The following is a 105,401-nucleotide window of genomic DNA, read 5'->3' as shown; positions in this document are numbered from 1 at the left end:
GGGTTTGGGGAAGCAGAAGGGCTCTACACTGACTTCACAGTAACCTTGGCCTGAGGATCATGGCCAAGCCAGTACCATCTTTTGGGAACATTTACTTGCCTTGAATCAATGGAGTCTCTCCCACCAGGTGAGGGCCTGGAGGGACAATGAGCAGCTAGGAGCTTTGATGGGGAGATGGGAGACACAGCACTGCTTAAACTAAGAGCAGAAGCAGAGGCTGGTGGGGCAGGGGAACGTGAGATGCCGTCTCTGCCCCTTTTCCGTACAATTTTCCCCCAGCAGCCGTAATTCCTTACTCAGAGATAGTAGCTTTTTGCACCAAAAGTATAGGTTTTTGGAGGAGCCCCATGGATATTGCAAGTGAGACCACCAACGCTGCGTTCCGTGTTCCCGTCCCTGCCCAATTCCTCAGCTTGTACTTCCAGCTTCAGGGGAAGCCTGGCCCACCACCCCATCTTCCTGTCAGGAATCCGTTCCACCAGGCTGTGCCACTGCTGCTGCAGGGCTGGCCTGCACCACACCCAGAGGAGGAAGGGTGAAGAGTCAAGACACCAGAGCTTGCTCCAGATGTCTGAGTGTGCATGGGGTGGTTTACCTGTAGTGCCTTCCACATTATCTAAGAACCAACCAGAGCCTTGAAGTATCACAGGTCTTTACAGCACCACAGCATTGAGAAAAGGTCGGTCTGTGACAGATCTGTTTTATACAAGATAAAATGATCCCTGCCGGGGGGGGGGGGGGTTAAGTGGTAGATCGGAAATAGGTCCCCTATACAGACTGAAAGAAAACAAAAGTGGGATGAGGGCTAGCTACTCCCATAAGCCAAGGACATTTACTTGGTCCTCCCACCCAAGTGACAATTACATCCACACTTGACATGTTTTGTATTTTTTAATAAAGTTTGTAATCCAATGGACACACAAAACAAAACTGCGCTGAGAAAAACAGTTTCATAAATTAATAAGTGTTAGGAAGTTGTGGGGAGAGGTCAAGGTCACATAGTAAGAGGGAAGCCAGTCTTTTTGCAGTGTGTGTGTGTGTGTGTGTGTGTGTGTGAGTGGGAGAGAGGGAGAGAGAGAGAGACAGACACACTTTCAGATCGCAGGGGCAGGGCCCGGGCCGTAACGAAGCGCACTTATACAAATGAGTGACAATACAAAGTCTGAGTATGAAAATAAGATTTTCTCTTAAAACACATTTTTGGCACAGATTAAAAAAAATGTATGTCAGGGGGATTTGATTTTTTAAGTCAGTATTATATATATTTATATATATTATATATTTATATATACACATCCCAAGTTCTGCATATCCCACCGACAGAAAATCCTTCGGTTTGCTCTTTTTTTCGATTGTAAGCTGTACATCCTGGGTGAATCAGATGGTGGTGGCAAGAGAATTAAGACAAGATGACAGCCAGATGAGCAAGAAGGGAGGAGATGGGGACAAACCCAATGAAATGTTCCTTGACCCCAAGGTTTCAGCAGCAGTTTGAAGTCCTGCGTTGAGTCTGTGACGTGTGTTCACATACACCAAGATGTCCAGAGTGCCACAGCCTGTCTTCACTATGCAAAAGTCCAAGTCACTAATTTAGTGCAAAGGCAGTTCTGTTTTCTTGTTTCTTAAAAACAAAAACAAAAAAATTTAATTCCACTGCCCTGTTCCTTTTCTCCAAAAAGAGGAGAAACCCAGCCCCAAGGTGTCTGCAAGTCCATCGGTTGGTGGTCTGTCCTTGGGCTAAATGTCTTGTAAACATACATAGTAGCAGCACCACTGCCCAGAGGGGTCTGTCCGCCTGAGCTGGGCCGGCAGGCCAGGAGGGCAAGGCTGGCCGTCTGGCAGTGGAGGCTGTCCCCTTCGGCAGCTTCTTCCTCCACTTGGCTGGGTTGTCCTGTGTTTGCTTTTGCTGCAGAGCCTCGGGAAAATACACCGAGTCGTTGACCGACCAGTGGCTCACACAGAGGCAATGACAATCATGAGGTGGGGAGAAATGTTGGAAATGCTGGCCAGAAGGTCAGGGGCCAGACGGGACAGGTGACTCTCCGAGAACTCGCAGGGTGGGAAGATCTGCAGCACATAGGCGGGCTGGAGAAGAGGACGAGCGATAAGTGGGACCCCTTGTCTTCACATCACCAACCCCACTGCCATTCCTCTGAACAGGCCCAACGCAAAGAGCCAGGTTGAGTCAGTTTCCCCACCAGCTAAGTCTCCGTGGCTTTGTCAGAAAACTATCATAAACTAACCTCCTGCCACCCTCTTCTGTATCATCAGGCTAAAGAAAAACCTGCTGTATCAGCTATCCCTTGATTGTCTCCAGGATGGGCAATGGTGGCCCCACCCAGACACTGCTTATTTCCTCTACCCAGAATGCCCTTTGCCCACCTCTAAGAAACTCCTGAACTGCTCTGGCTGTACTAGTGGGCCATGCCACCAGATTAGTCAAATTGCATGACCAGCCCCACCTGGGTGCACCGAGGAAGGACACTGGGCAGGGGGCTGACCTGATTGGAGCCAGGGTTGGGAACATTGATGATCCCTGCCGCCTGCTTGGCCTGTAGATAGGTGATGAAGGCAGCCTTGAGGGATTCGGTCTGGCTCACGACATCCTCTTGGTCACGGCCACAGGGCAGAGCCAGCAGCAGACAATACTCTGACTCCACCTGGGACAGAGGCAACTGTCAGGGGCCTCACAACACACAGAGGCCTGTCCAACCCAGGAGGTTTGGCTCCCATGTCCACAAAAGCTCCTACCTCTGAAATGACCTGAAAGTCCACCCCTAAATTAGTTGAATGAAAAAAAAAAAAGCCTTGTTTTATGTCTAGAGGCATTTTACACTCTGAGGGGAAAGAACATGCCCATTGTCATCCACACTAAATGCCATTGCTGCAGCCCATAAAAAGGAGATAGGCAGTTGGGGGCCGCCCACACCTTATATCCCTGGGTGGGGCAGCTGCTCACCAGGGCCCCATCTTACCGTCATCCTTCGGGTAACCCCTTCCAGCTGCGAGGCCTCCAGCCGCATCCTCTGGGCGATCCTCAGTGGGGGGCCCCCTTCAGAGAGGGGCAGAGACCGATGGGCCAGGACATTGTTGCCAGAGACAAAGTGGAGCTGCACAGCAGCTGTGTCGTTCTTGAGGGCCAGGAGGCCCTGCCACACAATGGGGTACTTCTGTTCAAGGGGAAACAAACAGGAAGTGAGCTCATGACTGGACATGGCCCTAGGCAGCAGGCTTACTGTGCTAAATCAAGTGGGGATCTTGGGACATTTTAACACAGCACCAAGCTTGGAGAGTAGTGGGGGGACCCCTCCCAGACTTACCTTCAGAAGCTGAACCATATCCACAGGTCTCTGGGAAGTCAAGTGTGGCGAAGAATCTTGGTTGGGGGAGGGCTGGGCTTCAGTGTGCAGCAGAGCCAATCCTGGAGGGGTGCTAGGGCCCAAGGTTGTGGAGACAAACAATGGCTGCTTTGGGGCAGCCTGAGCAGGGAGAGGGCCCGGAAGGTCAGGCTTCATGGAGACAGACACAGGGGAGGGATAGGAGATCTGGCTTGTTTCTGTCTGGGTCCTCTGAACCGGGACATGAGGCTCAGCTGGTCTGTTTGCAGGTACGGTTGGGAGGCGAGGCTGCTCTACTCCTGTCTGGGTCCCTTTCGCCTCTTGGGAGACCTGAGGCATCTTGCTGCTTGGTGGCTGGCTAAGCTGCGAGGGCTGCGTGGGCTGGACAGGCTGTGTAGACTGCACGGGCTGCTGGGCAGGCTGTGTAGACTGCACAGGTTGAGTGGGCTGCAAAGGCTCACTTTCAGGAGAGGGACCCTAGAGTTGGGCAGGAAGAGATAGGGACAAGGTCAGAGTCTGTTATGAACACTGAGCCCCCAACTTACTGGCCACTGGCCCCAGCAAGAGTCAGCTATGGGCATCTCCTCTCAGCTGGGCGCACCCCCAGGGGGGCGGGGACACTTTAACCAGTTGGTGATGCATTCTGGGGCTCAAGATTGAGAGTTCTGGTAAGAGGAGGTAACATGTTCCCTCCCTCCCGACCCACAAAGAGCTCCTTCCCGTGTCCTTAAGCTCTGTGCTGTGATCTGATCCCTGAAATTTAGGAAGTTTCTCTTTAAACCCACGAAAAGAATGACACACTTTAAGAACCACAATGGCACCTCAATCACTATTTGCACTAGAGGGCTGATTTGTAGTGCTCTCACCTGAGTGGGAACCTTGGTCCGGGAAGGCAGGCCAATGGAGGCGGTGGCAGGAAACTGAGTGTGAGTGAGCTGAGCCGGGCTGTGATAGGTGCGGATATCCCCGCACCTGTACTCCTGAAACAGCTCCCCACCACTGGAGTGTACGATCTGCACCCCATGGGTCACCACCACAGGTGGGCTCAGAGGCAGCCCCTGGAGCTGGTTGCTGGGGGTGACGGTAAGGATTCGGGCCTCACTGTGAGGTGCAGGGGCAGGGGCTGCTTTGGCATCTGTCATCTTGGCAGCTTCTTTCCCTGGCTGCTGAGGGGCCTTGCTGGCTGGTGAAACCTTCACTATACCGTCTGCTGCCCGGGGCTGCTCACTGACTGCTGTCACATGAGGATGCACCATGATCCTTACGTCCCGGGGCACAGTGTATGGGTGCAGTCGGTACTCTGACTGCATGACCAGTACTTCCGACTGCACAGGAGCTGCGGCTCGAGCAACAGGGAGGTGATAATGCACTTCTTCCTCTGGAGCGTGTTGGGAGGCCAGGGAGGACACACCAGCTGTGGCTGGCTGGGGCGTGCCTGCCCGCTGTGGGGCCCTGACCTCTATTTGCTGGGGTTGCAGAGGGGCCCGAGGTGAATGAAGTGCCTCTGGCCGGATGCTGTAGGTGATGCTAGGCAGTGTGGGCGTGTTCATTCTCACTTCAGCCTGGGACAGATGACTAAGGGAGACGGTCTGGGTGATGCTGTGGGGTGGCATGATGACAGACTGCTCCGGGTGAATGCTGGAGATGAACTGAGGCACAGGGATGCCTGCAGCCAGCATGACTGTGGCATTAGTGGAGAGCGCAGTGGACGTGGTCCTGCTGGGGTGGCATGCCCTTGGGAAAAGAGATGGAGCAGGCCCACTGGGTCGAGGAGAATGTGCGTCTGGCTTTGTGGCTGCCAAATGGGAGACAGTTCGATCTGTTGGGGTGCTGGGCCCTGAGGTGATGTGGTTTGCTTCTGCAGGCAGTTTGCTGGGCAGAGCAGGAGGGTGGTGGGGAGTGAGAGCAGACCCCAGGTTAGCCGGCTGAAGGACCTTAGTCTCTATTTTGAGAGTGACGGGGTCAGCAAGCTTTTTGTTAGTGGTAACTATGCTTGGGGTGAGAACCAACTGGTTGTGAACCAGCACTGGGGATGTGTTTATGCCCTGGGTGAGAACCTTCACTGTGCCACCCTGGGTGACAGGTGTGGACACAGAGAGGTGAAGGGGCTCAGGCTTCTCCAAGGAAGGACGGTCGGCTTTAACAGATGAAATCACCGGAGATGCATTATATGTCTGGGCAGTTAGCACTAGAGTAGAGTGGGTGGCCACATTTGCATAGCCTGAAGGAGTTTGAGGACCTTTGGGTGGTGGCTGTGATGGTGCAACAGAATCAGGTTTGACCTGGGACTTGGATACCGACTGTTGAAATTCAATGTCCATGGCACTCGCTGGGGGGATCTGGCTAATCTTGGCGCTGATCCGCTGTGGGCCTTCAGTCTTCTGCCCCGAATAGCTCAGGAGCACCACTCCTTCAGAAGTGTTCACACGCAGCCCGGCTCCAGAGCCTGAGTCTGCTGGACGCTCGTCAATCACAGACATAGACCCTGGGTGGAACCGACTGTTTTCATTAGTGCTTGATCTCTGCTTGCTCTTTGCTGGTGGTGCAATGACTGCACCCGCCACAGTCAATGCACCTGTTGTGGTGGCAGTCACAACACCAGATGCAGCAGTCACTGCCCCTGCTGTGACTGTCACTGCACCCGCTGAAGCACTCACTGCAGCCGCTGTAGCGCTCACTGCAGCCGAGGCTGCATTCACCACGCCTGGGGCAGTGTTCACTGTGCCCACGGTAGCATTCACCGGAGTGGTGAGAACGTTCACTGGCCCTGTCAGAACATTTACTGGCCCCTTTAGGACGTTGACGGGGCCAGCAGGAGTGTTCACCAAGCCTTTCAGTGTCGTCACTGAGCCCTTCACAGGGCCTTTCAGGGCATTCACTGGGCCAGTCAGTGCATTCACTGGGACCAAGGAGACATTTACCAGGCCGGTCAGGGCGCTCACCAGGCCAGTCAGGGTTTGAGGAGCCGGTTTTGCCAGAGTTATCTTTTGCGAATTCTCCAAATCAATGCTGACAGGCATCCGGCTAATAACAGAAGTAATTTTGGGAGCAATAACTGGAGCCACCTTTTCTTTGTCAGTGACTACTGGAACCTCTGAGGCCTGTGTGTCAGAGGCACTAGTTACTGGAGCTCCTGGTTTTTCTTCTAAAAGAGGCTGTTTAGGTTCAGCTGGAGGGGTTGGTGCCTCATGCAGACAAGGGGCAGCACTGACAGGCTCTGCAATGGCAGCAGTGACACTTGTGGAAGTGATGCCTGTGGCAGATACATATTTGGGGTCCATGAGAATCTTTCTCAGCGTACTAGAGCTGGTGTCAATGTCAGAGGCTTTTGTGTCTGGGGGAAGAGCTGGAGATGGGGTGGACTGAGCCCGAGGTTCCTCCTGTCTTGTGATCCACTCTGTCACCTTAGTAGGGGGACTCTGGTGTGGGATCCCCCCAGAGGTCATTGGGGGTGGGAGCTTTGCTGGAGTTACAGAAGGAATTGTGGGGGTAGGTATGCTTGAATCACTGGGTGGGGTCACTGGATCACTTTCAATGATGGAATGCACCTTGAACCTGGCTTGGGGCTCATTGTCCACCAATACTGGCTGTGAGGGAGGGAGAGGGTCTGGGAGCACAGTCCTTTTGGTTGGAGTCTTTTCTTCAACACTGGTTTCTTGGGACAAATTTTCCCTGGATGGAGTCTCGCTTGGGTCAGAAGCACATGTCTCCGGAGGAGTGACCTGGGGCTTTTCACTCTGCTTTTCTTCTTGTGGAGTTTCTGGGGGTTGTGCCATTGTCCCCTCATTTGTGGCAGGATTATTGCTTTGAACTTGGTTGGGTTGTGAGACACGGCTCTCTGCAGTAGCCCCAGTTTTCTTGTTTGTATTCCTTTTGCGGCGTGATCTAGTTGTTTTATGGCGCCCTTTGTCTTTCCGAGGGAGAGCCACTTCAGCTTCTTTTGATCCCTTAGTTTCCAGCTCTGGGTGGGAGGTTTCGCTGCTGTTCCCTCCAGCTTCCTTGGTATCTGCTGGGCCTGCTGAGGGGTTAGGGGCACTGACTGGTGGGCCAGAAGATTCTGTAGTAGCCTCATTCTCCAAGATGCCAGACACAGCTTCATTGGTCTCAGGCTCCATTCCCTCCTCAGGAGTCTGCAGCCCTTGTGAATGGGGCTGCAGATCTGTCTGAGATTCTGCAGGGTAAGGTGGAGGTGCTGGGAAGTTTTCTGGCTCCCCAGAAATATCATTGATGATGGAGCCAATGGCCGCAGCAAGTTCTGTTTCACTCGCTTGATGTGCAGGCTTGTCCCTGTCCTCTGTGGAAAGGCCCTCTGGTGCATCTGTGGCTGCTGCCTTGAAAGCCGCTGAGGCAGAGGTTTCAGTGAGCTTTTCGATGTTCTCCACGGCCTGCTCAAGCTCCATCTGCTTGGCTAACTGATTTGCTTCTGGGGACAGCTTAGAGGCAGACAGGTCTTCCTTCTCTGGCTCCTTGTCTGGACCAGCTGGATCACTGTTCACCTGGGATGAAAGTTCCTCCTTTGGTGGACTCCTGCTCTTTTCTGGGGAGACTGCCACAACCCCAGCTTCTTTCTCCACAGCCAGCCCTGGAGGGCCCAGAGCCACAGTGGGACTAACACTGGCATCTACGGTTTTCAGATTTGCAGATTTGTCCACTGTTGACCTAGCGTTTCGAGATCTTCCTCTCTTTGACTTGGAATTTTTTTCAGGGGCTTTTTTCTCTACCACTTCAACTGGGGGGGTTTCAGGTGGATTTTTGTCTGTGCCAATTTCTTTTTTGTCTCTTTTTGGTTCACTTCCTGCTTCTTCTTTATCAGTCTTAGATTTTGTATTATTTTCTTTCACATTTACTTGGGGACTCACCTCAGTGGTGGTCTCAGGACGTTCAACATCAACTTTAGGTTCATTTTTCCCCCTTTTCGCATGTGGGCCACTAGCAGCTACTGATTTTTGGGACCGTGGGGATCTCCATCCCTCAGCTGGTTTAAGTGTTTCAACTGGCTCTTTCACCTCGGTCTCCTCTTCTTCTTCAGCTCGACGGCGTGTTTTTGGAGGCCTTCCCCTCCGAGGGGTGGTAGGAACTGCCACGGCCTCCTGAAGCTCCCGCTCCAGTCTCTTTCTGGTCACTCTCGGTTGCTCGATGGGCTCCTTGATTGGAGAGCGGCTTTCGTGGTCACCCATGGTTGCATAGACACTCCTTACATTCCGGCGCCTGGTTCGGCTGAGGGGCAAACTTGGCTCAGGGTGTTCAGTGTCCGTGGCTGAGTTTTTAGAGGCAGCCCTTGTAATCTTCTCGGCCTCCATCTTCAACTCTAAGAGCTTCTGGGCTTCTCCCCGAGGAGAATTGGACCGCTTGAGTTTTTCCCGGTCTATCCTCTCACTCTTCCTTGTGACGGGCTTCTCCACAATACTTGCTGCAGCTGCCTGCATGGGGGTCTTGGAACGTTTACTTTTATTTGGCTTTTTATCTTTTGTAGCAACTGGAGGATCAACCTCTACACCTTCGGAAGCCTGAGGCTGAACCTCAGCAACAACTTCAGCTTTCTGATTTGCAATGGGCTCAACACTGGCATCTGGGTCTGGCTTGTCCACTTTTGGCTCATCAGCTTCCTTAGGCTTCTGAGTCAGTTTTGAAAGTGGTTGGGTATTGTCAGGTTCTGGGTCCCCACTGATCTCTACATGGGAAAATGAGGCCCCAGGAGTTGGAGGCTTGGCATCCAGATAAGGCAGCTGGTCAACTGATGAACTTTCTCCAACAGCTAAAGGAGTCCCGGCAGCATCCTTCTCAGCGTCCACTCCTGGGGGCAAGTCTACCTGTTCAGGTTGTTCCACAGCAAGGGGAGGCAGTTCAGATGCAGGTTTTGCTTCTTCTGAGACAGAGGCTGGCTCCATGGTCTTCTCTTCTGTCACCGAGAGCAGCTCTCCTGTTTTATCACCGGCTGTCTTCTCCAGTGGTAATGATGCCGACGCTGGAGTTAAAACAGTGACACAAGGAGGCCCAATAGAAGATGGGGTTTTCAGTTCTGACTCTTTATTCTCAGAAGCAGATTCTGGGGTCTTGGGATGATCCTCTGTATCTTCCTGTTTCTCAGCCTCTTTAGGTTTTTGTTCTTTTTCTTTTTCTTTCTGTTGCATTCGTGTGAGTTCCATAAATTTGCTATGGAAAAGAACTACTGGCTCTTGAATCAAATCAGTTGTGCTGTTCACTCCATCAGATGTCGGCCTCCCATATAACCTACCAGAAATGAAGTCAGATTCCTCATCTTTTCTCTCTAGGTGCTGCAAGCGCTTAGAATCTTGTTCAAAGATTGAGCTGTGTAAAAAACGAGAAGCAAATAATTCTTGCCTTTCCTGTTCTTCTTCTTTATGATCATCTTTTTTATCATCAATTTTTCCTTCTGAATCAGTCCGAATTTTCTTCTTTTTCATGTACCAAGATGGAATAGGTCTTGGAGCAGAGTCAACTTTTTCTTTATCTTTGTTGTTTCGAAAATTAGCAAATCTAGAGTCCCAATCGAGAAAAGACCAATTTTCTTCTCGAGATGAAGAGAGCGATTTAGCTCTTTCAAGCAAAGCCTTAGTGTCTGGGGTGATTGTCTTATCCAATGCAAAAGAATAAAATTTGTTCCTTTCTAAAGAACTAGAGAGTCTTTCATCTCGCTCCCGTAGTTTGTCTTCTCTATCCCTCAATAAAAAAGATAATCGAGAACTTTCATATAATGCTGACGCTCTGGGTGAGTGGGATTTGTGTTCAACATCTTCATCAGAATCAGAAGGCACCTCACCAGGTTCCAAGTCACGTACAGACCTCTTTCGAAGGCTGTCCCTCTTAATTATGCTGTTTGGGAAACTCACATCAAATCTGCTGGCATCTTGCTTCATTTGAGAGTCCCACTGATTTAGTTCATCTTCAGAATTCAAGACAGTTAGTTTTATTTTGGCCATGTCTGCCATCTGTTCTCTCTTGCTGGAATCGTAAGGATTAAATTTTAAGGATTCTTCTCTGACAGTCAAATTAGAATAAGGGAGTCCCTTTTCATCTACTTTAGGAGACCCTTTTACTGACATTAGCCTAGGAGAGCCTATGGGGTCATCTTCCTCATGGAAGGAACCATGTCGGATACTGGGAGAACAACCAGTCCTTTCAGAATCTTCACTGATTTGGCGTGAACTTCTGTAATTCCGTTCTCTCTTGGTGCAGATATCAAAATCAACATGATCCATCCTTTTCTTTTTGCTGGGAGGAGAGTCATCAGTGACATCTTGAGGGGGTTTACCTACCTCATGAACAAGACTACGCCTTTCATAGTCATCTACATCTTTTTTAGGACTGCCAAACTTCTCAGACTTGGCTATTTCCATCTCCATCTGTTGTTTTCTACGACTCTGCTCCATTTGTTTTCGGTAACTCTGCGTGTAATCAATATCAATGCCAATTTTTTCTTCAGTATTTACTGAATGTGGTTTCTCTTGGCCTGATTTACATTCAAGTGCTTCATCACGAAGACTGCAATAGTTTTTCCTAGTATCTTCTCTCTCTGGTCCTTGCTCATCTAATAACTGCAGCTGTTTGAGCTGTGGTTTGGAGGGAATAGGTTTTTTGGACTGGATTTCTTGATTTTCTGCAGATTCACCTACTGGTTCTCCCAGCCTTGCTTGCAGGTCTGAGATGGGTCTTGGGCCAGTCCCAACAGAAATACTGACAAGTTCCTGACAGTCTTTGGGGCTGGGAACAGCATTAAGTCTGTCTAGTTTGATCTTTTTAGAGTCTCTTTTAAGAATTTCTTTCCTCATGGGCTTTCTTTCAGACTCTCCTTCCCTCAGCAGAATGACATCTTTAGATGGCATGTCAGGCTGCTTTTTTAAAAGCACCCGAGCATCCTCCATCTCTGGACTACTTTTCTTGACTTCTGATTTTTGCCTTTCTGCTTTCAAATTGGAATCTGCAAAACGCCTTTTCCTTGCTTCCAGCTTCTCCAAATCCACAGCACTGACCCCATCAGCAGACTGCTCTGGTTTTAGGTGCTTCCTCGTTTTAAGCCTGCATTCCTTATCTACCACTTCTATGTGGCTTGAAAGTGCCTTTTCCTTTGGCACTTTCATTCTGACAGATTCCAGTTTAGGTAAGTCAGATTTTGCAGGCTCCATGTGAGAAACTTGCAGTTTCTGATCTACGGCAGAAGACTTAACAGTGTCATTATCAAGCTTGGCTTTCAGCTTTTCCAATGGAGTGTGGTCAATCACCTTCCCCTCTTTTTCTTTCACTCGAGTCAAAACCACACAAGGCATGAGTTCTAAGCGGTTTTTTGCTATTCCTTCTTTGTCAGCTTTCTCTCTGCTCAGTTTACTGAAATTCCTTGATTTTTCAGGGCTCTGTTCTCTTTCATTTTCTTGGTCTGTTTCTGAAGACTGGGAACTAGGGGAATGAACTTTTCCTTTTCGTTTCTGCTTGTCAGTTTTGTCCTTTTCCACTTTCTCCTTCCTTATTAAGCGTCTCTCTCTTTCCACTCTCTCAGGATCAAAAGTTCGTTCTTTATCTGTCTTTTCATTTTTTGTATAGCGTTCCAAACGAGGTTTGTCAAGTTTATCATATCTTGGAGGGGAAAGTGAGCTACAGCTTCCACTCCGGTCTGAGGACCGGCTATAAACCCTCCTCTCCGAATCACTTGGTAATCTCTCTGATTGTGAGGGAGATGTTCCAGGACTCTGTGGGCGCCGCAGGTGCACCGGACTCTGACTGCGTTCAATTGGCCTCCTCTCATGGTCTCTGTCCCGGTCAGGGTCAAATCTTTCGCGTTCTCTTTCTCGTTCCCGTTGCCTGTAACTGTATTCCCGAATATCTTGTTCATAAGGATCACTTCTGTAATCCCTGTATTCCCGAGGATCATCATAATATCGAGATTCGTAATAGTCTCCTTGGTAAGTTTCCCATTCTGAATAAAATTCTCTCCCTCGAGCTGGATAGTCCCGTCTAGAGTCCTCAGCATATGTGCCTGGAGTACGAACATTCTCATAATATGTGCGATCTTGGCTATAATCATAAGATCCCCTTCGTTCCTCTCTGCCAAAAACAAACAAAAAATATTTCATTCTTTTGTTTCCTTGTCATTTATACATTAAATCATACATATTAGATTACAAAGTCCTGCTTCTAAAAATCTTTGCCATTATTTAGTCGTTAGACCTGTAATGTCCAATACCATAGGCACTAGCCACAGCTGACTACTGAGAACTTGGAATTTGGCTAGCCTGAATTCACATGGGAGTGTAAAATATACACTGGAATTGTTAGACTTAGCTAAAAAAAAAAAAAAAAGACACTTCAGTAATTTTTAACTTGATTATATGTTGAAATAATATTTTAGATATACTGAGTTAAATAAAAATTCACTTTTTACTTTTTTTTTAAATATATTTTATTGATTTTTTACAGAGAGGAAGGGAGAGGGATAGAGAGCTAGAAACATCGATGAGAGAGAAACATCAATCAGCTGCCTCCTGCACACCCCCCACCGGGGACGTGACCAACCGGCCACTTTTTACTTTTTAATGTGGCTATTAGAAAATTTAAAACCACAGATGTAGCTTACATTATATTTCTATTGAATAGCAGTAGTTTAACCCATTTTATCCCTTTAGTATTTGGTACTGTGGCTTTTAATAAGCACCAGCATTAAGGGGTATCACGTCCCCACATTTCTAAGTCTTTTATAATTACTTTCCTGCCAAAAGATAATCGAGAAACAAATACACTATGTTTCTGCCCTAGCCGGCTTGGCTCAGTGGATAGAGCGTCTGCGGACCGAAGGGTCCCAGGTTCGATTCCGGCCAAGGGCACATGCCTGGGTTGCGGGCTCGATCCCCAGTGGGGGGGCGTGCAGGAGGCAGCCGATCGATGATTCTCTCTCATCATTGATGTTTCTATCTCTCTCTCCTTCTCCCTTCCTCTCTGAAATCAATAAAGAAATATATTAAAAAAACAAAACAAATACACTATGTTTCTGACGTAGTATTTGAGGGAATAAATGAAATACTACTTTAAACTGCAAGCCCTTATGCAAATGGGACGTCATTTGCATTCCTGAGTTGATCTATCAGAGGTAAAGCATTTTTTTCATTTCATGCATCAACTATTCAGTGAGATGACTACCTTCAGCTCTATGGCAAAAGCAGACCACTAAGTTCTACTCAAGCATCCTCCACCTGTGGACTACTTTTCTTGACTTCTAATTTTCCATAAGCACTACCATCTGAAACCAAATGAGGCAAAACTAGTTCACAGTGAAGTCCCACACCCTCCCATTTCCTACTTTGGTAGATACTATAAACCTCATTCAACAGGGATTAAATAACCATGGGTAAGAATCAAAGAAAAAAGTTGGAATCAGATCATCAGTAAAATAAGTGAATTTAAGTAGTAATATATAAAAATTAACATCCAATCCTAGCTGGTTTGGCTCAGTGGGTAGAGTGTCAGCTGGCAGACTGAAGGGACCTGGGTTCGATTCGGGTCAAGGGCACAATGCCCGGGTTACCGGCTTGAACCGTAGTGGGGGGCATGCAGTAGGCAGCCTATCAGTGGTTTTTTCTCATCATTGATGTTTCTATCTCTCTCTTCCCTCTCCCTTCCTCTCTATAATCAATAAAAATATATTTAAAAAATAAAATAAAAATTAACATCCACACAATATTATCCAACCTCAAAAGATACTGTTCTTTGAAAAATATTTAATATACAAACAGAGGATCTTAATGGATTTTCTTATGTGTTAGGTACCAGTAGACCACCAACACTTTCCACTCAATTATGGGTAAGAATTCCTGTTACAACTTAAAGTATTAATGATAACTGCAAACTGAGCCAGGATAAAAAACTTTTCTCTATCTCTACATATACCTACATTCTCTTGCATATGTATGCATGGGTGTGTGCCTATGCGTTTTCTTTTTCTCTCCCTCCCTTCCTCCCTCTTTCACACACACACACACACACACACACACACACACACACACACACACACACTTGACAAAGAAAAGCCTTGTATCAACACTAAGGTTATGGAGGACTGTTTGATTTTTTATCTTTTGGAATGTGGATTCCAAACTACTAGTGAAAAACCATCAAGAAGGTTAAGCTTTGCCCTGGCTAGTGTGGCTCAGTTGGTTGGGCACGGTCCCTTGCACCTGAAGGTGATGGGTTCAATTCCAGGTCAGGGCATATGCCCAGGTGGTGGACTCAATCCCTGGTAGAGGGCATGCAGAAGGTTGAACTTTTGGGAATTTGGCTGTGGGAGACATTTTGCATTTAAAAGCTTTCCAAGTTAAGGCCCCAGCTGGGTGGTTCAGTTGGTTGGAGCATTGTCCCATATACCAAAAAAGTTGCACATACCTAGGTTGCAGGTTCAATCCCTGGTTGGGGCACATACAGGAGGCAACCGATCAATGTTTCTCTCTCACACCAATGTTTCTCTCTCCAAAACCAATAAAAAAACATATCCTAGGGTGAGGATTAAAAACCTTCCAAGTTGCCTGGCTGGTGTGACTCAGTGGTGGAGCATCAACCTATGAACCAGGAGGTCACGGTTCGATTTCTGGTCAGGGCACATGCCAGAATTGCAGGCTCAATCCCCAGTAGGGGGCATGCAGGAGGCAACCAATCAATGATTCTCTTTCATCATTGATGTTTCTATCTTTCCCTCTCCTTTCCTCTCTGAAATCAAAAGAAATATATTTTAAAAAAGAAATACCTTCCAAGTTATTCAATGACCACTACACAATATTCCACATGGAAATGACTCAAAGAAATATATACCTTCTATGATTTAAATAAAAATGAAGTGACAAGAGGCAGTAAAAAGAGAATGCATTCAACAGGTTTTTAGCTGCTTGATCAGGATTTGGCTCATTCTTGTCAAAGAGCCTTTTATACTTAAACTAGAATGTCTAAAGACATTTTTCACACACAGCCTTTTGTCTAACACATGTATGGGGGTGGAGATCTAATGGTAAAATTCCAGAAGTCTTAATCTCATAGACATGTTTGGACAACCAGCTTGATCATATGGATGATAGCTTCCAATTTCAAACGTGATCAGCTATTGAATGTGGTGACATATGTTAGGATATTTTAATATATTCAGTCAGTCTGAAAAAGAATCAATCATCAGTTTGGGGGCAGTTTTAAGCTAACAGAAATAACATGATTCAGACAGTGAGATCTTAAATTATTCTGAACTGTATTGGTTCGTACAAGCAGCAGAAAAAATATCAAAAACTACATACCATGATTGATTGAAAAAACGAGAGAAATAAGGTTTACTTTTTACATTGCTAAAGTTAGCAATTTATGTATATTTTAGATTACTGACTCACAAATTTAAGAGATTTGAATTTAAAAGAAAGCTCTTTAGTCTTTTGAAAGTTTTTTTTAAAAACTAATTGTATAAGCACATGTATGTCGACAACCTGGATGTTCTCATTTCTAAATATACAGGGCATTTAATAATTTATAATGTACTTCAACATGTTGTTATATATAATTCAAAACTATACAGCAGGATGATCTATACTAATGTGGCAAAAGGTAGGAGTAGTCAGTGAGAAATACAGATAGGTTACCCAACTCCCGTGAGCCACATGAAAACGGGATTCATAAAAATAAACCCATTTCTGTATGAAGGAAAAAGGTTTTTTGGAATAAGAGTAGAAATAAGAGATGAAAAATAAAATTTAATCCCATCTAAATTTTATGTATTATAATTTTTAAAAATCAAGCTATGCTGATAACTTTAAAATACATACCTTCTTTCCATTAACATTTCATAAAAGTCTCTGATATCTTGACCAGATTTTTCCATACAGTGATAAAATGCCAGCTGACTTTCCCGGTTTGCAAAATCCACCTTAAAGAAAAAAGAATAGCAGGTGTATGCTGCAAGTTTCAGATTTAAAAAATGAAAAGTATTACCAAATTTTTAAATTCTTCCCAAAATAGTCCTCAAGACTATTTCAAGAAAGAGCAATCTTTCTCAATTAAGTGAAATAGCCCTCATAACAAACTGTATTTTGTTACTCTGAAATCTCTCTCAAATTCTACATAAATCTTGATAAAGAATTATAAGGTTCTAGAAGGAGCGGGATAAACAAAACGGAAAACTGAAATGATACCTAGCAGGATTCTAGGTCGTCAATTAAATAATCAGAACAACTAAATCCTGCAATCTCTGTTGTGCATAAATTTGCTGGAACCATAGTAAGAACATACAATAAACTATGGAAGAACAGTTAAACTACTCACAGCTGGGCCTCTGAGTCACTAAAAAGCATATAATATCCATCATCTATCAATACCTTTTTTTTAAATGGATGTATTATTTGGAAAAGGCTTATTTCAATCTAATTATCATCAATGATTCTCTCTCATCATTGATGTTTCTATCTCTTCCTCTCCCTTCCTCTCTCTGAAATCAATAAAAAGAAGACATTCTGAAATCAATAAAAAGAAGACATTTAAACAAAAAAAAGAGGGCAGGATCTGAATATGACTTTGTTTTGCTTCTTTGTTTTACCTTCCTTCTACATACCTTAATTTTATTCCCACCGATTTTCCTCCCCTTGGTCTCTTTTACAGCTGCTTGTGCATATTCAATTTCATTGTAGATGATCAGGGCCATGCCTTTTAAGCGGTCAAACACCACCTGTAAAAGAGAACACAACAAAAAAGAGCCTCATCCACTAGACGTAGTATGAGTCCCAAACAAACTCCTAAGTCACAAGGACACTGTCAAGATAAAATATACTTACATACATTTTATTTACTTACTTATTTTATTTTTGTTAATCCTCACTCAATGATATTTTTCCATTGATTTTTAGAGAGAGAGTGGAGGGGGAGAGACAGAAAGACACATTGATTGGCTGCCTCGTGCATGGGGATCAAGCCTGCAACTAAGATACATGTCCTTGACTGGAATTGAACCCGGGACCCTTCAGTCAGCAGGCTGAAGCTCTATCCACTGAACCAAACCGGCTAGGGCTACTTATACACATTTTATTCTAGAAAAAATTTCAGGCTTTTCCTGATGATGCATATTGTAGTGAAAACAATAAGATGTGTAGGGACTGTTTAGAATCATGGTTACTGTGGCTTGAGGTATATTATTCCTTTATTTTGCTTTTCTGTATTTTACTTTATTTTCCACATTGACTGAATACTGTCCACTTTAACATTGTTGATAGGTTCTGTGACTTTAAGCAAAATGACATATAGTTAAACAAATTTTACCACAGGCTAACTGCTATAAACAAGAGTTAAGTTCCAACATCATCTCATCAACATTATAATGAAATGACATGGAACAAAACAATGCTATTTGAGCCCTGACCGGTTTGGCTCAGTGGATAGAGCGTCGGTCTGCGGACTTAAGGGTCCCAGGTTCGATTCCGGTCAAGGGCATGTACCTTGGTTGCGGGCACATCCCCGGTGGGGAGTGTGCAGGAGGCAGCTGATCGATGTTTCTCTTTCATCGATGTTTCTAACTCTCTATCCCTCTCCCTTCCTCTCTGTAAAAAATCAATAAAATATATTAAAAAAAAAACAAAAAACAATGCTATTTGAGAACCTGCTACATTTAAGTAAGCATTCTAGTTTTAGCTTAAAAAAAAAAATCAATACTCTTGGCAGAGAGAAAAAAATGTTGAGTACTGGATCAACAAAAAATTTTAGTGACTCTTAGTCGTAAGTGGCACTATCATCTTAAAGCTGTTGGATTTTTATTTAAACTAGCAGTCTTTAACATGTATTTCTCCAATCAACAAAAGCTACATTTAAAGAAATGTCAAAATTATGCAACATGTCCACCACAGTGTAAATCTGCTTTTTTAAAAGCTTTACCTTTACATAATGGAATGGGGCCAGAGATCGTTTTCCTGTTTTGTTTGTGGGTCTGTTACATAAACATTGATTAGATGAATATTCTGTTGTGTGACTGTCTCGATAAAGTTATCATCACTTAAAAAAAATCAAGTCTAATTACATATTAGTGTGAATATGAATAATCCTCTACAATAAATGGCTAATATGCAAATTGTCCCCTTGGGAGTTTGACTGACCGGGAGTTCAACCACTCGCTATGACGTGCGCTGACCACGAGGGGATAGCGTGAAACCAAGGAAGGCCCCAGCCAGCAGCCAGGGGAAGGAAGGCCCTGATTGGCCCTGATCGCTGGCCAAGCCTAGGGACCCTACCCATTCATGAATTTCGTGTGCCGAGCCTCTAGTTATGTAATAAGACTGTCTAATTTTGCCCAGCTGGCATGGCTCAGTGGTTGAGCACTGACCTATGAACCAGAAAGTCACGGTTCAATTCCCGATCAAGAAACATGCCCAGGTTGTGGGCTCAATCCCCAGTGTGGGTCATGCAGGAGGTAGCCGATCAATGATTCTCTCTCTTCATTGACATTTCCCTCTCTCTCCATTCCTCTCTGAAATCAATAAAAATATACATTTAAAAAAAAAAAAAAAAAGCCCTAGCCAGTTTGGCTCAGTGGCTAGAGTGTCGGCTTATGGGCTGAACGGTCCCGGGTATGATTCTTGGTCAGGGCAACATGCCTGGGTTGTAGGCTCGATTCCCAGTGGGGGGTGTGCAGGAGGCAGCCGATCAATGATTCTCTCTCATCATTGATGTTTCTAGCTCTCTCTCCCTTCCCTTCCTCTCTGAAATCAATAAAAATATATTAAAAAAAAAAAGACTGTCTAATTTTACTGTGAGATAAATTATAAAAATCTCTAAGAAACATTCTATTTAACAGTATTGTGTACATTAGTTTCAAAATTAATCATCTCAGCTGGTTCAAAATAGTTTTTCAAAATATTCATATCGTAAGTTAATACATAGTTGAGCTGCCCTTCTAGGCCAAATTTTAGAAAAGAGAATTTTAACATATGAGTTATTAAAGAAAAGAAAAAGTTGGCACTAGAAATTGAGACTGAAAGGACAGAATATCCAGAAAAGAGAGTCAGAAGTAGCTTTAAACTACATACCAAAACCTCCCACCTACCTTTATCACAGGCCCATATCGGCAGAAATGTCGTGTTAAATATTGATCCGACACATTTGCAGAAAGCCCATCTAACCACACGCAGTTTGTAGGCATGCTCTTTCCAAAACCCAGCTGAATATAAAAGGCGAAATTTCTGTCAGTAAAGTCACCAATTATTCAACTACAGAATTCTGAGAAAACCTGTCTTCTGTAGGAATCTCGTCAAACCAACATCTCAAGTGGAAACCATTGGGTTATATCAAGTAAAAACTTACCAAAAAAGTAATCCTGCCTAAATAAGCAAGTCTTAATTTAGATTATAGTATAACAGAATGAGAATGCGGAAATGTACCACCTTTAGGTTATCTAACAGTATTACTGAAAACTTAAAAAATGAGACATATGCAAAAAAACCAAAACACCTCCAAATCTTAAAAATCGTAACAGTACAATAACTTATGCAAATTTCTTTACCTTAAGGCGGTTATTTCCAAGGTATTCCCCATCCATCTTCTTAATAGCCTTACAAACGCTGGCAATATCACAGTATTGCAAAAATGCGTACTGAGGAACTCCATTAACTTTTTTAATATCAATATCCTGAAAAGGCCAATGGATACCACTTAATGATACAAAAAAAGTAATCAGAAATTTATTTTCAACAAGAAAATAAATCAAAATAAACCAAGTCCATATGAGGTATATATTTCTCAAAATAGTCATATTCCCAAAAATAATTTTCTTAGTTAAAATTGTACATCTTCATGAAACTATAAATTAGTCTAAAAACCTACATAACAGCATTTGTAATCACAAACCACGAAATCTTTCCCATGAAGCTCTCTTCAGAAGAGCAACTGCACTACAACTCAAAATTTGAAATTTATAATACCTGCTTTAAGAAAAATGTATGATAGTAAAGAAAAGGCAGCCTATTTTATGAAAACCTAAAAAATAATTCTGCAGTATCTGAAGGACTTACTAGGGACAGGCCATTTAAAATATACTATCTGGCCCTGGCTGGTTTGGCTCAGTGGACTGAAGGGTCCCAGGTTTGATTCTGGTCAAGGGCACATGCCTAGATTACGGGCTTGATCCTCAGTGGGGGGCATGCAGGAGGCAGCCAATCAATGATTCTCTCTCATCATTGATGTTTTTATCTCTCCCTTCCTAAAATCAATATATATTTAATAAGTAAGTAAGTAAGTAAATAAATAAATAAATACTATCCGTGTTGGGGTGGGTGGAGGAATTGAGCAAAAAAGGAAAAAGTAAAAGAGAGAGAACTCATGGACATGGACAACAGTGTGATGATTGTAGGATGAAGAGGCGGAGGGGTGATGGAGATGAAAGAGGGCACAGAGGGGATAAATGGTGATGGAATAAATAAAAATAAAATAAAAGCTAAAATAATGATATTTGAGAAGAGTAAAAATAACAAAGAAATCAAGTTTTCAAAAGTGATTTAAAATATGCAATTCTAAAATAGAAGTCTCATTCTATCAGTATATCTCACTGAACCAAGCCTGGTGATTGATAAATATGGTAATGATCTCTCATATCCAATATGAATCCTATATAAAAAGAGGTAATATGCAAATTGACCATCCCTCCAACACACAAGATGGCCGCCACAAGATGGCCAGTAGGGGAGGGCAGTGGGGAGGGACCAGGCCTGCAGGGGAGGACAGTTAAGGGTGATTGGGCCAGCAGGAGAGGGCAGTTAAGGGTAACCAGGCCTGCAGGGGAGGACAGTTGGGAGCAACCAGGCCTGCAGGGGAGGGCAGTTGGGGGGGGGACCAGGCATGCAGGGGAGGACATTTGGGGGCAACCAGACCGGCAGGGGGGGCAGTTAGGGGTGACCAGGCTGGCAAGGGAGGGCAGTTAGGGGTGACCGGGCTGGCAGGGGAGGGCAGTTGGGGGCGACCAGGCCAACAGGGGAGGGCAGTTAGGGGCAATTGGGCTGGCAGGGGAGGGCAGTTAGGGGTGACCAGGCTGGCAAGGGAGGGCAGTTAGGGGTGACTGGGCTGGCAGGGGAGGGCAGTTGCGGGCGACCAGGCCAACAGGGGAGGGCAGTTAGGGGCAATTGGGCTGGCAGGGGAGGGCAGTTAGGGGTGACCAGGCTGGCAAGGGAGGGAAATTAGGGGTGACCGGGCCAGCAGAGGAGGGCAATTGGGGGCAACCAGGCCTGCAGGGGAGGGCAGTTGGGGGCAACCAGGCTGGCAAGGGAGGGCAGTTTAGGGGCAATCGGGCTGGCAGGCAGGCAGGCAAGTGGTTGGGAGCCAGCAGTCCTGGATTGTGAGAGGGATATCCGACTAAACGGGCAGTCGGACATCCCTCGAGGGGTCCCAGATTGTAGAGGGTGCAGGCTGGGCTGAGGGACACACGCCCCCCCCCACCCCTGTGCATGAATTTCGTGTACCGGGCCTCTAGTAGATATATAAATAACTAAACTACTTTGTGAAAACGCATCAGAACATCATCCCTAGATTAAAGAAAAACTCTATAAAGGAACACCACATCTCTTTGGAATGCTCAAAACCTGTAGTCCCATTCAGACTGATCCTGCCTAGAGAAGGTGGTGAAAAAGAACCTAGCTTACACAGGAGAATGGTCCAGAGAAACCAGACACTTGAAGGGCAAAACACTGACTTAAACAATAATCACCTGGACCATATATTGCAGAGTAAATATTATGATTATCTAAGCCTCCTTAACAGTCACAAATCAATAAAAACCTGAAACAGCAAAATGAATATATTTAAAAGCTGTATGATGGGTTCTTTAAAGAACCAATAATTTATACTCAAAATTGTTGTAAGTAATGGTAAGCATTCACTTTGATTTTCACTATTAAGTAGAATGCAATAACCCAGGATAACTCTACTGAAGAGAAACAATCTCCAAAGAATATGGTGGGTAGACTCACTAACTACTAGGTTCTTTCTAGCTATAGCATAATCTGTTATCAGACTATTTCCCCAAAGTTTGTGTTTCATTAAAATAGTGATAACCAAGAGCAATTGCAAACATGATGATATTATGGTTTCCAAAAAGAATACTGATATGTCCTCCTTAGTGAGAAGCATAGCTCTCAAACACAAGTATTCTAATTTTAGCAACCTTGGTGATAAAAATGTGCCTATGTGTCCAAATAAAACTTCTTATACCCCTCCAAAATTTAAAGTAGCATCTACATTTGAATAAAAGTATATCTGAAAGCTTTATCAATTCATAGACTCATGAATGCCAAGGCAGAAAAAGCTGAAGTTCAGATAGGAATGTGAACTCCAAGTCACTCATCTAGATAGGCAATAGAACTAGAATTAGAGTACACCACTACACACATGAAAAAATAAAAGAACTTTAAAAAATCAAAATAATTTAGAGAAAGAGTAAGATGAATATTTTGCTGGTATATTTCTCTAAATATATTATCTCTGCTTTTTCTTTACTTTCTATCAACCACTTCATTCTCTTGCCCCACCCCCCACCCCCAGTAAAATGAGGTTTACATCAGCCATAGGCACAAATAATGTTTTAATCACAGGACTAGATTATATGGCCATTTAAAAAAAGGGGGACCCCCCTCTCTGGCCAATTTGCTCAGTGGTTAGAACATCGATCGGCCTGTGGACAGAAGAGCCATGGGTTTCATTCCCAGTCAAGGGTATGTACTCGGTTGCCTCCGTAGGGGTATGTGCAGGAGGCAGCCAATTGATATATCTCTCTCACATTGATATGTCTCTCTCTCTCTCTCTTTCTCTCACCTCCCTTACACTCTCTCTAGAAATCAATGGAAAAAATATCTTCAGGTGAGGAAAATGAATGAATGAATAAATAAATGGATCCTTTGCTTAGCGCATTAGTGTATAAGAGTGATTTTTCAATTGGTGAGTTATAAGAGGCACAACTGGTGTGCTGCAAAAATTTTTTTATGTTTTTATTGATTTGAGAGAGAGAGAGGGAGGGAGGGAGAGAAACATCGATTCTGCCTCTAGCGAGCCCTTACTAGATCTCTATCCCATGACCCAAACATGTGCCCTTACCAGGAATCGAACCGGTAACCTTTTGGTACATGGGAGGACACTTGACCAAGTGAGCCACACTGGCCAGGGCTGCCATACAATATTTAAAACATGCAATACCTGCCTATTTAGTGAGCAGCACTGACCTCTTTTCCTTCAGATTGTCAAATAAAAAAATGACAACAGCTAATACAATAGTTGTCTGGTGTGAATGAATCAAATTATTTGTGTGCTGCAGAATTTTAGTAATTAGTTTATGGGTTCCATGAGATGAAAAAGGTTAAAAATTGCTGGTATATAAGATAGATGGATAGACAGACAAAGGACACACACGCATCTGAAAGATTAGTAAGAGCTATTCCTACCTATAACATGTTTAAACTCTGCAAGTACAAATATACTAGGGCGACTTCTCTGTTATTAATATAAAGAAAGTCTAAAAAAATTAAGAAGTAACTTCCCTATTTTTTCAATCACAATACACAAAAGTACATCCCCCTATAAGGGGGCAATGGGGGGGGGAGGGACATATGTAATACTTTAAACAATAAAGATTTTAAAAAATTTTTAATAAAATTAAGAACAAAAACAGTATATCCCAAGAGCTGTAACCAAACTATGTTTTTAATAATCAAAAATTTTTAAAAATAGGCTTTTATTGATTTCAGAGAGAGGAGGGGAGAGGGAAAGAGAAATAGAAACATCAATGATGACAGAGAATCGTTGATCAGCTGCCTCCTGCACGCCCCACACTGGGGATCGAGCCCGAAACCCAGGCATGTGCCCTGACGGGAAATCAAACCAAATAAAACCATGACCTCCTGGTTCATGGGCCGATGCTCAACCACTGAGCCACACCAGCCAGGCCAAACTATTTTCACTATAAACTGACTCAAGTTTTGAGCCACAGGGAACAGAAAAACCCTTCTACTCCTAAACCTAACTATGATTTGCCTAATATAAAAAGTGATTCTAAAATGATTTTAAATAATTTAAAGTGATTTTAAAATTTCAAAATAGAACTGAGCTTTCAGCATGATATCCATGTTCTAGTAATCCCCAAGGTACTTTCTTATGAGCACCGTAGTAACAGTAATCACACACTATTCTGCTGCTTCTTTCTTACAAATATATTTTCTCTTCCAGATTTCCCTTTCAATCCACAGGACTAGAGATGACACTGAAACAGCACCCAACAGGAAAAGGAAGATAGAAAAACTGGATAGGAAAATATATATGTAAACAAAATAAAGAGAAATATATATTATGCATTTTTACATACACACATAAATACTCTCCAATGGGTATTGCTAGATCATGTTTTAGCAAGAGTTAAAAACACATAGGACAAATTAAAAAAACATTCATTACACCATCTAAATATCATCTTTCCAAATATGAATCTGTAACTTTGCTTTGTCTTATGAAAAAGACCTAAAACTGTTTTTATTGTAAAAAGCAACATACCACAATTTCACCAAAGCGCTGGAAAATGTTTCGAAGATCATGGTAAGTAGTGGTTTTTTCAAGGTTGCCAATAAAGAGGGTTCTTGTTGCTTTAGGATGAAATTCATCTATCCTTTCATCCAAAGGGCGAAATTCATTTTCACTTTCTGTTTCTATAAGTGGGATGGGGGCAGAGTAAAAAGAGAAGTGTTTTGATGTGTATTTATATATCACAGGGGGAAATCTACATTTAAGAAAATAAATCTCTGAAACATTGGGCTTGAGACTCATAAAATCTGAAAAATTATACACACCTTCAGAAATAGCTCTTATTAACGCCAAAGCAAAAGAAGAATACAAAGGCTAATGAACTTGTCCCAAAAGTAGAGGGAAGTAACACTTTGATTTTTAAAATAGGAAAGTGGACAGAATTTCTATCTGCAAGTTGATTTGTTGAAAAAATAATCACTTAACACAGAAATATATTTTAAACCCCAGGAAAAATGATAATTTTAGCCTAATCTTAAGTTCCAAAATTATGTTGCAGGCTCTCAATGTGGAGTATAAACTATACGTAAAAGTCGGCTGAAATCAGTCCAGCTTCATTATTTAATTTACTTTCAACATTTTATGAAATACTTAAGATTTTACATTTGTCATACTAATCATAACCAACACAACCCAAATGCCTGTCTCAATGCAGCAAATTTTAGATACAAGAATAATAATTGCATGGTAACGGACTGAAACAACACTTATGAAATATCTTCTTTTGGTGTTGTACAGACCTCAATGACAACTAGAAAAAGACTAAATGACTCTTCAGGTTTCTATTTCTTATGATCAAAAGCCCTTATTTTAATGTCCAATTCCAAGAGGTGCTTGACCTAAAGAAGAAATCAGCTCCATACATTTCAATACAAAACAACATTTATGACAAATCATCCAACAGCAGAATTCCAACCAAGTCTCTATACTCAAATTTGATTGGTTTCAAATATCCCATTAAACAGGTGTTTCATGTTGTCCCATCTTGAAAAGTAGCTTCAGCTTTCCTATGCTTGAAATTAACCAAACTTCTCAAAATCTTCACTGGTAGGTGATTAAAACCCAATTACATCCTGGGTTTTAGGTAAATGTTTTAGATCAGGGGTCCTCAAACTTTTTAAACAGGGGGCCAGTTCACTGTCCCTCAGACCGTTGGAGGGCCGGACTATAGTTTTAAAAAAAAACTATGAACAAATTTCTATGCGCACTGCGGGCCCGGGACGAGTCGGCTGCTAAGCAGGACAGGCAGCGGCACCTGGCAGGCCGGATAAATGTCCTCGGCGGGCCGCATGTGGCCCGCGGGCTGTAGTTTGAGGACCCCTGTAATTTAGATAAAATGCTTTTTTACTGTAAAAATCTCAAACTAGCCCCACCACTTGGATATCAGTTAATCAGCTCTCAATAATGACCCTAAATTAGATCCTCACTACTTATATAAAATCCTCACTAATTATATGTCAGTTCCTCAAAAATAGATGACATTCTAAATATAATTCCAAATGTGTTAAATAAGCACTGCTCTTAACCCAGTAAAACTTAGGGCAGTATCTCAAAACTCGCAGAGAAGTGGGAACATGAAGACATAACCTATAATTCTCTTGAAAAGATAATATTCCTCTGAATTAGTGTTTTATCACAAAATTATGCACATTTTACATTATTCACTCTAACACCTCTGTGCCTGTTTTAATACACAAATAACATTCTTTTCAGGAATATTATTTTTCCTCTTAATTGTCTAATAAAATAAGAAAATGAGCTATGTTTACCTTATAAATTCAAAGCTCAAAGTTTAGTCTTAAAATTCATCTCAGCTACATAATGGGACTGTATAATTTTAACATTTCTATTCATTCCTTTACAAATTTACTCACAAGATGCCTTAAATTAGGGGTTCCCAAACATGCATATGTGAATTCTGAACCAGCAAGCTGGGGTAGAGTCCAAGAGTCTGCATTTTAAACAAGCACTGCAGGTGATTCTAAACTGGAGAGACATTGGCCCAAGCCATGCCTGAGAAGACTTCCTGCCCTACAATAGGCCTTTCAGGTAAGTTCAAGCTAATAAAATGACCCCTTGAGATTCTCAATGGGTCACACTAAGTTACCCCTGCTTTTCTGTCTCTATCTTTAAGGTCATGGAAGATAGAATAACAGATCCAATTGTGCTGGGCATAATGGAAATGAAACTGGTCTAACTAGCCCCTCAAATCCATATAACAAGTAGTTTATTTTCAAATTTAATTCAGGATAATTCTGTTGTTACTCTCCTAGGAACTATTTCCTTATCTCAATCAAGTTAATCCTTTTGGGAAAGCAGGACGCAATAAGGGGCTAAACTCTGCCTTTCAGTCACTCCTGTTAAAAGTCAGCATTTCTGCCCTGGCTGGATAGCTCAATTGGTAAGAGCGTTGTCCTGACATGCAAGGTTGTGGGTTCAATCCCTGGTCAGGGCACATACAAGAAGCAACCAATAAATCAGTCAAAAAAAAAAAAATTTAAGTCAGCATTTCTCCCTTATAGAAACAATAATTTTTACCCTCCCCAACTAAAATAACATAGTTTATTAAGCTGAACAATAAATAAAGCTGGAATAGTGTCCACATTTAGGATACTATGCTGCTGTTTCATAGGCTGGAATACAAATTACACAAATTCCTTTTCTCTTACCTGGCCCTATCCATGCTGTTACTTCAATCTGCATGCCAAAGAAAAGTTTTCCTTTTGATGCAGTCAATGCTTTTTCTTGGTCCTCTTGCTGTCGAAAGAATACCAGGCCATACCTCTCTTCTGAAGCTCCATGTATTTGCACTGAAGTCACCTTTCCAAATTTCTTAAATTCATGGAAAAGGCCATCTTTAAGGCTTGTATCTAAATCCCCAAATAAAAACAAGTTGCTTATTTTTCTAATTTAGTTACAACTCATTAAGTAAACTACTAGATTATTAGCCTGATTTTTTTTTTTTATATATTTTATTGATTTATTACAGAGAGGAACGGAGAGGGATAGAGAGTTAGAAACATCGATGAGAGAGAAACATCGATCAGCTGCCTCCTGCACACCTCCTACTGGGGATGTGCCCGCAACCAAGGTACATGCCCTTGACCGGAATCGAACCCGGGACCCTTCAGTCCGCAGGCCGATGCTCTATCCACTGAGCCAAACCGGTTTCGGCTATTAGCCTGATTTTTAACCTAAGTTTTGTTAGCATTAAAACATTGTTTTCAAACACAATAACTCTAAAAAGCATTTTGGAGATTACTTATAAATTGAGTATTAGAAGACTTATTTATTTAATCTGGAGTATAGTGTAAGAGGAGTTCATTTTGCTATTCCTACTTTTGGTTATGTTTAAAACTTTCACCCAGCTGGTGTGGCTCAGTGATTGAGCATCAACCTATGATCCAGGAGGTCACAGTTCAATTCCTACTCAGGGCACATGCCTGGGTTGCAGGCTCGATCCCCACTGGGGTGCATACAGGAGGTAGCCAAGCAATGATTCTTTTTCATCATTGATCTTTCTATTTCTCTCTCCCTCTCCCTTCCTCATTGATCTATTTCTCCCTTCCTCTCTCAAATCAATAAAAATATTTTTAAAACTTTCATAATAAAAACTTTACATACATGAAAACAACATATATAAAACTTTTAAAGACTTTAAAAAGAAAACCATACTTCTAGCTTCCCAAGCATCGTATCAATGATAAAAATGTGTGGGAAGTGGCATGCAACATCCTAAACAACTTTCAGGCATTTCATAGATGAATCATGCCATATGTGGGTCCTGTGTTAATTTGCTTCATCATAAGAATCAAGATTATATAAAAAGACAAGCCAGTTTTACCCTTGTCTATTCCTAAATTACCAAGTAATCTAAATCAAAAGATCATCAACATTTGTGTCTCAATATCTCTATTCACAAACCTGGTATGCAGATTTCATAGGCTGTTTTATTTTATTTTTTAGAGGAAGGGAGGAGGACAGAGAGATAGAAACATTAATGATGAGAGAGAATCACTGATTGGCTGCCTCATGCATGCCCACACTGGGGATCAAGCCAGCAACCCAGGCATACGCCCTGACCAGGAATCGAACTGTGACGACCTGGTTCATAGTTCGACACTCAACAGCTAAGCCACGCCAGTGGGGCTATAGGCTGTTTTAATAAATAATTTAAGTAATCACTGAAATGCACTTAGCCAAGAAATACTTAGTTTGGTCTTTTCGTTTTGACTATACATATGTTGTTTACATAGGTAATATGCCTAATGTAGGAGTAACAGTATAGTATTGTCAATTTAAAATAACAGGAGTGCCGAAACCGGTTTGGCTCAGTGGATAGAGCGTCGGCCTGTGGACTGAAGGGTCCCGGGTTCGATTCCGGTCAAGGGCATGTACCTTGGTTGCGGGCACATCCCCAGTGGGAGGTGTGCAGGAGGCAGCTGATCGATGTTTCTCTCTCATCTATGTTTCTAGCTCTCTATCCCTCTCTCTTCCTCTCTGTAAAATATCAATAAAATATATTTAAAAATAAAATAAAATAACAGGAGTAAAGGAAAGACTACAGTATAGCTTTTCACTAGACTTTTCCATTATTCATGATTTTCCTCATTTAAACTCTTAATATTTTTAAAAACATATTTCTGTTGATTTCAGAGAGGAAGAGAGAGGCAGAGAGATAGAAACATTAATGATGATGAGAGAGAACCATTGACTGGCTGCCTCCTGCACACCCCTACTGGGGATCAAGCCAGCAACCCAGAATTGAACTGTAACTTCCTGGTTCATAGGTCAACTCTCAATCACTGAGCCATGCCAGCCAGGCAAACTCTTAATTTTTTGAAATGGGCTTTCTATCATAATTTTATGTCTAAAGTTATTTCACATAACATAGGACTCCAGAGCAATATAATAAATCTAACTAAAAATAGTATTTCTACATTTTCATCATACCAAATTTCCCCTAATATTAAAATATTTAATCCAGCCTTGACATTAGGCTGGATTAAATATGTAACAACCTAGACACTACATAAAATTATAACAATCGCTTGCTTTTTCTTACATGGCATTAGATGTTAATGAACCACAAGAACAAAGCTTGTCGTGTGCAGGAGGGGAAGAGTTAGAGGGATGGAGCAAAGTTAAAAAAAAAGAGAGAGAGAGAGAACTCATGGACATGGACAACAATGTAATGATTGGGAGGGGGGAGTGGAGGAAGAGGGCATAGAGGAAATAAATGGTGATGAAAAACAAAATTTTTTTTAAAAGCTTGCTGTGCCCAGCCAGTGTTGCTCAGTGGTTGCACATTGATCCATGAACCAGGAGGTCATGTTTTGATTCTCAGTCAGGGCACATGCTGGGGTTTCTCGCTCAGTCCCCGGTAGGAGGCATGCAGGAGGCAGCCAATCGAAGATACTCTCTCATCGTTTATGTTTCTCTCTCTCTCTCTCTCTCTCTCTCTCTCTCTCCCTTCCTCTCTCTGAAATCAATTTTTTTTAAAACCACCATAAAAAAAAGCTTGTTGTCACAACGAAGTATAGCATTCAAGTTGCTTAGTCTCTCATTCCCCAAAAGCAACAGAGAGAAAAGTATAGTGTTTACCTGTAGAGCGTACTGGAAGATTCTGAACTTTGATCCCAAAACTTTTACGGGGCTCATCTTTTTCCAGGGATGAAAGCAACTGGGAAGTGGGTGCGGGGACGGCTGCAGATTGAACTGACCGGGCTGGAGAGTCATCACTTGAACTACTGCTAGAATCAGTGCTGCAGAAGGGCAAAAAAACTTCAGTGAAAAGAGAAACAAAATACTGTAGCATATAAAACTTCTTAGAATCAACAAGTGGCAACAATTAAAAGGTCTAAACTTTAGGTCTGAGACTTTAGGATGCCCTACCCTCTCCACAACCATTTCATACTGTACCTTCAGAGATAGCAGAAGACAGCAAACAGTGGCCTGACAATGTGGAGGCAAAATAAACAATCTTTTACACTACCACATGCCACCTAAAGGCAAATGTTTCATTCTTGAGTGCAAAATTTGAATAATTTTTCCAAGTAAATAAGACTAATGAACACAATTCACTTAAGGGTCATAATAATAATAGAATAGTGGATATATGAGTTATTGATTCAGAGACAACAATTCAAATCTTAGCTTAGACATACAGCAGGTAACTCTTGGACAAGTCATTTAAGCTCTTACTAAAGCCTCATTTTACACATCTATAAAACAGAAATAATAATAATAGTAGTATCTATCTCATAGTTAGGAATTAAATAAAATAACCCACAGGTTGCCCTGGCTGGCATGGGTCAGTGGTTAGAGCATCGGCACACACACAAAGGGTCTTGGGTTCGATTCCCAGACAAGCAAGGGCACATAGCTGGGTTGCAGGTTCCATCCTCAGCCCCATCCTCACATCAGTGTTTCTTTCTTTCTCTCTCTCTCTCTCTCTCTCTCCCTCCCTCCCTCCCTCCCTCCCTCTTCCTCTCCCTCCTTTCCACTCTTTCTAAATCTAAAAATCAATGGGAAAAATATCCTTGGGTGAGGGTTAACAAAAATAAAATAAAAGTAATAACCCATAGGCTTAGAGAGTTTGGAATATCACAGCTTTCAATAAATGAAGTAGCACTGCTCTATTACTATTATTACTACCGCTACACCTCATGCATAAATTAATTTTTAGGAAAATATAAAGATCCAAAATAATTTCCCAGGTAATTTTAATTTTAAAAAATTTTGAAGGTGTAATAAAGAAATACTATGTAAGTTACTTGAGTCTTACTAGTTTAGGATCTTTGTGGAAAATCAAAGTCAATGAAATTGATTACTCTCTTCAATTTAATACAATCCTCAAATGGGGAGACAATTGAAAGACAAAGAAAAAATATTACCAACATGGTCAGATCAAGAGAGAGATATTTAAGCAAGCTTATTATGCCTAAAAACTAAGTGAGGAATATAAAATTCTCTTTAGGCCCTAGCTAGTTTGGCTCAGTGGATAGAGTGTCAGCCTGTGGACTGAAGGGTCCTAAGTTCGATTCTGGTCAAGGGCACATGCCCAGGTTGCAGGCTCAATCCCCAGTAGGCAGGAGGCAGCTGATCAATGACTCTCATCATTGATGTTTCTCTCTCCCTCTCCCTTGCTCTCTGAAATCAATAAAAATATATTTAAAATAAATAAATAAATAAATAATAAAATTCTCTTCAGTGCTGGATGTGCACGACTGCGGTGGTTTTAAGTTCTTTCATAGCCTTCTCAAATAGATTAATAAAAAGCTATTTACAGGTTTCTGAAATTTTGCTTCATACTCACTCCTTCCTGTTATGGAAGCCTTATCTCTATATAACTCCAGAAGGTTAACCCATTTCTTAAAAATATGTTTTTATTGATTTTAGAGAGAAAGGAAGAGAGAGGGATATAGAGATAGAAACACTGATGAGAGAGAGACATGGATCAGCTGTCTCCTGTACATCCCCCACCTGGGATCAAGCCCACAACCCGGGTATGTGCCCTGACCAGAAAGTAACAGGGTTCATGGGTTGACGCTCAACCACTTAGTCATACCAGCCAGGTGCTTAAACACACTTGGTAGAGGAAAGACTTGATAGTTTTATCATTTGCACTAAGACTACAGCTCTCATATCCAAGACCATCTTTAAGCCAGTCTGATTAATAAATCCAGCCCTGGGATCTGAGACAAATTTGCTACTGCTTTTTTTAAAAAATAAATATTTTAAGAAAACAAGGTGTTATAACTGAGCACTCACACAGCATTTTTATTTAGCTTTCACCTGCTAAGACAAAAAATAAAAATAAAAACTTCATGAGTTTATCAGATCTTTCTGCAGTTTGAAACATAGGGAAATAAACCTATGCCAGTGAGGGCAAAAGGAGATATGTAAGCTCCAAAATACAAACTACTAGGAATAAAAGCCTCCAGACAGAACAAGTCATCCTATAAATGAAAGGGCTTCAATTTTCCCTTCTATATAAAAAATTTTTTCCTGGATCATTCAACAAAGGTAGTGTTACTAGTACTAAGTGAATAGAATACTATATTTTCATTCAAATTAAGGGTTAACAAAATTAATATTCTGTTTTAATACAGGAGAAAATGTTTGTTGTATGTACTAAGTACTTCAACCAATACAAGATTATTCACAAGGCCACCAAATGACTACAGTGTAGAACAGAGGTGGGCAAACTTTTTGACTCGAGGGCCACAATGGGTTCTTAAACTGGACCGGAGGGCCGGAACAAAAGCATGGATGGAGTGTTTGTGTGAACTAATATAAATTCAAAATAAAGGAGCGGAGGGGAGAGCAAGAGAACCCTCCGCTCTTTTGGCTCCGCGGGCCAGATAGAACAGCCGAATGGGCCAGATCCGGCCCGCGGGCCATAGTTTGCCCACAGCTGGTATAGAATGTTATACTTAATTCCAATGAATAAAATAACCATTAAGGAAAACTCTTTAGTAACAATGCTACCAATATTATATACATCAAAATCCCTTAGCAATAGTGAATAAAGAAATAAACAAATGAGCCCTGACCGGTTTGGCTCAGTGGATAGAGCGTCGGCCTGTGGACTGAAGGGTCCCAGGTTCGATTCCGGTCAAGGGCATGTGCCTTGGTTGCGGGCACGTCCCTAGTGCGGGGTGTGCAGGAGGCAGCTGATCGGTGTTTCTCTCTCATCGATGTTTCTAGCTTTCTATTCCTCTCCCTTCCTCTCTGTGAAAAATCAATAAAATACATTATAAAAAAAAAAAAAAAGAAATAAACAAATGAGAGCAAAATTTCTGGCTTTTGATATGATCAATGAGACAACAAAAACAAAGTTCGGTAAAAGTCTGTAATATAAAAATGGAGGAAGCCCGGCCTGTGCGGCTCACTGGTTGAACGTCAATCTATGAACCAGAAGGTCACATTTCGATTCCCAGTCAGAGCACATGCCCAGGTTGCGGGCTCAGTCCTCAATAAGGGGCATGCAGGAGGCAGCCAATAGATGATTCTCTCTCATTACCGATGTTTCCATCTCTCCCTCCCCTTCCTCTCTGAAATCAATAAAAATATATTAACAAAAAGTAATGGAGGAAGGTGATCAATCAACGATAACAATAATTTTTGAGGACAAAATGGTCATAGCCCTAGCTGGTTTTGCTCAGTGAGTAGAGCATCAGCCTGTGGACTGAAGGGTCCCGGGTTTGATTCCGGTCAAGGGTACATGCCTGAGTTGTAGGCTCGATCCCCAGGCAGGGGCGTGCAGGAGACAGCCAATCAATGATTCTCTCTCATCACTGATGTCTCTAGCTCTCTCCCTCTCCCTTCCTCTGATATCAATAAAAAAAATTGTTTTTAAAAAATTGTCATAGATAATAGATTTGCTATAAATATCATCACAATCTTGGTGAATTCCCTGCTACCACACCAATTTTGAAACAAGATGTAAGACTTAACTGGTAGAATTATCTGCTGACCAATCTAAAGTGCTAACTAGAAAGGGGGAAAGGCTTTAAAATGAATTGCCAAATGATAAAATGATATACAACTTTTGAGCCCTGGCCAGGTAGCTCAGTTGGTTAGAGTGTCATCCTTATACACCAAGATTGCATGTTCAATCTCCCGACACTCAACTACTGAGCCACACTGGCCAGGCTGCATAATAATCCTATCTAATAAAGAGGGAGTATGCTAATTAACCATCACACCCTCACAAAGATGGCGGTGCCCACAGCCAATAAGGAGGGAATATGCTAATTGACTGCCATGCCCTCAAAGATGGCAGTGCCCACAGCCATAAGATGGCAGCTGCCCAGCCATCCAGGGCCACCCGAGGCTCAGGTAACCAGGGCCGGCCAAGGCTTGCACTGCCAGCAGTGGCAGCAGCAGAGGTGTGATGGGGGCGTCATCTTCCCCTGATCGCCAAGTCGCCTCCTGCCCCTGAGGGCTCCCAGACTGTGAGAGGGGACAGGCCAGGCTGAGGGACACCCACCCTCCAGTGCATGAATTTTCATGCACTGGGCCTCTAGTCCTATATAATAAAAGGCTAATCTGCAATTGACGACTGCTCGCTATGACACGCACTGACCACCAGGGGGCAGACGCTCAACACAGGAACTGACCCCTGGTGGTCAGTGCACTCCCACAGGGGGAGCGCTGCTCTGCCAGAAGCTGGGCTCATGGCGGGCGAGCGCAGCAGTGATAGTGGGAGCCTCTCACTGGCAGTAAGGAGCAAGGGGTTCCGGACTATGAGAGGAATGTCCGACAGCTGGCTTAGGCCTGCTCCCCATGGGGAGCGAGAGGGCACAGGCCAGGCTGAGGGCACAGGCCGGGCTGCCCCCTGGTGGTCATGCCAGGCTGAAATTTCATGCACCGGGCCTCTAGTTATTGATAATCAAACAGAATATGGGATGCCAGGACTCTCTTAAACACAATTATAGTGTCAAATAATCAACTATTCCTGTCCCTACAGCCATTTTATACACAGAACTACAGTGAACATTTGACTCTTAACATGGAAAATGTCAAGGCACTGGGTATACTAATCTATAAGAATAAAAGCATAATATGGTAATTAGACTGGACATCCTTCTGGACAACCTTCCGATGAAGCTGGGGCTGCAAGGGAAGCCTGGGTCCTGGGTACCAGAGGAAAGCCGGTGCCGGCAGCCAGGGGAAGGAAGGCCTACTCTTGCACGAATTTCATGCATCAGGCCTCTAGTTATAAGATAATTCAGGACTAAATTTGTTCACATATAAGAGTAACATCCAATGGCTGACTTCTATATCTGTATCCCTATAATATTTATAAACATTTGATTATGATAAATATATCAGTTTTTGTTGTTCTTCTTTATTCTTTTTTATCCTCACTGGAGGGTATTTTTCCCATTCATTTTTTGAGAGAGTGGGAGGGAGGGAGTGGGAGAGAAGGGGGAAAAGAGAGACACATCGATGTGAGAGAGAGACATCAATTGGTTGCCTCCTGAACTCGCCCTAACCAGGGCCAGGGATCAAGCCTGCAACCCAGGTACATGCCTTTGACCAGGAATCGAACTCACAACCCTTTGGTGTGTAGGCTGACACTAACCACTGAGAACACTGGCCAGAGCTATGTTGGTTTTTACAACTGGAAGATTAAAAAGCAATTACTCCAATTAAGTAGGGGGAAATCTGGCATAAATGGATTTTTTTTAAGAGGAGCAATTAAAACAACTAGAAAACTTTGCATTTAAAACAGTTAAGAGGATCCATTTATTAAAATCAGATATAATCTCAAGTGACAATTTGCCAAAACCTCTCTTCTCTTCCATCAGGCAGCTAATAATATTTTTTCTCTATATATAATCAATAGTAAGCTTGAGTCAAGAGGGAAAAGATGCAAAATGCAGGTTTTCCATCAGGTTTGGGCAAATCCAAATGTGCCCACTGCCCTTGGTGCGTCCATTAAATGTGGAGGGGAAATCATGTAATTTCATAAATGCAATGTATCCCTACCCCAGGTAAGAATCTCTCTACATCCAATTCTTTTACATGTCCAAATTTTCAAGACAATCCTATCTTTTTAGTGCAGCAGTTCTCTAAATGTGGTTTGAGGACCTATGAGGGTGGGGGCACAAAATCATTTTAAGGGATCTGTAAGGTTCTTCTTATTTCAATTACATATCTATGTGAGGTCAGATTTTCTGTGTAGACTTCACACACATGTATAATCACAGTGTGAATACAACAGTGGTTATGAGAATCTAGGTATCTTATTAAATCAGACATTAAAGAGATTTGCAAAAAAAAAGACAAGACAATGCCACTCATCTCATTATCTTTTTTGTTTTAAAAAATAATTATATACTAGTATATGCCCTGGCCAGTGTGGCTCAGTTGACTGAATGTTGACTCATGCACCAAGAGGGACAGTTCGATTCCTGCCTTGTAGGCTCAATTCCTGGTAGTGAGCATGCAGGAGGCAGCCGACTGATGATGCTCCACTCTCACATCGATGTCAAGTCTCTCCTTCTCCCTTCTTCTCTTTAAAAACCAATACAAATATATTTTTAAATGGTTATATCATACCAGCTAGAGATCTAAAATTAAAATTGATTAGGGAAGTTCCTCCCCAGATGCAGACAACATCTTAAAAAGGACAGCTCTCCCAAGATTATGGATAAAGATCTTCATCTCCATATGGAATTTTTATTCCTTTTGCTTTCACTACTTGCTTGTTTTGTTAATGCACAGGTAGACAATGCTCCTTAACTCTGGCAACTATCACTGAACCTACCACTAAGGCCATAGCTGCACAACTAAAGTCTCTAGAATTTCTTGCCAAAGTGGTTTTATATAATAGAATTGCTTTAGATTACTTATTAGCTGAACAAGCCATAAATCTGTGCCATAAGCAAATACCTGAATCAACACCTTTGGTACTGTAGCAAACAAGAAACTTAATGAACAAGCTAAAACAGGTTGATGCTCCTTCAGGTACATTCTTTGATTTATTTGATACCAACTGGTTTGATTCACAGGAAACCCTGACAAAGGAACATACTTGTCTCTTGGTATTATCCAACTAATAAGTCATCACTGTATATGCCTGGTGGGCTATATCCTCTCAAAGGTCTGAGTTTCACAAGAAGACAAAAATTTCAACAACTTAACTAATAGTGAACAAGAGTGGCAGTAATATCAATTTTTAGTTATTATTTCACGTATGAGAAAATGACCAAAAAGGGGAGTTCTTAAATTAAGCATGGAGACCATTAGACTGAGGTGGTTCTAATACCTTAGCAGCCTATGTAAGCAAATCAAAACCTAAGACTGTAAATGCCTCAAGGTTAAGATATCAAACCTATGGATAGCCAATCACAAACGGCTTATTAGAACTTTCCAAATTAGGCAGCCACTTATGCTATAACCAAACAAATAATTTTCTTGCTTTGCTTCCACCTTTCTCTATAAAACTCTATCCCCTATATACTGTTGGTAGAATGTTGTAATCACTTCTGCTTTGGCACTGCCCAATTCAAATCAAGTTTTGATCAAATAAACTATTAAAATTTAAAAAAGAGTCATGCCAAATAAATTAAATAAAAATTTCAACCTAAGAGTTTTAATTTCTGCCCTGGCTGGTGTGGCTCAGTTGGTTGAGCTTCATCCCATGCACAAAGAGGTCGCCATTCCAGGGTTGTAGGCTTGATCCTCAGTAGGGGGACTGCAGGAGGTAGCTGATCAATGGTTCTGTTATTGATGTTTCTCTCTCTCTCTCCCCCTCTCCTTTTCTCCCCCTCTCTCTCAAATCAATAAAAATGTATTTTTTTTTAAAGTTTTAATTTCTAGCTATGGCCGAGTGGCTCAGTTGGTTAGAGTATTGTTCTGATACGCCAAGGTTGAGGGTTCCATCCCTGGTGAGAGCACATACAAGAATCAACCAACGAATGCATAAATAAGTGGAACAACAAATCAATGTTTCTCTCTCTCCCTAAAAAATCAATAAAATAGGTTTTTTTTACGTTTTAGTTTCTAATATGGTAAATGTCAATAGATATTACCTAAAATAAATAAGAACTCAATAATTTAAGAATATAAGTAAAAAAAATAATAATAATAATATAAGTGTCCTGAGCCTAGAAAGTTACAAAGCAAACCACCAGTTTGTAGACAGCCTGATGTGATTCCAATTCCATTTTCAACTCTGCCACTTGTGATGTAACCTGGACTAAGGCTCCGTGTTTCATAAGAAAACTAAAGGCCCGGTGCACGAAAATTCATGCACTAGAGGGGGGAGGTGTCCCTCAGCCTAACCTGCCCCCTCTCACAGTCCGGGAGCCCTCAGGGGCAGGAGGTAACCAGGCAATCAGGGAAGGCAATGCCCCCATCACACCTCTGCTGCTGCCACTGCCAGCAGCGCCTCAGCCGGCCCGGGTTACCTGAGCCTCAGGCTGCCCTGGGCGGCTGAGGGGACTGGGGGACTCCAGAGGCAGGGGTGTGGAACAGCCGGGCCCGCCTGGCTGTGCCACATGCCTGCTGCCCTGGCAGGGCTGAGGGGACTGGGCGCCACCATCTTTGAGGGTGTGACAGTCAATTAGCATATTCCCTCCTTATTGGCTGTGGGTGCCGCCATATTTGTGAGGGCATGACAGTCAATTAGCATAATTCCCTCTTTATTAGATAGGATGAAAAAGGAAATACTCAACTGTGTGGTCTAGTAAGGCACCTCATTTTGCCTCTCTAAACTTAATTTCCCTAGTGGGTTACCAGATTTCATGACCTTCCTTCAAAGGTCCTGCTAACTCTAGGGTTCTCTGACTCTCCACCTACCTCGCACCTACCATCCATTTCTCAAGTGAGGAATGTGGATTTTATCCATTTTACTTATAGGATAAAATCCACATTCTCATCGAGAGAGAAGATCTTTTACAGCATAACCCCAAACTAATTTACTAGCTGCTCCTTCTCATTCCTTTGTCATGACCCTGTTACCCTATCCACTAATGTTATGATCTATCCACACAAGAACATTAAACCAGATTCTAATCAGGTACCTTTTTAAAAATTATTAGATATAAGTCCTTGGTTAAATTTACTTCCTCTCTAATCCTTAATTTTCTTATATGTAAATGGTGATAACACCTACCACTTGTGAAGGGCTGTGGTGAGTTATGACTATAAAATGCTTATTAGTACCCTGCCTAGCATATAACAAACATGAGAGCTCTTGTCCAAACCTATTCCTGCTGAAGGCATCTTTCTGTCCATCCTTGCCTGCCTTAACTTCAAGGAATTAGTTCTAATGTTAACCTCCTGTTCTGTAGCTGTTCCTGACATCCACACCCCACCTACAGCAATCATTGGTTTCTTAGCTATATATTCCGGAGCCTCATTTACTACAGTGTCTACCTCAAATCTCTTCACTCTGTATCATAGCTACTCATTTGAAAGCTCAACACTGGATTCATCTTTGTAAACACAGAGGCTGATATGGTGTCTGATATGTAATGGAGATACCTCCAAGAAATCATTGACTTGAATTGTGCAAGCAATTGAAACCAATGCCCTGAAAAGTACACCAAGCTCAGTAAAATAAAGGCATTAACTAAGGTCAGTATCTAAGCATGAAATGAAAACTACAAAGTATTTCTTCTTCAATTACTAATTGTCAAGAAATATAATGACTTCTAACTAAGGTCCTAGAACTATAACTGAGACATATTAATAAGCTGACTAAAAAAATCACTGATATCTATAAAAACAAAATCACTTCATGGATCCTGTTATCTAGAACTTTGTGGAAGAGGATTTAAACACATAAACAACAAAAAAGAACCATTTTCTAGGATGGAAGCAAAAGCACAATTAAAATATATTTAACCCCCCACCCCAAATTAAATGTCTAACCAAGTCCAGAGTCTTTGGATACACTATTCTCTTTCATTCACAAATCCTATCATTGGAATACCTACCTACATCAGTAGCTCTTAATAGGGGTGATTGCTCCCCAATGGACATTTTTGGCTGTCACAACTGTGAGTGGGGGTGAGGCTTACTGCCATCTAGTGAATAGAGGCCAGGGGTGCTGCTAAACATCCTACAATGTACTGGACAGTCCTCACAACAAAAAAATTCTCTGGCCTCAAATGTCAATTAGTGCCAAAGATGACACCTACATTATTTCCTTGACTGCTTTCCCAACATGAAAACCCAACCTGCTCATTTTAAGTGGCAATTCAAACATGAGACCCTTAAAGTGACCGTTCTTCCTTATTAGTAATGTACTACTTCATAAAAATCTTTGAATAACTCCGAAACTCAGGGGAAAAGAGTGAAAAAAAAATCCACTTGTGAAAGTTACACTCAAGAACTGTTTTATAATTTTCAACAAATTACGGGTGAAATAGTCAGTAATGCTACTCCTATTCTAGTAAGGTTTACATCAATGAAAAGTATTCCATTCATATTCAAGTAGTGCTTAGCACAATAACAGCTTTCTTTACTCTCAACACAGGGATTTAAGGTGGTAGTTTAGAATCACAATTTTTTCCTCACCAAAGTACCATGTTTAGAAAAAATTAGTAAAACTTCTATTTTGCAAAAAGAGCTTAATGGGTTTTTTTTTTTTGTTTGTTTTATAACGTTAAGACATTTTAAATTTACACCAAAAATGTTTTAGTTTCGATTTTGATCAGGACACATACCCACGTTGCTGGTTCAAATCCCCAGTTGGGGCATGTACAGGAGGCAACAGATTCATGTTTCTAACAGTGATGTTTCTCTCTCTCTCTCTCTCTGTGCCCCTCTCTCCCTCCCTCCCTCCCCCCTCTTCCTTTCCCTTTTCTCCCAAATCAATTTTTTTAAAAAATAACAACAAAAACACCACACATATCCTTGGGTATTTAAAAAGAAAAAAGAAGATATGACTCAATAGCCAAAAAAACCCCCACAAAAACAAACCAGATGCAAATGGGCACCTTTGAACTTGAACAGACATTTCTCCAAAGAAAATATACAAATGGCCCAAAACACACACAAAAAGATGCTCAACATGAATACTTGTTAGGGAAATTTAAATAAAAACCACGAGATACCATTTCACACTGAGGATGGCTACTATCAAAAAACAGAATATAACAAGTATGTAAAGAAACTGGATTCCTTGTGCATTGCTGGCAGGACAGTAAAATGGAAACAGTATAGCAGTTCCTCAAAAAATTAGAAGCACCATATGATTTAGTAATTCCACTTCTGAGTACATAACAAAAAGAACTGAAAGCAGGAACTGGAATAGACAATTGCACACCCACATTCATAGCATGTGTAATAGCCAAAAGGTAGAAACAACCCAAGTAGCCATCAACAGATGACTGCATAAACAAAATGTGGTATCAACATACAGTGGAATATTAATCAGCCTTTAAAAGTAGAAGGAAATCCTGACATATGCTACAAAAGTTGGATGAATCTTGAGTATATTATGCTAAGTGAAATAAGCCAATCACAAAAGGACAAATACTGTATGATTCAATTTATATGAGGTAACTAAATAGTCAAATTATACAGACAGAAAGTCAAATGTTGGCTGCTAAGGGTTTGGGGAAGAGAATGGAGAGTTGTTAAATGGATACAGACAGCATCAGTTTGGAAAGATGAAAAGGTTCTGGGGACGGATGGTGGTGATGGTTGCACAACAATGTGAATGTACTTAAAATCACTGAACTATATACTTAAAAAATGGTTAATTGTGTGTTATTTTAACACACACACACATACACACAAAGATGACCGAAGATGCAAAATATAAAGTGAGTGATTCTTTGTTTCTTAGGAAAAGATGAGAGATTCCAAACCAGTCAATGTAACAGGCAGGCTACCTGCTGCTTTGTCTCAATGAGGTTCTACTGAATCAACTGGTCTCTCAACCCAATTTACCCAGGTAAAGTTCCTCAGAAATGATTCAGCTCTAACTGGTGATTCTCCAAGTATTACAAAAGATATGGGAAAGCACTACAGGACTCAAATGTATAAATGACAAATTAGATCTTCAGGGCCGAAGTTAATGAAAAGTGGTCTAAATTCTTCAAATTTAGTATAACTATTGAGAAAAACTGTATTAAAAAGAAAAAAACGTATTTTTATTATATTCCCAATACTTTAATTTCTATTTTGTTTTGGTCCACAGATTTCTTCTATCATTAGAAACTACAAAGACTTCTAATGGAAAAGATCGATTTTTTAAAATCTATTTTTTGGTTATTGTTGTTATCCTTACCCAAGGATATTTTTTCCATTGATTTTTAGAGAGAGTAGAAGGGAGTGAGGAGGGAGGGAGGGAGGGAACTTTTTTAAAAATTAACTGAATTAACAGAGTGAAACTGACAAAAGAGAAAAGCTTTCTCTTATTAGACAAAGGTAGAGGCAGAGAGAGAATTATAATCCATCAGCAATAATTTTTCTTTTTGCTGTCATCAGCTTTTATTGCTGATATACAAAATTAATTTATTTCCTAAGGATTTCTAAGTACAGTAGAAAATCTAGACTTCAGAAATTATCTTTTTCTTGAGTTCTAGTTTCCATCTAGCTTTCACCTCTAAGTATTTTAAATTATCAAACATTTCTAAACCTTAGGTACTGGCTCTACTTTATAGTTAGGTAAGATTAAGAGAAAATAGGTTTAGTGTTCATGGTCACCAAAGTAGTGGTAAATTCAACCACAGTAATTAAAATAGTTGGTTCTATTTCTCTTCCTAGTCTGAAGTCCAATGGTTTATATAAATGGGAAAAACAAAATTAGTAAAGACTACTTTTTTCCCTTTAAATATATATATATATATACACACACATATACATATACATATATATATATATATATATATATATATATATATATATATATATATATATATATATATTAGAGGCCCAATGCATGAGGATTCGTGCAAGAATGGGCCTTCCTTCCCCTGGCTGCTGGCACCACCTTTGCTCTGGCCCAGAGCCGCCTTTCCTCCTTCCCACACTGCCCAGAGGCCTGGAGCAGCACCTGCATATGCAAATTAACCCGCCATCTTTGTTGGCTGGTGGGCGTCGCAAAGGTATGGTCAATTTGCATCTTACTCTTTTATTAGTGTAGATATATTGATTTCAAAGAGGAAGGGAGAGGGAGAGAGAGAAACATCAATGATGAGAGAATCAACGATCGTCTTGCCTTCTATACGCCCCTACTGAGGATCAAGCCCACAACCCAGGCATGTGCCCTGACCAGGAACCGAACCTCACCCTCCTGGTTCATAGGTCCATGCTCAACCACTGGGCCACGCTGGCCGGGCTAAACATTATTTTTTTTAATATGTTTTTATTGATTTTAGAGAGAGAAAGGAACACAGAGAGAGAAACATTGATAGATCGGTTGCCTCCTGCATGCCCCCTACTGGGGATAGAGCCCACAACCCAGGCATGTGTCCTGACTGGGAATTGAACTGATGACCTTTTGTTGCATGGGATAATGCTCAAACAACCGAGCCATACCAGCCAGGGCTAAAGACTACTATTTGTTTTATTTATTTGTTTGTTTGTTAGTTTGTTTATTTTTAAATCCTCATCCAAGGATATTTTTCCATTGATTTTTAGAGAGTGGAAGAGAGAGGAAAAGACAGAGGAAAATCAATGTGAGAGAAACACATGGACTGGTTGCCTCCTGACCAGGGCCCAGGCCGGGAAGGAGCCTGCAACCAAGGTAAGTGCCCTTGACCAGAATCAAACCCAGGACCCTTCAGTCCACAGGTCGATGTTCTATCCAGTGAGCCAAACTGGCTAGGACAAGACTACTTTTTAAAGGGTATCTTATTTTGACAGAGAATAACCATTAAAATTGAGCTTAAAGCCCAGTCTATATGGCTCAGTGGTTGAGCATCAACCTATGAACCATGAGATCACGATTTGATTTCTGGTCAGGGCACATGCCAGCTTGATCCCGTGTGGGGTGTGCAGGAGGCAAGCCGATCAATGATTCTTTCTCACCATTAATGTTTCTATCTCTCTCACCCTCTCCCTTCCTCTCTGAAATCAATAAAAACGTATTTTAAAAAATAAAGAATAAAAATAATAAAATTAAGCTTAAATATGCTACATGAAGTTAACCTGCTCACAAAAGATTAAGTACAAGTAACTGTTTGGGATGCAATTACAGTGCAGTTTATGTTTTTAAGCTTATCACAGTCTTTGGGTGGGGTTAAAAAAAAAGGAATATGGAAATAGTTAATCCACAGGATGATCGGCTGGATAATTAAAGCCAACACCCCAAAACCTTAAGTAGTATATTATTCAGTCTTAAAAAGAAAAAATAAAATTCTGCCTGGCCAATGTGGCTCAGTTGGTTGGAGCATCATCCCATATACCAAAAGGTGTTGGGTTCGATTCCAATCAGGGCACACACCCAAGTTGTGGATTTGATCCCCAGTCGGGGTGCATACAGGAGGCAACTGATGGATGTTTCTCTCTCACATCAATATTTCTCTTTCTCTCTTTCTCCCTCTCTCTCTCCCCCCCCCACTTCCCACCTTTCCTCCCTCTCTCTAAAATCTATAAAAAACATATCCTCAGGTGAGGATTAAAAAAAAAAAGGAAAAGAATTCTGACATTTGCTATAGCATGGATGAATCTTTTATGCTAAATGAAATAAGCCAGATACAAAAGGACAAATATTGTATAATTCCATTTATGATATACCTAGAGTAGTCAAGTTCATAGACAGAACATAGAAGGGGTGGCTACCAGGGACTGGGGGATAGAAGAATGGAAAGTTGTTTAATGAATGCAGTGTCAGTCTAGGACAGTGGTGGGCAAACTGCGGCTCGCGAGCCACATGCGGCTCTTTGGCCCCTTGAGTGTGGCTCTTCCACAAAATACCACATGCAGGCGCGCAAGTACAGTGCGATTGAAACTTCGTGGCCCATGCACAGAAGTTGATTTTCGGCTCTCCAAAGAAATTTCAATTGTTGTACTATTGATATTTGGCTCTGTTGACTAATGAGTTTGCCAACCACTGGTCTAGGAAGATGAAAAAGTTCTGGAAATAGCTGGTAATGATAGTTAGACAACAAAGTAAATGTACTTAATGTCACTAACTGTACACTTTAAAAAAGTAAAAATAGTAACTTTTATGTTATGTATATTTTGTCACAATTTTTTTACATGAAGCCTTACAAGTTTTAGCATTAAAAACACAATATGGTGGTTTCAAAACATATTATTCTAATAACAATAGCAAAAATGAAAAGAGACTATGCTCTTGTTAATCTATTACTAAGAATACTGAGGCTTATTTTCTGGTGGGCTTTATGGAGCCCTAAAATCCCCTAATTAGCTTTAAGAACGATACAATTTTGAACTAAGAGAGACCTAGTCACAAAGTGCTACATATCATTTAAGTTCAAATTTTGGGGGAACAGATATGTGATCAGATTTTGCTACAGACAGATTTGCTAAGAACAAAATTCATGGTGAAAAATTATTTTTCTACATATTCTGCGTCCAAAAGAACCTTGGCCCAGAGTACTTGTATTTTTTATTTGTTTTTTAAATATGAAATGCTTTACATATTTGAATGTCATTCCTGCACAGGGGCTACTAGTATACTAATCTTCTCTGTATCATTCCAATTTTAGTATATGTGCTGCCAAAGCAAGAACAGCCCAGAGTACTTTTAGTATAAATTCCAAAGAGCCTGGGCCCACAGAGTCATTACAGTCTTAGCAATCTCTAAGACTCAGAAAACCTGCTACTCAAATAACTCAAAGCAAAAAGCATCAAACACATGCTCTCTGAAAGTAATAAGCAGATATAACAACTCTGCCTAAGGAACAAGAAATCCTTCTGTGTAGCAGCACAGCCTTTTGAACATCTATGGGATGCCTTACTCCAGGGACAAACTAAGGAGAAAACTAAACTGTCAGTTATAACACAGTGAGATTTTTTCATCCCTTTAACTGAACAGGGTATACAAAACCATATGTATCTCTTGTCATGAACAATAAAATGTCTCAAAGACTTAAACCGCCCTGGCTGGCATGGTTCAGTAGTTATAGCATCAGCCAGAGCACCGAAGGGTCAAGGGCATGTACTTGGGTTGCAGGTCCCATCCCCTGGTGGAGGCAAGTGCAGGAAGCAACCAACCGATGTGTATCTTTCACACTGATGTTTCTCTCTCTCTCTCTCTTTCTCTCTCTCTCTCTCTCTCTCTCTCTTCCCCCCCTCCCTTCCTTCTACTCTAAAAATCAATGAAAAATAAATTAATTAATATCAATGGAAAAAAATCCTCATATGAGGATTAACAAAAAATAATTTTTTAAAAAGGCTTAAACCAAGAAAGCATACAGATCAAGTGAAAACATGTTATTTTATTCCAAATGGTTACCTACAACTGCTATAGCCTTTACCAAACCCACAAATAAATTTGAACTTTGAGTTTGCCTTTTTCCAATTTAATTTTAGTGCTAATTCATCTTCTTCCTATTCAGAGTTTTTAAAAAGTTTGCTATTTTCCACTTCTGAACTCTCTATTAAGGAAGTGCCAGACCCAAGAGGTTATAAGGACAACAAACTCCCTATAAGGAAGTCTAAAGCCATCTACTATGTAGTGAACTTGTTTATTTATTTGTAAAAGACTTCAAATTACTAAGAAACTCCAACCTAAAATCCTTCTGCTTAAACAACTCCTTTGCAGTTTCTTCCAAAGGAAACAAACACAAAGCTACAGTCCAAATAGTTCTAACCACCATATGACACAGAACATTCACCAGGCTAGTCTGACCCTCCCTTCACCATTGAAAATAACATTCAAAGGATCATATTGGTTATAAAAATCATGTCTAGAAGCCAGGTGTCTATTAAGTGTGTGTCTTATTCTAATTACAACATCAGAATTCCACTGTATGTTACCAGACACATTTTAAACCTCTATCGATCCCCAGTGCGGGGGGTGTGCAGGAGGCAGCCAATCAATGATTCTCTTTCATCATTGATGTTTCTATCTCTCTCCTTCCTACCTCTCTAAAAATCAATTTAAAAATATTAAAAAATAAAAATACCACATTTTCCTTGATTTCTGTGCATAGATGATTCCTTGTTCAGGGCAAAATGATACCATGGCTTCTGAGAATGCCCACAGAAAGCCTCCAAGTGAAAACAACCCAAAAAAGATAAAAGAGAAGAGCATCATCGAACTGCTGAGTAAACTTTTACCATAAGTAAAAAATACTAACAGAGGTTTCAATCTCATACCAAAAATTTAAAACATAAGCAAGGCTGTGGAAATTTACATTTTCTATATAACCCTGGCATCCAGAAGGACAAAAAATAAATGTACTTATTTGTAGCTTTAATATTTCTTTCTTTTTTTATTTTTATTTTAAATATACTAGAGGCCCAGTGCACGGATTCGTGCACCAGTGGGGTCCCTCGGCCTGGCCTGCAACTAGAGTGTTTGTTTCCCCCACACGCCCTGACCAGGCTGGGGATCAAACCTGCATCCTAGACACATGCCCTTTACTGAGAATGGAATCTAAGATCCTTTGGTGTATAGGCTAACACTCTAACCACTCCTCAGTGGTTGGGACCTGTGGCTTTAATATATCTTAGTGACTTCTGGGTATTCTCAGATCAAGAATTAGGTCATGTTTAATCACTTAACTCCCTTTTTTCTCAAAGAGGCAAACTATGAAAGAGGCTAAAAATTTGTAATTGAGGCACAGTATTGTTTTTTAAGAATTTATTTCCAAGTCAAAAAAATGCAATTGGGCATAGTATTTTTAATTTTAAAAGTTGTTATTTGAGGCTTTAATCTGGATTACTTTTTGTTAATTTTTAAAGCAATGTTTAGAAAAATTACATCAAGATTAAATTAGCCCTGGCCAGTGTGGCTCAGTTAGTTGGAGCATCATCCCATAGACCAAAATGTGGATGATTCAATTCCCAGGCAGGTCACATAGCCAGGTTTCGGGTTCAATCCCAGTCTGGGTGTGTATGGGAGACAACGGATCTATGTTTATCTCTCTCACTGATGTTTCTCTCTCTCTTCTCTCCCTTCCTCTCTCTGAAATCAGTCAAAATTACCCTAGCTAGCTCTAGCTGGTTTGGCTCAGTGGATAGAGCATCAGCCTTCGGACTGAAGGGTCCCAGGTTCGATTCCAGTCAAGGGCACATGCCCAGGGTTTCGGGCTTGATCTCCAGTAGGGGACGTGCAGAAGGTAGCCAATCAATGATTCTCTCTCATCATTGATGTTTCTATCTCTCTTTCCTTCTCCCTTCCTCTCTGAAATCAATAAAGACATATTTTTAAAAAAAATTATCCTAGCCAGTTTTGCTCTGTGGATAGAACGTCGGCCTGTGGACTGAAGGGTCTCAGGTTTGATTCCGGTCAAGGGCACATGCCCCAATTATGGGCTCGATCCCCAGTAGGGGGTGTGCAGGAGGCAGCTGATCAATGATTCTCTGTCATCATTGATGTTTCTATCTCTCTCTCCTGCTCCCTTCCTCTCTGAAATCAATAAAAATATATTTTAAAAAGTAAAATAGAATCAGTCAGAATTTTTTTAATTTAGAAAAAAATATTAATTAAAATTCACAAGATACCAGGTCACAAGTTTACTCTATTTTTATTTCTTCTACTTGTCAATCAAATCAAATAAACCCAGCAAAACCCACGTATAAAGAAAAGGGCTATGAGAGAGAGAGTTCTTTACTTTAGACTGACTTAACTATAAGCAAGTTCCTGGGGAACTTTGGTAATCCTATATAATAAGAGAGGAATATGCTAATTATCCGTTACGCCCTGAGGCGTAACCACAGGATCACGGATCTGCAGGAGGGTGGGGCAGCGAGCTACAAGTGGGCGGGTGGCAGAGAGCTACAGGAGGGGGCAGGGCAGCAAGCTATGGGGTGGGGGAGTTACAGGAGGAGAGCAGTGACCTACTGTGCATGGATTCGTGGGCAGGGCTACTAGTTAATTAACAAAATAACATTCTGGTCAAATTCTTTATCACCGAATACAGACCATGTCGTGATGTACCCAAATAGTGGTATGGCAGAAGCTGGTTTTCAAGCCTTAGGTACTAAAAGGCAGATTAAAAGTTATAGTTACATGACCTAACCCGTTTGGCTCAGTGGGTAGAGCGTCGGCCTGTGGACTGAAGGGTCCCAGGTTCGATTCCGGTCAAGGGCATGTACCTGGGTTGCGGGCACATCCCCAGTAGGGGGCGTGCAAGAGGCAGCTGATCGATGTCTCTCTCTCATCGATGTTTCTAACTCTCTATCCCTCTCTCTTCCTCTCTGTAAAAAAATCAATAAAATATATAAAAAACAAACAAAAAAAAAGTTATAGTTACAGCAAGTGAGTAATAAGAAAAGACATATTGAAAATAATGAGAATTGTGGGGTGGGGGGGGGGGCAATGGTAAGATATGTACACATATACCTTAATAAAAATTTGGAAAAAAAAAAAAAAAGAATAAAGAAAAAAAAAAAAAGAAAAGAATGAGAATTTGCCCTGGCCAGTGTTGCTCATTTGTTAGAGCGTCGGCTCGTACACCAAAGGGTCTTAGGTTCCATTCCCACTCAGGGGCATGTACCTGGGTTGCAGATTTGATCCCCAGCCTGGTCCAGGCGCATGGGGGAAGAAACCAATTGATGTAGCTCTCTCACACATCGATGTTTCTCCCTTCCCCACTCCTTTCCACTCTATCTAAAAGCAATGAAAAAATATCCTCAGGTAAGGATTTTTTTTTTAATTTTTTAAGAAAAGAATGAGAATTCACACCAGCATTCTAGTCTCCAGCTCCTTACTGTGTCTGAAATACCTCCTCCCTAGGAACAAACCTGGATTAACTGGCAGCTAATTCCAGCTGCTCCTCCCTGCAGGCTGCCCAGTTGCAGCACAGAAGCTGGGACAGAAACTCTGACAGAATAAGAAAGCCTCTGGAATGTGGCAAGCAGCCAACTTAAACTGGACGATTCCAGTTTAGGCTGGTTGAGTCACAAACAAGCAGTTCCTAGCTTTCCCCACAATATTTAGACACCCTGGCTGCCCAGGCAGCACACAATGAATTCTCCTCATTTGCTCTCAGAGCTAAGTCTACCTTGTTCTCATCTCCCTAGCAGTAGAGAGCAGGGTTCCTAATTTAAGAGTAAATATGAGTGACTCCAACACTTGTTTCCAAAACTGACTGCCTATTCCATATAACTCTAACATTGATAACACCTACACCTGTACTTGACAAAAAAGGAAAACCATAAATGAAATTGATCTATTTATAGATCTCAATAATATAAGTTAAGTCCACCAGAGCAATTAGAAGCAAACACTTCAGCCAGGCCCATGTGGCCAAGTGGTTGAGTATCGACCTATGAACCAGGTGGTTACATTTAGATTCCCAGTCAGAGCACATGCCCAGGTTGCAGGCTCATCCCTAGTAGGGAACGCACAGGAGGCAGCCAATCAATGATTATCTCTTATCATTGATGTTTCTCTCTCTCCCTTACTCTATGAAATCAATGATTAAAAAAAATGTTTTTAAAGAAGCAAACACTTCCATTTTCCATATTTAGAAAAGGCTTGTCTATAGGTTGAGTATACTAGTAGCTTATTGCCCAATAACAAACTATACAGCAGCCTAGAAAGGAATGTGTTTCAAAGATGTAGGCTCTGCAAATGATCTCTGCAATTTGCCTGCTACTGATGGGGATGGAAAGAATATTAATAAAAATTTTTAATATATATTTTTTTATATTTGGTGTACTTTTCTCCAAAGCACACACTGTTAAAATAGTTATTCCATGCTTCTAAACAAGCACTAAACTGCATTAAGAAGAGAATGAGCAAATGCTTATTTGGGGGGACAGTAATAGGTATTTAATAAGGCAGCTACTCAAAGGGAGATAAACTTAATGTGCATTTTAAATCTAACCATTTTCTCCAGGATTGCAGACACACTAATATGCCTGTTTTTCTTTTTTCCACCAACCACTCTTCCTCCAAGTAGGTAACTTTTTAAAAAAAAAACTTAGATACCAATAGTTCAAGGAGAGAGAATTCAATCAATAAAACCACTCATTCAATCAATAAAACCACTAGTTGGCTTTCACTGAATTCCATCACAAATAAAAGTTGCAAATTTCAGCCTGCCTGGCTCAGTGGTTGAGCGTCAGCCTATGAACCAGGAGGTCACAGTCTGAATCTGGGTCAGGGCACATGCCTGGGTTGCAGGCTTGATCCCCAGTGTGGGATGTATAGGAGACAGCCAATCAGCAATTCTCTCTCATCATTGGTGTTTCTCTCTCCCTTCCTATCTGAAATAATAAAAATATTAACAAAAAAAAACAAAAAACTTCATGTAGTAGCCGGAAAGGTCCAGGACAATTAATACATTTTATTCATAATATTGATTTTCAGCATAATTTCAACTATCTAAACCGGTAAAAATGAGGCAGGACAAAATTTTAATAAAACAGGCAAAGAATGGTTGTAAAATAAAAATAAGAAATTAGCTATTTAAACCAACAAATGGTGTTTTACTTAGGTTAAAGTAAGAGTACAGCCCTAACCAGTTTGGCTCAGTAGATAGAGTGTCAGCCTGCAGACTGAAGGGTCCCAGTTCAATTTTGGTCAAGGGCACATGATCGGGTTCTGGGCTCGAAGATCCCCAGTGGGGGTTGTGCAGGAGGCAGCCAATCAATGATTCTCTCTCAGCATTGATGTTTCTATCTCTCCCTCTCTCTCCCTCCCTTCCTCTCTGAAATCAATGAAAATATATTTTAAAAAAATAAAGAGTACAAATATTTCCCTTTTAAATGAAAATAAGGGGCAAAAGATAAAGAAACATCCCTAAGAATATTTATTATCCTTAACTTTGGCTTCTTAAAGGCTTAGATAAACCTTTCCTGTTCCTCCTTGAAAGTCCTGAATGCTCCCAAAACTTCTTGTTATCCCACCAGATCAAATGACAGGTATAAACAGAGCAGCAAATAAGAGAAAGGGCCGAAACCGGTTTGGCTCAGTGGATAGAGCGTCAGCCTGCGGACTGAAAGGTCCCAGGTTTGATTCCGGTCAAGGGCATGTACCTTGGTTGCGGGCACATCCCCAGTAGGAGGTGTGCAAGAGGCAGCTGATCAATGTTTCTCTCTCATCGATGTTTCTAACTCTATCCCTCTCCCTTCCTCTCTGTAAAAAAATCAATAAAATATATATTTAAAAAAAAAAAAAGAAGACGACAAAGGTTGGTATTATGTAATAAAAACAATATAAATAATTTAGACTCTCACTTCAATCCTATGCAGCTACAAAGAGAACAGCCAGGAGGGAGGAAAAAGAAAACATGGTTTCTAATCACCAATTCCCTAAATATGGTTTAATATCACTTATAAATTTTTGTCCTGAGACTAAAGGCATTATCAGACTTTCTTCTGATTAAAATATAAAAAAAGAATACAAACCATTTTGTCCCCACAAAATATACCTTAGAATAAAGAAGCATAGTGCAACAAAATTTTTATCTCCAACTGAATGCAGAAATTATCTGCCTATTCATTACTATAGATAAGATCACTGTAGATGATAAAAATTCAGACTAACGTTTTTATGATTAAACATTGTTAATAATCACCAAAAACCCTTTATTACTTTAACATTTTTTTAAAATGTATTTTATTGATATTTTACAGAGGGGAAGGGAGAGGGATAGAGAGTTAGAAACATCGATGAGAGAGAAACATCGATCAGCTGCCTCCTGCACACCCCCTACTGGGGATGTGCCCGCAACCAAGGTATGTGCCCTTGACCGGAATCGAACCTGGGACCCTTCAGTCCGCAGGCCGACGCTCTATCCACTGAGCCAAACCGGTTTCGGCATTACTTTAACATTTTAAGAAAGTGACTTTTACTTCACATACGTATTTAAACTACTACCATATCTGACATTGTCATAGGAAATTGTATAGCCAGTTAATAAAATGAGCATTCTGCCCTAGCCTGTTTGGCTCAGTGGATAAAGCGTCGGCCTGCAGACTGAAGGGTCCCAGGTTCAATTGCGGTCAAGGGCACATGATCAGGTTCTGGGCTCGATCCCCAGTGGGGGGCGTGCAGGAGGCAGCCAACTAATGATTCTCTCTCAGCATTGATGTTTCAGTCTCTCGCTCCCTTTCTCCTCCTCTCTGAAATCAATAAAAATATTTTTAATAAATAAATAAAAACAAAATGAGCATTCTTCCTTCAATCAACGTCCTAAATGAGCATACTTATAAGAGAAAAAAGGTACACTGTCAATATCACTTTGATACACACAATAGCACCATTCCCAGCAGTTTCCTTCGCACCTTTTCAGCCTCATCATATTCTTTCACAAGGCTACAAGATGACAGCAATTTTGAAAAATTTCCTACATGAACCTAAAGGGAATTCTCTCTCATAACCAAAATAAACAAATTGCAAAAGTTCCTCATCAAATCACCAAGAACATGTTAATAAAATTCCCCCTCTAAGAAACTATATTCTATACCATCTAGATTGTTCACAAAATGATTAGGAGAATTGGTCTTTATTTTTTAAAATGCTTATTTAAAATAAATAAAAGAATAAAAAAATGCTTATTAGATTAGGAACTCTCATGCTAATACTTTATTAGTTAAAAGGGTCACATTCCTTTTAACTGTATCTGCTGTAAAAATCCAGAATTTGTTCAATATTCTAATTACTATTTATAATTAGGTAAAATAATCTTAAAATTGCTAACAGTAAAAATGAGTAGTGTTATAGAAAGCCTTTGATAGAATTTACTCAAAACATTAACCAATGTCATCCCCAATAAATTTAATGATTAATAAATGAAATATATAGCCCTGGTCAGGTAGCTGAATTGGTTAGAGCATCGTCTGGATATGCCAAGGTTGTGGGTTTGATCTCCAGTCAGGGCACATAAAATTTAAAAAATTTTAAAGAAATTGTAACAAGTTCTACAAATAATACCAACAATAAGCCCTAGCTGGTTTGGCTCCGTGGAAAGAGTGTCGGCCTGCAGACTGAAGGGTCCCTGTTTCGATTCCAGTCAAGGGCATATGCCCAGGTTGCAGGCTCAATCTCCAGTAGCGGGCGTGCAGGAGGCAGCTGATCAATGATACTTTCTCATCATTGATGTTTCTATCTCTCTCCCTCTTCCTTCCTCTCTGAAGTCAATTATATATGTATACGTGTATATATAAAAAACAATAATACCAACAATCCTATATAATAAAAGCATAATATGCAAATCAACCAAATGGCAGAACGACTGGTCACTATGATGCGCACTGACCACCAGGGTGCAGATGATCAATGCAGGAGCTGCCCCCTGGTGGTCAGTGTGCTCCCACAGGGGGAGTGCGGCTCAGCCAGAAGCCGGGCTCATGGCTGGCAAGTGCAGCAGTGGTGGTGGGAGCCTCTCCCACCTCCTCTGCAGGCAGGCAGTAAGGAGTAAGGGGTCCTGGACTGCGAGAGGAATATCTGACTGCCGGCTTAGGCCCGATCCCGGACATCCCCCAAGGGGTCCCGGACCGTGAGAGGGTGCAGGCTGGGCTGAGAGACTCTCCCCCCGGAGCCCCCCTAAGTGCACAAATCTCGTGCACCGGGCCTCTAGTAAGAAATATTTTTTCATTTCCCTTTCAATAAAAAGTGAATTATTCTAATGCAAAACTAACATTGGACAAGGGAAGGGGCATAAAGCATGCCATATCTTAATATAGCATCAGAGTTGAAAAGTCTAATTGCTCCAAGTTCTATATGCTTCATTGTTACTGTAAACAAACATCACAAAGTCTACTTCATATTCCAGTTTTCAGAACTGACTTTGTGTCTCTCTTTTCCCCATACTGATTCCCCCATTTTCTTCCTTGTGTATCTTCCAACTTACAACAGTTCAAAAAAAATTCTAATAATGTAACAACTATACAAAGAAAATTTCCTCAAATACATTATTTAGATAATCTTATTCCAATTTTTTAAAAATATTTTTTTACTGATTTCAGAGAGGAAGGGAGAGGGAGAGATAGAAACATCAATGATGAGAATCACTGATCGGCTGCCTCCTGCACACCCACCACTGGGGATCAAGCCCACAACCCAGACATGTGCCCTGACTGAGAATCGAACCATGACCTCCTGTTTCATAAGTCAATGCTCAACCACTGCGCCATGCAGGCCAGGCATCTTATTTTAATTTTTAAAATATATTTAAGAAGAAAGACTGCTCTAAAATTTGGATTTCTTCAGTGAACTAATCACATTTAAGGCCACATGGTTTACTGAAAGCCACAGAGACAAAAGACAATGAGAAGTCACCTATAACAGTTGTTTTCATGCAGTTATACTTGCTTCCTGTATTTATTTTAAGAGTTTTCACCTAAATGCCTACTTCTGTGATTTATAAAAGCAAGTTTGTAGATACTTGATATATTTTTCTTTAGACAAATATAGGGTTCAGAGAAACAAAAAGAAAAAGGTTAACCAAAAACCTCCCCCCAATTTTTTTTTTTTTAAAAGCCTCCCAAAATTTTAAGGGAGCAGAAGATGGGGCTGCCTTTAATAAAGCTGGAAAGATGTACCGAGCCACAGATATCCAGATTAATTTAATTACATGTTAACTCTTTTTTTTCTAGAAAAAGGCAAGCATTCGTTCCTTTGAAGATTAATTATATCTATCTGAACAGTAAGAAACTATATGAATAATGTCTCAATAAAAATACCGGGTTTAACATGCACAAAGCCAAGAAAACCAACGATATCAGATATTGAATTTATATTGCACTGTCCTTTTGGTAACTCTTAGACAATGTAGATTTTCTATTTTGGATTAGTCAATGTTTAATCCAAACTGGATATTTTTTCCATTGGTTTATTTTTTAAATAGATCACAGGTTCCATGAAGGAAGAGGGAGAGAAAAATTTCAATGATGAGAGAGAATCATTAATCGGCTGCCTCCTGCACACCCCCTACTGGGGATCGAGCCCACAGCCGGGGCATGTGCCCTGACTGGGAATCTAACCATGACCTCCTGGTTCATGGGCCGATGCTTAACCACTGAACCACACCAGCCAGGCCATTGTTTTTGTTTTTTAAGAGAGGGAGGGAGAGACATCAGTGTGAGAGAGAGACATCAATTGGTTGCCTCTCACACCCGCCCCAATCCAGGCTGGGGATTGACCTGCAACCCAGGTGCATGCCCTTGACCAGGAATCTAACACAAGACTTTTCCGTGCCCGGGATACTGTTCTAACCACTAGACAACATCAGCCAGGGTACAGCCTGTTATCTTATTCCATAAATTTGGTGCACAAAAATAGTGGTATTTGTTAAATAGATGGCTAAATGTAAACTCAAAAGTGAACTTTTACCTAAAAAGAGATTTAGGGAAGTAATCTATTGAGGGGGAGGAGATGGAGCAAGAAAAGGTTTGGGGTCATCCAAATCTCAACTCTTTCCTATTACCCTTTTATTCAAACCTCTCCCGCCCATCATTAAGTGAAACCTTCATAGGATGTAGAATCAAAGGCTAACTGCAGCTACTTAGGTGCCAAAAATCCTTTTCAACAATCTGGCAAAGTCTCTGGACCACTTTTCAGAATAATGTTTCTAAAAGCATAAAGTAAAATAAATAGGAATAAAAGGAAACCAATTATATTGACACAATTATTGAAATATTTAAATTATGTGATATATCTTTATTAACATTAAATAAAAACACCTACCACTGAGTTTAATAACCATATCCCAGTAAAGATTAAGATAAGCCAAATTTTGAGATATCTGCAACAATAATAAATTACCTGTGGATTCTGATTGGTAACAAAGTAACTCACACTGTTAATACTGTTTTGTTTTGCCGACTTTCACAATGGGAAGCAATGCTTAATTTCAGTTATAGGTTAGGGAAAAGATATAATTTTCCCCCCATCCAAGTTCAGACTCTAAGACAGCCAACCATCTTTGGCTGTTCAGGTAAACAACTAGGAAACAAAGCTCAGTCTCAAGTACTTTGAGCTCTGACCAGGTAGCTCAGTTGGTTATAGCACTGTCCTGATACACCATGGTTGCTGATTCCACCCCCAGTCAGGGCACATACAAGAAACCACCAATGAGAGTGCATGGATTGGTGGAATAACAAGTCAATGCCCCCCGCCACCAACTCATTAAAAAATTTACTTTGAGATATTAGGAAAGTTTATAAATTTCTATCACCTTTTATCCCCTCTATGCCCTTTACAACCTCCATCCAATTTTTTTGACTTGTATTAAAGAAAAGTCTTACAACATAATGGGGGGGGATCCAATGATAGAAAACTACAGAAATAAAGTACATTCAATTTCAATCAAGGGCTTTTAAAATAAATGCTTTTGCAAAATTCATGTATTTAAATTTTTCTGCTGAAAGTGACTCCCTAAATCAGTGGTCGGCAAACTGTGGCTCTTTGGCCGCTTGAGTGTGGCTCTTCCACAAAAATACCATGGCCTGGTCGAGTCTATTTTGAAGAAGTGGCGTTAGAAGAAGTTTAAGTTTAAAAAATTTGGCTCTCAAAAGAAATTTCAATCGTTGTACTGTTGATATTTGGCTCTGTTGACTAATGAGTTTGCCGACTAATGCCCTAAATGACCATGACAGAGAAAGACACATATAGCAACACAGGACTGTACACAGGAAAGTTCATGAAGCACTAGTTCATGAAGCACTAGTGAATAGTTTTACAAAGATAGTAGGTGTATAAGGACTTCGAAACTAGACTGCCATTAATCCCATGTTTACTCATTTGAAATGCATTGCTAGGCCAGGCCAGTATTTGACCAATGAACCTGGAGTTTGATTCCGAGTCAGGGCACATGACCAGGTTGTGGGCTCAATCTCCAGTGGGGGACACGCAGGGGGAGGGGTGGTGGTAGCAGCTGATCGAGGATTCTCTCATCATTGATATCTCTTATCTCTATCCTTCTCCCTTCCTCTCTCTGAAATCACTAAAAACATATTAGAAAAAAGAAAGAAATGCACTGCTAGGATTCTGTTCACCAAAGCTGTAACAATTAAGGTGGGGTGGAGGGTGATTAATTTCCTAGTCAGTCTTGCTGACAGAATAGAAACTTGTTTCTATAGATAAAACCAAACTATATTTTGTCTACAATAAAATGTTAGTTTTAAACTTTTTTTTCTTTGTTAATCCTCACCTGAGGGTTATTTTTTCCATTGCTTTTCAGAAAGATTAAAAGGAAGGAAGGGGGATAAGAGGGGAAGAGAGAGAGCAAGAAAGAGAAACATCAAAGTGAGAGAGACACATGGACTGGCTGCCTCCCGCACAAGTCTCAATCCTGGGACAGGGAATGTACCCGAAACCCAGGTATGTGCCCTTGACTGGGAATAGAACCATGAACCTCCAGTGTGGGGGGTCAATGCTCTAATTACTGAATGCACCAGCCAAGACAATTTTAAACAATTTTAAAGGACTTAGAATGTCACAGCTTCACAATCATAAGGTTTTAAAGATTACAAAAGGAACTTATTACTTCCAACAGGATATTGAACATTCTGAATCTACGTGACATCTCAAAATATACTTTGAAGTCAATATAATTATAGAGGAAAAGAGGATATCTTGATAAAAGGGAGGCTGACCCCAAGGATGACGGATATGCTCTGAATGCCAAAGAATATTTCTATGCACTTGCTTTAATCACAATATCATGACCAAATCTTTTAGCTATTTATATCAATTTTGCTTTATCCCTCATATTAACTAAGAATCGTATCTCAGTACTTCAACTATTTGTTGAACATTTACTCGGAGAAAGACAATGTGCCAAGACCTGGTCCTGCTGTTACAGGGTAGTATTGAAACGCCCATCATTAAAGTTCATTCTGGTTTTCATAAGTCAACATCATCAGATTCTTAATACAATGTCTCTCCCACTTGTCCCTAGTTAGGCACTCTCACAGACCAAGTTTTCCTTCTCCAAGAACTAAAATAGCCTCTTAACCAGAATCTCTGTCTTTCCTATTCTATGCCTTTTTTATCATTATTATTCTTCTGATTTTTTAAAATATATTTTTCATTGATTTCAGAGAGGACAGGAGAGGGAAAGAGAGACAGAAACACCAATAATGAGAATCATTGATCGGCTTTGTCGGGATCGAGCCCACAACCCAGCATGTGCCCTTGACCAGGAATCAAACCGTGACCTCCTGGTTCATAGGTCGACACTCAACCACTGAGTCACGCTGGCCGGGCCAGATACCTTTTCTAAAGCACAGATCTCAACAAGCCATCTCCCTTCTCAAAATCCCTCAATAGTTCATCTCTGCATAAAGAATAAAACCCAAAATCATTAGTGTGGTTAAGTCATTCTAAATTATATCCCACTAGAGGCTCGGTGCACCAAATTCGTGCAGGGGGGGGGGGGGTGGCCCTCAGCCCAGCCTGCACCCTCTCCAATCTGGGACCCCTCAAGGGATGTCCGACTGCCCATTTAGGCCCAATCCAGGTAGGGCCAGGACTGCTTGCTCCCAACTGCTTGCCTGCTTGCCTTCCTGATTACCCCTAATCGCTTCTGCCTGCCAGCCTGATCACCCCCTAAACACTCCCCTGCCAGCCTGATTGCCCCTAACTGCCCTCCCCTGCAGGCCTGGCCACCCCTAACTGCCCTCCCCTGCAGGCCTGGGTCCCCCCCAACTGCCCTTCCATGCAGGCCCAGTCACCCCCAACTTCCCTCCTCTGCCGGCCTGGTCACCCCTAACTGCCCTCCCCTGCAGCTTTGATCGCCCCCAACTGCCCTCCCTTGCAGGCCTGGTCCCTTCCAACTGCCCTCCCTTGCAGGCCTGGTCCCTCCCAACTGCCCTCCCCTGCTGGCCATCTTGTGGCGGCCATCTTGTGTCCACATGGGGGCAGCCATCTTGTGTGTTGGAGTGATGGTCAATTTGCATATTACTCTTATTAGATAGGATTCTCAAAACATTCTTCCACCCACTTGTATCTCTTCAAGTTGTTCCTTCCACCCACAATGTTCCAATGTCTAGCCTAAAACTCCTTTTTCTTTTTGCTAAAATCCTACATATCTTTCATAGCCCTAAATCAGAAAAATTTCCAGACCTAAGTATGAATCAGGTAGCTGACAGAAGAGGAAATATCCTTTATTTTAATTCAGTTCTTTAGTCCCCATGTAGATTTTCTAAGTTCATCCTGCCTTTGTCTTTATGGCAGTTATCTTTCTGACTGTAAATATTAAAAGGTATATAACTCTTCTTTTGATTATGTAAACAGGACATTCCAATTCATTATATCACCTGTGGGTTCAAACTTTTGAGAATATAATGCTAAGGGCCAAATCCCAAAACACTGTAACTTCCCCACCCAAGTACAATGACTTGTGTATCACGTTTCTCCTCTAACTTCAATACCTTCACAATCTGTGGGCTTTTCAATAAATTTTCATCCAATGGAATGCAGTGGCATTCCTTTAATGAGGTAGGTTTGGGGAAAATGACTAAAACTTAAGTATCTTCTATGTAGGAGAAAATAAGGCATAACAAGATTTTATAATCAGTTTATAGAGCTCAAATGAAGCTTGTCAATCATTTGTCTCGACAAGATACCAAATGAAATCAAGAGAAGTTGAGGATTCTCATCCATGTCACAGAGCTACAAAGCTAAAGCCAGAACCTAACTCTCCTGATTTCATAAACTAAGAGCTTGCTTCATTGTAATATGCTGGATCTTCAAAAATGTTTTAATTAGCTATAGATAAATATATAAAATGTTTCCATTTATTATTTTGAATTAGAACATTTAGGAGGCCTAAAAGGAGGCATTCATCAATTACATGATCATTTACCTTTTTTTTTTTTTTTCCGGAGATATAAAGGAAAAGGGAGAGATAGAAACATCAATGATGAGAGAGAATCATGGATCTGCTGACCCCAGTACGCCACCCCCCGCCCCACTGCAGATCCAGTCCTGCCCTAACAAGGAATCGAACCATGACCACCAGGTTCATGGGTTAACGTTCAATCACTGATCCATACCGGCTGACTGGGCATTTACTTTTCTTAAATTAATTCTAAGCAAGCAATATTAAAAGAAAAATAATTAATCTGAGCATTTAATCAGGTCAAATAATCTGTATCCTGTAAATTTAAAAAGCACACCATCAAAGCATGGCACAGACTGAGGGTTCTCAAAGGGAAGAGGGGAGAGAGGCAGGCAGAGAATAACCGAAGAATTTATATGCATAATCCTTGGACACAGTGTGTGGTGAAGGCCTGGGGTGGGGTGGGAACCCAGTGGAGGGGGGCAATGGAAGACAACTGTAATACCCTCAACAATAAAGATAAATAAATTTTTTAAAATCAACATAAAATACACACCATCTAAATTTAAAACTAGGATATCTAGGATTAACAGCTTAAATAACAATAACTAGAAATGGGAAATGCTCAAAGACTTACAACATTTGAAGTAGTAATAATAATAGCTAGCAATTATTATAGACAATGTCTATTTAACACATATGGGTATCAAGCTAAGAATTTGACACTTTTTTTTTTTCATTTTCATCTTCACAGTAACTTTATAAAGCATGGTCTTTTAAAAGATGAGAAAGCTAAGGCCTAGACAGCTTAAATAACTTATCCAAGATTATGAAAGTAGCAAACTATACCGTCTACCCAGATCTGTGTTTTTAAAACCCTAATACCTAACCTCTAAGCAATTTCCTGTTAAGACTATCTATATTATTTTCATCTTTAAAACAAAATGCCTTTGTAAAAAAAACTTCCAACTAATGAAGTCAGTTTACTCAGCCTTAGTGAACAGCCAAGTTACAACCTGCATTTAAAGAAAAAGCTTTTCTACTTGCGTTTATAAATTGGCTACCTCCCTATGTTAAAATTAGTTGAAATGTATTCTTAAATTGATTTAGTCATTGATAATAAATGTCAACCATAATACTTCACCAATACACTTTTAACAAAATAGTTTTTACAAATTTTGAACCAGAACAGAGGTAGGTTAATATTATATACCCAGGAAATTAAAAACTTAAAAGAAATAATTTTCAGTGGCACCAGATCTGCTTCACACAGCTAAACTTGCCACTTTTCTTCCTTTTTGGCAATTTTAATATTGAGCATCTGGAGGATGAAACAGTATTTGCAAATCATCAGTTTCAGGTGCATCAGTTTCTTTACTCATTATATACATGATCCAAGATTATTCTCTTTTAAAAATATTACTATTCTAAAAATCATTACCACTGCTCATGGAGAATTTATGACAATTTATTCAACAGCTCGTCTATTATAACAAAAGGCTGTTAACCTACCTGTCACTGCTGGTACTACTGCTGCTGCTGATTGAATCACTACTGGAGGATCTACTCCTAGAGCCGCTGCCGCTAGGGGACCTTGTGAGTCTTGCTTGGCTAGCCAGCCTCTGAGGAGACTGATTTCTAGATTGGGATGAATGTGGTGACCGACTCCTGCTGTGCTGGTAATTCCGCTCAGGCCTTCTGCCTCGTACCTCCCGGGTAATATCATCCCTGTAGATATCCCTGTGTACCACACTGGGCAGCGTAAACTGCTCCCGAGCCCTAGGTTCGTAACGGGGGTCATGAGCATCAAAACGGTTTGGACTTCGACTCCGAGAAGAATAATAGAGCCCATGTTGTAAAGTCCGTTCGCGAGGATCTCTATAGTAATCCTGATCGTAATGTCTTGTCCGATCAAATCCTCCCGTCCCCCGTTCATGGTGTCCATAGGCACTATGTTCATAAGCACGCTCCCTGTTATCTGAAGCCCTGCATTTTAGGAGGGGGAAAAATATTTAATCAATCAGAAAGGGACAAGCAAAACTAAAAATAAGTCATGCAAACATTCACTTCAGCATTGTCTGTCTTTACAACTGATCATTTTCTAAACAGCATTAACCTACTTATTAAGCAAATACTAAAAGCAAATACTAACAAGCTTAACATTTTACTTGACTCCGAAACTTATTTTCACAGCTGAGTAATCATTGTTTTTGTATATTGGGCTTTCATGACTAGTGTTCTGCAAGTCAGTTACTCTTTATATTAGGGATTTTCTGGTTTATATACAGAAACAGACATATCCTATCTCCTTTTCATTTTAAGTTTAATGGAACAAGAAGAAACTGTCATTTTAATATGAAAGTTTTCTAGACTCTCATCTCATTAAAATATATACCAAACTTTTATTTACTATGTAAACTTTTTTTTAGGCAGAATTTCCATGACACATTTCTAACACAGTCATGAAAGCCCTATTGTGATGTATGTCCCAGCTGTAGGAGGGCATTTTCAAAGAAGTCCAGAAAAAACTTCAACTATAACTTTTTCTCATTAACTTTCGACTTCTTAGGTAATTATAAAAATTACAAGATTATACCAACTGCTGTGCCCAATCACATTTAATAAAAAAAAAAGTGGAATCTAAAAAAAAAAAAAAAAAAACAATACTTAGGATATTAAAATATTGGATTGCTACATACTATTCTATGGTAAATTTAACTAATTAAAGAATAAAGGTTATTTTACATCCTTGTGCTATCAAATTCCACATAATTTTTAAAATGTCTATTCCACGATTCAATTTGTTAATATATGTACTTAATGGTTACAGGAAATATGTTCACTTAGGTTTTAGCTATACTAAATTTGCCTATGATGAAATTAGGCAACTTTTGGAATTTTAAGAGTCTCTAAAGGTTACTGTTAGCAATGGTTTAACTTTAAAAAAATTTTTCTGTAGGACATATCTGTCAACATAAGAGTGCAAAAATTGTTGCATGTATAATTACACAGATGCAATTAAGTGTTAGTACTTAAAACTAAGTCTAATCCTATAAAGAAATCTTATATTCTCTACTTTGGTAGGAAACCAGAACTCATTTCCGGAGTCTCTAAAAAGACCATTTCACTTGAATTTCAACTTAAGATTGAGTTTCTTCTCAATGTTATATTTGGAACTACCTTCTATCAAAAGAGATTAGGAATCATGAAAAATGTAGAAAAATTAGAATCTCTCAAATGAAGATCTGGCAAAAATATTACTATACTATGTCCCCACTACATGCCTGGATTCCAAATCCCTCCACTAATCTTCATCTCATCCACCATTTCACTTAGTAGCAAATATACCTTCCTATGCTGCGTTTGTTTTTTGCAGCCATATGAAAAGCAACTGGCATGACAAAAAATTCAATAATAATATCTTTCCTACTTAAATGACTTTTTCCTTTTTTATTCACTACATTTCTGGAACTTGGATATTTCAATGTCTAACAAACAAGAGAGTTTCCTTTCAGACTTAAGAGAAAAATTAATAATTCTATTAGTACCCTATCAAATATTAATCAGTGAGAGATGTTATTAATGATATAATAAGCAACAGTTCTAGGAGAATTACTGCTACAGCTGATAGTTTATAACTATGCAAAGTTCTTATCCATTAGGAAGATACAGAAGGCAGGCACAAGAGCTAGCAGAGCTGAAATCTAATAGCTATTTTTTGATTCATCTATTAGTACTAAATACTTCTAGAGTTAGTGGGGGAAAAAGAGAGAGTTTGACTTGGGTTAGGAGAGGGGCTAATATACACAGGTCAGGACATACCAACCTTTTCCAAGTGTGGAAACACGACCTATAATCCCAATTAAATCTAGGGAGAGAATTGTGAACATAACTTCCCCAATTTTGGCCCCTCTTATGGGGGTAATCCACCTTCTTAATGGGCAAGGGTGTCAAATGATATTTAGATGAACCACAAGGAAAAAAAATCTTAGTGATCAGATAAAATAATTCCACTGGAAGCAAGTTGTCCCAGACAAACTGTAACTCTCAAACCCCCAGACTTCTTTCTTGAGATAGTAGACAATTATAAATTGATCCACATTCATAAAAATTTCCGGTCCTAAGTATGAATCAGGCAGCTGACAGAAGAGGAAATGATTCCACCAAATGAGGAAGGCACAGTTGCTTGCCAATAGTTCACCTTTGTAGCCATCCAGCACAGTCAATTTTGATTGCAGTATCCACAACTGATCATCACCATGTGTTCAAACTAAAGTACCTTTAATTGGGCAGCAACTTGCTTCAGAAAGGATAGTAATCCTCTTCTCCTGGGCTAATGGAATTTTGACTGCATGACATCCCATAGATTCCAGAAATTAGGAAACAATGGCTATATTCCAGGATTTAAGAACGTCCATCATCTCAAACTTTCCCCATTCCATCCAGGAGTATAATTCCAACATGGAAATTGTGTAGATCCAAAATGGGAAAATCAAACATTGCCTTCATTCTTCTTCCTCCAAGTTACAGATTTCCAGGTTAAAGTATTGTTTGTAGAATCCAAGGGGTTGAATCATTATGATGTGCTAGGATTTTTGATGACAATCCAATTCATTTGTACACTTTATGTAGTGAAAATTGAGAAGCAGATATTAACTTCTAAAAGAATCTGTAGGCTCTAATATTCCAGAAATATTCCATATAGTATAACCACAAAATCTGTAGCCAAATAGCTCCGTCAGGTAAAAGGAATATATCCAAGGAAGGCCTTATCATCATCCAAGAGAAGAAATAATTAAATCTAGAAGACAGGTAACTCCAAAAATGCTGCCATACAAAATCTTCCACCACTTCGTATCTCAGGAGTAGATATCCAACCAGCTGCAGGAAATATCCTCTACGATTCCATAATACCAGCCACTGGGATAGAAATTACTTCCGTTTCCAACCCAAAATAGGAAACATTGAGAATGCCCAAAACTTTAAATCCATCTGGGGCCCCTAAATATGAGTTTCTGTTTCTCACCATATCAAATACAAAATACCTGCCTACAGAAACCTTGGAACTTACCCATCAAGTCTCCGCTCATAACGTCCTTCTCGTGCATGAAGTGATGGTGGGGGGCCATAAGCAGGCCCTCCACCACCTCCTCTGAACCCAGAAACCTCTCTACTACGAGATGTTATGGAAACTGTATCATCCAATCCCCGAGCAGCACTTGGAATGGTGCCTGGTTCATTATAATCCGTGCGTAGGTCTCTATCTCCCATTTTGTTGACTGAGTTGTGAGCTTTCTGTGCACTTTTGATGTCCACAAAATCCACAAAGGCAGCCACTCCTCCTTCAGATCCCCTTTTAGGGAGAATTTTGACACTTTCCACACGGCCATATCTGGAAAAAAAATAAAATCAACATTATTGTTGCACATCAATAATTTTCCAAAAATAGGTTTTTTAATTTCTTATTTTTAGAAAATTTATATTATGTATGTACGGGGGGAGGTTACAAAGTGACTTTTTTTTTTTTTCTCAAAGAGAGGAAGGGAGAGAGAAACATCAATGATGAGAGAATCACCGATCAGCTGCCTCCTGCATGCCCCCATTGGGACTCAAGCCCACAACCCGGGCATGTGCCCAGACCTGACTGAAAATCGAACCGTGATATCCTAGTTCATGGGTCGATGCTCAACCACTGAGCCACACCAGCCGGACCAAAGTGACTTTTAAAATGACTTTTACACTCACATTTTTCTTTCTTGGAGAAAATATTAAGAAATGTTTTTACCACATTATTACTCTCACTCATTATAGTATTTACTAAACTACCTTTTACCTTTCTAGAACACTTAGCTGAAACATACCTCTCAGAAGATTTTAGGAAGTTGTACATTTTACAAAGGGATATTGGACCTAACATTGATCAAAGTAACTTAGAAACCTTAAAAGATTTTTATTAAAAACTGTAGCCCATCCAGTTGTTGGCCTGTGGACCAATGGGTCCCAGGTTCGATTCCGGTCAAGGGCACATACCTCGGTTGCAGGCTCCTCCCACGGCCCAGGCCCTGTTCCGGGGCATGAAGGAGGCAACCAATCGATGTGTTTCTCTCACATCAATGTTTTTGTCTTTCCCTCTCTCTTCCACTCTCCCTAAAAATCAATAGAAAAATATCCCCGGGTGAGAATTAACAACAACAAAAAACACGAAACCTGTAACTAAAAATAATTAGTCTACAGATTTCATTTTAACTTAATTCATTAAGTGAAAATGATCTTACTAAAAAGTGAGGTGAGCCCTGACCGGTTTGGCTCAGTGGATAGAGCGTCAGCCTGCGGACTAAAGGGTCCCGGGTTCGATTCCAGTCAAGGGCATGTACTTTGGTTGCGGGCACATTCCCAGTGTGGGGTGTGCAAGAGGCAGCTGATCGATGTTTCTCTCCCATCGATGTTTCTAACTCTCTATCCCTCTCCCTTCCTCTCTGTAAAAAATCAATAAAATATATTAAAAAAAAAAAAAAGTGAGGTGATTTCAAATATTCCTTAAAGGCAAAATAACCCAAATATTTTATGTGTCTATTTACAAATGACAGCCTAATTCTTTTAATGTAATTTTTTGCTACTTAAATTTTCTTTTCCAAAGGGTTAAAACTGCTTAGATTTATAATTTAGGTATAATTAAAATTATTTCATATAAGTTAATAAATCTAAGAAAATCTTTGGATTAACCATATGTTCTCACTTTTATTCCCAAAAACTGCTTACTATGTGTGTAAAGAAAAATTTTAGGACACCTTTTATATTTTGAAGCATATATGTTATGAAAGAAATATAATTATTTGGAATAAAAAAAATTCATGAAAATTCAACAAATTTCAGTAGGAGTGAATTATATTTTATCTACTTGCAATTTGGCCTTTTAGAAAGGCAGGTACAGCACTTGTATTACCTTTTAAATATATTTTTATTTATTTCAGAGAGAAAGTGAGAAGGAGAGAGACAGAAACATCAATGATGAAAGAAAATCACTGATCGGCTGCCTCCTGCACACCCCCAACTGGGGACCGAGCCTGCAATTCCATGTGACCAGACCTGGAATTGAACCATTACCTCCTGGTTCATAGGTTGACGCTCAACCACTGAGCCACACCAATCTGGCAGGTATAGCACTTTTAAATACAGACCTCCTATTCCTGGACAATTGAAGAGCATAATTTTACACTTCCTCTGAAAAAGCTGACATTATCAGAAAGCAGAACTTTTCTTTTTATATATTCTAATATAGTTTAAATTATTTCCTCTCATAGGGAAAATACAATCATAAAATCCAGTTTCAAAAAGCAACTGAACTAGAAGGAACAAAATTATTTGGAATAAATGAATTGATGAAAGAAACTTTTTAACTTGGAGGGGGGATGACAGAAATTGAAATAGTTCATTCCATACAAACATTAAAAATACCTTCCAATGTATCTGACAAAGGATCTGTATCTAGAATACTTTTAAAAAATCTTACAGCCACCTAATTTTTTTTAATGGGCAAAACACTTCACCAAAGATATACAGATGGCAGATAAAGCACAGGAAAAGATGCTCAAAATCATTAGCTGTTAGGAAAATGCAAATCAAAACCAAGATGACATACCACTTCACAGCCACTAGGATGGCTAGTTATTTAGAGAAAAAGAGAAAACAAAGAAAAGAACAAGTGTTAGCAAGGATATGGAGAAATTTGAAACCTTGTGGAACTGTAAAAATGGTACAGCCACTGTGGAAAGGGTTGTCATTTTCTCAAAAAGTTAAGCATAGAATTACCATATGACCGAGCAATTCCAATCATAGGCACATACCCAAAAGAACTGCAAACTGGGACTCAAACACATATATGTAACACCATGTTCGTGGCAGTATTCACAATTTCCCAATTGCCGAAAGATGTAACCCCAAGTGTCCATTAACAGATGAATGGTTAAAACAAAATGTGGTATATACATAAATGGAATATTATATTAAAACACAAAAAGAAATGAAGTTTTGCCCGTCTGGTGTGGCTCAGTGGTTGAGCGTCAAGGGTCAGGGTTTGATTCCCGGTCAGGGCATATGCCCAGGTTGTGGGCTTGATCCCCAGTGTGGGGCATGCAGGAGGCAGCTGATCAATGATTCTCTCTCATCATTGATATTTCTATCTCTCTCTCCCTCCCTTCCTCTCTGAAATCAATAAAAAATATATTTTTAAAAAAATTATTTTGATACATGCTACAACAGATAAACCTTGAAAAATCATACTATCCAAAGAAAAAAAAAGAAAAATCATACTAAATTTTGAAAATCCAGACACAAAAGGACAGTTTGATTTCACTTATAAGTGTTATTTAGAATAGGCAAATTCACAGAGACATTAAGTAGAATATAGGTTACCAGGGGTTTGGGGTAGGGAGAAATGAGGAGTTACTGCTTAATGGGTACAGAATTTCTGTATGAGATGAAAAACATTCTAAAAATAGTGATGGTTATATAACATTATAAATGTACTTAAAATCATTCCATTTTTGAACTCAGACAGATTATAAATATATCCATTACAACACCAAACTATCTGGAATAATGCAGCAACATCAACACTTATATTACCTCTGTATACAAAAAAATTTTATGAAGGAATTACCAATAAATCAACTCACTCATTACATTTCTACCAACAAAATGGCTTCTCCTTTGTATCAGACCTTTATTTTATTTTCTACAACAGCAACTAGAAATGCTTCAAATATGCTAAAAGGCAGAATCAGATACATAGATTGCAAAACTCCCATGATTTGGACATAAGTAAGGTGGCAATATTTGTAATCTATATATATAAAAGCCTAAGCAACCAAATGACCAAACGACCTAACAACTGAACAACCAGTCGCTATGGTGCATACTGACCACCAGGGGGCAGACACTCAAACGCAGGAGCTGCCCCCTGGTGGTCAGTGCACTTCCACAGCCAACCTCGCACAGCCAGCTAACCTCCCGCGGTCCCTCCCCCTGGCCGGCCAGCCCCGATCGGCCAAGATCAGGACTGGGCGGGAAGGCCCCAACAGACCCCAATTGGCATTTAGGCCGAGGGATCCCACCCACGCACGAATTCGTGCACCGGGCCTCTAGTATGTCATGTCTCAATACAACTGTTAAAATGTTAAAAACAAAAGTTAAACTTCAGTTTTAACAATTACCTAGAACAGTGCTTTTCAACCCTTTTCATCTCATGGCACACATAAACTAACTAGAGACCCAGTGCATGAAATTCGTCACAGGTAGGGTCACTAGGCCTGACCAGCGATCAGGGCCAATCGGGGACTTCCAGCTGCCAGCCGGGGACTTCTGCCTGCCGACCAGGGCCTGCCTTCCTTCACTGCTGGCTGGGGCCTTCCTTCGCTACACGCTGCCCCCTAGTGGTCAGCACACGTCATAGAGAGCAATCGAACTCCTGGTCTCCCAGTCTAACTCCCGAGGGGACACTCTGCATATTAGCCTCATGTGTGTGTGTGTGTGTGTGTGTGTGTGTGTGTGTGTGTGTGTGTGTGTATTTGTGTGTGTGTATATACATATATATATATATATGTATACACACACACTAGAGGTCCGGTGTATGAAATTCGTGCGGGGGGGGGGGGTCTCCTCAGCCCAGCCTGCACCCTCTCCAATTTGGGACCCCTCGGGGGATGCCCAACTGCCGATTTAGGCCCGATCCCAGGGATCAGGCCTAAACCGGCAGTCAGACATCCCTCTCACAATCCTGGACCGCTGGCTCCTAATCGCTCACCTGCCTGCCTGCCTAGCTGCCCCTAACTGCCCCCCCCCACCAGCCTGATTGCCCCTCACTGCCTCTGCTTGATAGCCTGATCGCCCCTAACTGCACCCCCTGCTGACCTGGTCACCCCAGGCAGCCTGCTTGTTCAGTAGTTTGGTCGTCCCTCACTAACCAACCCCTCCTGATGGCCTGGTCGTAGGCAGCCATTTATGAGGGTGTGATGGTCAATTTGCATATTACCTCTTTATTATATAGGACTAGAGGCCCAGCGCACAATTAAATAGTGTATGTGTAGGGTCCCCTAGGCCTAGCCTGCCATCAGGGCCATGTCCGCCGCCCCATGATGCCTCGCACACTCTGCGGACACTGCTGGCACCCCGCCCCGCCCACCACAAGAGCCGCTGCTCATTTGGTCGTGACGCTCTTACGGCATCACAACCACAGGCCTTTTATGATATAGGTAAGATTACTAAAATTCTGAGACACACCAAAAAATATATTTTTTGCCAATCTGACAAAAAAAACAAAACAAGGTATACTTTTGATTCATTCACACCAGACAACTAATGTTGTGTTGGCTGTTGTCATTTTTTAAAAAAATATATAATCTAAGGCAGTGGTCAGCAAACTGCGGCTCGCGAGTTTGCCGACCACTTCCTTAGGGAAAAACACTTAAAAAACATTTTAATAATGTACTAATGTCTTTAACCTGAAGTCAAAACTTCTGGGTAAGGGTAATGCCTTACACAGTGGTAGGCAAACTCATTAGTCAACAGAGCTGCAGTTTGCCGACCACTGATCTAAGGAAAAAGAGATCAGGGCCCCTAACTAAACAGTCAGGTATTACATGTTTTAAAAATTCTTGCAGCACAGCACATTAGTTGGTAATCACTGATCTAGAATGACAATGATGGATTTGAAATTTAAATTGTTAGCATGACAATGATAAATTAACGATTTCATTTTATGTAAAGACAAATATCAAAAATTGATATAAACCCATGGAAAACTGAGGGAAATATTTGCAAATTATGTAATGATAAGAAACTTTTACAATTCAACAATGAAAAAGACATAATGCAATTTAAAAATGAGCAAAAGATATCGCCTTGCCAGCATGGTTCAGTGGTTGAGCATCAACCTATGAACCAGGAGGTCATGGTTTGATTCCCGGTCAGGGCAAATGCCCAGGTTTCAGGCTCCATCCCTAGTGTGGGGCATGCAGGAGTCAACCAATCAATGATACTCTCTCATCATTGATTTTTCTATTTCTTTCTCCCTTTCCCTTACTCTCTGAAATCAATAAAAAAATATTTAAAGCCGAAACCGGTTTGGCTCAGTGGATAGAGCATCGGCCTGCGGACTGAGAGGTCCCAGGTTCGATTCCGGTCAAGGGCGCATACCTTGGTTGCGGGCACATCCCCAGTGGGAGGTGTGCAGGAGGCAGCTGATCAATGTTTCTCTCTCATCGATGTTTCTAGCTCTCTATCCCTCTACCTTCCTCTCTGTAAAATATCAATAAAATATATAAAAAAATATATATATATTTAAAAATAAAAATAAATAAAACTGAGCAAAGGATACAAATACACATTTCTCCAAAGACAATATATAAATGGCCAATAAGCATATGAAAATTTATTCAACAACTTAGTCTTTAGGGAAATACAAACCAAAACCACAATGACATGGCATTTCACATCCACTAGGATAGCTAAAATAAAAAAGATAATAAGTGATGACGATAAGGAAATACCTAAACCTAATACATTGCTGGTGAGATTGCAAAGCGGTGTAGCCACTTTAGAAAACAGTTTATCATTTCCTCAAAATGTTAAACTTAGAAATTACCATATAAGCTAGCAACTCCAACTCCTACATATATACCCAAGAGAATTAAAAATGTACATCCACATAAAAATGGTACAGAAATGCTCATAGCATTATTCATAATAGCCAAAAAAGGAAACAATCCAAATGTACAACAACTGATTAATGGATTTTTAAAATGTGGTGTGTCCATATAATGGAATTGTTCAGTAATACAAAGGAATGAATAATATATGCTATACAACATGGATGAACCTTTATTATGCTAAATGAAAGAAGCCAGTCACATATTATATAATTCCATATGTATGAAAGGTTCAAAACAGGCAAATTCACAGAAATAAAAAGCAAATTACTGGTTGCTACAGGCTGGGGAGAAGAGAGAATGGAGAGCTAATGGGTATGGGGTTTCATTCTGCAGTGATGGAAATGTACTGAAATTAGTGGTGATGTTTGCAAAACTCTGTGAATACACAAAAAACAGCTGAACTGTACACTTTATACACTTACACACTTAGTATAACAAAGCACACACCATTTTTAAACATACTGCAATATAATTTTAAAAACTATTTGAAACTTTACAAATACGTCTTGACCTAGGAAGTCTATTTTTCATGGAAGACCATAGATGGTTAGCAGAATGTTTCATTTCAAAGTAACTGATACACCAATATTTTGTATAATGGACACATGGTATGTCTACATGTTAAGCTTTTTTATAATCCAACTGATCATTAATATATACTTTTAAATCTTCATAGCATTCCAATGATCTTTATGTGCTATGAAGGATGATAGCTATTAACAAGATTTCCTAAACTGAAAAGACCTTAGAAATCTTATAATCCAGCCCAATGTATGGGAAAAATTAAATCTACTCACTTTATATAATAACTGTGCTCCTGAAGAGTTAAAGTGTCATATTTTATATATACCATCACATAGTAATTGAATTTTAGGAGCTCTCTATAAACTTGAGATTTTCACAAATCTTGTTTCCTTTGATTAAAACTGGGCCCACCTAGCCCTAACTGGTTTGGCTCAGTGGATAGATAGTGCCTGCGGACTGAAGGGTCCCGGGTTCGATTCCAGTCAAGGGCATGTACCTTGGTTTCGGGCACATCCCCAGTGGGGAGTGTGCAGGAGGCAGCTGATCGATGTTTCTCTCTCATCGATGTTTCTAACTCTCTATCTCTCTCCCTTCCTCTCTGTAAAAAATCAGTAACATATATTTAAAAAAACCAAAAAAACAACCTGGGCCTACCTATATAATTGAAATTAATATGCATTATGGCATTTAATTCTAATTATGGATGAGCTTGAAATTCATTTCATTGCAAGAATTCAAGCAGCCCTAGCCAGTTTTGCTCAGTGGATAGAGCATCGGCCTACAGACAGAAGGGTCCTGGGTTCCATTCTGATCAAGGGCACATGCCTGGGGTATGCAGGAGGCAGGTGATCAATGATTCTCTTTCATCATTGATGTTTCTATCTCTCTCTCACTCTCCCTTCCTCTCTGAAATTAATAAAAATATATTTTTAAAAAATTCAAGCAGACTAAAAGAAACAACCTTAAATTCTGAAGATTCCATGATTTCTAGGATAAAACTGGAGGAAAGGGAAGGAATCTAAAAACAGAAAAAATCACCATGACAAAATCAGCAGTTCTAATCATGTCAATTTACAATAAGGAAAAAGGGGTGGGGGTGGGGGGGAGGTCATAGGACACCACCTTTGTTGTATTTTCTAGTCTTAAAGTTTGGTAATTTTAACTTTTTTACCTCAACCTTTTTATGTCAAAGCTAAAATTAGTACTCAAATATGCTGCTAGCATTCTATTCTTAACCTAAGGGTTTGCCTAAACCAAAGGTTCTTTACCTTTTATACCACAGACTGCTATTACAGTCTGGTGAAACCTATAAACCCTTTGTCAGAATATCATTAATAAAATAAACTATACAGAATTACAAAGAAAACTAATTATACTGAAATACAATTATAAACATATTTTAAAATAGGGCCCTCAGTTGGTTAGAATGTCATCCTGATATGCCAAGGTTGTGGGTTCAATCCCCAGCCAGAGCACATACAAAAATCAACCAACAAATGCACAAATAAGTGGAACAAATCGATATTTCTCTCTTACTCTCTAATAAATAAACAAAATATTTTTAAATATTTAGAAATATATCTACTTATTAACTTACAGGAAATACAGAGAACAAAAGGCAATGTTAATATTGCCACAGGACAATAATATAATCAGCAAAACCCATACTAGGAGAAACTCTACAGAACAATCAAATTAAGTTGTAAGGGGGGGGGGGAGAAGAGAGAGAGAGAGAGAGAGAGAGAGAGAGAGAGAGAGAGAGTTTAAAACCTATAGATTTAAAAATTTAAAGATTTAAAACCTATATTTTTAAAAATTCAACAAAACCTAACTTAAAATAGGCACATTTGTTTCACTGTAAGCAATTATACCTCAATAAAAACTTTACATGTACATACATATATATATACACATATATATACACATACATATATGTATGTATATATATCACCAATTACAATTTGTGTACTTTATTTAGAGTCTGGGTTTTTAAATAGATTCTTATAACAATTACAAACTTTAATACTGACTGGGTATTTGAAATAAGGATACACCACAGTATTGTGGTATATCTTTTTTTTTTTTTTTTTTTTGGAGAAAGTCTAGTGTCTAGTTTATTATCATAATGTTCACATTCATTTTTTGCATTGTGGTATATCTTTAAAAAGTACTTATCATCTGGAGATAAATACTGAATAATTATGGATAATACTAGTGGCCCGGTGCACGGATTCATGCACATTGAAAGGAAATTAATTAGAAGGTGGACAGTGGGGTGGGACTGGACGAGATGGGCCAGACACGCCCTGGAGCCAACCCCCACAGTCCCTCCCCAGCTGACCGCACCTGGGGCAGCACTACGGCTCAAAGGGTGTCTGCAGTCACTGTAGCTTGGCAGTAAACCAGATTCGGGGCCGACAGTGCCCTAGCAACAACATAACCCGTGCCACGGCCAAAGGTGGAATCGCATAGCCCCGCAAGGAATTGGGCTCCCTCCTCTCTGGTTCCAGGGTGCATCACCCAAGAACCACCACTGCCAAGTTACTGTAGCACGGCAGCTACTGCGTTGAGCAACTGCCCCCTGGTCAGTGTGCGTCAAAAGTACCAGCCAGTCAGATGGTCAAATGGTCGCTTAGCCTTTTATATCTATTTATAGATATAATAGGCTAATTGTGCTAAGTGTCCGACTGTCCCGGTAATGATGTAACATAGCAACGCCTGGCTTCCTCTCCCTAGTGACTAGCCTCCTTGCAGTTTCTTCAGCCCAGGAACACGACTTGCTTTATGGCCAGGTGGAAACACTTTACACTGTAACCAAATGTCTGTGAAGCATTTTCCCGTGCTTCATCTCATTTGATCCTCACAGAAGTCCTGGAGTAGGTAGACAGGAGACTCAGTGGAATCCTATTTTCATTAGCCGGAAAACGGAGATTTAGAAAGCTTAGAAACTTGACCCAACTGAAAAGAAGAAATGATGGACCTTGAAAATGACTTCAGGTTTTCTCACTGTGCAGAATATAGTCAAACACTGCTGCAGTTAAGCATTTTACCCTTTGTTCTCCCTACATGATCTACAATAATAATCTGTTTCGTGTTGATATTTACTGCTGTGTTGCTGACAATTACCTGAAAGAGATTGGAGTGCTTCACTGGGCTGGAAAAAGTTGAGCGAAGTCAGAAAGCAGGCCTAATTAAGCAAATTTATTCTATATCTTGGCTAAGTTGACTCATGCATGCACGATACGTATAGAGCTCTCGCTGGCGCCAATCACACACGTGTTTCAATTTGTCATTGTCGATCATGAATATGGTTGACACTTCTATTATAGAGAAAGGGCGAATAGCAATATTAAAATATTTCTTCTAATTAATTTTCTTTCAATGTGCACGAATTTGTACACCGGGCCACTAGTCTACACTAATAAAAGAGAAAGATTCAAATTGATCATACCTTCGTGACGCCCACCAGCCAATTAGGAGGGAGTATGCAAATTAACCCAACAAAGATGGCGGGTTAATTTGCATACACAGGCGTCCAGTGGCCGGGGGTGGGACGCAGGCATATCGCACCATCCTGGCCGCTCAGGGCATCTGGGCAGCATGGAAAGGAGGAAAGGCAGCTCCAGCCGGAGCAAAGGCTGTGCCGGCAACCAGGGTAAGGAAGGCCCATTCTGCACGAATCTTCGTGCATCGGGCCTCTAGTATCCTATATAATAAAAGCCTAATATGCTAAGTGTCCAGTCATCCCGTTGGCCATTCAACCAATCAAAGCATAATATGCTAATGATATGCTAAGGCCGCTCAACTGCTCTCTGTGACATGCACTGACCAGCAGAGGGCAGACACTCCGACTTAGGTTAGCTTGCTGCTGGGGTCCAGCTGATTGGGACTGAGCAACATGAGCCAGACATGCCCTGGAGCTCTCCTGTAGTCCCTCCCCAGCTGGCCAACCTCCCACGTCCCTCCCTGGCCCCGATCGTGCACCGGTGGGGTTCCTCTGCCTGGCCTACGCTCTCTCACAATCTGGGACCCCTTGGAGGATGTCAGAGAGCCAGTTTCGGCCCAATGGCAGAACGACCGGTTGCTATGACATGCACTGACCACCAGGGGGCAGATATCAATGCAGGAGCTGCCCCTTGGTGGTCAGTGTGCTCCCACAGGGGGAGCACCGCTCAGCCAGAAACCAGGCTCATGGCTGGCAAGCGCAGCGGCAGCGGGGGAGACAGGAAGCGAGGGCTCCTGGACTGCGAGAGTGTGCAGGCCTGCTGAGGGACACCGCCCCCCCCCCCCAGTGCACGAATTTTGTGCACCGGGCCTCTAGTGTATGTGTATATATATGCCTAAGTGACCATCCGACCATTCGACCGGTAGCTATGACGTGCAACGACCTCCAGGAGGCAGATGCTCCAACCAGTAGCTATGACGCACACTGACCACCAGGGGGGCAGACGCTCAATGCAGGAGCTGCCGAGCTGCAGTGACTTGGAAGTTGCGGTTCCACTCAAGTGACACACTCAGAACCAGAGAGGAGAGAGAGCCCGATTCTGGGGTGCGTCACCCGAGAACCGCCCTCTTGCAATCCAGGACCCCTCAGGGGATGTTGGAGAGCCGGTTTAGGCCCGATTCCCACAGGCCAGGCCGAGGGACCCCACCGGTGCACAAATCCCTACACTGAGCCTCTAGTATATAGATAAGCTGTCTGGTCCTAGCTGGTCTGGCTCAGTGGATAGAGCATCGGCCTGTGGACTGAAAGGTCCCAGGTTCAATTCTGGTCAAGAGCACATGCCTGGGTTGTAGGCTCAATCCCCAATGGGAGGAGTGCAGGAGGCAGCCGATCAATGATTCCCTCTCATCACTGATGTTTTTCTCTCTCTCTATCCGTTTCCCTTCCTCTCTGAAAACAATAAAAAATAATATTTAAAAAAATATGTCTGGGATCTACTTCAATATAATATAAACTATGTAAGACTCCAACATTCTGGGCCTTGCACCAAGGAATAAGGGTCTTAATTCATCAAGAAACCCCTTGGATGAGGGCCAATAGTAGTATACAAGGAGGAAAAAAGAAAAGTTGGGTGCAGCCACTACAGAAAACAATATGGAGGCTCCTCAAAAAATCAGAAATAGTACTACTATATGATCCAGCAATCCCACTTCTGAGTATCTGAATAAAATGAAAATGCTACTTGGAAAAAATACATGCCTCCTATATTCATTCATTGCAGCATTACTTACAATAGCCAAGATATGAAAACAACGTAAGTGTCCATCTACTTACTAGTATGCATGGATAAAGATGTGATATATAATGGAATAATATTCAGCCATTAAAAAAAAGGAAATCTTGCCATTTGTGAACACATGATGGACCTTGAGGGCATTATGTTAAATGAAGTAAGTCAGAGAAAAAAACAAATATCATATGATCTCACTTATATGTGAAATCTTTTTTTTAATACATTTTTATTGATTTCAAAGAGGAAGGGAGAGAAACATCAATGTTGAGAGAGAACCACTGATCGCCCCCACACTGAGGACTGAACCCGCAACCCAGGCATGTGTCCTTGACTGGAATCGAACCTGGGACCCTTCAGTCCACAGGCCGACGCTGTATCCACTGAGCCAAACCAGCTAGGGCTATGTGAAATCTTTAGAGAAAAAAAAGCTCATAAAACAGACTGGAGATGAGGGTGGGTGAAATGGATGAAAGGGGGTCAAAAGGTACAAACTTCCAGTTATACAATCAATAAGTCATGAGAATTTAATGTACAGCATGGTGACTATCCTATCTAATAAAGGGTAATATGCAAATTAACCATCACTCTGTCACAAAGATGGTGGCGCCCATGGCCACAAGATGACAGCGCCCAGTCCTCTCAGCCCCACCGGAGTCCCCCCGTCTGGGAGGATTGTGGGGGGGGGGGGGCCACTGAGAGCGGGCAGCGTGAGAGGCCTGGCGGAATGCTTGCTTTGTCACCGCAGAGACAAGGCAAGCGTTCGGCGCCGGGCCCGGATGGGTCTCTGGGCCGCGGAGAGCCTCTGGGCAGTGGGCGCGGAGCGGCCAGGCCCCGCAGAGACCTACTGGTGCACGAATTCGTGCACAGGGCTATTAGTAGTTAATAATACTGTATTGCATGTCTGAAAGTTGCTGAGAGTAAATCTTCAAAGTCCTCATTACGAGAAAAAAAAATATTTGGTAACTGTTTGGTGATAGATATTAACTAGACTTATGGTAATCACTTTGCAATATATAAATATTGAATCATGTTGTATAACTAAAACTAATATATTATATGTCAATATAAAAAATAAATTTTTTTTAAGAAAGAGGAAGAAATAGCCCAGCCAGTATGGGTCAGTGGTTGAGCATCAATCAACCTATGAACCAGGAGGTCACGGTTCAATTCTCAGCCAGGGCACATGCCCAGGTTGAGGGCTTGATCCCCAATGGGGATGCAACATGCAGGAGGCAGCCGATCAATGATTTCCTCATCACTGATGTTTCTCTCTCTTCCTCTCCCTTCCTCTCAAATCAATATAAAAAAAACATATTTTTTAAAAAATAAATAAGGCTGAGATCAATAAAGTTTGGGAGAAGGTAGGGCCAGGGCAAATTTTTGCTGAGATACCACACAAAGTGAGTACCTGAAACCCAAACAAATGGAGCAATGATGATTCCTAATATTATTCCTAAGAAGCAAACTCCCTTCTCACTACCCCCTCTCTTCTGTGTGACTCAGCATGTAACAATCACAATGATCCAGTAATGAAACTCACATCACAACAGTCAGTGGTAGAAGTAGAACCAAAACTAAAATTTTAAGAGTGGGGTAGCTTTAATCTGCTTAAAAAATTGCACCAGAGATAAGTGATCATTTATCCACAAGCTGTCTCCTGTGAGAGAAAAAATTAAAAGCAAAAACATGCAAATCACTTCCAGTCTCACCTTCCTTTCCTTTCCTTGCCTGCCCTCCCTCCCCCCAAAATGTTGGTTTCCTAATAAGAGAGTAGTTGAGAGGGAGGGGATTGGATACAGAGGCAGCAGGACAATGTGCTCAGAGGTGGCAGAGGTGGGGGAGGCAGAGTGGTTGGTATGTTAGTTACATTGAGAACATAAATGACTGGGCAAATGAGTAAATACAATGAGAATAATGGGAGTCAGAATTCTCAGTCAAAGAAGGGATTTACACACATGGAAATGAGGAAGTTATAGAGGCTCTTCATGTATTCAAACACTTGAGTTTTTAAATATATGACATAGAGGTACATGTACATCATGTGTCCACATATCTTCGCTTTGTAGCAATCAGTAAACCGAGCACCCAGATTTTGGTTTGTAAATAGCATCCTACAATAAAAGGAACCAGGACTTACAAAAACTGCTGATTCCAGGAGTTGGGCAGGGAAAGCACAATATGAGCCTATGTTGTGCCATAAATAAATAAATGCTTAGCCCAGCCAATGTGGTTGAACGTCGACCTATGAACTAGGAGGTCACCATTCAATTCTCAGTCTGAGCACCTAATGGCGTTGAGGGTTCCGTCCACAGCGGGGGACGTGTGGGAGGCAGCCGATCAATGATTCTCTCATCATTGATGTTTCTATCTCTCCCTCTCTGAAATTAATAAAAATGTGTGTGTTTTTTTAAAGAGAAATGCTTAAAGAATGATGGGGAGACAGGATGGTCTGCAATGCAAAATAAGGCCTGGACTAAAGCCCACTGAAAAAAATTAGAAATCACCCTGGCTGGATAGCTCAACTGGTTAGAGCATCAACCTGATATGCTAAGGTTGAGGGTTCGATCTCAGGTCAGGGCACATACAAGAAGCAAACAATGAGTGCATGGATGTGTGGAACAAGTTGATATTACTCTCTCTCCCTAAAAATCAATCAATTTTTAAAAAGAAAGAAAAGAAAAAAGAGCCCCGGCTGATGTGGCTCATTGGTTGGAACATTATCCCGTGCACCAAAGGGTCGCGGGTTTGATTCCCAGTCAGGGCACAGGCCCAGATTGTAAATTTGATACAAGTTGAGGCACATGCAGGAGACAGCCAATCGATGTTTCTCTACCACATGGATGTTTCTCTCTCCTTGCCGCTCTCTTTAAAATCAATAAAAACATATCCTTGGGTAAGGGTTAAAGACAATTTTTTTAAAGAATGAAAAAATATAAATCATGAGATTTCTTATCTACAATAGAATGTAGAAGGAATAACAATAATAGACAATCATTTGGCAATAGATAAATCAGGCAAGAGTTATCAATGAATGCTGGTGGGTGTAGGTTTGATGATGTAAGAGACTATCAGTGTAATACTAATATATCTCCCTATAAAATGCTAATCAAATTGAAGGGGAAAATAATGAAGACACAAACTTGACGAAGCGATCAAAGTTCAAATTACCAGCAGTAGGATGTACCAATCTAGTTTGCCTCCTTATATGATACTCTGTGGTATTCTTGCCAAGAATGCATGACCTGATCTAGTCATGAGGTAATACTAGACAGACCCAGGTGGAGGGTCATCCTGCAGAATGAAAGACCAATGCTCTTTAAGACTATCAGGCACATGCATGAGAATTAGGGTAAGAATGAAATACTGTCCAGACTGATAAAAAACAACAACCAAAGGCAACATGTGGTACTGGCTAGGATCCTAGACCAAAAAGGAAAAAGAGACATTGTTGAAATGTTTGGCATCATGTCAAAGGGGTCTATGGATTGGGTAGCAATGTTGTGGCAATGCTGATTTCTTGACTGGGAAGACTCTACAGTGCATTGCAGGAGAGGGTCCTTATTTTGGAAAGGTATACATTAGAAATTTTGAGGGTAATAGGACACCATGCCAGAAAAAGACAAGACAGAGTAATGGAGCAAATGTGACAAAATGTTAACAATGAGGAATTTGGGTGAAGGGGATGTGGAAATTCTTTGTACTATTCCTGAACTATTTCAAAATTAATGTTAAATGGAGAAAAAACGCAGGAAGGAAAGAAGTGGGTCTATAAGTGTGAAGAGGCCTTTATTCTGGGGTAGCAAATGCCATCTTTTCAAAGAAGCCTTCCTCATCACCCTTATCCCCATTACTCTCTATCCCCTTCTTTGCTTTATTTTGTTCTCATAAAAGGATCAGCCATGGTTGATAGTGGTTGGAGCTAAATGATGGGTACACAAAATTCATTTATTTTTTTCTACATTTGTGAATTCTCTGAGATAGAATTTTTAAAATATATCTACAGCAAATATCAGTCACATAGTAATATATGTATATGCATCTTTATTAATGCATTAAAGTATGTAGCAGGATTAAAAATTACTGTAATTTCTAAGTTGTGATAAGCATATATGAGATTGCAACAACTGTAATATGAAAGTACATCTGGATTTGTGTTAATAATGAAATTACAGGTATTACTCATACTATCTACCATGTTGGTACTACCATGATACTACTTATCTTGTAATAGAAGGAAATACTGATAACAGGTCAGTGAAAATAATGATATAATATTTTCCTATCCAAGTTTAAGTATCTCCTCCTAAATTCTGGTCTAAATATAAAGAATTTTCATTGGAGATTATAACATCCTTTGAGATAATAAAGTGATAAACTTCATCTTTATTTTAATCCAAGGTGAATTTTAAAATAATATTGAATGCAAAAGAGCCTTTACTGCAGACAGCATAATTTGTAAAAATTAATGGTTGAGACCAAAAAAAAAAATCTACCTACCAAATTATTGATTTGTAAAGGACACAAATCACTATATGCCACATGTAGTTTTGTAAAACACAAAATGTTTTAAAGAAAAGTACAAATGTCCTAATTTTTTTAAAAAATATATTTTATTGCTTTTTTACAGAGGAAGGGAGAGGGATAGAGAGCTAGAAACATCGATGAGAAATATCGATCAGCTGCCTCCTGCACACCTCCCACTGGGGATGTGCCCACAACAAAGGTACATGCCCTTGACCGGAATCGAACCTGGGACCTTTCAGTCCGCAAGCCGAAGCTCTATCCACTGAGCCAAACCGGTTAGGGCAAATGTCCTAATTTTTAAACCAAGGGAATAAAATAATGGGAAATGGTTTTAAAAAAATCACTTTGAATCTATTTTAAGAATCTATAAATGTATTATATGTAAAATTATATGTACTATGTGTAAACAGGATAGAAATATAACAAAGTCAATATAACGTATGAGAAAAATCTTCGTTTCATTTGTCAATGTTCTCAAGTAACCCAAACTCAGCATCTAATACATAGACACAAAAACATATTGGTACACATACTCCCAGAGTTTAATGCTAGACTAAAAACCTAGCACCAGGTATATAGGACAAAAAATAACTGTTTCCCCTTTGAATTTCCCCACAAATAACCCTTAAGAACTGGAGCAGTTTGTTATATAATAAATACCTTAAATATGCTAGATTTAAATTCATCTCTACACTCAAAATGAAATCTTAAGTAAGCAAGTCTAAAAATTAACTAAATTTAAGTAACAGTTTTATAGACATTCTATTGTGAGTTTTTTATATGTTTATAATTTTCAACTTGACAGAGACACATGTAGAAGGGAAAATCTGAATATTGCAATACTTTCAAATTACACCAAGAAAATATTTCAAAGCATATTTCCACACACTAAAACTAGCTAGATATTACACAAAATGTATATGGTTTCTAATAAAATGATTAAACATTCTAATTGGTTCTCACAATAGTGTACGCTATTTTCATTCAAATTATGAGTAGATATAAGGCAAATAATAATTAAACACAAAAATAAAGAAAACAAATAGTAAAAGTTAGAAATTTAACTATAGAAAAATGTTACTGTATTTAGTCTCCTTGTTCCCCAGGTTACATGTCTGTTTCAAGGTGCTGAACTTTTATTTCAAATAACCCAATAATGAAATTTAGGAGCCCAGTTTTAATAAAACTGAAGGTATTTTCTGATTACAATGTTTACTCTAAATACTGTATGCTAGTTAACTACAGACCAAACACTACAGATTCTTTCTTAAAAGTAAAATCAGAGAAATATAGTCTCCAATTAAATATACCAGTTTTCACAAAATATTGCAAACTTTTTTTAATGTAAGCAAAATTTCAAATGAAGGGGAAAGTGAGACTTGGAATATTTGAAAGAACTTTTACAATACTGCTATCTTTACAATTTCTAAGTAAGTATTCCCAAAGCATTAGCTTGCAGGATTAAAAATGTTTCATAAATCAAGCTTGAAATTTCTTCATAAGTGTACCAAACAACACAATGCTCCAACAATCAAGAGTCCACAATGAAGGTAGCTGGGAAAAGGTGGCCGCTACACAAAAGTCAAACACCATCATTCTTTCTGGCACTGAGCCCTATGTTTTCCTCCAATCTGCTTGTCAGAGGCATTCTACTCAGGAAATAAAAAAACATTTCAAGCATCTGTATTAATTTTTAATGCTATTTTTCAAGATAACTTAATTTTTTAAATTTTATTGTTAAAGTATACAAAAGCCTACCATGAAAACATTCAAAATTGTAACATTCAAAACCAGAGGTTTCAAAACATAGAAACTGACTGGGCTCAAAAGAAATGATGTGGCAATGGTGTAGGCTACTATGAGTCAATTTTGTTTAAGTCTAAAAATATCTCTGGTTATAAGAGTATGTAAGAACAAGGAAACTCCATATTTTTTATTGTGTTCCAAAAGTAACAATATCCAAATACATGTAACACATAAGGTATATTCCAAGTATTTAAACTCAGGAAAACCACTGAGATAACGCATTGAAAATTAGCAAAAACCAAATACATTTTTTAAATGGGTCTCATTCTTTGACAAAATTTTACACAAGCTGCTACCTTGCTCAACCTCTGCATAATCTTTAACCTATTCTCTAACCTGGGGAATGTATGGGAAGAACCTAAATATGTGATTTACTTAAAATATGAAAATAAAATATAGACAATTTTATATTCTTTGGAGGGTTCTATTCATTTACTCATTCTAATACAGGGAGTCCCCTTTGCACACACCTCTCTCCCTCTGACAACTAAAAGCAAGCAATTGTTGTATAACTCCTCCCTTCCCCCTTAAACCCAGCTAACATACAAAGGAAAGGACTTTCTCTATTGTGCAAATCCAGTCGCTGAAATGGATCTTTGTTAAATAAAATCTGATTCAGAAATAGTTGTCATTTAATTTTTTCAACTGGCATACTGAAAGCTGTAAAGGTAGTGAACACAATAGATGCATTCTTATTGCAAGAAGGTAAAGTCAAATTTTGGAAATACTCTGGTTACGATTTAAAGATTTGGTTTTTCTCTGGCACAAATGAAAAAGCCAAATCAGCATCCTTCCCTCAATCTATTTCCTACCAAAAACACGAATCAAAATATAAATAGTAAAAAAAAAAAAAAAATTGTCTCTGACCTTCTACCCCCACCCTAACCCAAAAATGCCTCTAAGCTGCCCCTGCTCCCAAAGCTGTCTGGTTTAACCTTTTTTTTTTTTTAATCCAAATACTTACTACAAAGGCCTAATCACCGTTATGAGAATATTCATTTTGAAAACGTTTTAAGTAATGTATTCCCAGTGTACACCTCTTAATCCTGTAAAACAGTTATTAGTTAATGTAATCAACTAGGGAAAAGGGTAAAAGTAGGCAATATAGCCTCAGCTTTAATTTAGGTATTGCATGTTTTTCTCATCCGGATTTCTAGAAGACACCAAAAGTGACTATCCTTAAATTTTCTTGCACAGCTATCATTCTGGTACAAATACATTTTTATCCCTTTCACTTAAATTATTCAGATTTAGTTGCCCTCCCAGTAACAATCACACGTTTTACAAAACATTTTCTACAACAGAGACAAAAGGCCATGAATTCCTCCAAACAAGATCCATTTAGCTCCATAGCTGGATCAGCAAAAACATTTCTTGTTCATGTTTAAGGATAAACAAGAAACCAGAAATAGAGATTACCTGTTGGGGGTGGAGGTGAGAAGGGGAGGATGGGAACTGGAAATCCCAGTGTCGGGGTTACACTCTTTAAACTCATAAGAATATACTATCCACTCAAAAAATTTTAACTAGCTTTTAAAACAAAGGAGTTTCAGGGACACACGGTCTGCTTAGTTTTAAGATAATCTGCTTTTATCAGTAGCATCTGCTTTAGCTCTGCAAAAGGTAAAATACTCCTTTAAGTGCAGTCGTGAGCACTGTGCCAGCTAATCCCTCTTTAATACAGTAACGTTCCTCCAGACCGCCGCTTTTCAAGGCAGCTCGCCTCCTCTGCCCCCTCCTCCCTCTGTGCATTCTGAGATCTGCTCGGCTGATTCCCACATAAAGTGGGTCCTGGCCGCCATTTTAGAAAGTCATTCACACAAGCCGGACCGCAGCACCGTCCAGTTAAAACCTTCCAAAATTCCCCTGGACGATTTCCTCTTTCCTCTCCCTAACATCTCATCTTGCAGAGGGGTCAAACTCCCCAAGATAGGCATGCAATGTCTCTGGAATCTGCATAATGCAAAATGACACCTCTGGCCACAGAACACTGCGAAGTGAATGCTGCAATGCACGTGTTTGCACGTCGGTGCATACAAATTTCCCAGGCAGAGAGAACGTCCACAAAGAGATAAAGTGATCACATTACGTGGTTTTTCCACTCCAATAATCTGCACCTAAATTATTTTTCGACCAAAACAGTGAAGGGTGGGGAAGCAAGGGGCGGAGCGGCTCCAGGGAAAGTTCCCATCTGCTTCTCTACTGAGCCCGAGGTATCTCCATTATCTCTAGGGTCAGAGGCGAGCTTTCGCTAGCGGCCTTCCCCGCGCCTGGTTTCCCAGCACAGCGTAGTAAACACCCGGAGAGTCCCTGGAAGCGCGCCTCCCCCAGTCCTGCCGAGGACAGCAGGTTATGAATGGCCTCACTATTCCCGGCTCCTTTTCACATGCGGACACGCGCAGACGCGCGCTCCAGAGGTGAAGATTTAATACCCCAGTAACAGCAACCACCAACAGAATCAATGGTCCTCCATTTAAAAGACAGCGGAGCTCTGCCGCCGCCGCTTCCATTTCCTTCAGCAGGCTGCTCCCGAGCAAGCAACGCAATCTATTTTTCCCAGGGTGACTCACTAATAAGGGCGCTCCATAATTTCCTTCACTGACTAGATAGTAAGAGGAATTAAAAGCAAAACAAACTTAAAACCTTTCAGGATCTTGAATATCGGAATAGACAGCAATTTGGGAGGACAATCACAGACGTGCTGCAGTCCTTCTCAATGTGCACCAAGTGTAAGTAAAACGTCATTTCGGCGTTTTATATTTAAGACTGTTATGGTACGCATATATTTCACAAACACAGGCGCTAAATACTACTGAACAACTAAGAAGTGTCAAGAACAACACTTATTCCAACATTCCACAGACACAAAAAATATTCCAGCCAAGTTTTTTTTAACCCACATCTTCTAATTTTAAAAGGCTTGCATTTTCCTAACCATTCATTAGCGATTTCTGGGTGGGAGGGAAAAACGTTCCTTCAGAGGCGGCTCCCCCAGAGGTGCCGGCGGCGGCCGCGGAAGCAGGGGTCCCGGGCTCCCGAGCGCCTGCGAGGCGGGGACCTGACCACTAGAGGTGGACCTGCCACTGCACGCACTCGTCCTCACCAGCCTCCTCATCCAGAGACCCAGAGCTGAAAGGAGGCGAAAGAGCCGAAACGGGCGCACCAACTAATTATCAGACACGGTCCTCTACCCAACCTCGCAAAACAAAAACTGTGCATTGTACACCTTCCATGAGGCCCCTAGAACCTGGCGTCTTCCCAGTTCCAAGATGTTCCGACATCACCTACCGAGACTTATTTTTGTAGAACCTGCCCTTTCGCACAAAACCCTCTCTAGGTCCGACATTTCCGAGCGTCCGAGCTGAGGAGCGGGACTTGCTGCGGAACTCCGGAGTTGGCCGTGAGGGGCTGGCGGGTGGGTAGGGTTCCGGGCCCGACGCGCCGGCCCCTCGGAGCCGGGACAGCGGCACGCAAGGACGCGTCCCACCGCTGCCTCGCCAGCGGGAGGGCACCTTCCCAGCGCCGGCTTCGCAGAGGCCGAGCGACAGCCTCCTCCTTATTGGGAAGGAAGAGCAGCAGCAGCCGCGCCCGCTCCGCCGAGGCCCGACGCCGACCGAGACGGCCAGGCATCCGCGCGACCCCGCGCCCGTCCGTGGGTCTGGCCCGGGTCCCCTCACCAGTTCCGCGCACGAGGAGGGGCCGGCAACGGGCCGGAGCGGGCCTCGTGTCACTCACCGTTTGAAATGCTCGATGATCTTCTCTTCCCGCACATTCTCCGGTAAGTTGCCCACCCAGAGGTGCCTGGTTTCTCGGACCATGCTGGGCGGTGTGCCGGCGACCGCTGGTGCGGGTTCTCCCTCGCCGGCTTCGTGTGAGCCCGTCAGCGCCGGGAGGCGGGCGCCGAGGCGGCGGCGGCGGCGGCTGCGGCGGTGGCGTCGGCAGCGGCGGCGGCTCCTCCGGCTCCTCCCCGTGCAGAGACCATCCCTCTCCCCCAGGTTCTGACTCTCCCGGCTCGCAGCTCCGCTCTGCCGCCACCACACACCCGAAGCCGACCCTCGCGCTCCGGCGGCGCATGCGCCCGGGCGGCGGCGGGCGGGGGAGTGGGGAGGAGGGGCGAGCGGGACCCGGACGGCAGCGAGTAGGACGGAGCTGGCGCTGTGGCAGCCGGACGCTTCCCACCGGCGCGCGCGGCCCGCCTCCTTACCGCGGGCACGCGCGCGTCCGCCCGTCTGCCGAGGCGGAGACGCCGAGTTCCTCTCAGCCGGCGCGCAGGCGCGCGAGGGAGGGAAGAACGCTCGAGCGCTCGGTCCCGATGCGCAAGTGCGCAGACGCGTGAGGAGACAGCCGCAGCCGCGAGGCGGGCAGTCAGTCAGTCAGGCCCTGGGCTCCGCCCCTGCAGCTGCACAGGCGGCCTCCAGCCCCTCCAGCAGAGGTCCCAGGCGCCGGACTGGAAGAAGAAAAAAGAGAAAGGGGGTTGGTTATGACAGGAATAGGTATCAAAGCGGCCGCCAGGCCTCTCTCCTTGGAGAAGCTAGGACACCTACCCTGATCACCCTTGGGCCAGTTCCTGGCCGTTTCCCGGCTCTTGGATCCCCGCCTGCTTGGGAAAGTGTCAGAACAAGGCCGCCCTTCTCACCGCCCAGTTAAACAATGACGACTTCAGAAACCCATCCCTCCCAAGAATCATTAGCTTGTAATATTAAGCAACTTCATTTGACATAGGATCTTGCGAAATTTTTTGCAAGATCTTGCTGATCATTATGGTATACTAGGAATAAAAGTGAAATGAGACGGTTACATGTTTAATATTGTTCCCCTCAGGATTTACTATAATTTAATATTTAAGCCCTGACCGGTTTGGCTCAGTGGATAGAGCGTCGGCCTGCGGACTAAAAGGTCCCGGGTTCGATTCCGGTCAAGGGCATGTACCTTGGTTGCGGGCACATCCCCAGTGGGGTGTGTGCAGGAGGCAGCTGATCGATGTTCTTCTCTCATCGATGTTTCTAGCTCTCTATCCCTCTCTCTTCCTCTCTGTAAAAAATCAATAAAATGTATTTAAAAAAAAAAAAAAAAGGTGGAGGTTGCTTAAAAAATATATATATATTTAAGCAGAGTAAGGGACTGGACCTCTGGTCTTACCAGGCCTAAGGGTTTTTAAAGCCTACAGTTGAACTTTTATATAAAGGCTAGTTTTACAGAACCCTTTGGAAAATACAAAATTAAGACAACTGTATTGACTTCAGAAAAATGTAATTGTTTAAGACAGCAACTCAATTTTCTTTTCCATTTTTATCAATATAAATAAAATAGCAGAGGTGTAGTGCTTCCATATTTTAAACATTTGGTCTCATTCACTCTCTTAAATACAAACCATCTTACCAAACTTGAATTGGAAAATATGATCACCATAATCAATAGCACTAACTAATACATGGGGTCACCTCTGCATAATTGTTTTTGTTACAGGTGGTAAAGCTCCAAGTAGTTTTTGTTGTTTGTTTTCTATTATAGTCTGGGTTAAGTTTCTTTTTTTTTTAAATATTTTATTGATTTTTCACAGAGAGGAAAGGAGAGGGATAGAGAGTTAGAAACATCGATGAGAGAGAAACATCGATCAGCTGCCTCCTGCACACCTCCTACTGGGAATGTGCCCGCAACAAAGGTACGTGCCCTTGACCGGAATCGAACCCGGGACCTTTCAATCCGCAGGCTGACTGAGCCAAACCGGTTTCAGCTGTGTTAAGTTTCTTAATGATTGTGTCAGAGTCTGAGAGTCACATCAATTTTTCTTGTATTTGGTTTAATAGTCTCTACACTGAACTTAATAAATGATTTCAGCAAGTCTGATCAGTTGAGAGTCTCTCTCTTTCCTCCTCTCTCAGGACTTTCAGAAGACCAAGCAAGCCCCCAACCTAGACAGTTGTAACAATTACAGTACAAGATGTGTAATCTTATCATCCTTTGGGGGTTTTTTTTAGTTTTTTTTTTAATTATTTTTAATTATAGCCAATTAATTAAGAATTGGTTATAATTCTTTTTTTAAATATATTTTTATTGATTTCAGAGAGGAAGGGAGAGGGAGAAATAGAAACATCAATGATGAGAGAAAATCATTGATTGGCTGCCTCCTGCATGCCCCCCACTGGGGATCGAGCCTGCAACCCAGGCATGTGCCCTTGGCCTGATTCGAACCTGGGACTCTTCAGTCCGCAGGCTGATGGTCTATCCACTGAGCCAAATCGGCTAGGCCCTAGCTGCTAGGGCATCTTATCATCCTTTGAAATGCTTTTTGGGATTTTGACAAGTTACTTCTAAAAATTATAGATTCTGAATTTACCCAGGTAATTTCGTTTGTATTCTATGCTGTATTCCTCATTTATGTTTACCCTATCCATTTCAACACACCTTTTTTTTTTTTAATTGTTTTGAGAACTCTAATAAGAGGCAGAAACACAGCACGGCTGATGTGACTTAGTGGTTCAGTGTCGACCCATGAACCAGAAGATCACTGGTTTGATTCCTGGTCAGAGCACATGCCCAGATTGAGGGCTCCATCCCTAGTAGGAGGTGTGCAGGAAGCAACCAAATGGATGCTTTTCTATCTCTCTATTATTCTCCTTTCCTCTCTCTCTAAAAAGCAATAAAAACAGATTTTTTTTAAAATGTTAAGAGGCAGAAACAGAAAGAGGAGGTCAAGAAAATTTAGAGAAAAAGCACAACCACAATAGTAGCACTCATTCATAATTTAGTTAAGGTATTTAGTGCCACCCCAGAGGTTCACCTTGTCTTCATGCAAATCAGTTATTAACTGAAATGGAAAATTTTGTTCTTGAAAATATTATGGAATTGATTCCTGGCAGGTGTGTTCAGTGGTTAGAGCATCAGCCCACGCACTGCAGGGTCTTGGGTTCAATTCCTAGTCAAGGGCTTGTACCTGGGTCGTGCAGGTTCAATGTCCCATTGGGGTGAATGCGGAAGGCAACCAATCAATGTGAGAGACATGGATATTTCTCTCCTCTTTCTCTCTCCCCTTCTCCCCCCTGCTTTCCACTCTCTAAAAATCAATAGCAAAAATACCATCGGGTGAGGATTAACAACAACAAAGTAAAAACAAATCAATCTATTGGACTTTTACATTTGGCAATTGTTCTGTCTCAACAATGATCATATAAGCAATGTAAGGCAAGCACACAATTACCTAAACTCTTAAACTGTATAGTTCCCTATATGTGGCTGCAATTAGAGTTGAACTGAAGTGCATTTTTCCATGAGGCATGAATTTCTTTTCCTTTTTTAAATTTTTATTTATCGATTTTAGAGAGAGAGAGAGAAACATGGATTTGTTGTTCCACTTCTTTATGCATTCATTGGTTGATTCTTGTATGTGCCCTGACTGGGGATGGACCCAAAACTTTGGCATATCCGGAGGATGTTCTAACCAACTGAGCTATCTGGCCGGGCAGCATGAATTTCAATATAAGTAACCACGATATGAAACACATTTTAAAATATGATATAAATTACTCATTTAAAACCTGAATTAGCTGAAGCCATTTGGGAAAGACCAAAATGTCACCATGAAGAACAGAAGAGGCTCGGCTCAATTGCATTAAAAGGGGCAATTGACAAAAGAGGACTCAAAAAACCTATCTTGCCGTTAGAGAAATAAAGAGTGAATCTCACTTGAATGCAGCCGTCAGTTAAAATCATGCTGAAAAAAAACTCAAGCCCTAACCGGTTTGGCTCAGTGGATAGAGCGTCGGCCTGTGGACTGAAAGGCCCTGGGTTTGATTCCGGTCAAGGGCATGTACCTTGGTTGTGGGCACATCCCCAGTAGGAGATGTGCAGGAGGCAGCTGATCTTTCTCTCTCATCGATGTTTCTGACTCTCTATCTCTCTCCCTTCCTCTCTGTAAAAAATCAATAAAATATATTTTAAAAAAAAACTCAAGAGCTGGGGAAAAAAAAAGGCGGGGGGAGCCTTTTAGAAGCAAAATTATTAGGAGAGACTAATTAGAGTTATAGTTAAATATGGTATTTGGTATCTGTCTGTGACTCCCACGGAACAATAAAAGGATAAACTAGAACAAAATAACCAACTAATATGTACTTCTGTTCAAATCTTTTTTTTAAGCCTTTTTAAAATCAGTAGCGTAGTGTTTGTTATTTTTTATATTTTATTGATTTTTTACAGAGAGGAAGGGAGAGAAATAGAGAGGTTGGGGATGTGCCCGCAACCAAGGTGCATGCCCTTGACCGGGATCGAACCTGGGACCCTTCAGTCCACAGGTCGACGCTCTATCCACTGAGCCAAACCAGTCAGGGCTGTTCAAATCTTAATGTGCTCCTATAATGCCAAAAAATATTACTCTAATATTTTTATAGCAGATTCATTTGAAAATAGCTCACATACAAATGCTGGGTTCAAAAGAGCAATTCGGGTGGGAATTCTATCCATCTCTTTAAAGGATAATATTTGCAGGTTAAAAAAAATGTCCAGCCCTAGCCGGTTTGGCTCAGTGGATAGAGCGTCGGCCTGCGGACTGAAGAGTCCCAGGTTCGATTCCGGTCAAGGGCATGTACCTTTGTTGCGGGCACATCCCCGGTGGGGTGGGGGGTGTGCAGGAGGCAGCTGATCGATGTTTCTCTCTCATCGATGTTTCTAACTCTCTATCCCTCTCCCTTCTTCTCTGTAAAAAATCAATAAAATATATATTTTTTAAAAAAATGTCCATCCTCCTGGTTCTTTCAGCATAATAAACACTATTTGTCCTTGAACTTTTTTTTTTCATGTTACTTTGCTTTTATTCTTACCAATTATGGAGTAATAAGATTTAGAATTTTAAGTTCCCCTACCATTCCTTTCAAAGGCCTGGCTCTAGTTTGAAGTAGAAAATGCAAACAAAAAAATTATTTATGTACTCATTCGAAATATGTTTTAAAACTGTCTCCATTCTAATTCAGTTATTGCTATTTAATAGTAATGCTTCTTTATTTTTTAAATGTTTTTATTGCTTTTTAGAGAGAGCGGAAGGAAGACGGATAGAGTGATAGAAATATCCATGAGAAACATCATCAATTGTCTGCTTCCTGCATGCCCTCTACTGGGTACAGAGCCAGAAACCAGGCTTGTGCCCTGACGGGAATTGGACAAGCGACCTCTAGGTTCATGGGCCGACGCTAAACCACTGGGCCACGCTGGCCCGAGCAGTAATGCTTATTTAAATCACATAACTGCCTCAGTATTTGACATTAATCTTCAGGATAGTAATGATTGCTAATTTTACATAATATTCCATAATTAGACACTTGAACCCTTTGGCTTAAAATAAAGCCACATTTGCCGTAACCGGTTTGGCCCAGTGGATAGAGCGTCGGCCTGCGGACTGAAAGGTCCCAGGTTTGATTCCGGTCAAGGGCATGTACCTTGATTGCGGGCACATCCCCAGTAGTAGGTGTGCAGGAGGCAGCTGGTTGATGTTTCTAACTCTCTATCCCTCTCTCTTTCTCTCTGTAAAAAATCAATAAAATATATTTTAAAAAATAAAATAAAGCCACATTTTATTTAAAGACTATGTAGAATATGATGCATTTCTGAATTAAATACTGGAATTATTTTTAAGGCTTTAGGCAGTTAAATTCAGTATTTTGATAGAGGAGATAGTTTTTTGATGTCATATATTACAAAGGGTTGGGAATATCCCTTACACTATTTGGAAAAAATTTTGGCTGAAAAGATAGACTGTCACTAGATAACTCTCTATAAAGATGCTGGATTAACTTAAAATGGTTTTTCTAAGAAAACAGAACCAGCAAAAGTCATAACTAAAGATTCACTATATAATGTTAGCTGGTGAGAGGGGCATGGTGAGATGGATTTGTTTTCCCCATCCCCACAAGATAAACACAAACATAAACCTTTTACTTAAAAAAATTTCACCTGAAAAAGTGGCTTTAGGCCAGGACACTTTTGTCCTTCATAATTTTCAACTGTTTCCCTCAAAATCAGTTTCCAGAGAGTTTATTAGCACATAAGAACTCTGATTTTATGTCTATTCAAAATTATAAAACATACATACTCTATATTTTCTTTCCCTTACCTAGTAGTGTTATCCTTGCAGTTGAAACTTTGACTTTAAAGACTCTGTTAACCATAATTTGTTAAGACACTCTCTAACAGAAATTCTGTCAATTCAAGGAACAGTTGATATGGTCATTTCCAAGCTTCAAATTATAGTTCTGTTAGCAGGGGGAGAATTCTAGTGCTTACTTGTACTTCAACGGCCTCCAGATAGCTTTTTATATACTGAGAGTTCCTGTTGAATCTAGCACCAACTCAAAATTCCCACCAGGAAGAAAGATCTCCCTTCCTTAGGAGTGGCTCCACCCAGGGTGATAACCTGGGCTGACCTAGATTCGCCAGGAAAGGGGGAGGGGGCCCCAGCGGGCAACGGTGCTTTGGCACCTAGGGACAGGTGAGCACCACCAAACAACTTCAGAGACAAGAATGCGGCTGGCGACTATGAAATTGCAACTGCCAGGTAAGTCTTTAGGAGCCCCCAAGGTGCTTTCTTTGCAAACTGGCTCCCTCTTTTAAACCTTACTTCCATGAGGATCTGAAGGCACACTACATGCTGATACAGGAAAGCAGTCACTCCAGAGCAAGGAAGGAACTTAAAAAAGAAGGGTGGCTCAGGCGGGGCTCAGTGGTTGAGCATCGAACCAGGAGGTCATGGTTCCATTCCCTGTCAAGGCACATGCCAGAGTTTGGTGCTGGATCCCATGTGGGGTATGCAGGAGAAGCTAATTAATGATTCTCTCTCATCATTGATGTTTCTATCTATCTCTCCCTCTCCCTTCCTCTCTGAAGTCAATAAAAATGTGTGTATATATATATTTTTTAAATATATTTTATTGATTTGTTACAGAGAGGAAGGAAGAGGGATAGAGAGTTAGAAACATCGATGGGAGAGCAACATCGATCAGCTGCCTCTTGCACACCTCCTACTGGGGATGTGCCCACCACCAAAGTACATGCCCTCGACTGGAATGGAACCTGGGACCCTTCAGTCCGCAGGCGGACGCTCTATCCACTGAGCCAAACCGGTTAGGAATATATATAATTTTTTTTTTATTTTTTTAAGGAAGGGTGGCAAGGAAACAAAGCTCAGATTGGAGAAGAGGCCAGCTTCAGTGCCCTGCCAAAGGAACCTTAATTAACCTGCTGCAAAAACAGGGTAGGATGGCAGTGAATTACTTGGCAAGGTAAAGAGCTTCGGGGAAGGGGGCGGGGTATTATAAGAACCCACACCCTGGCAATAATGTCCACCGCAGTCCCTAAAGGAAGGAGGAATAAAAAAGAGGAAACACAGTTACTATGGTTACCACTCTTCAAGCTCACTCTCTGCTAAGGGAGACCGAACTGTCGCTAAGGCGCTTTCTTTGTCCGCATCCACACACTGAGGACAAACCTAGCGGCCAGCCTCGCCAACCCGAGCAGAGGACCAAGGGCAGCTTTCCAAAAAAAAAAAAGGACACCTTTCTTTTGGCTTAGTGAGAACTGCAGGCAACGCCGCATGGGAGCCAGCCTTGCCACCACCACGCAGTCCTTCGGCCATTGGAGAAAGCTTCTCCACACTCCAGACAGACACCGAACCCCGTCAGGAGCCTTCCAAATATGACGCGGGGAAGGGGGCCAGCGAGACACGGTCCAACCTCAGCCCTGAGGCACAAAAGGTAGGCTAATCTCCAGGAAACCCGCGGGAGAATGAGCCACCCCTCAAGAAGCTGCAGATTGCGCGAGTGGGAGATGAGGAACCAGTAACTAGGGCACTACGGAGACGGTCAGACGCACTGCATATCAAAGACGCTACCGCACACACCGTGGAAAAGACCGCCGGGCGAAGACGACCTAGTGCGCAGGTGCGCGGAGAAACGACGGGCGCTTGGGGCCCGCCCCTCCCCGCTTCTCTCAAAGGCTAGGGGAGTTGCCCCAATGCGCTTGCGCAACGACGGACAGTTGGGGGAGGGGAGAAAAACCTGTTCCCTTCATTGTGACAAAACCGCCCGCCCATCACGGCGAGCGCGCACGCGCGCACACGTCCCACTCTCACACGCGCGCGCTGAGCTTGCCGCCCAGTCTCTCGCGCATGCTCTGGGAGGAAGGCGGTGGCGGAGCTTGAGGCTTTTTGCTGAGTTTCTCTGACAAGTTTCTAGAAAGACGGAGCCCTAGGGAAGCTGGGGGATGGGCAGCGCAGGGAAGCAGCATTTGAGCGAAAGAAAGCGAAAAATCCAAGTACACCCCGCCACCGCCCTGCCTCCAGCCATCAAGCCAGGGTCCAAGCAAAGTTCGAGCCCATCAAGAGCCTCACGCCAAAGGGAAAAGCATGGGGACCTCGGCAGCCGCTCCTCCTATTGTCTGTACCCAGGCCCCTCAGCACAGGGAGAGGGCGTTGGTAATGGGAGGGTGGCGATGAGGCCTGAAACGACCACTGGATGTTTGCGTGGAGTGAATGCCGGCATCCGCCCTTTGGAGCTGCTTGCGCGCTCCCAGGCCACAGCACTCCGGCTGCGCTGAGTGTGGGCTCAGGACGTTGGGATTCCACGCGGCTGCCGAAGTACTGGCCTTTGGGCTCTTGGACCCCGTTTTCTTTCCTTTAACTTGGGTAGATAATTTGATTCCCCCCTTTCCTGTCTTCTTGGTGACCTGGAGCTGCGACTGTGGGGATCCTAAGGAGGCACGCCTTTTCCGCCTGGACGGGAGGTTCTGGGCTCAGTTCTTTACAGTTTTATCCTTTCCGCAAGCGCCTCCTGGACATGGGGGTGCTTGGAAGAGTAAAGGCAGCGCCCGCTGGACTGCGAACTGAAGGGGCTGGTGTGGGAAGGCTGAGTATGGCCGGGGAGCTGGGACGGTGCGCAGAGCTGGAGGGGGCCGCCTGACGGCCACCACAAGGGAGTTCGGGCTGCCATGGCCGTGCCGGGGGAAGGAGCCCGTGGCGCCTGTTCTGTCTCGGCGAGCGCCCGCTCGTGACCGTGCCCGACTGCCATTTTGTGGCGTGGCCGCCATTTCGCGCCGCCGAGGGGGCAGGGCGACGGGGGGAGGGGCGGCCGCTGCCTGCGGAGGTGTGGGGGCGGGGCGGCTGCCGCGCCCGGGCTCCCCTCCCCGAGCGCACCGGCGAGCGCGTCCCCTTTGTTCTTCGCCTCTGGGCTGGACCGCGGCCCGCCCCGGAGGTGCGCTAGTGGAACCCCGGAAAAGCCGCAGAGAGGCGTGCACACAGCCCCGATCTTCTCCGTCCTCTAAGCCCTTCCAAAGTGGGATTTGTCCGCCCCACCCTTGCTGTGTGAAAGGAATACATTTTATGGGGGAGGGTTCGGAACTCAACCGTGGGAAGCTGGAATGTCACCCTGAGAAGGAAGGCGCTCTCTGGAGCCCTGCGCTGGTGGAAGTCGCACAGCCCTTTGTGTCCTCTGCCTTGAGCCATGATGGCGCTCTGTACCGAAGTCACACTAAGCGGCTTCGCCCGCGGGAGACGAACAAAGGTGCTAAAACACTGGTGGAACCCAGAGGTCGGTCCCTTTAAAAAAAAAAAAAAGAAAAGCAGTGCCTTTGAAGTGCTGTCAGCGAATCAGGCGGTGGCTTCTCATTGGCTGGCTGTGAAGCTCGCACTGCGCCACTTTTTTCAGATACGGTTTTATAGTCCATTATTTATATCTGAGCCATAAACTGGAATAGTTGAGGATATCTTATTTCTGACTGTTGAGGACGACTTCGGTTTAAATTCTTTTTTAATTCCCTTATGAGTATGTAAATAGCAAATTGACTCAATAAAATCTCTATTATGTGCCTTCCAGTGTCATTTCAAATCCTGAAAGAGCTATTGTTTTCCCGACTTAAGGGGAAATATTTAAATGTGAATTTTGGCATTTTAATGTTAACTTTGCGGCTGGAATCAACAAAGCCAGGAAATTCTAGAGTAGTAATGCCGCTAAATTTGTCTTCCAGCCTTGCTTTTTGTGCAAGGTATTTTTAAGTTGTGTGGTGTTTTTTTTAAGTTTTTTGCCTCACAGCAGCATGTGTTCATGATTGAGCTAGCCTTTTGTGTGTGTGTGTTTTGGAAGGTGTTTTATTATGTGTAATTATTGGGGGTTGGCTGTGTCAGTAATGGGGGGGTTACACTCATAATGATAGGATGAAAATGTAAAAATATTTGTTGTTGAAGACACATCAGGATTTAATGACTTCTAGATAAAACATCTGAGGAGTGGCTGTTAGAGTCCAAATTTTGTTTTCAGTTGGACTAAAAACACTGCATAGTTTTAATATTTTTACTCTCCCAAGATTCTGTAAAGCACAATACTGGGCATTCTTTTAGTGGTGAAAGTTTGAAATGTGCTTTTTTGCCTGCACAACCAATATTAAATAATATGAAACTATTTGTTTTATTGGGAAATTAGGTGACGTTATTCTAATGCAGACAAAATATTTTGCCCCTAATTAGCCAGGCACTTGAAATTCAGAGGATTGCACAATCCATCTTTTCACTTTGTACAGATGGAGAAGGATCTGTTTAAACAATTCTAATTACTAGCATTTGTTTTTATTTATAAAATGCATACTTAATTCACACCTTTATTACATTTAACACAAAAAAGCACACCATTTTTTTTGCACAAAAATGTCTGCAATATGTATTTTCTTAAGTGTAGGTGGTATTTTGCATAATTCACCTCTCCCTTATGACCAGTGCCATACATTTGCAAACTAGTTGAACAGAAATTTGTAAGTAACCCACCTCCCCCAGCCTAATGTTGGCCTCAAAACATTTTCCAACTTCTAGGCCAAAAGCCCAAACACTTAAACAGGTGGACTTTAGATGTGCAGAGAGCCACGTTCAAATAAACAGATTTTGAAATAACCACAATCTCAGATTTGTCCCAGAAGGGAAAATGCTTTTGTATATGTAGTCCTAGGTCTCTTCAGTGTGTCAAGCCAGGCAGGACTAGTGAATTCCAAGATTAGCAGTAGTTTTTCTTATTCTAAAACTGAGGTTCTGAATTAATTTGTACCAGTTTGTGTTCCCTGAAAAAGATTAGGTATTAACCAAAACCTTTAATTATCACCAGATTCTTAAGGCAGCCAGTGTAAAATAGAAGTGGTATGTGCTGGGCCCCTTTGGCTTATGCCTTTGATTTCGTTTTTTGGGTTTTTTTGTTGTTGTTGTTGTTTTTTTTTTCTTTATTGCCTTTGATTTTGTTTGTTTAGTTGGTTTGGTGTTTGGTGAAGCTTATATGCACCTTTTCCAAACAACATAGAGAAATCATAAATATCTTTCCATTGTTCCCGGAAAGGACAGCTTTTCAAGCCAAACCCTGTAATAGGAGGGAATTTAATGATAACAGTAACCTTTTCCTGGTAAAGATAAATGAGCTCCCTTAGAGACTTTAGTAATATGGGAAGTCCTTCAAAATATTTTTGGCAGCAGCTAAGCACTCCCACATGCTGTAATAGTCTTTTCCCCTTTGAGCCAAACTCAGAAGTTCAGCACTTCAGAAGTATTGGGAGTTCAAAGAACAAATCCTTGCAGCCAATGGTGTTTCTTGGAAAAAATAGAAACACCTATAAAAATAAAAAATACTCCTGGAACAACCCAACATTTGTTTGTCCTGTCAAAGTACAAATGATCTACCCGAAAACAAAATTTAATCCTGACAATTGTGCAGATTATGTGAAACCTGTAAGTTTATAATTTAGGCATCATGGTTTAAATGGCTAGATAGACAATACATTAAAAAGACTTCTTAAAGATCTTTATATGTTTAACAAGTAATTTTTGAGCATGAACCTTGTGTCAGATATTTATTTTTTTCTGGAAAAAAAAAGAATTTTACTTAAAAAGAACTTTAAATTTTATTTTTCAATTACAGTTTACATTCAGTATTATTTTCAGGTGTACAGCTTGTGCCAGATCATATTCCAAGTACTTGGGATACACCGATGAATAAAACAGATCCCTGTTCTCATGGAGCTTATCTAGTGGGAGGTGGGGGACAGGGTTTGTGATGGGAGAGGGAGAAGAGACAATAAATATAATAAAAAGGAAATTAATAGGAGGAGTAAGTGCTATAGTGAAAAGACAGATGAAACATGTTGCAATGTGGTCAGGGTACACCTCATTAAGGAGATATTTGAAGACTTGAAGGAGCTAAGGGCACAAACTGGGAATCTAGGGAAGAGGTGCCAGGGAGAAAGAACAGCAAGTGCAAAGGTCCTCAGATAGGAGCATGACTGGCACGTGAAAACTAGTAGGGAAACCAGTGCGGCTGTACCGGAGCAAGGGGGGAAATACAGAAGACAATGGATGTCAGGTAAGGGCGTGGGAGTGAGATCTACAGAAACTGGTAGGCCACAGCAGGAGGACTTTGGCTTTTCAGTGGCATGGAGCTATTAATGTGAAATTACTTTGGTTTTGAAAGGTACTGAGAATAAGAGGCCAAGAACAGAAGCAGGCGCTCAGCGAGGGAGACTATTTCAATAATCCAGATGGAAAATAAGATGGCTTCCATGACTAAGGGATCCCGGGTATTTATTTTGAAGGTAAATCCAAGAGGACTTTCTGGTGGATTGAGTGTAGAGTTGATAAGAAGAGGAGACAAGGATGAACCCAAGTTTTTTGACCTGGGCAACTAGAAGATCGATTTTTAATCAAGTAGGGAACATTGGCTAGAACAGTTTTCCAGGGTGATATCAGAAGTTCAGTTTGAGATAGTTATTAAATACTCAAATGGAGATATTTATTAGATGTTCACTAGGTAGGCTGCTGGATTTGAGTCGAGTTCAGGAGGAAGTACTGAAGATATTTTTATATTTTTTTCTTAATATATTTATTGATTTCAGAGATGAAGGAAGAGGAAGGGAGACAGAGAAACATCAATGATGAGAATCATTGATCAGCTGCCTCCTGCATGCCCCCTACTGGGGATCGAGCTACAACCCAGGCATATGCCCTTGACCAGAATCGAACCTGCAACCCTTCAGATGGCAGGCCGACGCTCTATGCACTGAACCAAGCCAGCTAGGGCTAGATACATATTTTTATACACGAAATTCGAGGCCCCCAGTACTCCCTCCCACCCCTCTCCCCCCACTGGCCCTGCCCCCCGGTCGAACTGCCGGACAACTCCCAGTGGAGGGGACAATTTGCACACTACACTTTTATTACATAGGATATATATAGTGTGTGTGAGTTGTCAGCATGTAAAAGTCCAAACTGAATGAGATCACCAGGAGAGTTAAGTGTAGATACAGAAGGAAAGAACCAGGAAAGCCCGAGGCACTTCACACTTACAAGATCTCCCAAGTCAGGAACTTGCAAAGCAACAGAAAGAGCAAACCAGTGAGGTAGGAGGAAACCCAAGCAGGTCTCAAGGCAAGTGAAGGATCTTTTTGAAGGAGGAGGGCGTGACACTGTGGACTGCTGCTGCTGAGAGGTTAAGATGAGGCCTGAGAATTGACTGTTGGAGCAACATGGAGGTCATTGGTGACTTCGACAAGAGCAGTTTGGTGGAGCATGGGGGCAAAAACTTGATTGGACTTGGTGGAAGAAAAAAATGTCAGTCTTTGGAAGAGTGGAGTTGAAGAGGAAGATGCCAGGAACTGTGATGGTAGAAAGTACCTTCAGTTTTAAAAAGTTCCTGGATCAGCCCAGCTGGTTGGCTCAGTGGATAGTGTCGGCCTGTGGACTGAAGGGCCCCAGGTTTGATTCTAGTCAAGGGCACATGCCCAGGTTGTGGGCTTGATCTCCAATAGGGAACGTGCAGGGAGGCAGCCAATCAATAATTCTCTCTCGTCATTGATATTTCTCTCTCCCTCTCCCTTCCCTTCTGAAATCAATAAAAATAAAAAGTATTTTTTAAAAAAAGTTCCTGGATCAGCCCCACTGGCTAGCATGGCTCAGTGGTTAGAGTGCCGTCTGACGCACCAGAGAGTCTCAGGTTCCATTCCAGGTCAAGGGCACATACCGGGTTGCAGGTTCGATCCCTTCCCTGTGGTCAGGGCATGTGTGTGAAGCAACCAATCGATGTGACACAACTCTCTTACATCGATGTTTCCCTCCCTCTCTCTTCCCTCCCACTCTCCATAAAAATCAGTGGAAAAAATATCCTCAACTACTCCTTGGGGAGTGAGGATTAAAAGCAAACAAAAAAAGCCCTGACCAGTGGTTCAGTGGTTAGAGCATCAGCCCAAGCACCGAAGGGTCCCTGGCTCAATTCCTGGTCAAGGGCATGTACCTGGGTTTGCTCCCAACTCCCAGTCAGGGCCTGTATGGGAGGCAACCAGTTGATGTGTCTTTCTCACATCGATGTTTCTCTCTCTCTCCCCCTTCCACTGTCTTTCTGAAAAGCAATGGAAAAAATATCCTCACAAGAGAATTAACAACAACAACAAAAATAATAAATAAATACTTTAAAAAAAGAAAGAGAAGCCCTCACTGGTTTGGCTCAGTGGATAAAGCGTCGGCCTGCAAACTGAAGGGTCCCAGGTTTGATTCTGGTCAAGGGCATGTACCTTGGTTGCGGGCACATCCCCAGTAGGGAGTGTGCAGGAGGCAGCTGAATCGATGTTTCTAACTCTCTATCCCTCTCCCTTTCCCTTCCTCTTTGTAAAAATTCAATAAAATATATTAAATAAAAATAAAGTTCCTGGATCAGCCCTGACGGGGTAGTAGCTCAGTTGGTGAGATCATGATCTGGATTTGCCAATGTTGCCGATTTAATATCCGTTCAAGGCACATACAGGAATCAACCAATGAATGCTTGAGTGGGTGGAACAACAAATCAATGTTTTTCTTTCTCTCTCCCCCTTCCTCTCTCTCTAAAATAAATAATTTCCCACCCTTTTTTTTTTTTTTATTGATTAAGGTATTACATATGTGTCCTTATCCTCCCATTGCCCGCCCCCCATTCCCGTACATGCCCTCACCCTCCTGGTGTCTCTGTCCATTGGTTCGACTTCTGTGCATGCATACAAGTCTTTTGGTTGATCTCTCCCCTTTACCCCCACCCTCCCCTACCTTCCCTCTGAGGTTTGAACATCTGATCGATGCTTCTCTGTCTCTGGATCTGTTTTTGTTCATCAGTTTATGTTGTTCATTATAATAAATAATTTTAAAAATATTTTAAAGTTCCTGGATCAGTGCAGGAATCAGAAACTTGAAACCTTTAGGCTTCTGGAAGAACTGTTACACCCTCAGGATATGGTCTGTTTCAGCCTTGTATCTGTTCCATAATGACGTGAATAATAGACGATTTCTTTGGAAAAGAATACTACTTCCTATAAAACCTGCAAATTCGGAACTTGGAATTTGGTCAGTACTTGGAAGAATTTGGTCAGTAGGACAAAGACTATAGTACAAAGATTCTCCTGGAATTGAAATAACCCTCAATGCTCACCCAGTGGTCTGAGGTGACTCAGCCCGGCATGCCGTGCTTAGAGAGGCAGCAGAGCAGACTTTGTCCTGGTTTCTCAAATGCACACCTCCGTAACCACTGAGGACTTTGGTTGTTGGACTTCCTATGAAAACATTAGAACAATGGGCCCTGGCTGGGTAGTGCAGTTGGTTAGAGCGTTGTCCCGATACACCAAGGTTGCAGGTTCAATCCCCAGTCAGGGCACATACAAGAAACCAATGAATGTATAAATAAATGGAACAATAAATCTCTCACACACAAAATTTAAAAATATATATTATCCCCCCTCAAATACATACATATACACGTTAGAACAATAATGGCAAACTGACTCCATCACAAGAAAACTAATGCCTACGAGTGAAGAGCCCGGATGTTTCCTTTTGACAGGTTTTCATTACTTGTCACTATCAGCCTGGTCTAGTGCCACCCATCCCCAGTGAACATCAGGTAACTACATTGCATATATTCTTCATTTGAAAATATACTTATCACCCTGGGTTCAAGCTCCGCCTCCAAATCCTGTGTACTGATATAGAAGTTAAAGTTTTTATCTTCAATTGTATTACTTTATTCTTTACGGAGCATGTGATAAATACAGATAGAGTATCTCATGTATTTTATCTTGAAACATTGAAACAATGTTTGTTTTATATATCAATTTGGATGAAGCCTGGCATATTATGTAGTTAAGTTTATATACTTTATTATTTTTTTAAAAAAATATATATTTTATTGGTTTTTTTACAGAAAGGAAGGGAGAGGGATAGAGAGTCAGAAACATCCATCAGCTGCCTCTTGCACACCTCTTACTAGGGATGTGCCCGCAACCAAGGTATATGCCTTTGACCGGAATCAAACCTGGGACCCTTGAGTCCACAGG

General features: G+C 41.4%; 1 protein-coding gene across 3 annotated transcripts; it reads right to left on the bottom strand.

Moving 5' to 3' along the window:
- Positions 1 to 1,349: 1,349 nt before the first annotated feature.
- Positions 1,350 to 89,499, bottom strand: SPEN (spen family transcriptional repressor). Of its 3 annotated transcripts, none has more exons than XM_080657594.1 (15): positions 88,788 to 89,499; positions 66,324 to 66,644; positions 62,765 to 63,238; positions 30,501 to 30,661; positions 27,566 to 27,766; positions 24,870 to 25,021; positions 19,849 to 19,974; positions 19,393 to 19,506; positions 16,918 to 17,031; positions 16,136 to 16,236; positions 4,205 to 12,395; positions 3,321 to 3,815; positions 2,976 to 3,170; positions 2,502 to 2,660; positions 1,350 to 2,085 (listed from the first exon to the last, which is right to left on the bottom strand). In XM_080657594.1, the coding sequence occupies exons 1-15, from the start codon at positions 88,868 to 88,870 to the stop codon at positions 1,954 to 1,956; spliced, it is 11,019 nt and encodes a 3,672-aa protein (XP_080513720.1). In that variant the 5' UTR covers positions 88,871 to 89,499; the 3' UTR covers positions 1,350 to 1,953. The 3 variants fall into 3 exon arrangements, with proteins under 3 accessions (XP_080513720.1, XP_080513722.1, XP_080513721.1); XM_080657596.1 differs by having other exon boundaries at positions 65,079 to 66,644; positions 88,788 to 89,229; XM_080657595.1 differs by lacking the exon at positions 19,393 to 19,506 and having other exon boundaries at positions 88,788 to 89,120.
- Positions 89,500 to 105,401: the final 15,902 nt, after the last annotated feature.

Source organism: Plecotus auritus (assembly GCF_963455305.1).
Source record: "Plecotus auritus genome assembly, chromosome: 2".
In the NCBI taxonomy this organism is placed as follows: domain Eukaryota; kingdom Metazoa; phylum Chordata; class Mammalia; order Chiroptera; family Vespertilionidae; genus Plecotus; species Plecotus auritus.
The sequence above is the reverse complement of the archived record's forward strand: the minus strand, read 5'-3'. Positions and strand labels throughout refer to the sequence as shown.

Bases quoted from the DNA above. Each gene is read 5' to 3' on its own strand.
- SPEN (XM_080657594.1), bottom strand. From the start codon at position 88,870: ATGGTCCGAGAAACCAGGCACCTCTGGGTGGGCAACTTACCGGAGAAT. The intron at 30,662-62,764 runs GTAGGTTAACAG...GCCCTTCTGCAG, and splicing joins AGTAGTACCAGCAGTGACAG to CACTGATTCTAGCAGTAGTT. The intron at 16,237-16,917 runs GTATGTAGAAGG...TTTTTCTTTAAG, and splicing joins TCGGTGGGAATAAAATTAAG to GTGGATTTTGCAAACCGGGA.